General features: G+C 34.8%; 4 protein-coding genes and 3 long non-coding RNA genes across 8 annotated transcripts; 6 read left to right on the plus strand and 1 right to left on the minus strand.

Annotated features, from left to right (window-relative positions):
* Positions 1–1,210: 1,210 nt before the first annotated feature.
* Positions 1,211–18,462, plus strand: LOC140743608 (ribosome quality control complex subunit TCF25-like). The gene is made up of 13 exons (XM_073075026.1): positions 1,211–1,379; positions 3,262–3,388; positions 5,162–5,311; positions 6,181–6,374; positions 11,230–11,309; positions 11,568–11,679; positions 11,991–12,069; positions 12,182–12,292; positions 12,525–12,840; positions 15,348–15,489; positions 15,786–15,927; positions 17,532–17,645; positions 18,197–18,462. Exons 2-13 carry the CDS (start codon positions 3,266–3,268, stop codon positions 18,365–18,367), a joined length of 1,734 nt encoding a protein of 577 aa, XP_072931127.1. The 5' UTR covers positions 1,211–1,379; positions 3,262–3,265; the 3' UTR covers positions 18,368–18,462.
* A 9,314-nt stretch (positions 18,463–27,776) lies between these two features.
* On the plus strand, positions 27,777–50,075 carry LOC140743606 (uncharacterized). 2 transcript variants are annotated; one of them, XM_073075022.1, is made up of 14 exons: positions 27,777–27,912; positions 30,715–30,841; positions 34,049–34,198; positions 35,004–35,194; positions 35,512–35,591; positions 35,843–35,954; positions 36,215–36,293; positions 36,404–36,514; positions 36,743–37,058; positions 39,392–39,533; positions 39,788–39,929; positions 41,851–41,964; positions 42,388–42,548; positions 45,373–50,075. In XM_073075022.1, the coding sequence occupies exons 2-14, from the start codon at positions 30,719–30,721 to the stop codon at positions 46,736–46,738; spliced, it is 3,087 nt and encodes a 1,028-aa protein (XP_072931123.1). In that variant the 5' UTR covers positions 27,777–27,912; positions 30,715–30,718; the 3' UTR covers positions 46,739–50,075. The 2 variants fall into 2 exon arrangements, with proteins under 2 accessions (XP_072931123.1, XP_072931124.1); XM_073075023.1 differs by having other exon boundaries at positions 36,227–36,293.
* Positions 50,076–52,223: 2,148 nt separating this feature from the next.
* On the plus strand, positions 52,224–53,359 carry LOC140743604 (uncharacterized). Its single transcript, XR_012102477.1, has 2 exons — positions 52,224–52,444; positions 52,621–53,359. It is a non-coding gene; the product is annotated as an uncharacterized LOC140743604 (long non-coding RNA).
* A 3,140-nt stretch (positions 53,360–56,499) lies between these two features.
* On the plus strand, positions 56,500–69,652 carry LOC140743607 (ribosome quality control complex subunit TCF25-like). Its single transcript, XM_073075024.1, has 15 exons — positions 56,500–56,518; positions 56,656–56,782; positions 59,633–59,782; positions 60,636–60,826; positions 61,147–61,226; positions 61,516–61,627; positions 61,888–61,966; positions 62,077–62,187; positions 62,423–62,738; positions 63,083–63,223; positions 65,001–65,142; positions 65,423–65,564; positions 66,275–66,388; positions 66,813–66,973; positions 68,572–69,652. Exons 2-15 carry the CDS (start codon positions 56,660–56,662, stop codon positions 68,696–68,698), a joined length of 1,989 nt encoding a protein of 662 aa, XP_072931125.1. The 5' UTR covers positions 56,500–56,518; positions 56,656–56,659; the 3' UTR covers positions 68,699–69,652.
* Positions 69,653–73,708: 4,056 nt separating this feature from the next.
* LOC140743133 (uncharacterized) lies at positions 73,709–74,229 on the minus strand. The gene is made up of 2 exons (XR_012102387.1): positions 74,099–74,229; positions 73,709–74,008 (listed from the first exon to the last, which is right to left on the minus strand). It is a non-coding gene; the product is annotated as an uncharacterized LOC140743133 (long non-coding RNA).
* A 312-nt stretch (positions 74,230–74,541) lies between these two features.
* On the plus strand, positions 74,542–76,485 carry LOC140743134 (uncharacterized). The gene is made up of 2 exons (XR_012102388.1): positions 74,542–75,077; positions 75,404–76,485. It is a non-coding gene; the product is annotated as an uncharacterized LOC140743134 (long non-coding RNA).
* A 1,558-nt stretch (positions 76,486–78,043) lies between these two features.
* On the plus strand, positions 78,044–109,631 carry LOC140743609 (solute carrier family 15 member 2-like). Its single transcript, XM_073075027.1, has 15 exons — positions 78,044–78,264; positions 79,399–79,540; positions 83,361–83,447; positions 87,172–87,256; positions 89,844–90,033; positions 91,049–91,131; positions 94,085–94,264; positions 94,834–95,070; positions 95,999–96,244; positions 96,947–97,050; positions 98,147–98,293; positions 103,548–103,791; positions 105,179–105,286; positions 106,407–106,550; positions 108,902–109,631. Exons 1-15 carry the CDS (start codon positions 78,183–78,185, stop codon positions 109,082–109,084), a joined length of 2,262 nt encoding a protein of 753 aa, XP_072931128.1. The 5' UTR covers positions 78,044–78,182; the 3' UTR covers positions 109,085–109,631.
* The last annotated feature ends 1,263 nt before the right edge of the window (positions 109,632–110,894 follow it).

Here is a 110,894-nt window from a genome sequence, read left to right on the forward strand (position 1 = left end):
CCGCGACCGGCAAATCATATTGTCATAACGAGGCGACTCGCCTGCTCACCTCGCTATTACGCGTCGGTATTATTTGACTAATACCTGGTAACCTATTACTCTATATTCGCCTATCCTAATATGAATATAAATGGCTTGTATTATAATACCTGTACCTATTACTAATATATTAGTCACATCTCTAGCGTTGTCATAACAAATCGTATGACTACACATGCTCGCAACGACTTCAGAGCGGACTAGCAGTTTGGCGTGGACTATATTGACATCATTGTCGCGAATGCGAAACATTAGTTGCGCCGGAGGCGATACTAACGCCTCTAGTGTCAAAAAAGGTTAACTCTGAGACCGATGTCGGTTGTCATGGCAGCGGCCGTTATATATATTATGAATACGTTGGAGTAAAACTGTGAGTTGATTTTAATATTTTGTACAAATATAATCAGTTTATGTTATTGTGTGCTATCCTCAGTTGGTAACCGATGCGTCGGACAGTTTGTGAATAGTATCAGCATCAATATCAGTATCAGTCATGCTCAGTCTCAGTATAATCAGGCGAGGCACGGGGTGGCTAAAGGGGAGGTTGGAGGCCACTAGGGGTTGAGACCCCGATTCAGTATGATCAGTAAAGGCATCCGCAACCGAGGATGTGGATGATATCAGGCAATCAGGTTGAACCAGCCCTGTATTGCGTTACTTTATTATCAGTGTATTCCTCGTATTTATGTTTGTACGTGTGTAACCCAGTGCATTATATTATTATCATTCAAATTGATTCGCCGTGTACTCCTTGTGTGAACATATTGGCGACAATCATCCCATGTTTGGGATCACGTGACAACAAGCGAAAAATATAATTTATTTATTTCATTATTATGAAGACAACTTAACTGTATGTGATTTAATAGTAAGATATTAGGAGTTTTTATCTATAGAAATATAAGAAAACATATAAGTTTTATTGATTAACAATCAGTGTCTATAGTCTACACCCCTATTTTTCATTTACCTACTTACCGCCACCGCCGTCCTTTCCGGGATTGCTTGCTGGACGATTCGAGCTACCACTCTTGCCGCCCGCAATCCCGAAAGCCCCCTTTTCTTTGATTCTGAGATCGGTTTACTGAATCGACTCTTACTATAATATCGATGTTTTTGGTTAATTTAATCGATCTCAAATTGACATCCCTATCTGGACGATGGCAACACCAAATTTTATCGATTGATTTCGGCCCTTTCGTCGCTTAATTTACGACTTGGTCAGTGATTGATTATTGTGATGAGAGGAATTTAAATATCTTGAATTCAAGTGTTTGAGTAAATTTAGTAAACAACATTCACTGAACAGTTTAGTGCAACTGAGTCAACACTCCGGCTTTGTAAGTGAATTTTATTTCTCAATTTATAATATTATTAGCAAATGGCTGACTTCTGTGTGGAGTAGATGCATTGTAGATGAGCTTTTTTCAATTATATCTTACTTTATTTTTTGCGTGCGATTCAATACTAACTCTCTTTTAATTGTGATGCCTTTTGGTAACTATTTTATTACATTGGATGTTGCTTCTGTGGGCTTTTATTGTAAAATATGTTGGATTTTAAATAGTAATATATATATACTTATCTATGTATATATATGTCTTTGACACACCCTTCTGGCTTGTTGGGTCCTGGTTGTACTTTAAAGTCACATATTATCTCATCACATGAATATTTTTGTAAAATAAAATGAAAAATAAAGGATGATTTAATTATCTTTGTCATTAGTATGGGCCGTCTCCCAACCATCAAATGAAAATTTGATAATTGAAAATCAGAAAAAATCAATAAATTGCAGGCACTTGAGCAAATAGGGTCAAAAAATTGATCTGTAGGAGAAAATCATCATGTTCAGGCTTGATAGATTCTCCGAATAAGTATTAGAGACTTAGGCCATTATGTGGGTCTCGGAGATGCTGGTCATTGCAGCACTTCAACTAAACAAGATATTCTTAAGGTTTAGATTTGTTGCATTTATATCAATAAGTCGTCGATGTCTCAAGTTGCACGGTTTGTTTACATGAATTCTCTTCGTATCGTGGCAGAAGTATAGTTGCAATTCTATCAATTATAGAGTTCATGCTAACAAATTAGATCGTTGAATATTCACATTTTGAAATGATTTTAGATAATCTCTTAAGGCAACCAGACCCTTAGCAATCTTTACATACTAAACATTAAACACTTAACATTATTTATCTCACATTTATTATATATTAACAAAATGCATATTCATTGTTATGGATAGGTAACTAATATTGTGTATATAGTAATCCAGATTACATATCCTACATGTTCAGTATTATTAAAATGGGAATTTGGGTAAATAACATGTAAATGAAAAAAAACAAAAGTCAGAATATGATAAAAGTAATAGTTTTTTTAAATGATTACTTTATTTTTATGAGGTTTTTGTAACTAAAGAGTCATTCGTCTAGTGATAGATTGTGTACTGTTTTTGTTAATTGTTTTACATGTGTATGTGTATAGTTAATCTAGTCAACAAGTAAAAAAACGTGAAAAATAATGCTCTTAAAAATATGAGAGGTAGCTCATTTGTTGCATAATGACGTATAGAAAAATGTATCTCAAGGTTTTTACAGCACACAAAAAAAACGTTATTTTAACAAAATAACATGTTATAAAAATAACTTTACATTTTCGTTAATAGCTCACAAAATATTAGGAGATAAGTAATTTCAAAATTAACTTATAAATAATAGCGGTAGAGTTCATGGAATTGAGGTTTTTAATTGTAAATATCTTATTCTTTCGGCATCTTTTAAAATTTCATAACTCCTAATATTTTTTAATTTGTTTTTACGTGCTGTTAAATCCTTGAGATATTTCTTTCTGTACGTCATTCTGAATCGAATGAGCTATCTCTCATACTTTTAACAGATTTATAATTATAATGGTCTTTTTATATTTAATTAAAATGAACACCTGTAAACATTTTGTTTATCTTTCACTTGTCTTTCTGGGCAGCAACTCTTTTTATGTCAAACTGCTGGGTATTGCTCCCAACTAATGGAAATAATCATTTTTGTAGGGAGCGACATAATTAGGTAACTATACCTCACGAGGTAAGTACATTCGCTTTTCTATAAGTTTCAGGGTACAACTACTTATTATAATATATGTATGTATATTATGATTTTGCTACTTGTTATATGTTGTAAATATATTAAATATAAATTAAAAATATTGAAATTTCCACAGGATCATGTCCCTGCGTAATATACGCAAAGTGTTTGGGGGTACACAGCTTCCTCCACCAGATGAAGACTCTGATAATGAGTTTGAACCCGTCTATGCTCAAAATCATAATAAAAGCATTTATGCCGGTGTAAGTATAATTGTATATTATTTATTTCTTTGTATACCACCATTTTATATTCTTAAATTATATTTTTGTGTTGATGATTGAATTAAATAATTGGCTAAGTGCGAGTTGAACGCGTACACAGAGGGTTCCATGCAACCAAATTTTTATTTATTTTTTATTTTTAGTAATTTTTGTTACACAAGCCACCACCTATGGAGGTGATACCTATTTAATTGTCACACGAAAGTAACAAAAATATTTTTTGATTTTGATTTTATTTGGGAGGCTTACGAAAAGTTGTTTATCCTATCCATAGCTTTTAAGTTATTGGTAAGCCTATCAATTTATTCTTATAACGTATTGTTTATTGTTGAGAAGTGTAAGCTGTTGTGTTAGTACAGATAAATACATAGTGGTTGGTAAAACATCTTATGTTTAGGTTTTTTAAAAGGCTTTCAATAGCAGTTACGCAGGAAATAAGATTCATGTCTTTAAAAGTACGATTGCATTAATGTACCCTATCTTTTTTTTTCTCCGTTACTAGATTTTATTTTTCTGGTATTATGTTTATGTAATAAGGATATTTGGTATACTGATCGCAAAGCAACAGTTTCAAAGGAGTATAGTGCATCTATGTCTACAGACATCGAACGTGTCAGTCACGGTCCGTAGCAAGACAGCCATTCTAAACGTATTAATATCTACCGCACTAGGACTGCCATATTGTATAGAAAAATATTTTTTTGTCAGACAAAACACATTCAATGTCTGCATATATAAATGGGGCCTTAAAGGGTCAACGAGTATGGTTTCTGGTAACATTTTTAACAGACCCATACTGTGCACTACTGGGGTATATATATCCACCACTATCATAATTCATTGCGCTTGCGATTTTACAATAAAATGCTTGCAAATGCTTATCATAAAGTTCGCCAAAGCGTACCTATAGTGTTACTGTTTGTTAACGTGTGTGCTAATCTGTTCACAAACCGACGCAATTTGACTATTTGCGCTGGAGCCCCCCCTAATCGTTAGGGAGTTTACACGCTGTGCTGCTCGCCGTGCAATGAGAGGAGTAAGTTATTAAAACATATAAAATAAATTGCAAACATGACTTGCGAAATTATGAAGCAACCTGCAACTTGTGTTTTTTCAGGAGTCCTTTTATGAAGATATTGTAAGTCGACAGTTTAAATTAAAAATGTGAACTCCAGATCCGCGCCATTTATTAAAACTACGCATTTCAGTATACTGAGATTATTAAATGAACACATGACTTTTGAAAAATAATTTGATTTGAAGTATACTGTTGAGGATCTGGCTTTAGTAGAATTCAATGAAATCTTTTTGTGTCGATAGGTAGGAATAAGATTCCTATTTCCATAACGTCTGCCATCATCTATAATACATGAACCAGTCAGAAATACGCGTAGATCTGAATAAGAAATAATGCTTTGCGTCACCATATAGCACCATTTGCCGTATTCTAATGTGAATTTTTGAATTTAACATTTTATTAAAAAGAAAATTAAGTGATTTTTTCACAAATCATGTGTATTAAACTTTAATTGATTGTCATAGGCTCGACATAAAGAAATACGCGAAATTATAAAAAGCCTATGCAAGTTTTGCTAATTAATGTCTAGCACCGCAAATTACTCGTTCAGAAGACATTTTACAAAATATATTTGCCGAAAGTTAGTTTATTAAATAGAAACTAGAGAATCGAATGTGGTGGGGAGGCTGGAAACACTGCGGGGTGTATTTTAGACGATTATTTATTTCTATCAGTTGGAGGTCAGCTCGGACTCCGAGGCTAATGAATCTGAAGAGGTGGTTGATGAAGAGCCTAAGCCTGTGATTGCTAAGAAGAGGTCGCAGAAGAAAAAAAGGAGGCAGCGTAAAGAGAAGCTCCATGTGGTCACGAAAGCTGATGATGGGGTAAAATAACCTTCAATTATATGTAATATATTGTATTTGAAATAAAATAAATATGAAATTTAGATTTTTGTGAGAATTTGAATTAGAGGGAGATGGGGAGAACTCGGTAATATGTGTTTGATCTTACATGTTTCTCTATCTTGAGGAAGCATAATGTACAGATATGATCTAGGCATAGACGAAAACATATTCAGATGTATACAATACAAACGAGGGGGTTGAAATATATTTTGCATACATTTTGTTGAAACATATTATATTATGATAATAAAAACAGAAACATGTTACACATGTTGAGGTTGAACAATAAAGTCAATGCTGATTTGATCTGTAACAAATAGAAAATGTCTATAGATATACATATTTAAGAAGCATTGTTCTGTAAGTAAGGTGTAAGATTATATCATTTTCTTATGTAACTTGCTTTTAACACGAGGAAAAGAATAGAAAAATACAAATATATGAAATTAGAAACTAAACAGCAACAGAATAATAATTGAGAACTTTAAAAATAATGTAATAGGCAAATAAACAATTGCACAAATAATGCATGATTATAACAACTGGAGAATACTTGAAGTGACTTGAGAATTTTTTTTCTCTGTATGCATTTAGTAGGTATTATTTTGTAGGAATGGGATGGATATATTATCTTGTCCCATTACATGTTTACCGACTGACATCCGTAATCTACTAATGAAAATGTATAGTAAGATTCAAAGGCAACAAAGCCATGCTATGAGGTAGAAATGTGCTTTGTAATGGCGACTAAGGCTCCCATTTTAAATCACAGTTTAATTAATCCTTGTAGGGTATTAACATCCACTAATCTTATAGACCCCTACAATTAAAAGTATTATTTTTTTTAGTTGGATGAAATCGATAAATGTGTCTTGGAGATAAACGCTGTGCTTGGGGAGCCACCGAAGCCCCCTGAAGTGGTGCCGGACAAGGATCCGATGAAAATAAGAAAACGCCTGTTTACCGTCAGGCAGCAAAACTTGGCGCCCGAGGCTGAGCTCACCCGGCGGTTCGGCCCTGATGAAGATGACGATCTTAAGAAGTAAGTTATGTTTATAAACAAAATAATACTAATGTATTATATACAAACATATACTTTTTTGTAAAATATGCTCTCAAATATCTAAAACCCCATCCAATTTGGGCCATTACCTTGTGAATCACGGATATACAAACATACATCTATAGCGACCGAATACTGAACCTCGTTAATGTAGAAGTCGCAAAAAAAATGTTAAAATTGTAACATTTACACATCTATACTTTTTTATAAATTTGTGTTGTAAATAAGTAAATATTATAATCTTTATATCCAAAAAGTATTGTTATAGGTTACTAAACTCTTTGGTAATGTTTTCTGAGGTATTGCCTTCTTGTCAAATATTAAAAGAAATAAAGATGTGTCTGAGCTAAGAAAATAAGATTTTATTATTTAAAGTATTTCACGATCCTATATTTTAACATGGTAGCAGAGCGTGGTTAATAAAAAGAATAAGAATTTCAAGAAAAACGCAGTGTGATAAAAAGACGCGTGCAAGAAAGAAAATAAATATTTGTTTAAATGCTTGGAAAACATTACTGTCATAAAAATGGCTAAACAAGCGAAGATTGAAGATATTGTAATACCTATTTTTGATGGCGCAAACTATTCAAGCTGGAAATTTAGATTATTAACTTTGTTGGAGTACAAAGAATGCAACGAGGCCGCCATTGTGAAAATGGAAAAAGCCGACGCAGAATGGAAAAAGAAGGATCTTAAAGCAAGAACAATAATTATGAGTACAATCTCTGACAAGCAATTGGAATACATCACCGATTGTAAAACAGCGTATGAAATGCTAAGTAAGTTCGATAAAATATACCTTACTCAGTCTACAGCCATGCAAATTATTTGCAGAGCGAAAATAGAAGAGATTAAACTAAACAATTATAATACTATAGAAGATTTTTTTGTGGAGTTCGAGAAAACAATAAATGAATTTAAAACGGCTGGAGGAAAAATAAATGAACCTGAGAAGTTAAGATACCTACTAAGAGCGCTTCCGCCAAGCTATAGTTATATTGGAGACTTTCTCGATGTAATTCCAGAAGAACAAAGGACAGTTGATTATGTATGCTCTAAAATAAAAGAGAAAAATATGTCTACTAGTGACTCAGATAAGAAAAATAATATGAGTACATTTGCAACCAAAACTATGGCTCAATGCTTTGTATGTGGAAAGACCGGTCATCTCAAGAAGGACTGTTGGTATGCGCAGAGATATAATCAAGGACAACAAACTGCTAGAGGTCAGCGAGGATCACAGAGAGGTTACAACAGCGGTGGATATTATAGAGGTCATATCCGAGGCAGAGGTCAAAAACATTTTAAGGGTCAAGGTCAGTCCAGTGGTAAATCTTCAAACAACTTTGCAGGGGAGTCATGGACAGCTCAAGTATGTAATTCGGAGATAAATCAGGTAACACAAGAGTATGATAATGATGGTGAAATTAATTGGCTTTTAGATAGCGGGTGTACCGACCATATAATAAAAAATGATACATATTTTTATGATTTTATAGATCTGAAAAGTCCTGTTTATGTAAAACTGCCAGATGGTAACATGTTAAAAGCCACTAAAGTAGGCACTGTTAAAATTTATTTTAAAACCTATTATAATCTAAAGTATGTAGATTTATAAAATGTTTATTTTGTTGAAGGCATTAAACAAAATTTGTTAAGCTTTTCAAAAATAACTAAAAGTTGCACTATAGTAGCAAAAAATGAAAATGCAAAAATTTATAATGGTCTTAGAGAGTTAATAGCTGTCGCTAATAAAGTAAACAATTTGTATTGTATAAAAAGTTTTTTATGCAAAAGAGAAATGTATGCACATTCAATAACTTTAACTCGGAAAGAAAAATGGCATAGGGCACTTGGTCATGTTAATTTTCAGTATTTAAATAAATTGATAAATAATAAATTAGTAGATGGTTTGCCTGATAAAATTGAAAGCACAGAAATGAAATGTTCAAATTGTATACAAAGTAAAATGAGTAATGTGCCTTTTGAAAATAATAGAACAAAGACAACTGAAATTTTAGAATTAATTCATACTGATTTAAATGGTCCACATAATACAACTGGTTATGGTGGGGAGAAATATTTTCTTACATTTATCGATGATTATAGTAAATGCACAAGGATATTTTGTATTAAAAGTAAAGCTGAAGTTGCGAGTTGTTTCATAGAATTTGTAAATTTATTAGAAAATAAATTCAACCAAAGAATTAAGAAAATTCAGTGTGACAATGGTAGAGAATATTTAAATAAAGAGATTTACAATTTTATAAGGTATAAGGGTATAGAGTTATTACCATGTCCACCCTACGTTCATGAATTAAATGGAGTAGCGGAAAGATATAATAGATCTGCTATGGACATAGCTAGGTGTTTAATGAGAGAAGCTAAAATTCACAAAAGGTATTGGCCTGAATTTATAAAAACAGCAGCATATTTAAAAAATCGTACAATTGCAAATACGGTAGAAAATAAAACACCTTATGAGATATTTTTTAGAATAAAACCAAATGTCGAACATTTAAAAATATATGGAAGTAGAGTTTATGTTAGGGTTCCAGAAGTTTTAAGAAAAAGTAAATGGGATGATAAAGCACAAAAGGGTATTTTAGTAGGTTATAATGAAAATAGTTATCGAGTTCTATTAAATAACAAAATAATTAATGCTAGGCATGTACAGGTAATTGAAGAAAATACTAAACTGATTTGCTTAGAAAAAGTAGATGATCCAAAAGATAAAGATTTAGAATTAGACCAAACTTTAAAAGAAATAGTAAATGAGGAAAGTGATGAAAAATATGAAGATGCGGAGGAGACTAATTCTAATAATACCTTGAAGGATCTTGTAGTTGATGATAGTTTAAATGATAATGGAGATAAGAATTTAGTAGAAAAGAGAAAGAGAACTCCAGTTTCTAGATATGGTAATCCAGTTTCACATTTTATATATGTTGACTATATTGGAGCCAATGTACCTAATACTTTTGAGGAGGCGATGAACTCCAATGATTATAAACAATGGAAAATAGCAATGGACTCAGAAATAAATAGCATAAATAAAAATAATACTTGGCAAATTGTTGAAAAACCAAAAGATAAAAAGGTTATAGATGTTAAGTGGGTTTTCAGAAAGAAAAGCAATAATATTTACAAAGCTAGATTAGTTGTCAGAGGATTTCAGCAAAATGATTACATTGATAATGCTTACTCACCGGTAGGAAAAATGCAAACTTTGAAAATTTTATTGTCATACAGTTGTAAGAATAATTTATTTATTGAACAGATGGATGTAGAAACAGCTTTTTTAAATGCTTATGTAAAATCAGAAGTTTATGTAAATCAACCGAAAGGTTATGAAATTGGCGACAATAAAGTTTACAAATTGAAAAAAGCACTCTATGGTCTTAAAGAAAGCCCTAAAGTATGGTACGAATGTTTTGATACATTTATTAAAACGTTGAATTTTGTTAGAGGTAACTATGATAACTGTTTATATGTTAATAGAGCAAGCAAAGATCCAATATATATATTAATATATGTTGATGATTTTTTAATTTGTTGTAAAAATAAAACTAAAATAGACGAGGTAAAAACTAGTTTAATGAAAAGATTTGTTATAAAAGACTTGGGTAAAGTTAAAAGCTATATTGGAATAGATATTGATTATAGTAAAGATAAAGGTATAATGACTCTAAACCAAACAAAATATATTGAATCTTTGGCTGCAAAATATGATCTGAAAAATACTAAGTTATATGATACTCCAATGGAAACAAATTTAAAACTAGAACAAGCTAGAGAAATAGATGAAACTATTAAGTACAGAAATATAATAGGTGAATTGTTATATATTAGTACAGGCACAAGGCCAGATGTAGCGTACAGTGTTAATTATTTGAGTAGATACCAAAGTTGCTATAACGAAACACACTATAAATATGCAATGAGAATATTAAAATATCTTTATAATACTAAGGATCTAAGTTTAACTTATAATGATAATGTGGATACTGAAATATTAGATTGTATGGTAGATTCTGATTTTGCTGGAGATAATGTGGATAGAAAATCTACAACTGGTTTTATTATTAGATTGTATGGAAATTTAATTTATTGGAAATCACGTAAACAAAATACAGTAACTAAATGTTCAACTTTTGCAGAATATACTGCTATGTCAGAAGCAGTAACAGAAGTACTTTTTATTAGAAACTTACTAAGTGAATCATTTGATGTAAAATTTCGTGATCCAATAAAACTCTATGTAGATAACTCAGGTGCAGTTGCAATAGCTAAATACGGCAACTTTACAAAGAATTCGAAGCACATCGAAGTGCAGTATCATTATGTAAATGAGAACTATGAAAAGAAAATAATTGATATTGTAAAAATTAATACTAAATTTAATTTGGCAGACATATTAACTAAAAGTTTAAATAAGGCAAGTTTTTTGAAGAACAGGTTAGAGTTAAGATTGATTTAGATATGTTATTAGTATGTAATAGTTATGTTATGAGATTATAAATTTAAGGAGGCGTGTTGTAAATAAGTAAATATTATAATCTTTATATCCAAAAAGTATTGTTATAGGTTACTAAACTCTTTGGTAATGTTTTCTGAGGTATTGCCTTCTTGTCAAATATTAAAAGAAATAAAGATGTGTCTGAGCTAAGAAAATAAGATTTTATTATTTAAAGTATTTCACGATCCTATATTTTAACAATTTGTATTAGCTGATGTGCATGTAGTCCCCTTAATAGCAAAAGTAATTGTACCTAATATTATTATTGTTATGTATATGTTTGGAATTATAAAATATACCTTGATTTTGTTGCAGGAAGGGACGCCAACCAAATCTGCGCATAATTTCACAGAAGGGATACATTATTGAGACAGAAAAGATCTATAAAAGGAGAGGTGAGCATAATTGTGTCGAATTACATCACAAATTTGTAAAATTACGTAATAACTTATAAAACAATAGAAAATTAAGATTTAACATAATTATTAAACAAGATAACACATTAAAGTCTTTTGAAATTATAGTTTTAACAAGAATGATCCGTATATAAAAATAAAAAAGGACACAAAATAGACAGTAGTGAGTTATAACCATACATTCAGTGATTCAAGAAACGTCCTACTATTACACTATCAAAATTACACTATTTGCAGGCCTGACAATGTCGCTTCTGGAACGCAAGAAAGACGCTATATACTACAAATTCGAGCACAGCAAGGATTACCAAAGCCTGCACCGAACATTCTTATATGCTCAAGATGACGAGTAAGTTAAGTTTGTTTACTACACCTTTTTTTTTTTGTTGATATTTGTTTGGTTTATTTGAAAAGTAAGTAATTTTCCGTTTTTTTTATGTTTTATGAATTAACCTGACCTTAACCTTAACCTTTGTACTTTGTTAAGTATATTTTTTTTATTGTTGTTCATTTTATTTATTCTTTATTTAAACATTTTTATATCCATTTGTCACATTTCATTTTTAATTAAAGCAATTATATTGAATTAAACTCGGCTACATTTCGCCGAGTTGTAGAAGAGAATTCACTAGAACAGAATTAACACTTTATTCAAAATGTTATTTTTGACAGCCCACCCCAAGTGTTGTTCCCGTTAGAAGAATCCCAGCGTAGACTGCATGTTGAAGGTTTACTCGAGGTAATAACTTTGTTCAAAGATGACTTTACAATAAGATTCGATACATTAGATATTTTTGTTAAAATATTTGTCAGTCTATTCCTATGCTAACACTTATTTTTTCTCGTTTTAGACGGCAGATAGATATTACTTTATGGAAGAATATTCGGCCGGCAACAAAGTGATTGAAGAAGTCATCTCCTATATGCAACATTGCGCTCATCCCTTCTTCAGTGTCACTGATGTGAGTTGTATATGATACAATTATATCCACTCTTTAGGTCCACTGGTCTGTACGTAAGGAATCTGTAATTTCCAAGAATCGGTTATTTCCTAATTAGGAATAATTAGTGTCTATGACATGCGGTATGACATATTTTTGGCATATTGAAGATGGTTGATGGTTGAAAAAGATGATATAACGGGTTCTGTAACTTAAAAATGGAAGTCACTCCATGGTGTCCCTCTGATTTCAGATACGGGCACGTCTGGAGTACAAGTACGTAGAGAACCGAGCGTTCCACATTGCTCTGATGAAGTACATGCATATGTTGACAAACAAAGCTTGCCACCGCACGGCGCTCGAGGTAGCTAAGATACTGCTGAACCTGGACCCCTCGGACCCACTCGCTGTACTCTTCATCATCGACACGATCGCCATTAGGGCCGGGGAATACCAGTGGGTCATCGATGCCATTGACTTCTGGAATGAGGAACGGGACGCTGGGTTCCTATTCAATATGCAGTACTCCTATGCTCTTGCTACTTTCCATGTCGCTCTGAAGAGTAAACGTAAGTTTGATTTGTTGTAACCGAGTAATGGTGGTGATGGCATTCTCAATATCACTCGATATATTGATTTAGGTGCTGATTAGGGGTCAAAAGGATGTTATCTATGGAATATGAAAGGTACTATAGTACGATGCTAAAGTAATTAGTATGCGATGGATCAATACCACATTCAATTTATTCGATATTCGATTTACATGTCTCACATATGTAATTTGTATACCATGTCATATAGTAACAGGGTAGTTCATGTTATTTTGTAATTTGAATTAGTGATTAGTTATCATTTATGTTAGTATACCTAACTGTCAATATTAATTGGAATTGTCATAATTAACACGCATCAGAGGAACTGCCCATGTATAAGAGGAAGGCAAAGCTCGTATCGGAAATGACGTCGGCGCTTAATTTAGTGGCGATATACTATAAATTAAGAAAACCCCCGAAGGGCGAGCGCAAGCGCCGCTTGCGTCCGGAAGATGACAAAGGTGAAGTACATCCGTCACTCGCTGCACGTTTCGCTGTACGGATATAGTCTTTGAAATTATTTGCGTACAGGTCCCACAGGTAGATTTCAGATAAATATTCGTTCGATAACGCTAACAGTATTAAAAATTCAAAGAATAAATTATTTAAGTAAAAACAATATGTATTGAAAGGATTCCCAAAAATGGCCCAGTTTTAATATAAACTTTAAGATTTATTATATTTTCAATAATATAAAAGTATAACATATTACATACAGTTGACTATCTTGTCTGCAACGCTATTCGTGGAATGGATGAATGGGGAATGACGTCATTTTTCAGGCGTGTCACCATATTGGTTGAACTTTTCTACGGTATGTCGTAGCATGACGTCACCAGTGGACGCCATGAGACCCCCCGTTGGTTGTCGCGCTTCATTCAAAATTGGTATAAAAATGCTTTTATTTTTGTTACTACTGAATTTATTGCCAAAATAATACGATTTTTGGGTTCAGTAGACATGTATCTACATTATAGATAGGAATTACAAATTATTCTATTCCAAATAAATATCTCTCATATCAACCGAATATTTCACGTCTAAAAAATGATTAATCAATATCAAAATAAACAGTTAGCTCTGTTAAGTAACTTTAAAGAATATCAAAAAATGACAATAACAATAAAACATTATCCGTTATCTACCTGAAACTATTTATTTCAAGTTATTTTTTTGTTATACATGCTTTTTGTGCATGGTCGGTGGTCTCAACAATATAATTTTTAGTTCATTCACATATATTCTGTTTAAAAAATATCAAGAAATGTTGTAATATTTAGTAACCTCGTTTTCATTTTGCTTTGTTGATTAGTACATTGATTTGCTTTTTATTTTACTATTTATTTTATTAAAATAATGAATAATGGAATATAAAAAATGTCCTAGCCAAAAATAGGAAAGATGAGTATACAAATTGCCATTGGTACGGGTTTGCCGTTGGTGGGTAAGGGTTTTGGATAAAATCAGACCTTTCCCGAAATCTTCGTGCCGCTCTGTTTATCAGAATCAGCCGGCGATAAAAAGGGTCCTCCTATTTACAGTACTAGCTTTTACCCGCGGCTTCGCTCGTGCTCAGAAGTTTTTATCTATTCCTGCGGAACGCTTCTTTGTTTCCGGATAAAAGGTACCCTTTGATCTTATCTGAGCCTCATAACAACAAACAAACAAATAATTAACAAACTCACTTTCGGATTTGTAACATTAGTTAGGATTATTTTTTCTCATAAGGAGGATACGATCATGAATTGAGTGCAATTAGGTACTGAATCGGGGGAAAAGAGGACTCTAAATACCTTTAGATTCTTGAAATTTTGGTAGAACTTTGTTTGGTTTGGTTTTGTAAAAAATAAATTGGGATTTTTTCAAGCTCGTTCGGTGGACGGTTTATGGACAATAAAACAAAATATGTAATCGATCTCTTTAAAAATCATCGAACCATTATGATATCATGACGTAACACCGAGCATGGAGGGGCGGCCAGCTAGTTTTACTGTCAGTTCGGTCGTAGCCTCCAACCGACGCGCACGCGCGCATGTGCTCGGTGGTGATACGTGAGAACGTCTTCGGGTGTGATAATTATAAAGTGATAGTTATAAAATTAAAATTATTTGTTAGTTAAATAATGCTTCTTATCGGCGTAACAATTTATTTTCTCTGCCTGATACCCTTTTACAAGCAGCTAAACCTTTGTGTCAGATGAAGAATCTGACGAGACTCGTGCGGTATCGCCTATAAGTATACGATAGGAAATGTTTATGTTTTGGTTCTGATTGTATATTACTGTATTTGTTTTAGTTCTTGTATTCCTACACCTTAGTAGTATTATTGATGTTATTTTCAGCTTTTTCTTTATTTTTTGTAATTGTGCTGTTAATGTTTACAATTTACTTGCACCATAAAAGCAATTCGCAAGATCGGATACCTAATACATTGTCGGGAAAGAGTTATGTTTTATTGTTATCTAATAAATAATTCGTTTTCAGTTGGATTCGAAGAAGCCGATGAGTTGCTTCAAAAAGCCATCTTCAAATTCCCCTCAGTGGTGTCGTACATGCTACAGAATGCCGGCGTAAAAAATGAAAAGATCCAAAGTTGCCCACTCTTCGACATAAATGCTAATGACGGGTCAGTATTTCTTATCTGTATATAAATACATAAAAATATTTATTTCTCTTTTGAAGAACTGTGCTCGCACGGATGTGTGTGGGGTTTTTCATAATGAGAGTTTATTTAGTGGTGAAAGAAAAATATGTGTAACATGTGTTACTAATTTCGTAATTAAATTAAACAAAATCAACTTTATTAATAATCTGTCTAGCCATTGCTTTCCCTATCAAAATTTGACCTTCTACCTAATCACTAGAAATTGTCAAATGGCAAACCGCTGGCGAATACATTTAAAAGTTGTTTCCTTTCTCCAGGACGTCATCAAACTTGAAGGCTCTGATCATGTTGTACGCGAGATTCATCTGGCACAAGTTCATCCAGGATGCCGTGATGAAGTGGCTTCTCCGTAACGCCTCGGAACTCGTAGATAAGTACGAGAATGATCCTACAGTCCGGGTAAGAAAATGTATTCTAATATCTAATAAACCTCATGTATATACTCCCATATAACTCATCTTTTCTAACATTAAACAATAGGGTAATTGACAGGTTTTGGGAAATTGTTTTTTTACATACGTGTATCAGAACCCCGTTTTATTGATCTTTTTTTCGAAATGGGGATATTTATTAGCAAAAAACATTTTAGTACGTTAAATAGCGACACGTATTCTTAAGAGGATAAACATTGAAAGTTATTTAGCTTTTATAACGTTTTGAAAACTATAAACTTAATAAAATCGAAAAATTGCCAATGAGGCACCCAATAAACGTTCCACTGGCATCTAATGCTTACAAGTAGGTGACGTCACTTTAGTTTCGGCCAATCCGGTGCGTTTTCAGCCATGTGGACGAAGATGAAAATTTAATGATTTTGTTATTGATTTATTAAACAGTTCACACGGACTTTGTAATTATTTCTGGGCTTAGTTGGTTTTATAAATATTTGCTTTTAAGCTAACAACAGTTTGATTGATATTTTCACTATAGTCAAATACCCTATTGGATTATTCATAATGTATCACTAGACGATAATAGACTCATATTTAATCAACTGCAAGTAACATATGTATGTATGTTGCAAAATAGGTTTAAGGTAAAGATAGATTTTTTATTTAAATCTTTAGGTATTGCAAAAATTAAGATATAGTGAAAATGATCTTATTATGAAAAAAAATATAAATTCGAATATATATAGCCTTATTCTTTAGATAACACATTATATTAGTCATATTTATGTATTTATAGCTTTTTAAAACATACTGTCACATATATTTATATTCTTATTCACTTCACTGCCACCTATTTGGACAGACTTTATCACAGCTAGAATTTCGGTAGCAAACGGCTCTAAAATTGCTACAGTTACAAATTAGTTTATTCAGGTGTATACCTGAAAAAAATATTTTACAATTTTACACGATGTAATAGGAAGCAGAAATAAATACCAAAGTCCCAAAATTAAACTATAATTTTTTGTATTATATTGCCCTGCTAGTTGGTATGTTTAGTGCAAAGGCATGGTAATATTTTGTTGGCATTGTGCTTTGTGTGACTTCGTGTGTGTGTGCTAGTGTGTTTAGACTGCTTGCTTAACCATTACAGTAGGCTCTTCGTAAGTAGATAATATTGCAAAGTGGTGTTGAGTTAACGAATTTTTACAAGTATAGATACTGCCCCCGGCCTCCAGTAATCCGGATTTTATTAATAATTTTAATGACATACATAATGGACATAGTATGAGGTTTTGAGTTAAAATACATACAGCCGAATACAGAACCTCCCTTTTCGAAGTCGGTTAACAAAACAATGGATAATGTACTTTTATTTAGAAGACATAGAAAAACATCAGAAAAGACTTCTAGTCTATAGTTATTAAAAATTTAATAATTATATTATATTCAACGTACCTTAACATCAAATCATAACATTGATGAATATTTGGCTGGTTAAGAGGATCCGGAATACCGTGGGTCTTTTGTTCTCTCACAAACCATACATAAAAATATATTTCGTACGTATTTATCATTTGTCGGTTTCTTAAGCAATGTTTTCTATATTAGGCGGAGGCGAAGATGTACGCTAACGTGCGAATGAACTTGTTCCAATCGTACCCACAAGAAATTCAACGACACCTGAGCATTCTCACGCCTTTCAACAACCTGATTGTTGACGGGGTAAGTATGTTTTGTCTGGTTATTTGTCCAACGCAATCTTAAATCGTATAAAATACTATTATTGTAAAAGTAACGATAAATTGTGTACCCGTACTCACTTACCTCATTACTTTGACAATTAGTACGCGGTATTTCGTATTGGTATTTGAAAGTAGCTGTGCCCCGCGGTTTCGCTCGCGTTGAGAAGAATCAGAGGCACAACTGGTTCTAAAATATAAGTAGCTTAAGTTAAAAACAGACACTCCAATTTTATTCATATGTAAAGATTAACACGCAGCATCGCATAGAGTCGCGTTCCGTGCGGACGTACAGTACGGTTGTACGGAACGTTTGTACATTCGTAAATAAAATATACTTATTAGAGGCATTCCAACTTAGTCCTCAGGGGTGGCGATGCATATGTGGCCGACTTGGTAGGATTCTAATGTTATCTGGGGTGATTACAGATGTCCATAGCCACTTACCATCAGATGGATGCGCATGCCCGTCTTGCAAAGAGTGTAAGAAGTGATTTGAGTTGTTTGTTTAATAACGTATATAATGGAATGTAGGCGGTGCCGGAGGTAGAGACGGTGGTGTCGTACGACCCATTCCCGCCGCTGGACAGCGTGAATTTGTACGAGCAGAGGGAGACCAGTGTCGCCCGGAACATCTTCTACGAGGTCATCAGCAACCTCTTACCGGAACAGGACCTTATGGACGGACGCCCGGAGTATGTCTGACACGTTATTATGTTTTATATTGTTTAAGACAATGCGCAGAGGCGCAGCTATTTTGTTGTATATCGTTGCAAATTAAATTATTTTTAGTTTCAATATTACTTTTGTTTTTTTTTTTTAATTGTGTTTTATATTTTTCCATTTTTATGACTTTAATTTTATTACAATGACACATGACAAATACTTGACATGAGTTATCACTTCACACTTGACAATATATTTTTATACTTATATTATTGTGTTAGATTCGGCCCGAGGACCAAAAATGTTAGATTCCCGCGACCGATAGAAAAAATAAGGAACCGAATGTTCCTCTCTTCGATGGACAGGATGATCGTGTCCCGAAGAAGGTTAAGTGGACTGTATATACGAAAATAAGATGCAAAGCGCTATAGAGTCGCGCACTCACCTGCTGCTGATGGGCGCAGCCTCTTGTACTAGGTATAAGGCACCTTCAACTCACCCTAAGCTCGAGCTAGCTAGTCTTACCTCGGAATGGTCTACCAGTTACCTCTACCTTCTTCCTCTTCTCACGTGGCGTCGATCTTACAGCACGTTACACCGCGAACAATAAATTTAACACGAATTTTAAAGGAACGCTACGAAGAGTGGCGTCTATTTTGGAGTATAACTTAAACGACAAAATTGCGCGAGCGCGACCGATGACTCCGAAGCTTCTCGCACAAGTAAAGATCCCGGTGGCGGCATACACCACCGCGAACGACAACGATCTACAACGAACTAATTCAAACTAAAATCTCTATGCTTTTAAAGCCTAAAGATTCAAATTAATACCAACGACAGATAATTAATACGTAGAACCATAGACAAAACTAAACAATTATATATTTTTTATTTCTCAAATGCTGTTCTACTTATTCTTATTCTTAGATGCTACTTACTACTTGTTTTTATTCACTTACTATTACTATATATTATAATATTATTTACTATTACTACTATATTATTATTTACTTACTACTTGTTCTTATTCTTAGATAAACTATTTTTAGAAAGCTTATATCCAATACCCAAGTGCTTATCACCCCAGACTTTTTAAGTTTAGCAACCCAGAAATAATATTACACCTAAGACCTATTACAATTTTTCGTGCAACTACAATTAAGCTTTAAAGCTTAATAAAAACTCATTTTAATAGTAGTTGTGTTATTGTTCAGTAATAATTTCAAATTCAATAAATAGAGCACGACAGAATACAGTTTTATAATATTTGAGTATATTTAAAAGATAAGGGCGATAAGATACATATATCTGATGATTTGATGGTTATTCTTTTTTCAATTAGTTACACCAATTGGATATACGAATTATAAGTTTCTTGGTGGCATATTATTATGTATTTATCGTTATCGTTTTTATTTCTATATATTGAGGAACACAGATCTTATTATATTGAGTCACGGGTTCAAGTCTTTTCAGATAAGTAAACATTAGTATTTAAGCTCTTCTACATTGATTACACTACACCACAAAGAACACCAATTTAAAAACCAAAATATTACAGAATTTAGTTTAGGAGATCTCTATAGGATAATAGGTTTATCGGGATTAACTTTATGATTGGGTGGAGCGGGCTATATTTCATACAATGAAGATGGGAACATCCGAGGACCATTTGATTTGGATGACTTTGGACACGATACTTTATTATGCGTGTTAGAATAGTTGTTGCGGGTTTACTCTGGGTTCGATCGGCTTCAGTAAGTAGAGTGTTTGCCTGTTTCTCTAGGCTTTTTGTCGATTTTCGCAACTGCAGCTGAGGAGGAATACAGAACACTGAAATTTGGTGACACTGTTTTATCAGTTAATACAAGCAACTTCGCGGCGTGCTTAGGTAATTTAAAAAGTAAAAGAAACCTTCTATATTGTATGAAGTATTACATTTATTGTTATTGGAAACATCATAATTTTTTTATTAGTTTTATCAATTATTGCTTATATCTAATTTTATACACTATATTAACATACAACTCTCATTTAAATCACAATAAACCAGCACATTTTTTTATTTCAGGAATTCATACGGATTCGGACACAATCATTAGGGCCGACCATAAGTCGCCCTGTCAAATGTCAATTTGCTATTGAATATTGAATAAAAATATCCACAATATTAATAATTGCATTGACACTTTTATAATACATTGAATATTTCACGAACTAAGTTTATACAATTTTGAAGTATTTTCGTATTGGACTAAGTTATTATTTAACAAATGAGTTGTAATTTAAATTTTGATGAACAACGTGCTTCGTTTATGTTAGTAACAATAATACATTTTTTAAAAACTTATTTAGTTATATTTTTTTAACCAACGATAAACAAGAAAAATTCCCAACAACAAAAGGTAACTAGAATTATTTTCTCTGGCAAGCAAACAAATTAACAAACAGGTGTGCAATATAATGATCGTATAACTAAATGCAGCTTAATATGAATGGCTTGAGTTATGTATGAATGTCTCATCCTGATATATACTAACGTAAGTTGTCTTCCATTTTGAAAATATTAATTTCATTTTTGACGCTCAACTTGGGGTGATTTAACTTAGGTACCTGTTGTAGTTACACTTCTGTGATTTAAAGCTTTACTATTTCAGTTATAATTTTCATATTCTAGACACATGAGCTTGTAAGAAAATAAATACCGTTAGCGCATATTAATTCAATGTAAAATAAATTATTTGTAAATTATGTCATTCCGATATTCATCTGTTATCATCACGACCACGATTAGGTTCACATTAAGAGGCATTTTTCATATTAACGTTGTGTATTTTTATGGATATTTCAGTAGAGAAGCAGATTTGCCGCTGGCGGTAAATTACGACGCTCCATTTGAAGCTATGGCTATGCTTCGTCAAAGTGTTGTAATGGACGATTCTGACGATGACTCTCTATTCGATGAAGCATTCCACATGGCGTTGATGGATGCCTCCCTTGCAATGTTGCTACAAGATCCAGTCGAACAGGCGTGGTTTTTTGCACACCACGACATCGAGAGAATAATTGAAGATGACCACAGTGATTTCTCGTCCGATGATGGGGCTGGCTTGTTGGTTGCAGGTTTGTATCCCCAATCGTGGGATAATCATGAAAGTGTCGATGGTGAAGTCGATTTACTTATCCCTATACCTCCAGAAGGAAACTCTGACAGTGATGATGACACGCGTGAGCCTTTACCCGTGGAACCTATTGATTTATCCTTATTGGCGGCAGAAGAACTAAATCTTTTGGATGCATTTTACCAGGATGTATATTTCGACGGTCAGTCGTACATAAGAATGTTTTTAATACCAATGTGCGATGGTTTTGTTGAAGCCGTTTCTACGGAAGATATTCCACAAAATCAACAAAACGAATATCGTATGGAATTCGTCGAAAATAATATTTTTGAGGATACTCAAGCGAGCGATGGTACAGATGACCTCGTGGTTGGAGAGGTGCTGGATATTGAACTTGAAAGATTTGAAGCCGGAACGGTGTTACAGAATGATAATGAAGTCCAAATTTCCGAAGACGAGCCACCAGTGTCAGACGATGATGACTCTCTTACACTAAGCGACATAAACGACGATAGTGCCGATGAAGCTGACAATGGCAATAACGACGGCGAAGCCCCGGACGACCGCAGCGATGGCGGAGATCCTGATGGGGGCAATGGCGGCGGTGGTGACGAAGACGACAACGAGGGCAACAATCATGACGACAATAATGATGACGATGGCGACGGAGATGAAGATGAGGATGAGGATGGTGACTCTGACGCTGAAGAGGATGAGTCCGATGATTCGGACGACGATGAGGACGGCGATAATGAGGACGACGGCGACAATGAGGACGACGGCGACAATGAGGACGACGGCGACAATGAGGACGACGATCGCGACGACGAAACAGATGAGGAGGGGTCACCTGGAGCACCGGCCCCCGGTTTTGCCTATAACCCTATTCAAACGCTGCGTCAGCACGCACATACTGAATATCGCAACGTGCTGGAAGCGCGCGTTCAAAATGGTTTCGTTCCCCTACATCGTCTGATGTACTTGCAGCGACAACGCGAATTGGAAAACATGGCTTTGCAAACCCAAAATGAACCAACCCAGTCCTCCCCTCCAGTCCAACCCTCTCTAGATGACATGGAAAGTTGTTCCGACTAAACATCTACTTGCCCTCTTATTGACATCGCGAAAAGATATCATAAAAGCTTTATTACATGCGTTGTATAATAATATGTCGCAGTATTTTATCATTTTTTTTTCATAAATTCGTGCCAAAACGTCTTTTGCGGACTAATATGATTGTTAGTTTTAGTGATTCAATGCCGAATCGAATCATAGAATACTGCGACGTAACTTCGAATTTTGTTTGCATTTTGGTGCCTCCTATAACGTGGAATCTCATTTATGCTTTATACACATTTTATATATTTTGGTTTGAAAGTGTTAGCGTCATACGAAAAAAGGTTTAATTAACATTATTTCAATTTCTATTAATGATGCAAAGCACAAAAATTATATATCACTTTAAAGTTAATATTTTGACCTTAAAAATAAGTTGATCGAAAGATGGGATAATTTTCTGATTGTTATCCATCCGTCCATTTCATACGAACCATGCTGAATAGTAGATGAAATAAAAAAAATCTAATAGAAATCGCTGTACACAGATGAAAATAATGTTAGCCAATATTTCCATGACATTTCACTTACAAAAATGTTGAATAAAGTAAAATAACGAGGCGAAATTGTGTTTAAGATTTTTTTTACTGAATTGAACAATTCGTAATTGTGCCTTTTTCATTATGACGCCAATGTTTTTATACATAATTTCCTTTCTTATATTCATTTAATTTTTATGTGCGCAGACTGATAGTTTGAGTTGACAATAAATAAGTTGCTAAACTAGATTTCAATGTTACGAATGAGTTGCTCACATATGAAAGTAACCTGATTTAGGTTGATTTTCTACTTAGTAAGACATCTGCGGACCCTACAAGTTGCCCTTAAATGTATGTAAAGGCGTAATTTGTTAAGGCCGATGCTAGCCACTAGGGCGTTGCGAGAGCCGTAGGCGGGGTCCGATTTCATGTCGATCATATTTAATGTCTCAATTATAATTTCTATTCTAGTATTAAGACGAGTATCGATGTTTGATTATAAAATATGCGCTTGCAAACGTTGCAAAGTAGTTGTGTACTTTCGTATCAACACTATTTGAAGCAGTGTCTAAGAATGACCACCTGTGCTATTAACTGATACTTACACCATATAAGTATTCATAAAAACCAAAGCCACATGAAACAATAGACTGCATTTCTGGCCGCGATTCTGAGGGACGTGAGTACGTGACGGTATATACAGGTTTCAACGCACAAAGACTAAGCGAGTAGAATTGTTTGGCACTTTGCTAACAATGTGCACGTAATTTGATTCATGACGGTAGAATATTTCTTGCACAGGCTATTTGCATCGTCTGGAAGCGACATTAACTTATCTCAGTGTATTAATCGTAGGTGATTGTCAGTATACTTATTGGTAAAAATGTATCCTTTAATGTGCACTAAATATTACTGTTGTCTAGTTTGATGAAGTAATCTTCGTTGAATTCTTCTATAAATTCATACTCCTGTCCATGTATCCGAGTATTTTAAACATTCATACCAAGACGCATCAAGTTACAAAGTGCAATCCTCCGCTTTTTGCTGTATTGAATAGTTCGAGAGGAAATGTATATCTAAAGAACTTACAGTGTAATATACGATACGACCTAAGGCTAAAGATTTGTAACTTTGCACTGTCCGTAATATATATTTCGTAGGTCAAAAATATGTAAGGGTCGAAATGTATATCATACTTTATAAAAATTCCTTTTTTTATATTTAGTTTTTTTAAGTTCCTTTTTTACCAAAAATATCACTGTTGTGATCTAATCTTAAGCGAATTATTCTGTTATTTTGCTTTAAAAGTAAAATTTGGAGTAGATAGGTAGGGTGTCATAAAAAAAATTAAAATTGTAAAAGGGACAAGGGAATTGCTGATAATGATTTGTGTGTTGTACACTGTGTAATATTGTGGGAATTTATATAGCAGCACGGAGGGAGAGTGTAATCCATGTTTCATATAAACTGCTACAATAGAAATACAGAAGCCACGCAGTAGAGTTCCCGCGAATTCGATCATAATACAGCCCTTTGCGGAGGTATTTTGAAACTACATTTTTTAAGGTATTTCCCATCTGTCTCTTATATTTTTTATATACTTTATATCTATTAGTATTTAAATTTAGGTTAAGAACTACAGTATCTTTATAAGCGGCTAAAACAATCATTTATTCGTTTATCATTTACTATATGAATAAAGACAAAGTTTCTAAAACAGATTGAACCAAAAAAAATGAGTCTGTTGAAATCTGTATTCCTTGATCTCTCTATCGCCATCGGCGGTGTATATTAAGTATACGCAAGTACTTTTACATTATAATGGAAATAAAACTGGTAACTCTTCATATTAATGATAGATTCCAGTTTAATATTCCCACATAAAGCAAAAAAAAAATTGTATCATGTACTTTACATTATAGTTATTACTGATAAAATGTATGTGTAATTTTAATATAACATAGATTTAAATCTGAAGATATAAACGATCGTAGAGCGATACTCTTAAGATTCGTTAACAAAGAAAAGTGCGAACCATCGCATTTGATGCCTTCATGAGATAGATTTGAGCTCCAGAACATATCTAACGATTTAAATTTATTAATTTATGTATTATAGATTCAAAGCAATCGATATTTTTTATTACTTTCAGTGATCATTGTCAATTTCGTTTTTTGCCCGTGGTTCTACTTGTTTCGAGTGGCTTATGTATTAAGGGGACTCATTTTCCGTACTTGCCTTAACCGGCCGGCCGGAATGACGTCGTTGGAACGTTGTCAAAACTTGGCATGGAATAAAATCATTACGTAATATTAGGGTTCTCAAATCAGGAATTCCTTGACATTTCTATCCAACACATTATGTGGGACCAACTATGTCAATATGTCATTAAAAATCTAATTTATTCACCCACACAATTGACTTAACCTCTGTGGCATTAACGAATTGCAAACGATCCTCAGTCAGGAATGTTACGAACCACCCTACGACAAAAGGCCGCCATAGGCGTCAAATGCATCGGACAATTATAGCGTCCCGGCGTAATTCGGAGCTTTCTAATTCTAAACTAATTCCAGTAACGTACTGAAACAGTCAATGAATAATCGGCAATGATAATAACAAAATCGATTACTTTAAAAACAATCATATGTAATCAGTGAATGTTGTGAACTATTTAAAATTTAGAATTTAATATTTTTGTTCTAATTGTGTTAAGCTTTGAAGCACTTAGTGCTTCACGTAGAATGTTATATTATGACTATTTCCTGTAGGTATAGTCGTTCAAATTATTTTGCATGTAAATTTTATTTCTTACAAAATAAATGTCTATGTATCAGTGCTGTTTTCATATCCCATTATAATATTTTACCACAGTGTAAATGAAAGGTAATGGAGCTGAGAAATGTACTACTCGACCGAGCCAAGCCGACGAATGTCAACCGTTACGCCACTCGCAAGATATGCGTGTATCGCTGGCAAAAAATAATAACTTGTGAAATGTTCATTGTTACCTATGAAATTTAAATTTTAATAAATTTCTGTCTTATAATATGGAGGCACGGCAGTGCCTCCGCCAAATCGAGCCTTTATACTTTAAAGAATTACGGAAACTAATGAGTATAAAAAATATTTAAATTTTAAAACTCGCAATATCATTGTTCGCTCTCAGCTATGAAGTCTATTTTTTCCCCATTTTGATACTGCCGTAACACACGGCACAGTCAAAACTTAATAAATATCGTACTATTACAAAGAAACAATAACTATGTACACTGATAACAATAACAAATATTAAACAAAAATATAATCCAGAAATTATTAGTGAATTGTAAGAGTGAGAGTTTAGCTGCGAACAGTACTAGGATGTGAACGTGACATGGGGCGGTACTCTGGGAGAGAGGCCGCATTCCACCTGTTCGTGTAATTGGCAATGTCAGGAAGGACGTGTTGGAGCGCGAGCTTAAAGTGCACTTCGTGGAGGAATTTATGGTTCGCCTCATTCGCTCGATGTACGAGCGGGCCGAGGCCGAACCACACTCTCACCTAAAGGGGTCCACGCCCCTTCACGATCGACCACCTGAGGGGCGGCCGCTCCTGCGGAGAATTTGCCCGGGCAAAGAGGACCCTCGGGACCCGAATAATCCCTACCCACCCCCATATAGCAAACAGACGCGGCATATGAGAGACCGGTGGGTACGAACTACGAAGTCCCATCTTGCTCTAATAGGGAATATGCACATTTTTATTTTATTATTTTAAATCACTTATCACTACGTTTTAACACAGTTCAAAATATAATTAATGTTATAGGTTTTTGAAAAATTATAAAACAAAAAATAAAGAATCGTTAAAATTTGACACGTTTGAATTGAACGGCGCCATTTTTCGCGCTCTTTGAATGGATTCATGGAGCGTGATTTGTGTTGATGTTGATATTGTTGATAACTGGATGCATATAAATATATTATTTAAGGTTTTCAGATATCATCGCTATTTACATCATGGGAAAGGCTAAATAACCACTTTATGGATATTTCCTAGTTATTGTACAAAAATACTACTATAATTACTTATATAGTGTTTTTTTTGTTGCAAAAGATGCGAAAATACGAAAAAAGTGATGCAAGATTATAGGAAACAGATAAAGTATCTCCAAAATCGCGTTAAAATTTGCATTTACTGTAACAATCAATAATTTTAGGTGAATAATTTTAAATATTAACAACATTTACACGTTAACAGTCTTCCACGTTAACACAAGCCTTCCGAAATACATCCTATATCCATATGTCATTATATATTTTTTGATTATTATTCATCTCCACTTAACGAATTGTGCATAAAAATAACAAAGTAAAGGTCGATGACCCCAAATACACCCGTGTACACCGGGCGGTACACGGACTTATGATATTCAAATTACCGTGTACCGCATAGATTAGTAAAGATATTTCGCTGCCTTGAAATCATAGAGTATTATTATATACATGTTACTTCAAATTGAATGAAGCCACAAACGTCTTATTTGTAAGTTCTTTTTTTGAATTCTTGACAAATAAAAACATTTACGGAGACTATTTCAAATATTTATACCAAATAACCAAATAAAATAATATACCAAATAAAATAATAATAATGAAAGTACATTAAAGTTAGGCTGAAAGGCAAAAAGCCAAGGCCTTAAAACACCATTTAAAAAAAAAACTATACTCTGTCTTTGCTCTATGCTATTGCTATACAGACTATAGTTTTGCTACACTAGCGCCATTTTGGTGCGTATCAATTTTTTGACTTGTGCGTTAAATTTAGTAAACAATATTCACTAAACAGAAATAGTTTAGTGCAATAGAGTCAACGCTTCGGCTTTGTAAGTAAATGTATTTTTCAATTTATAATGCTATTAGCAAAAGGCTGAATTCTGTGTGGAGTAGGTGCATTGTATATGAGCTTTTTTAATTAAATATTACTTTATTTTTTGTAGCGATTAAATACTAACTCTCTTTTAATTAACCGACTTCAAAAAAGGAGGAGGTTTCTCAATTCGACCGTATATATTTTTTGTGATGCCTTTTGGTAACTATTTTATTACACTGGTTGTTGCTTCTGTGGGCTTTTATTGTAAAATATGTTAGGTTTTAAATAGTTATATATATATGTCTTTGACACACCCTTCTGGCTTGTTGGGTCCTGGTTGTACTTTAAAGTCACATATTATCTCATCACATGAATATTTTTGCAAAAATTTGAAAATAAAGGATGATTTAGTTATCTTTGTCATTAGTATGGGTCATCTTCCAACTTTTCATTAGATAATTGAAAATCAGAAAAACTCAATAAATTGCAGGCACTTGAGCAAATAGGGCAAAAATTGATCTGTAGGAAAAAATCATCATGTTCAGGCTTGATGGATTCATCTAAATAAGTATTAGAGTCTTAGGGCATTAATGTGGGTCTCGGAGATGCTGCTCATCGCAGCACTTCAACTAAACAAGACAATGACTCACGACGCTAGGTCTGGATGAGGGTCTCGATCAGGATGCTGATCATAGCAACGTCGCACATTGATGAGATATCTTTGTCATGTCGTCTTAATTAGTACCACAGTTCTATGTTCTGAATAGGGTTTCAATCAGTAAGGTGACAACAGCAATGTCTCAACTTGACAACTTTCATTATTATGATAGGGCTCCTTGGATTCAATTAGTACCAAAGTCCTTTTTTTTTTTTTTTTGGCGCGAATGGGAAACCTTCGAAAGGTACCCTATGCCGTGGGAGCGGCACGGGGTTATATGGGATTCTTACCGCACTAAAACCCCCCGGTGGCCGTCCTCGGCGCTGCGTAGAGGACTCCGGGATCTCCAACGGAACGCAACCGGAGTCCACTTGGCGCGTTGCCCCGTCGGGTTCCGCCCAGGTGAGCTTGAAACTCACCACACCATCTGGTGTTCACGACGGTATGCGATCACACATACCGCCGTCCATCCCGGGGTTGCTGGCCGGGCGGTTCGAGCTCCCACTCTTGCCGTCCGCAACCCCGGAAGCCACCTTTTAGTCGCCTCTTACGACAGGCAGGGGATACCGTAGCCCTATTCTGGTCCCGGAACTACAGGGACAAAGTACCAAAGTCCTATGCCATGAATAGGGTCTTGATTGGAACGGTGATAGGCGAAATGCCTCAAACCGACACTCTGTTGTCATTATGATAAGGCTTCTCCGATTCAATTAGTACCAAAGTCCTATGCCATGAATAGGGTCTTGATTGGAACGGTGATAGGCGAAAAGCCTCAAACTGACACTCTGTTGTCTTTAAGATAGGGCTTCTCCGATTCAGTTAGTACCAAAGTCCTATGCCATGAATAAGGTCTTGATCGGAACGGTGATAGTGGCAATGCTTCAACCCGACACGCTGTTGTCATTATGATAGGGCTTCTCGGAATCACTTAGTACCTTACTCGTTTGTCATGATTATAGTTTCAATCGGAATGGTGTGGAAAAAAGAAATGCCTATAGCTGACCAGCTTCTCTTATTATGATAGGACTTCTCGGATCCAATTACTACCAAAGTCCTGGGACATGATTAGGGTCTCGATCGGAATGGTGACAATAGCAATGCCTATAGCTGACCAGCTACCCTCATCACGATAGGGCTTCTTGGATTCAATCAGTACCTTACCCCTATGTCATGATTAGGGTATCAATTGGAATGGTAACAATAGCAATGCCTATAGCTGACCAGCTACCCTCATCACGAGAAGGCTTCTCGGATTCAATTGGTACCTTAGGATTATGTCGTGATTAGTGCCTGTAGGAATGGTAACTGTAGCAACACCTCAACCTAAGACTTCCTCATCGAATTTGATCCTGTCAGATCCATTTTTTTAGTACTATGTTACTATGTATGTATGTATGTACTATGTTAGTTAATCTAGTCAACAAGTTCAAAAACGTGAAAAATAATGCTCTTAAAAATATGAGAGGTAGCTCATTCGTTGCATAATGACGTATAGAAAATGTATCTCAAGGGTTTTACAGCACACAAAAAAATCGTTATTTTAACGAAATAAGATATTATAAAAATGACTAGATTTTCGTTAATAGCTCACAAAATATTAGGAGTTAAGAAATTTCAAAATTATGTTATAAATAATAGCGGTAGAGTTCATAAAATTAAGGCTTTGTATTGTAAATATCCTATTCTTTCAGGATCTTCTTTAAAAAATTCTTAACCCTTAATATTTTTTAATTTGTTTTTACGTGCTGTTAAATCCCGGAGATATTTTTTCTGTACGTATTTCTGAATCAAATGAGCTATCTCTCATACTTTTAACACATTTATAATTATAATGGTCTTTTTATATTTAATTAAAATGAATCAAAATGTTTACAGGTGTTCACCTGTAAACATTTTGTTTATCTTTCACTTGTCTTTCCGGGCTGCAACTCTTTTTATGTCAAACTGCTGGGCATTGTTCCCAACTAATGGAAATAATCATTTTTGTAGGGAGCGACATAATTAGGTAACTATACCGTGAGATAAGTACATTAGCTTTTTTATAAGTTTCAGGGTACAACTACTTATTATAATATATGTATGTATATTATGATTTTGCTACTTGCTATATGTTGTAAATATATTAAATATAAATTAAAAATATTGAAATTTCTACAGGATCATGTCCCTGCGTAATATACGCAAAGTGTTTGGGGGTACACAGCTTCCTCCACCAGATGAAGACTCTGATAATGAGTTTGAACCTGTCTATGCTAAGAATCATAATAAAAGCATTTATGCCGGTGTAAGTATAATTGTATATTGTTTATTTCTTTGTTATACCACCATTTTAGTTTGTCGCTTCTAGGACATTTTTTATATTCTTAAATTATAACTTGTGTTGATGATTGAATTAAATAATTGGCATAGTGCGAGTTGAACGCGTACACAGATGGTTCCATGCAACCAAATTTTCATTCATTTTTTATTTTTAGTATTTTTGTTATACAGGCCACTGTTATAGGTTCAAGAGATAGAGTCCTGTGACAGACAAACAAACGTAGTGACAGGGTTCCATTTTTATCCTTTGGATACGGGAGGCTTACGAAAAGTTGTTTATCCTATCCATAGGTTTTAATTTATTGGTAAGCCTATCAATTTATTCTTATAAAGTATTGTTTATTGTTAAGAAGTGTAAGCTGTTGCGTTAGTACAGATCAGGGTTGTTGCTGATGCAGGTTTTTACTAGATCAGCGGATGCTGATGCTGATGCTGATTTTTTCAGATTAATATCAGCTGATGCTGATGCTGATGCTGATATTTAAAAATACTAAATAATAAATATATTTTATACTGAGGTATTTGTACGTCCCTTACGAGAATAGTCTTTTTTAACCAACTTCACAAAATGAGGCGGTTTCTCAATTCTACCGTATATGTCTTTTTTATGTTTGTTCGCGGATAACTGCGTCGTTTATGAACCGAACTGGATGATTTTTATTTTGTTGGAAAAAAAATCCAAAGTAGTTCCATTATAAGAAAATAAGGATCTGATGACCAGAGAAATCGAGGGGAACTTTTCAAAAATCGTAAGGGCGACTAGTGCATTTGTAAGATTTTTAGTATGTCATCACTAAAAAAGGTGAAAAAAAAATAATAATTAAAAAATACAATCGACTTCCATGTCACTACAAAGCAAAATCAACTGAAATAAATTTTGTCTCAGCACATATCTCCGAAGCCGGCGCTCATATTGAACACGCTGTTTACGCCGTTATCCAACGAAATATATTTTGCACCGACTTCAGAACCATGTACCAAACCAACATCCACTTCAGCTACCCTCCACTCTGCAGTGACACAGAAGTCGGCATTTATTTGTTATTTTTTTTACAAAAACTACACTGTGTCGTATCTTTGTTCAATAACAAAATATTTGGTCATATTGCACTTTTCACTGGATGTGGCATTATGAATTGAATACATAATTCTGTTATTGATTGATTGAACTATGACCGAAAGTTATTGATGTCTGACCAAATTACGTTGTCAATACAAGCGAATGATTGTTTGATGACAACTTGTGCTTATAAACTTCTGTGATTGGCTAAAACTCCACGTGATTTAAGCTCGGTCCCGCCTTCAACGAACACGTTATAATTTCAATATCAGCATTAAATATCAGCATCTTTATTTGCGGATGCGGATGCTGATGCTGATATTTAAAAGAAAGCTGATAATCAGCGGATGCTGATGCTGATATTCGCAACAACCTGACTTTGTCAACAATCAACCTTAGTCTGACAAAACACATTCAATGTCTGCATATATAAATGGAGCCTTAAAGGGTCAACAAGCATGGTTTCTGGTATGATTTTTACCGTGTACTACTGGGATATATATATATCCACCACTATCATATTTCATTGCGCTTTCGATGTTACAATAAAATGCTTGCAAATGCTTATCATAAAGCTCGCCAAAGCGTATATTGATAATCTGTGTTAAGCATATAGTGTGTGGTAATCTGTTCACAAACTGACGCAATTTGACTATTTGAGCTGGTGCGATTGATTTGAAGTGCGGTTGAAGTATATACTGTTGGAGATCTTGCTTTAGTAGAATTCATTGAAATCTTTTTGTGTCGATAGGTAGGAATAAGATTCCTATTTCCATGACGTCTGCTATCCTTATCCTTACTAATATTATAAATGCGAAAGTAACTGTCTGTCTGTCTGTATGTCTCTTCTTCACGCCTAAACCACTGAATTGATTTTAATGAAATTCTGTACAAAGATAGTCTGAGACCCTAGAATGGACATAGGATAATTTTTATCACGGAAATCCCACGGGAACTGGGGATAGCGATCTGAGATCGATTAATCGGAGGATCGATCTTTTGAACCAAAAAAACGATTATTTTAATCGATTTCCAGTAATGGATCGATTCAGTGAATCGATCTTTCAACCCAGAAGATCAGAATTCCATTTTTTCATAATTTACCTACGGTTACTTTACTTATCCATGTTAGTCGATCATCTATCTATTTATATAAAAACTAGTGATGCCCGCGGCTTCGCCCGCATTTTAAAGAAATAATATGACATACATAAAACGGAAAATTTGTACCTGCATTGGAATGTCAGTGGTGCCATCTGTCGAAAATTGATCTTACCAACTCCCAAACCCTTATGGGCTCTTGGACAACAACTTTGCTAAAGATCATCACTTGATCAAATGCATAGTTTCCGATTCTATAACTACTTACGAATTAAAAATTAATTAATAAAACCTTTTCCCACGGACTAAATTGTGAATTTAAACCATTCTCGAGTCCCCTTAAACACACAACAAATTTCATCAAAATCAGTCCAGTCGTTTAGGAGGAGTTCAGTGACAAACACACGCACATAAGAAATATATATATAAAGATGAATATTTGTCTATATGTATTTGATAGAATTGGAATTTATGTATTTGATGAAGTGATGATCTTTAGCAAAGTCGTTGTCCAGGAGCCCACGAAGGTTTGTGATTTGAATTTTCGACAGATAGCGCCACTGTAATTCCAATGAAGGTACAATTTTTCTGTTTTATGTATGTCATATTATTTCTTTAAAACGCGGGCGAAGCCGCGAGAACCACTAGTTATCTATAATACATTAGCCAGTCAGATATACGCGTAGATTTGAATAAGAAATAATGCCTTGCATCACCATACAGCAACATTTGCCGTATTCTGTTGTGAAATTTAATTAAGCGATTTTGTCACGAATCATGTCTATCAAACTTTATTTGATTATCATAGGCTCGACATAAAGAAATACGCGAAATTATACATAGCCAATGCAAGTTTTGCGAATTGACATCTAGCAACGCAAATTAGTCGTTAAGAAGGTATTTTTTAAAATATATCCACCAAAAGCTAGTTATTGATTATAAACTAGAGAAGTGAATGTGGTGGGAAGGTTAGCAACACTATGTGGTAAAACGATTATTAATTTTTACCAGTTGGAGGTCAGCTCGGACTCTGAGGCTAATGAATCTGGAGAGGTGGTTGAAGAAGAGCCTAAGCCTGTGATTGCTAAGAAGAGGTCGCAGAAGAAGAAAAGGAGGCAGCGTAGGGAGAAGCTCCATGTGGACACGAAAGCTGATGATGGGGTAAAATAACCTTCAATTATATGTAATATGTTGTATTTGAAATAAAATAAGTATGAAATTTAGATTTTTGTGAGAATTTGAATTAGAGGGAGATGGGTTGAAATAGGTAATATGTGTTTGATCTTACACGTTTCTCTCTTTTGAGAAAGAATAATGTACCGTTATGATCTAGGCGTAGACAATAACATATTCAGATATTTAGATGTATACAATACAAATGAGACGGTTAAAATATATTTTGTATTCAGTATTATATTATGATAAAAGCAACAGAAACATGTTACACGTGTTGAGGTTGAACAATAAAGTCCATGCTGATTTGATCTTTAACAAAGATAGGCTATAAATATAGGCTTATTTAAGAATCATTGTTCTGTAAGTAAGGTGTAAGATTATATCATTTTCTCGTGTTACTTGCTTTTAACACGAGGAAAAGAATAGAAAAATACAAACATTTAAAATTAGAAACTAAACAGCAACAGAATAATAATAATACATGATTATACCAACTGGAGAATACTTGAAGTGACTTGAGAATTTTTTTACTCTGTATACATTTAATTGTAGGAATGGGATGGATATATTATCTTGTCCCTTTACATGTTTACCGACTGACATCCGTAATCTACTAATGAAAATGTATAGTAAGATTCAAAGGCAACAAAGCCATGCTATGAGGTAGAAATGTCCTTTGTAATGGCGACTAAGGCTCCCATTTTAAATCACAGTTTAATTAATCCTTGTAGGCTATTAACATCCACTAATCTTATAGACCTCTACAATTAAAAGTATTAATTTTTTTTAGTTGGATGAAATCGACAAATGTGTCTTGGAGATAAACGCTGTGCATGGGGAGCCACCGAAGCCCCCTGAAGTGGTGCCGGACAAGGATCCGATGAAAATAAGAAAACGCCTGTTTACCGTCAGGCAGCAAAACTTGGCGCCCGAGGCTGAGCTCACCCGGCGGTTCGGCCCTGATGAAGATGACGACAAGAAGTAAGTCATGTTTATAAACAAAATAATACTAATGTATTGTATAAAAACATATATTTCTTTGTAAAATATGCTCTCAAATATCTAAAACCCCATCCAAATTGGGCCATTAACTTATGAATCTCAGAACCTCATTTCTGTTGAAGTCGATAAAAAATTAGTTAAAATTGTAACATTTATTTTAAAGATCTATACTTTTTTATAAATTTGTATTAGCCGATGTGAATGTAGTACACTTGATATCAATAGTAATTGTCACTAATATTATTATTGTTATTTGTATGTTTGGAATTATAAAAGAGACCTTGATTTTGTTGCAGGAAGGGACGCCAACCAAATCTGCGCATAATTTCCCAAAAGGGATACATTATTGAGACAGAAAAGATTTATAAAAGGAGAGGTGAGCATGGTTGTGTGAAATTACATCATAAATTTGTAAAATCACGGTAAAACTTTAACAACAATAACAAAATTAGTAAACGAGAGAACACTGATCAAAATTTTTTGAAATTATAGTTTTAACAAGAATAATACATATGTAAAAAATAATAAAAAAGGAGACACAAAATAGACAGTAGTGAGTTATTACCATACATTCAGTGATTCAAGAAACGTCCTACTATTACACTATCAAAATTACACTATTTGCAGGCCTGACAATGTCGCTTCTGGAACGCAAGAAAGACGCTATATACTACAAATTCGAGCACAGCAAGGATTACCAAAGCCTGCACCGAACATTCTTATATACTCAAGATGACGAGTAAGTTAAGTTTGTTTACTACTCTTTATTTCTTTTGTTGATATTTGTTTGGTTTACTTGAAAAGTAAGTAATTTTCCGTTTTTTATGATTTATGAATTAACATGATCTTTGTTTAAGTACATTTTTTTTGTTGTTCATTTTAATTTTTTCTTTATTTAAACATTTTTATATCCATTTTATTATCCAAAGCAATTATAATGAATTAAACTCGGCTACATTTCGCTGAGTTGTAGAACAGACTCTTTATTCAAAATGTTAGTATTTTTGACAGCCCACCCTACGTGTTGTTCCCGTTAGAAGAATCGCAGCATAGATTGCATGTTGAAGGTTTACTCGAGGTAATAACTTTGTTCAATGATGAGTTTACAATAAGATTCGATACTTTAGATATTTTTGTTAAAATATTTTTCGGTCTATTTCTATGCTAACACTTATTATTTCGTTTTAGACGGCAGACAGAGAATACTTTATGGAAGAATATTCGGCCGGCAACAAAGTGATTGAAGAAGTCATTTCCTATATGCAACATTGCGCTCATCCCTTCTTCAGTGTCACTGATGTGAGTTGTATATGATATGATTTTTTCCAGTCTTCAGTTATTCTGGTCTGTACGTAAGGAATCTGTAATTTCGTTCCAAGAATTGGTTATTTCCTAATTAGGAATAATTCGTGTCAATGACATGCGGTATACATATTTTTGGCAAATTGAAGATGGTTGAAGAAGATGATATAACAGGTTCTGTAACTTAGAAGTGGAAGTCACTCCATGGTGTCCTTCTGATTTCAGATACGGGCACGTCTGGAGTACAAGTACGTAGAGAACCGAGCGTTCCATATTGCTCTGATGAAGTACATGCATATGTTGACAAACAAAGCTTGCCACCGCACGGCGCTCGAGGTAGCGAAGATACTGCTGAACCTGGACCCCTCGGACCCACTCGCTGTACTCTTCATCATCGACACGATCGCCATAAGGGCCGGGGAACACCAGTGGGTCATCGATGCCATTGACTTCTGGAAAGAGGAACGGGACGCTGGGTTCCTATTCAATATGCAGTACTCCTATGCTCTTGCTACTTTCCATGTCGCTCTTAAGAGTAAACGTAAGTTTGATTTGTTGTAACCGAGTAATGGTGGTGATCGCATTCTCAATATCACTCAATATATTGATTTAGGTGCTGATTAGGGGACAAAAGGATGTTATCTATGGAATATGGAAGGTACTATAGTACGATGCTAAAGTAATTAGTATGCGATGGATCGATACCACATTCCATTTATTCGATATTCGATTTACATGTCTCACATAATTATGTAATTTGTATACCATGTCATATAGTAACAGGGTAGTTCATGTTATTTTGTAATTTGAATTAGTGATTAGTTATCATTTATGTTAGTATACCTAACTGTCAATATTAATTGGAATTGTCATAATTAACACGCATCAGAGGAACTGCCCATGTATAAGAGGAAGGCAAAGCTCGTATCGAAAATGACGTCGGCGCTTAATTTAGTGGCGATATACTATAAATTAAGAAAACCCCCGGGCGAGCGCAAGCGCCGTTTGCGTCCGGAAGATGACAAAGGTGAAGTACAACCGTCACTCGCTGCACGTTTCGCTGTACGGATATAGTCTTTGAAATTATTTGCGTACAGGTCCAACAGGTAGATTTCAGATAAATATTCGTTCGATAGGCATGCTAACAGTATCAAAAATTCAAAGAATAAATGATTTAAGTAAAAACAATATTACATTAAAAGGTTTCTCGAAAATGGCCCAGCTTTAATGCAAAGTTTTAAGATTTATTATATTTTCAATAAAATAAAAGTATAAAATACTACAGTTAGCCATCTTGTCTGCAATCGAGGCGACTGACGTCATTTGTCAGGTGTGCTGTTATTTTCGTTGATACTAAATTTATTGCCGAAATAATAAGATATTTGGTATCTGTACATTATAGAAAGACAGATATGTACATTATAGAAAGGAATATCAAATAATTCTATTCCAGATAAAATATATATATATATATATATATATATATATATATATATATATATATATATATTCTCTTGATAAATAATAAAATATAACTCAAATATTCAATACTCATATTATTAAGACGGTAATATCGATTTTCATAGCATAATAGAGTAGTGTACATACATGTGGAATGCTGATAAATGCGAATTAGTAAGAATGCTGTTATTATATAAATAAATATAATATTATACAAAATGAAACATATCTCATATCAACTGAATATTTACTGTCTACAAAATTATTAATCAATTAGATAGATATTGATAAATTAATATTAAAAAATAAACAGCTCTGTTAAGTAACTAAAGAATATCAAAAAATGTCAATAACAAAAAAAACATTATCCGTAATCTACCTGAAACTATTAATTTCAAGTATTATTTTTGTTATACATGCTTTTGTGCATGGTCGGTGGTCAACAATATAATTTTTAGTTCTTTTACATATATTCTGCTTAAAAATATTCAAAAATGTTGTAATATATAGTTACCTCGTTTTCTTTTTGCTTTGTTGTCTGTTGATTAGTATATTGATTTGCTGTTTATTTCACAATTTATTTTATTGAAATAATAACCGAATATAAAAAGTGCCCTAATCAAGGATGAGTATATAAATAGCCATTGGTACAGGTTTGTGATTTGAAGGGTAATAAGGGCTTTGGATAAAATCAGATCTTTCCCGAAATCTTCGTGCCGCCCTATTTAGGAATCAGTATGCAATAAAAAGGGTCCTCCTATATGTGGTACTAGCTTTTAATCGCGGCTTCGCTCGTGGTCAGAGGTTTTTATCTATCCCTGGAGAACCCTACTTTGTTTCAGGATAAAAGGTACTCTTTGTCCTTATCTGAACCTCCGATAATGTATGTAAAAAAAATCACCAGGTTCGGTTACAAACAAACTCACATTCGGATTTATAACGTTAGTGATATTTTTTTTCTCCTAAGGATGATATCGATGCGCACGCGCGCCATGTGCTCGGTGGAACGTTTTCGGGTGTGAAGTGATTGTTATAAAATAAAGATTATGTGTGAGTTGATAATGTTTCTTATCTCACGAGGTACCCACGAGCTGCTAAACCTTTGTGATAGATGAAGAATTTAACGAGACTCGTGCGGTATCGCCTATAAGCATATGATATGAAATGTTTATGTTTTGGTTCTGATTGTATATTACCGTATTTGTTTTAGTTCTCATACTCCAACACCTTAGTAGTATTATCGATGTTATTTCTTTTATTATATATGTTGCTTTTATTTTATTTTTTGTAATTGTGATATTAATGTTTACATTTCACTTGCACCATAGAAGCAATTCCCAAGATCGGATACCTAATTCATTGTCGTGAAAGAGTAATGTTTTATTGTTATCTAATAAAAAAAATCGTCTTCAGTTGGATTCGAAGAAGCCGATGAGTTGCTTCAGAAAGCCATGATCAAATTCCCCTCAGTGGTGTCGTACATGCTACAGAATGCCGGCGTACAAAATGAAAAGATCCAAAGTTGCCCACTCTTCGACATAAATGCTAATGACGGGTCGGTATTCTTTATCTGTATATTAATACATAAAAATCTTTATTACTCTTTTTAAGAGTTTATGTAGTGAAGAAAGAAAAATATGCGTAACATGTGTTACTAATTGCATAATTAAATTAAACAAAATCATATTTATTAATAATCTGTCTATCCTATGTTTTTCCTATCAAAGTATGACCTCCTATCTAATCACTAGAAATTGTCAAATTACGAACCACTGGCGAATACATTTAAAAATTGTTTCCTTTCTCCAGGACGTCATCAAACCTGAAGGCTCTGATCATGTTGTACGCGAGATTCATCTGGCACAAGTTCATCCAGGATGCCGTGATGAAGTGGCTTCTCCGTAACGCCTCGGAACTCGTAGATAAGTACGAAAATGATCCTACTGTCCGGGTAAGAAAATGTATTCTGATAACTAATAAACCTATAACTCATCTTTAATAACATTCTATCACTAGACGATAATGGACTCATTTTTAATTAACTGCAAGTAACATATGTATGTATTTTACTATATAGAAAAGATTTCTTGATTATTTAGTGTAAGGGATCCAGGTTCGTTATTTAAAGGAATGAATTGCTTAAAGACATTATTTAAAGAAGACAAACATTTAAAGGTAGACTTTTTATTTAAATCTTTAGGTATTGCAAATATTACATAGTGAAAATGATTTATTATGAAAATATGATAAATTGGAATATAAATAGCCTTATTCTTTAGATAACACATTATATTAGTCATATTTAGAGATGGGCAGAGGGTTTAAACCCATCGGGAATAAACCGGGTTTTTACCCGGTCGTTAGGAAGAAATAGGGTTTAAACCCGAAAATGGGTTTTTATTCGGGTATTTACTATTTTCATGCATATCTATCCTTTTTTAAGCGCAATTATTACTTTGATGATGATACTGTACTAAATATGGACTGTAAAAAGACACTTACAGCGCCAAAATGCCATTTTATCACGCCATTATAGATGCAGACTTAAGTAAGAAGCCAATCAGCCTATGCTTTTGATGCAAATTTCAAACAATGTCCACGTCCCGCTGTTATTCTAGAATATAATATCATGTGGCCGTTATAACAACAAATACTAAAAATAAAAAATAAAACATCAAAATAAATGGGATATTTTAGACAAATACCTATAAAGACACCTTAACTGTCGAAATTTATCTAACTAGATCAGAATGTATTAAAAAGATTTACAAACATACAAAATATGCGCGAAAAACATATCCCTTCCGTGGCAGTCGGGTAAAAACGTAGGTAAGACCTCAAAAATAACATTAAAAAATGTAAAAACGTTGAAAATACCGTAGAAACTTCTAGTACATCTATTCAATAAATATTTGAACTATTTTAAAAACTGTCTACAGATTTTATGAAATCATTTTTAAACACCCAAATAAATACCCTGTGGGAGGGTATAAACGGGTCTTTATCGGGTTTAAACCCAGTACAGGGTTTAAACCGGGTGTTTTGCCCATCTCTAGTCATATTTATGTAGCTTTTTAAAACATACTTTTACGTATATTTATATTTTTATTTACTTCACTGCCACCCATTAAGACAGATTTTATCATACGTAGAATTTCGGTAGCAAACGGCTTTCAAATCGCTACAGTTACAAATTAGAATATAGTTGTATACCTAAACAAATAATTTTACAGGGTGGAATAGGAGGCACAAATAAAAACCAAACTCCCAAAAATAAAATATGATTTATTGTATTATATTGCCCTGCTAGTTGGTATGTTTAGTGCAAAGGCATGGTAATATTTTGTTGGCATTGTGCTTTGTGTGACTTCGTGTGTGTGTGTGCTAGTGTGTTTAGACTGCTTGCTTAATCATTACTGTAGGCTCTCTGTAAGTAGATAATATTGGAAAGTGGTGTTGAGTTAACGAATTTGTCCAAGTATAGATTACTTACCCCGACCTCCAGTGATGCGGATTTTTTTAAATGACATACCTTTACTTACATAATGCTATATACATATAGTATGAGATTGTGAGTTAAAAAAATATAGGTAAAACTGTACTTTATGACCCGACGAATTTGATGTTGATTTTTTTGGGAGGTCATAGTAACCCTGTGGAGGGGGGTTGCGGAAATCCCCTTTATAATGATTTTTTTTAAATTTTGAGGTTACCTACGCATTTCTGTAGGAATTAAGACTGAAAAATTAGAGGATGTATATGATATTGAAAGAAACCAACCCCCTCCATCTCTGATAGTATTTACACTTCAAATGTATTTCGTATGTATATTTAACATTTGTTGTTTTCTTAAGCAATGTTTTCTATTCTAGGCGGAGGCGAAGCTGTACGCTAGCGTGCGAATGAACTTGTTTCAATCGTATCCACAAGAGATACAACGTCACCTGAGCATTCTCACGCCTTTGAACAACCTGATTGTTGATGGGGTAAGTATGTTTTGTCTAATAATTTTGAATCCAATCTTAAATTGTATAATAGTATTGTAAAAGTAATAATAAATCGTGTACCCGTTACTTTGACAATTAGTACGCGTCATTTTCGCATTGGTATCGTTATTTTTGATATTAACACGCAGCATCGCATCGAGTCGCGTTGCGTGCGGTCGTACAGTACGGTTGTACGGAACGTTTGTACGTTCGTAAATAAAATATACTTGTTAGAGGCATTCCAACTTAGTCCTCAGGGGTGGCGATGCATCTGTGGCCGACTTGGTAGGATTCTAATGTTATCTGGGGTGATTACAGATGTCCATAGCCACTTACCATCAGATGGATGCGCATGCCCGTCGTCCAAAGAGTTGTAAGAAGTGTTTAAGTTGTTTGTTTAATAACGTATATAATGAAATGTAGGCGGTGCCGGAGGTAGAGACGGTGGTGTCGTACGACCCATTCCCGCCGCTGGACAGCGTGAACTTGTACGAGCAGAGGGAGACCAGTGTCGCCCGGAACATCTTCTACGAGGTCATCAGCAACCTCTTACCGGAACAGGACCTTATGGACGGACGCCCGGAGTATGTCTGACACGTTATTATGTTTTATATTGTTTAAGACAATGCGCAGAGGCGCAGCTATTTTGTTGTATATCGTTGCAAATTAAATTATTTTTAGTTTCAATATTACTTTTGTTTTTTTTTAATTTGTTTTATATTTTCCATTTTTATGACTTTTAATTTTATTACAATGACACATGACACAAATACTTGACATGAGTGATCACTTCACACTTGAAAATATATTTTTATACTTATAATATTGTGTTAGATTCGGCCCGAGGACCAAAAATGTTAGATTCCCGCGACCGATTGAAAAAATAAGGAACCGAATGTTCCTCTCTTCGATGGACAGGATGATCGTGTCCCGAAGAAGGTTAAGTGGACTGTATATACGAAAATAAGATGCAAAGCGCTATAGAGTCGCGCACTCACCTGCTGCTGATGGGCGCAGCCTCTTGTACTAGGTATAAGGCACCTTCAACTCACCCTAAGCTCGAGCTACCTAGTCTTACCTCGGAATGGTCTACCAGTTACCTCTACCTTCTTCCTCTTCTCACGTGGCGTCGATCTTACAGCACGTTACACCGCGAACAATAAATTTAACACGAATTTTAAAGGAACGCTACGAAGAGTGGCGTCTATTTCGGAGTATAACTAAAACGACAAAATTGCGCGAGCGCGACCGATGACTCCGAAGCTTCTCGCACAAGTAAAGATCCCGGTGGCGGCATACACCACCGCGAACGACAACGATCTACAACGAACTAATTCAAACTAAAATCTCTATGCTTTTAAAGCCTAAAGATTCAAATTAATACCAACGACAGATAATTAATACGTAGAACCATAGACAAAACTAAACAATTATATATTTTTTATTTCTCAAATGCTGTTCTACTTATTCTTATTCTTAGATGCTACTTACTACTTGTTTTTATTCACTTACTACTACTATATATTATAATATTATTTACTATTACTACTATATTATTATTTACTTACTACTTGTTCTTATTCTTAGATAAACTATTTTTAGAAAGCTTATATGTAATACCCAAGTGCTTATCACCCCAGACTTTTTAAGTTTAGCAACCCAGAAATAATATTACACCTAAGACCTATTACAATTTTTCGTACAACTACAATTAAGCTTTAAAGCTCAATAAAAACTCATTTTAATATTAGTTGTGTTATTGTTCTGTAATAATTTCAAATTCAATAAATAGAGCACGACAGAATACAGTTTTTTAAATATTTGAGTATATTTAAAAGATAAGGGCGATAAGATACATACATATATCTAATGATTTGATGGTTATTATTTTTTTCAATTAGTTACACCAATTGGATATACGAATTATAAGTTTCTTGGTGGCATATTATTATGTATTTATCGTTTTTATTTCTATATATTGAGGAACACAGATCTTATTATATTGAGTCACGGGTTCAAGTCTTTTCAGATAAGTAAACATTAGTATTTAAGCTCTTCTACATTGATTACACCACACCACAAAGAACACCAATTTAAAAACCAAAATATTACAGAATTTAGTTTAGGAGATCTCTATAGGATAATAGGTTTATCGGGATTAACTTTATGATTGGGTGGAGCGGGCTATATTTCATACAATGAAGATGGGAACATCCGAGGACCATTTGATTTGGATGACTTTGGACACGATACTTTATTATGCATGTTAGAATAGTTCTTGCGGGTATACTCTGGGTTCGATCGGTTTCAGTAAGTAGAGTGTTTGCCTGTTTCTCTAGGCTTTTTGTCGATTTTCGCAACTGCAGCTGAGGAGGAATACAGAACACTGAAATTTGGTGACACTGTTTTAGCAGTTAATACAAGCAACTTCGCGGCGTGCTTAGGTAATTTAAAAAGTAAAAGAAACCTTCTATATTGTATGAAGTATTACATTTATTGTTATTGGAAACATCATAATTTTTTTATTAGTTTTATCAATTATTGCTTATATCTAATTTTATACACTATATTAACATACAACTCTCATTTAAATCACAATAAACCAGCACATTTTTTTATTTCAGGATTTCATACGGATTCGGACACAATCATTAGGGCCGACCATAAGTCGCCCTGTCAAATGTCAATTTGCTATTGAATATTGAATAAAAATATCCACAATATTCATAATTGCATTGACACTTTTATAATACATTGAATATTTCACGAACTAAGTTACTTTATACAATTTTGAAGTATTTTCGTATTGGACTAAGTTATTATTTAACAAATGAGTTGTAATTTAAATTTTGTTGAACAACGTGCTTCGTTTATGTTAGTAACAATAATACATTTTTTAAAAACTTATTTAGTTATATTTTTTTAACCAACGATAAACAAGAAAAATTCCCAACAACAAAAGGTAACTAGAATTATTTTCTCTGGCAAGCAAACAAATTAACAAACAGGTGTGCAATATAATGATCGTATAACTAAATGAACCTTAATATGAATGGCTTGAGTTATGTATGAATGTCTCATCCTGTTATATACTAACGTAAGTTGTCTTCCATTTTGAAAATATTAATTTCATTTTTGACGCTCAACTTGGGGTGATTTAACTTAGGTAACTGTTGTAGTTACACTTCTGTGATTTAAAGCTTTACTATTTCAGTTATAATTTTCATATTCTAGACACATGAGCTTGTAAGAAAATAAATACCGTTAACGCATATTAATTCAATGTAAAATAAATTATTTGTAAATTATGTCATTCCGATATTCATCTGTTATCATCACGACCACGATTAGGTTCACATTAAGAGGCATTTTTCATATTAACGTTGTGTATTTTTATGGATATTTCAGTAGAGAGGCAGATTTGCCGCTGGCGGTAAATTACGACGCTCCATTTGAAGCTATGGCTATGCTTCGTCAAAGTGTTGTAATGGACGATTCTGACGATGACTCTCTATTCGATGAAGCATTCCACATGGCGTTGATGGATGTCTCCCTTGCAATGTTGCTACAAGATCCAGTCGAACAGGCGTGGTTTTTTGCACACCACGACATCGAGAGAATAATTGAAGATGACCACAGTGATTTCTCGTCCGATGATGGGGCTGGCTTGTTGGTTGCAGGTTTGTATCCCCAATCGTGGGATAATCATGAAAGTGTCGATGGTGAAGTCGATTTACTTATCCCTATACCTCCAGAAGGAAACTCTGACAGTGATGATGACACGCGTGAGCCTTTACCCGTGGAACCTATTGATTTATCCTTATTGGCGGCAGAAGAACTAAATCTTTTGGATGCATTTTACCAGGATGTATATTTCGACGGTCAGTCGCACATAAGAATGTTTTTAATACCAATGTGCGATGGTTTTGTTGAAGCCGTTTCTACGGAAGATATTACACAAAATCAACAAAACGAATATCGTATGGAATTCGTCGAAAATAATATTTTTGAGGATACTCAAGCGAGCGATGGTACAGATGACCTCGTGGTTGGAGAGGTGCTGGATATTGAACTTGAAAGATTTGAAGCCGGAACGGTGTTACAGAATGATAATGAAGTCCAAATTTCCGAAGACGAGCCACCAGTGTCAGACGATGATGACTCTCTTACACTAAGCGACATAAACGACGATAGTGCCGATGAAGCTGACAATGGCAATAACGACGGCGAAGCCCCGGACGACCGCAGCGATGGCGGAGATCCTGATGGGGGCAATGGCGGCGGTGGTGACGAAGACGACAACGAGGGCAACAATCATGACGACAATAATGATGACGATGGCGACGGAGATGAAGATGAGGATGAGGATGGTGACTCTGACGCTGAAGAGGATGAGTCCGATGATTCGGACGATGATGAGGACGGCGATAATGAGGACGACGGCGACAATGAGGACGACGGCGACAATGAGGACGACGGCGACAATGAGGACGACGATCGCGACGACGAAACAGATGAGGAGGGGTCACCTGGAGCACCGGCCCCCGGTTTTGCCTATAACCCTATTCAAACGCTGCGTCAGCACGCACATACTGAATATCGCAACGTGCTGGAAGCGCGCGTTCAAAATGGTTTCGTTCCCCTACATCGTCTGATGTACTTGCAGCGACAACGCGAATTGGAAAACATGGCTTTGCAAACCCAAAATGAACCAACCCAGTCCTCCCCTCCAGTCCAACCCTCTCTAGATGACATGGAAAGTTGTTCCGACTAAACATCTACTTGCCCACTTATTGACATCGCGAAAAGATATCATAAAAGCTTTATTACATGCGTTGTATAATAATATGTCGCAGTATTTTATCATTTTTTTTTCATAAATTCGTGCCAAAACGTCTTTTGCGGACTAATATGATTGTTAGTTTTAGTGATTCAATGCCGAATCGAATCATAGAATACTGCGACGTAACTTCGAATTTTGTTTGCATTTTGGTGCCTCCTATAACGTGGAATCTCATTTATGCTTTATACACATTTTATATATTTTGGTTTGAAAGTGTTAGCGTCATACGAAAAAAGGTTTAATTAACATTATTTCAATTTCTATTAATGATGCAAAGCACAAAAATTATATATCACTTTAAAGTTAATATTTTGACCTTAAAAATAAGTTGATCGAAAGATGGGATAATTTTCTGATTGTTATCCATCCGTCCATTTCATACGAACCATGCTGAATAGTAGATGAAATAAAAAAAATCTAATAGATATCGCTGTACACAGATGAAAATTATGTTAGCCAATATTTCCATGACATTTCACTTACAAAAATGTTGAATAAAGTAAAATAACGAGGCGAAATTGTGTTTAAGATTTTTTTTACTGAATTGAACAATTCGTAATTGTGCCTTTTTCATTATGACGCCAATGTTTTTATACATAATTTCCTTTCTTATATTCATTTAATTTTTATGTGCGCAGACTGATAGTTTGAGTTGACAATAAATAAGTTGCTAAACTAGATTTCAATGTTACGAATGAGTTGCTCACATATGAAAGTAACCTGATTTAGGTTGATTTTCTACTTAGTAAGACATCTGCGGACCCTACAAGTTGCCCTTAAATGTATGTAAAGGCGTAATTTGTTAAGGCCGATGCTAGCCACTAGGGCGTTGCGAGAGCCGTAGGCGGGGTCCGATTTCATGTCGATCATATTTAATGTCTCAATTATAATTTCTATTCTAGTATTAAGACGAGTATCGATGTTTGATTATAAAATATGCGCTTGCAAACGTTGCAAAGTAGTTGTGTACTTTCGTATCAACACTATTTGAAGCAGTGTCTAAGAATGACCACCTGTGCTATTAACTGATACTTACACCATATAAGTATTCATTAAAACCAAAGCCACATGAAACAATAGACTGCATTTGCTGCCGCGATTCTGAGGGACGTGAGTACGTGACGGTATATACAGGTTTCAACGCACAAAGACTAAGCGAGTAGAATTGTTTGGCACTTTGCTAACAATGTGCACGTAATTTGATTCATGACGGTAGAATATTTCTTGCACAGGCTATTTGCATCGTCTGGAAGCGACATTAACTTATCTCAGTGTATTAATCGTAGGTGATTGTCAGTATACTTATTGGTAAAAATGTATCCTTTAATGTGCACTAAATATTACTGTTGTCTAGTTTGATGAAGTAATCTTCGTTGAATTCTTCTATAAATTCATACTCCTGTCCATGTATCCGAGTATTTTAAACATTCATACCAAGACGCATCAAGTTACAAAGTGCAATCCTCCGCTTTTTGCTGTATTGAATAGTTCGAGAGGAAATGTATATCTAAAGAACTTACAGTGTAATATACGATACGACCTAAGGCTAAAGATTTGTAACTTTGCACTGTCCGTAATATATATTTCGTAGGTCAAAAATATGTAAGGGTCGAAATGTATATCATACTTTATAAAAATTCCTTTTTTTATATTTAGTTTTTTTAAGTTCCTTTTTTACCAAAAATATCACTGTTGTGATCTAATCTTAAGCGAATTATTCTGTTATTTTGCTTTAAAAGTAAAATTTGGAGTAGATAGGTAGGGTGTCATAAAAAAAATTAAAATTGTAAAAGGGACAAGGGAATTGCTGATAATGATTTGTGTGTTGTACACTGTGTAATATTGTGGGAATTTATATAGCAGCACGAAGGGAGAGTGTAATCCGTGTTTCATATAAACTGCTACAATAGAAATACAGAAGCCACGCAGTAGAGTTCCCGCGAATTCGATCATAATACAGCCCTTTGCGGAGGTATTTTGAAACTACATTTTTTAAGGTATTTCCCATCTGTCTCTTATATTTTTTATATACTTTATATCTATTAGTATTTAAATTTAGGTTAAGAACTACAGTATCTTTATAAGCGGCTAAAACAATCATTTATTCGTTTATCATTTACTATATGAATAAAGACAAAGTTTCTAAAACAGATTGAACCAAAAAAAATGAGTCTGTTGAAATCTGTATTCCTTGATCTCTCTATCGCCATCGGCGGTGTATATTAAGTATACGCAAGTACTTTTACATTATAATGGAAATAAAACTGGTAACTCTTCATATTAATGATAGATTCCAGTTTAATATTCCCACATAAAGCAAAAAAAAAAATTGTATCATGTACTTTACATTATAGTTATTACTGATAAAATGTATGTGTAATTTTAATATAACATAGATTTAAATCTGAAGATATAAACGATCGTAGAGCGATACTCTTAAGATTCGTTAACAAAGAAAAGTGCGAACCATCGCATTTGATGCCTTCATGAGATAGATTTGAGCTCCAGAACATATCTAACGATTTAAATTTATTAGTTTATGTATTATAGATTCAAAGCAATCGATATTTTTTATTACTTTCAGTGATCATTGTCAATTTCGTTTTTTGCCCGTGGTTCTACTTGTTTCGAGTGGCTTATGTATTAAGGGGACTCATTTTCCGTACTTGCCTTAACCGGCCGGCCGGAATGACGTCGTTGGAACGTTGTCAAAACTTGGCATGGAATAAAATCATTACGTAATATTAGGGTTCTCAAATCAGGAATTCCTTGACATTTCTATCCAACACATTATGTGGGACCAACTATGTCAATATGTCATTAAAAATCTAATTTATTCACCCACACAATTGACTTAACCTCTGTGGCATTAACGAATTGCAAACGATCCTCAGTCAGGAATGTTACGAACCACCCTACGACAAAAGGCCGCCATAGGCGTCAAATGCATCGGACAATTATAGCGTCCCGGCGTAATTCGGAGCTTTCTAATTCTAAACTAATTCCAGTAACGTACTGAAACAGTCAATCAATAATCGGCAATGATAATAACAAAATCGATTACTTTAAAAACAATCATATGTAATCAGTGAATGTTGTGAACTATTTAAAATTTAGAATTTAATATTTTTGTTCTAATTGTGTTAAGCTTTGAAGCACTTAGTGCTTCACGTAGAATGTTATATTATGACTATTTCCTGTAGGTATAGTCGTTCAAATTATTTTGCATGTAAATTTTATTTCTTACAAAATAAATGTCTATGTATCAGTGCTGTTTTCATATCCCATTATAATATTTTACCACAGTGTAAATGAAAGGTAATGGAGCTGAGAAATGTACTACTCGACCGAGCCAAGCCGACGAATGTCAACCGTTACGCCACTCGCAAGATATGCGTGTATCGCTGGCAAAAAATAATAACTTGTGAAATGTTCATTGTTACCTATGAAATTTAAATTTTAATAAATTTCTGTCTTATAATATGGAGGCACGGCAGTGCCTCCGCCAAATCGAGCCTTTATACTTTAAAGAATTACGGAAACTAATGAGTATAAAAAATATTTAAATTTTAAAACTCGCAATATCATTGTTCGCTCTCAGCTATGAAGTCTATTTTTTCCCCATTTTGATACTGCCGTAACACACGGCACAGTCAAAACTTAATAAATATCGTACTATTACAAAGAAACAATAACTATGTACACTGATAACAATAACAAATATTAAACAAAAATATAATCCAGAAATTATTAGTGAATTGTAAGAGTGAGAGTTTAGCTGCGAACAGTACTAGGATGTGAACGTGACATGGGGCGGTACTCTGGGAGAGAGGCCGCATTCCACCTGTTCGTGTAATTGGCAATGTCAGGAAGGACGTGTTGGAGCGCGAGCTTAAAGTGCACTTCGTGGAGGAATTTATGGTTCGCCTCATTCGCTCGATGTACGAGCGGGCCGAGGCCGAACCACACTCTCACCTAAAGGGGTCCACGCCCTTTCACGATCGACCACCTGAGGGGCGGCCGCTCCTGCGGAGAATTTGCCCGGGCAAAGAGGACCCTCGGGACCCGAATAATCCCTACCCACCCCCATATAGCAAACAGACGCGGCATATGAGAGACCGGTGGGTACGAACTACGAAGTCCCATCTTGCTCTAATAGGGAATATGCACATTTTTATTTTATTATTTTAAATCACTTATCACTACGTTTTAACACAGTTCAAAATATAATTAATGTTATAGGTTTTTGAAAAATTATAAAACAAAAAATAAAGAATCGTTAAAATTTGACACGTTTGAATTGAACGGCGCCATTTTTCGCGCTCTTTGAATGGATTCATGGAGCGTGATTTGTGTTGATATTGTTGATAACTGTATGCACATAAATATATTATTTAAGGTTTTCAGATATCATCGCTATTTACATCATGGGAAAGGCTAAATAACCACTTTATAGATATTTCCTAGTTATTGTACAAAAATACTACTATAATTACTTATATAGTGTTTTTTCTGTTGCAAAAGATGCGAAAATACGAAAAAAGTGATGCAAGATTATAGGAAACAGATAAAGTATCTCCAAAATCGCGTTAAAATTTGCATTTACTGTAACAATCAATAATTTTAGGTGAATAATTTTAAATATTAACAACATTTACACGTTAACAGTCCCCACACAAGTGTAAGGATCAGTTCAGGAAAACATAATATTGTTTATAACAGTTTATTATAAAACACTTTATCACTCAACAATAAAACCAAATTGATCAGATCAACTTCTATTCGTCTGTTCGATTTTCCCGCCTTTTTCAGATATTAATGTCAATTCGCTCACTGGCGTCACCAAGTGGCGCCTATTGACAACAAGCTAGTTTCATCAATTACAATACTTTTTTTAAAACAATACTTGAGAGAAGAAAAATATCTTAAACTGTAATTATTATTAAAAATACATTAACATATTATAATTATTCAAAATACGCTAACACAAGCTTTCCGAAATACATCCTATATCCATATGTCATTATATATTTTTTGATTATTATTCATCTCCACTTAACGAATTGTGCATAAAAATAACAAAGTAAAGGTCGATGACCCCAGATACACCCGTGTACACCGGGCGGTACACGGACTTATGATGATATTCAAATTACCGTGTACCGCATAGATTAGTAAAGATATTTCGCTGCCTTGAAATCATAGAGTATTATTAACGCTTGAAATTGGGTACTTGACAGTTATAGCAATAAAATATGAAATATGTTGGATATGATAGCTTATAAGTAAACATAAATTATGCAGTATTTCGTTTATTTTTTAATACGTTCTAAGTATTTTAATTTTTAAAAAGAATTTTTCGATTTTTTGTCTGTGGATTTTAAATCTCAAAACGGCGACAGTGCTGCCTCAAATGTCATGTGACGTCACTACATCGAAACCAAACAAGACAAATAATAATTAAATCGTTTGCTGTTAGAGTTGGTTGAATTTGTGTTGTGAACCGAAATGAAGCCATACTATATTAAAGCTAATAGCGTGAACCTGCTTAAAGAAGATCCATATATGCAGTGCAATAAATCAAAATGGATACAAAAACTTCCGTGAGATAACCTATGGAAATATCAAATAAACAACGTAAGTAAAACATTCTTTATATTTACATTTAATCATATCGGACAATTAAAACATTTCTTAACTGACTTCAGACAGAAGAAAGGTTGTCTTCAAGTGATTATTAAGATTTTTTTAAATATATATATTCTTATGTGAACTGTTTTAAGGTTATTAATTGGTTATATTTATATTTACAGATCTTCCCGACAATCGTATAGTGACAACGTTATAGAGTATGTGCAGTTTAAGAGGAAGGCAAGTTTGTGTTTCATGAAAAGTAAAAGTTGTCCTGAACACAAGGTACATCAATGAAAATGAAAATGTGATGACTGTCCTGCCTAGAAGAAGTGAGGAGCCAAAAGTTTCGAAAGTGGGCACCAGTCTGAAATACATAAAGTAAAGTACACGGGAAATAGTACTTCTTTACTTGTGTAACCTACCCAACAAGATGAAGGAAGAAAAGTGACCATACAGTTCCTATTATTGCATTGCAATTTAATTCTGAAAATGACAGTGATAAAAATATATATCCATTTGTTACGGAAAATAATTTTAGTAATGAAGAAAAGCAGACACGCAAGCAGCACTAAAATTTAGCTTAGGTGATCTGTAGTAATTATTGTAACTGTAACATATGATAAATATATACAAAAGTTCTACTGTGTGTACTCACTAATAGAACCATATAAACCAAAGAAACAAAGAAATCGGTTTATAAAATACTAATATTAGCAAATCATGTATTTTTAATTATACAGTCCTGTAACTTAATCAGTGCACATGCACCATCAATAATAACACAGTCATGAAATATTTTAATTGTGTCCTATTAATTACAGAATGGGCCCTTAAAATAGAATTCTCATAGACGTCTTATAATTCTATTCTTATCATAGACATCTATATAATATATTAAATATATGAATACTTCCACTTGCTGTTTTGTTTTGATTACGTCCCGTTCCAATGATTTGGAATTGACGAATCACTCGAGAGGTACTAAATTTATTCCTTTTTTTCAATAATACTTCTCTTACATAGATACATAGATTAGTATTTGTTAGGATATTTAGCGATCGTACTTGTACACATCGTCACTGCACACGTCTTATAACTTGTCATTTATTTAAATTTTAGTTATAATAGCTAAATATCTCTCAATTTTCTTCTAAGCGTTGTTTGTTTACAGTGTAATGACGTTCCGCCACAAAATGACACTTGACCGCCTGATTTAACGCGACGTTCCGTTCACCGTAAAGAAAGTTCGATTTTTATTAATGAATAGCCCTTTTTTTGAAAAAGTGATCAATGAAAGGCATATATAATACGTATACTAATTCATTAAAACACTTTCCCAAAAAGTGTCAAGTAGCCAATTGAATGAAGCCACAAACGTCTTATTTGTAAGTTCTTTTTTTGAATTCTTGACAAATAAAAACATTTACGGCGACTATTTCAAATATTTATACCAAATAAAATAATAATAATGAAAGTACATTAAAGTTAGGCTGAAAGGCAAAAAGCCAAGGCCTTAAAACACCATTTAAAAAAAAAACTATACTCTGTCTTTGCTCTATGCTATACAGACTACAGTTGTTTTGCTACACTAGCGCCATTTTGGTGCGTATCGATTTTTTGACTTGTGCTTTAAATTTAGTAAACAATAATCAATATTCACTAAACAGAAATAGTTTAGTGCAATAGAGTCAACGCTTCGGCTTTGTAAGTAAATGTATTTTTCAATTTATAATGCTATTAGCAAAAGGCTGAATTCTGTGTGGAGTAGGTGCATTGTATATGAACTTTTTTAATTAAATATTACTTTATTTTTTGTATGCGATTAAATACTAACTCTCTTTTAATTAACCGACTTCAAAAAAGGAGGAAGTTTCTCAATTCGACCGTATATATTTTTTGTGATGCCTTTTGGTAACTATTTTATTACACTGGTTGTTGCTTCTGTGGGCTTTTATTGTAAAATATGTTATGTTTTAAATAGTTATATATATATGTCTTTGACACACCCTTCTGGCTTGTTGGGTCCTGGTTGTACTTTAAAGTCACATATTATCTCATCACATGAATATTTTTGCAAAAATTTGAAAATAAAGGATGATTTAGTTATCTTTGTCATTAGTATGGGTCATCTTCCAACTTTTTATTAGATAATTGAAAATCAGAAAAACTCAATAAATTGCAGGCACTTGAGCAAATAGGGCAAAAATTGATCTGTAGGAAAAAATCATCATGTTCAGGCTTGATGGATTCATCTCGGGTTCCGCCCAGGTGAGCTTGAAACTCACCACAACATCTGGTGTTCACGACGGTATGCGATCACACATACCGCCGTCCATCCCGGGGTTGCTGGCCGGGCGGTTCGAGCTCCCACTCTTGCCGTCCGCAGCCCCGGAAGCCCCCTTTTAGTCGCCTCTTACGACAGGCAGGGGATACCGTAGCCCTATTCTGGTCCCGGAACTACAGGGACAAAGTACCAAAGTCCTATGCCATGAATAGGGTCTTGATTGGAACGGTGATAGGTGAAATGCCTCAAACCGACACTCTGTTGTCATTATGATAGGGCTTCTCCGATTCAATTAGTACCAAAGTCCTATGACATGAATAGGGTCTTGATTGGAACGGTGATAGGCGAAATGCCTCAAACCGACACTCTGTTGTCATTATGATAAGGCTTCTCCGATTCAATTAGTACCAAAGTCCTATGCCATGAATAGGGTCTTGATTGGAACGGTGATAGGCGAAAAGCCTCAAACTGACACTCTGTAGTCTTTAAGATAGGGCTTCTCTGATTCAGTTAGTACCAAAGTCCTATGCCATGAATAGGGTCTTGATTGGAACGGTGATAGGTGAAATGCCTCAAACCGACACTGTTGTCATTATAATAGGGCTTCTCAGATTCAATTAGTACCAAAGTCCTATGACATGAATAGGGTCTTGATCGGAACGGTGATAGTGGCAATGCTTCAACCCGACACGCTGTTGTCATTATGATAGGGCTTCTCGGAATCACTTAGTACCTTACTCGTTTGTCATGATTATAGTTTCAATCGGAATGGTGTGGAAAATAGAAATGCCTATAGCTGACCAGCTTCTCTTATTATGATAGGACTTCTCGGATCCAATTACTACCAAAGTCCTGGGACATGATTAGGGTCTCGATCAGAATGGTGACAATAGCAATGCCTATAGCTGACCAGCTACCCTCATCACGATAGGGCTTCTTGGATTCAATCAGTACCTTACCCCTATGTCATGATTAGGGTATCAATTGGAATGGTAACAATAGCAATGCCTATAGCTGACCAGCTACCCTCATCACGAGAAGGCTTCTCGGATTCAATTGGTACCTTAGGATTATGTCGTGATTAGTGCCTGTAGGAATGGTAACTGTAGCAACACCTCAACCTAAGTCCTCATCGAATTTGATCCTGTCAGATCCATTTTTTTAGTACTATGTTACTATGTATGTATGTATGTACTATGTTAGTTAATCTAGTCAACAAGTTCAAAAACGTGAAAAATAATGCTCTTAAAAATATGAGAGGTAGCTCATTCGTTGCATAATGACGTATAGAAAATGTATCTCAAGGGTTTTACAGCACACAAAAAAATCGTTATTTTAACAAAATAAGATATTATAAAAATGACTAGATTTTCGTTAATAGCTCACAAAATATTAGGAGTTAAGAAATTTCAAAATTATGTTATAAATAATAGCGGTAGAGTTCATAAAATTAAGGCTTTGTATTGTAAATATCCTATTCTTTCAGGATCTTCTTTAAAAATTTCTTAACCCTTAATATTTTTTAATTTGTTTTTACGTGCTGTTAAATCCCGGAGATATTTTTTCTGTACGTATTTCTGAATCGAATGAGCTATCTCTCATACTTTTAACAGATTTATAATTATAATGGTTTTTATATTTAATTAAAATGAACACCTGTAAACATTTTGTTTATCTTTCACTTGTCTTTCTGGGCTGCAACTCTTTTTATGTCAAATGTTGGGCATTGCTCCCAACTAATGGAAATAATCATTTTTGTAGGGAGCGACATAATTAGGTAACTATACCGTGAGGTAAGTACATTCGCTTTTCTATAAGTTCTAGAGTACAACTACTTATTACATATGTATGTACCTATATTATGATTTTGCTACTTGTTATATGTTGTAAATATATTAAACATAAATTAAAAATATTGAAATTTCCACAGGATCATGTCCCTGCGTAATATACGCAAAGTGTTTGGGGGTACACAGCTTCCTCCACCAGATGAAGACTCTGATAATGAGTTTGAACCTGTCTATGCTAAGAATCATAATAAAAGCACTTATGCCGGTGTAAGTATAATTGTATATTGTTTATTTCTTTGTTATACCACCATTTTAGTTTGTCGCTTCTAGGACATTTTTTATATTCTTAAATTATAATTTGTGTTGATGATTGAATTAAATAATTGGCTTAGTGCGAGTTGAACGCGTACACAGAGGGTTCCATGCAACCAAATTTTCATTTATTTCTTTTATTTTTAGTATTTTTTGTTATACAGGCCACTGTTATAGGTTCAAGAGATAGAGTCCTGTGACAGACAAACAAACGTAGTGACAGGGTTCCATTTTTATCCTTTGGATACGGGAGGCTTACGAAAAGTTGTTTATCCTATCCATAGGTTTTAATTTATTGGTAAGCCTATCAATTTTTTCTTATAATGTATTGTTTATTGTTAAGAAGTGTAAGCTGTTGCGTTAGTACAGATCAGGGTTGTTGCTGATGCAGGTTTTTACTAGATCAGCGGATGCTGATGCTGATGCTGATTTTTTCAGATTAATATCAGCTGATGCTGATGCTGATGATGATATTTAAAAATACTGAATAATAAATATATTTTATACTGAGGTATTTGTACGTCCCTTACGAGAATAGTCTTTTTTAACCAACTTCACAAAATGAGGCGGTCTCTCAATTCTACCGTATATATGTCTTTTTCATGTTTGTTCGCGGATAACTGCGTCGTTTATGAACCGAACTGGATGATTTTTATTTTGTTGGAAAAAAAAATCCAAAGTAGTTCCATTATAAGAAAATAAGGGTCTGATGATCAGAGAAATCGAGAGGAACTTTTCAAAAATCGTAAGGGCGACTAGTGCATTTGTAAGATTTTTAGTATGTCATCACTAAAAAAGGTGAAAAAAAAAAAAATTAAAAAATACAATCGACTTCCATGTCACTACAAAGCAAAAATCAACTGAAACAAATTTTGGCTCAGCACAAATCTCCGAAGCCGGCGCTCATATTGAACACGCTGTTTACGCCGTTATCCAACGAAATATATTTAGCACCGACTTCAGAACCATGTACCAAACCAACATCCACTTCAGCTACCCTCCACTCTGCAGTGACACAAGTCGGCATATATTTGTTATTTTTTTTTACAAAAACTACACTGTGTCGTGTCTTTGTTCAATAACGAAATATTTGGTCATATTGCACTTTTCACTGGATGTGGCATTATGAATTGAATACATAATTCTGTTATTGATTGATTGAACTATGATCGAAAGTTATTGATGTCTGACCAAATTACGTTGTCAATACAAGCGAATGATTGTTTGATGACAACTTGTGTTTATAAACTTCTGTGATTGGCTAAAACTCCACGTGATTTAAGCTCGGTCCCGCATTCAACGAACACGTTATAATTTCAATATCAGCATCTTTTGTTGCGGATGCGGATGCTGATGCTGATATTTAAAAGAAAGCTGATAATCAGCGGATGCTGATGCTGATATTCGCAACAACCCTAGTACAGATATATACATAGTGGTTGGTAAAACATCTTATGTATTTTAAAAGGCTTTCAATAGAAGTTACGCAGGAAATAAGATTCATGTCTTTGAAAGTACGATTGCATTAATGTACCCTATCTTTTTTTTTCTTCGTTACTAGATTTTATTTTTGTGGTATTATGTTTATGTAAAGAGGCTATTTTGTATACTAATCGCAAAGCAACAGGTTTAAAGGAGTACAGTGCATTTATGTCTACAGACATCGTACGTGTCAGTCACGGTCCGTAGCAAGACAGCCATTCTAAACGTATTAATATCTACCGCACTAGGACTGCCATATCAAAATATTGTATAGAAAAATATTATTTTGTCTGACAAAACACATTCAATGTCTGCATATATAAATGGGGCGTTAAAGGGTCAACAAGCATGGTTTCTGGTATGATTTTTAACAGACTCATACCGTGTACTACTGGGATATATGTATATATCCACCACTATCATATTTCATTGCGCTTGCGATGTTACAATAAAATGCTTGCAAATGCTTATCATAAAGCTCGCCAAAGCGTATATTGATAATCTGTGTTAAGCATATAGTGTGTGGTAATCTGTTCACAAACCGACGCAATTTGACTATTTGCGCTGGAGCCCCCCCTAATCGTTAGGGAGTTTACACGCTGTGCTGCTCGCCGTGCAATGAGAGGAGTAAGTTATTAAAACATATAAAATAAATTGCAAACATGACTTGCGAAATTATAAAGCAACCTGCAACTTGTATTTTTTCAGGCGTCCTTTTATAAATATTTTTTTAAAGATATTGTAAGTCACAAGTTTCAATTAAACGGGTGAACTCCAGATAAGCGCCATTTTTTTAAAAATTACGCATTTCACTATACTGACATTATTAAATGACCACAGGACTTTTTAAAAATAATTTGATTTGAAGTACTGTTGAGGATCTGGTTTTAGTAGAATTCAATGAAATCTTTTTGTGTCGATAGGTAGGAATAAGATTCCTATTTCCATAACGTCTGCCATCGTCTGTAATACATGAGCCAGTCAGATATACGCGTAGATTTGAATAAGAAATAATGCCTTGCATCACCATACAGCACCATTTGCCGTATTCTGTTGTGAAATTTAATTAAGCGATTTTGTCACGAATCATGTCTATCAAACTTTATTTGATTATCATAGGCTCGACATAAAGAAAAAACGCGAAATTATACAAAGCCAATGCAAGTTTTGCGAATTGACATCTAGCAACGCAAATTAGTCGTTAAGAAGGTATTTTATAAAATATATCCGCCAAAAGCTAGTTGTTGAATATAAACTAGAGAAGTGAATGTGGTGGGAAGGTTAGCAACACTATGTGGTAAAACGATTATTATTTTTTACCAGTTGGAGATCAGCTCGGACTCCGAGGCTAATGAATCTGAAGAGGTGGTTGAAGAAGAGCCTAAGCCTGTGATTGCTAAGAAGAGGTCGCAGAAGAAGAAAAGGAGGCAGCGTAAAGAGAAGCTCCATGTGGTCACGAAAGCTGATGATGGGGTAAAATAACCTTCAGTTATATGTAATATGTTGTATTTGAAATAAAATAAATATGAAATTTAGATTTTTGTGAGAATTTGAATTAGAGGGAGATGGGTCGAAATAGGTAATATGTGTTTGATCTTACACGTTTCTCTCATTTGAGAAAGAATAATGTACAGTTATGATCTAGGCATAGACAATAACATATTCAGATATTTAGATGTATACAATACAAATGAGACGGTTAAAATATATTTTGTATTCAGTATTATATTATGATAATAGCAACAGAAACATGTTACACGTGTTGAGGTTGGACAATAAAGTCAATGCTGATTTGATCTGTAACAAAGATAGGCTATAAATAATAGACTTATTTAAGAATCATTGTTCTGTAAGTAAGGTGTAAGATTATATCATTTTCTCGTGTAAATTGCTTTTAACATGAGGAAAAGAATAGAAAATTACAAACATTTGAAATTAGAAACTAAACAGCAACAGAATAATAATTGAGAACTTTAAAAATAATGTAATAGGCAAATAAACAATTGCACAAATAATACATGATTATAACAACTGGAGAATACTTGAAGTGACTTGAGATTTTTTTTACTTTTTATGCATTTAATTGTAGGAATGGGATGGATATATTATCTTGTCCCACTGACTGTTTACCGACTGACATCTGTAATCTACTAATGAAAATGTATAGTAAGATTCAAAGGCAACAAAGCCATGCTATGAGGTAGAAATGTCCTTTGTAATGGTGACTAAGGCTCCCATTTTAAATCACAGTTTAATTAATCCTTGTAGGGTATTAACATCCACTAATCTTATAGACCTCTACAATTAAAAGTATTATTTTTTTTAGTTGGATGAAATCGACAAATGTGTCTTGGAGATAAACGCTGTGCTTGGGGAGCCACCGAAGCCCCCTGAAGTGGTGCCGGACAAGGATCCGATGAAAATAAGAAAACGCCTGTTTACCGTCAGGCAGCAAAACTTGGCGCCCGAGGCTGAGCTCACCCGGCGGTTCGGCCCTGATGAAGATGACGACAAGAAGTAAGTCATGTTTATAAACAAAATAATACTAATGTATTGTATAAAAACATATATTTCTTTGTAAAATATGCTCTCAAATATCTAAAACCCCATCCAAATTGGGCCATTAGCTTATGAATCTCAGAACCTCATTTCTGTTGAAGTCGATAAAAAATTAGTTAAAATTGTAACATTTATTTTAAAGATCTATAATACTTTTTTATAAATTTGTATTAGCCGATGTGAATGTAGTACACTTGATAGCAATAGTAATTGTCACTAATATTATTATTGTTATTTGTATGTTTGGAATTATAAAAGAGACCTTGATTTTGTTGCAGGAAGGGACGCCAACCAAATCTGCGCATAATTTCCCAAAAGGGATACATTATTGAGACAGAAAAGATTTATAAAAGGAGAGGTGAGCATGGTTGTGTGAAATTACATCATATATTTGTAAAATCACGGTAAAACTTTAACAACAATAACAAAATTATTAAACGAGAGAACACTGATCAAAATTTTTTGAAATTATAGTTTTAACAAGAATAATCCATATGTAAAAAATAATAAAAAAGGAGACACAAAATAGACAGCTTATTGAGTTATAACCATACATTCAGGGATCAAAATTACTAAACGTACAGACGTTGACTACAGAGGGATGACTACAGAGTCATATAGTGATTAAATACAACCTTTATTTGCAGGCCTGACAATGTCGCTTCTGGAACGCAAGAAAGACGCTATATACTATAAATTCGAGCACAGCAAGGATTACCAAAGCCTGCACCGAACATTCCTATATACTCAAGATGACGAGTAAGTTAAGTTTTTTAACTACACTTTTTTTTCTTTTGTTGATATTTGTTTGGTTTAGTTGAAAAGTAAGTAATTTTCCGTTTTTTATGATTTATGAATTAACATGATCTTTGTTTAAGTACATTTTTTTTGTTGTTCATTTTATTTTTTCTTTATTTAAACATTTTTATATCCATTTTATTATCCAAAGCAATTATATTGAATTAAACTCGGCTACATTTCGCTGAGTTGTAGAACAGACTCTTTATTCAAAATGTTAGTATTTTTGACAGCCCACCCTACGTGTTGTTCCCGTTAGAAGAATCGCAGCATAGATTGCATGTTGAAGGTTTACTCGAGGTAATAACTTTGTTCAATGATGAGTTTACAATAAGATTCGATACTTTAGATATTTTTGTTAAAATATTTGTCAGTCTATTTCTATGCTAACACTTATTATTTCGTTTTAGACGGCAGACAGAGAATACTTTATGGAAGAATATTCGGCCGGCAACAAAGTGATTGAAGAAGTCATCTCCTATATGCAACATTGCGCTCATCCCTTCTTCAGTGTCACTGATGTGAGTTGTATATGATATGATTTTTTCCAGTCTTCAGTTATTCTGGTCTGTACGTAAGGAATCTGTAATTTCGTTCCAAGAATTGGTTATTTCCTAATTAGGAATAATTCGTGTCAATGACATGCGGTATACATATTTTTGGCAAATTGAAGATGGTTGATGGTTGAAGAAGATGATATAACAGGTTCTGTAACTTAGAAGTGGAAGTCACTCCATGCTGTCCCTCTGATTTCAGATACGGGCACGTCTGGAGTACAAGTACGTAGAGAACCGAGCGTTCCACATTGCTCTGATGAAGTACATGCATATGTTGACAAACAAAGCTTGCCACCGCACGGCGCTCGAGGTAGCGAAGATACTGCTGAACCTGGACCCCTCGGACCCACTCGCTGTACTCTTCATCATCGACACAATCGCCATAAGGGCCGGGGAACACCAGTGGGTCATCGATGCCATTGACTTCTGGAAAGAGGAACGGGACGCTGGGTTCCTATTCAATATGCAGTACTCCTACGCTCTTGCTACTTTCCATGTCGCTCTGAAGAGTAAACGTAAGTTTGATTTGTTGTAACCGAGTAATGGTGGTGATGGCATTCTCAATATCACTCCATATATTGATTTAGGTGCTGATTAGGGGACAAAAGGATGTTATCTATGGAATATGGAAGGTACTATAGTACGATGCTAAAGTAATTAGTATGCGATGGATCGATACCACATTCCATTTATTCGATATTCGATTTACATGTCTCACATATGTAATTTGTATACCATGTCATATAGTAACAGGGTAGTTCATGTTATTTTGTAATTTGAATTAGTGATTAGTTATCATTTATGTTAGTATACCTAACTGTCAATATTAATACGAATTGTCATAATTAACACGCATCAGAGGAACTGCCCATGTATAAGAGGAAGGCAAAGCTCGTATCGAAAATGACGTCGGCGCTTAATTTAGTGGCGATATACTATAAATTAAGAAAACCCCCGAAGGGCGAGCGCAAGCGCCGCTTGCGTCCGGAAGATGACAAAGGTGAAGTACATCCGTCACTCGCTGCACGTTTCGCTGTACGGATATAGTCTTTGAAATTATTTGCGTACAGGTCCAACAGGTAGATTTCAGATAAATATTCGTTCGATAGGCATGCTAACAGTATTAAAAATTCAAAGAATAAATGATTTAAGTAAAAACAATATTACATTAAAAGGTTTCTCGAAAATGGCCCAGCTTTAATGTGAAGTTTTAAGATTTATTATATTTTCAATAAAATATAAGTATAAAATACTACAGTTAGCCATCTTGTCTGCAATCGAGGCGAATGACGTCATTTGTCAGGTGTGCTGTTATTTTCGTTGATACTAAATTTATTGCCGAAGTAATAAGATTTTTGGTATCTGTAGATATGTACATTATAGAAAGGAATATCAAATAATTCTATTCCAGATAAAAAAAAAAATATTCTCTTGATAAATAATAAAATATCAATACTCATATTATTAAGACGGTAATATCGATTTTCATAGCATAATAGAGTAGTGTACATACATGTGGAATGCTGATAAATGCGAATTAGTAAGAATGCTGTAATTATATAAATAAATATAATATTATACAAAATGAAACATATATCTCATATCAACTGAATATTTACTGTCTACAAAATTATTAATCAATTAGATAGATATTGATAAATTAATATTAAAAAATAAACAGCTCTGTTAAGTAACTAAAGAATATCAAAAAATGTCAATAACAAAAAACATTATCCGTAATCTACCTGAAACTATTAATTTCAAGTATTATTTTTGTTATACATGCTTTTGTGCATGGTCGGTGGTCAACAATATAATTTTTAGTTCTTTTACATATATTCTGCTTAAAAATATTCAAAAATTTTGTAATATATAGTTACCTCGTTTTCTTTTGGCTTTGTTGTCTGTTGATTAGTATATTGATTTGCTGTTTATTTCACAATTTATTTTATTGAAATAATAACCGAATATAAAAAGTGCCCTAATCAAGGATGAGTATATAAATAGCCATTGGTACAGGTTTGTGATTTGAAGGGTAATAAGGGCTTTGGATAAAATCAGATCTTTCCCGAAATCTTCGTTCCGCCCTGTTTAGGAATCAGTATGCAATAAAAAGGGTCCTCCTATATGTGGTACTAGCTTTTAATCGCGGCTTCGCTCGTGGTCAGGGGTTTTTATCTATCCCTGGAGAACCCTACTTTGTTTCGGGATAAAAGGTACTCTTTGTCCTTATCTGAACCTCCGATAATGTATGTAAAAAAAATCACCAGATTCGGTTACAAACAAACTCACATTCGGATTTATAACGTTAGTGATATTTTTTTTCTCCTAAGGATGATATCGATGCGCACGCGCGCCATGTGCTCGGTGGAACGTTTTCGGGTGTGAAGTGATTGTTATAAAATAAAGATTATGTGTGAGTTGATAATGTTTCTTATCTCACGAGGTACCCACGAGCTGCTAAACCTTTGTGATAGATGAAGAATTTAACGAGACTCGTGCGGTATCGCCTATAAGCATATGATATGAAATGTTTATGTTTTGGTTCTGATTGTATATTACCGTATTTGTTTTAGTTCTCATACTCCAACACCTTAGTAGTATTATCGATGTTATTTGTTTTATTATATATGTTGCTTTTATTTTAATTTTTGTAATTGTGATATTAATGTTTACATTTCACTTGCACCATAGAAGCAATTCCCAAGATCGGATACCTAATTCATTGTCGTGAAAGAGTTATGTTTTATTGTTATCTAATAAAAAATCGTCTTCAGTTGGATTCGAAGAAGCCGATGAGTTGCTTCAGAAAGCCATGATCAAATTCCCCTCAGTGGTGTCGTACATGCTACAGAATGCCGGCGTACAAAATGAAAAGATCCAAAGTTGCCCACTCTTCGACATAAATGCTAATGACGGGTCGGTATTCTTTATCTGTATATTAATATATAAAAATCATTATTTCTCTTTTTAAGATTTTTTTTAGGTTTTTCATAATAAGAGTTTATGTAGTGAAGAAAGAAAAATATGCGTAACATGTGTTACTAATTGCATAATTAAATTAAACAAAATCATATTTATTAATAATCTGTCTATCCTATGTTTTTCCTATCAAAGTATGACCTCCTATCTAATCACTAGAAATTGTCAAATTACGAACCACTGGCGAATACATTTAAAAGATGTTTCCTTTCTCCAGGACGTCATCAAACCTGAAGGCTCTGATCATGTTGTACGCGAGATTCATCTGGCACAAGTTCATCCAGGATGCCGTGATGAAGTGGCTTCTCCGTAACGCCTCGGAGCTCGTAGATAAGTACGAAAATGATCCTACTGTCCGGGTAAGAAAATGTATTCTGATAACTAATAAACCTATAACTCATCTTTAATAACATTCTATCACTAGACGATAATGGACTCATTTTTAATTAACTGCAAGTAACATATGTATGTATTTTGCTATATAGAAAAGATTTCTTGATTATTTAGGAAAAGGGATCCAGGTTCGTTATTTAAAGGAATTAATTGCTTAATGACATTATTTAAAGAAGACAAACATTTAAAGGTAGACTTTTTATTTAAATCTTTAGGTATTGCAAATATTACATAGTGAAAATGATTTATTATGAAAATATGATAAATTGTAATATAAATAGCCTTATTCTTTAGATAACACATTATATTAGTCATATTTATGTAGCTTTTTAAAACATACTTTTACGTATATTTATATTTTTATTTACTTCACTGCCACCTATTTAGATTTTATCATACATAGAATTTCGGTAGCAAACGGCTTTCAAATCGCTACAGTTACAAATTAGAATATAGTTGTATACCTAAACAAATAATTTTACAGGGTGGAATAGGAGGCACAAATAAAAACCAAACTCCCAAAAATAAATTATGATTTATTGATATATTTATTGATTTTTTATATGATATTGAAAGAAACCAACCCCCTCCATCTCTGATAGTATTAACAGTTCAAATGTATTTCGTATGTATATTTAACATTTGTTGTTTTCTTAAGAAATGTTTTCTATTCTAGGCGGAGGCGAAGCTGTACGCTAACGTGCGAATGAACTTGTTCCAATCGTATCCACAAGAGATACAACGTCACCTGAGCATTCTCACGCCTTTGAACAACCTGATTGTTGATGGGGTAAGTATGTTTTGTCTAATAATTTTGAATCCAATCTTAAATTGTATAATAGTATTGTAAAAGTAATAATAAATCGTGTACCCGTTACTTTGACAATTAGTACGCGTCATTTTCGCATTGGTATCGTTATTTTTGATATTAACACGCAGCATCGCATCGAGTCGCGTTCCGTGCGGACGTACAGTACGGTTGTACGGAACGTTTGTACGTTCGTAAATAAAATATACTTGTTAGAGGCATTCCAACTTAGTCCTCAGGGGTGGCGATGCATCTGTGGCCGACTTGGTAGGATTCTAATGTTATCTGGGGTGATTACAGATGTCCATAGCCACTTACCATCAGATGGATGCGCATGCCCGTCTTCCAAAGAGTTGTAAGAAGTGATTTGAGTTGTTTCTTTAATAACGTATATAATGAAATGTAGGCGGTGCCGGAGGTAGAGACGGTGGTGTCGTACGACCCATTCCCGCCGCTGGACAGCGTGAACTTGTACGAGCAGAGGGAGACCAGTGTCGCCCGGAACATCTTCTACGAGGTCATCAGCAACCTCTTACCGGAACAGGACCTTATGGATGGACGCCCGGAGTATGTCTGACACGTTATTATGTTTAGGTTAGTTAAAATATTATGTTTGGATTTTTTTATTTGTTTTATATTTTTCCATCTATATGACTCTTTTTATTACAATGACACATGACACAAATACTTGACATAGTGATCTAAACACTATATTATATATTTTTTATTTCGCAAATGCTGTCCTACAATTCTTTGATAAACCATTTTTAGAAAGCTTATATCTAGTACCTAAGTATTTATCACCCTAGACTTTTTAAGTTTAACAACCCAGAAATAATATATTACTATGAAAGACCTATTACAATTTTTCGTGCAACTACAATTATTTTTTAAAGCTTAATAAAAACTCATTTTAATATTAGTTGTGTTATTGTTCAGTAATCATTTCAAATTAAATAAATAGAGGGCGAGAGAAAATATACAGTTTATATATATATATCATCATCATCAACCCATTACTGTCCCACTGCTGGGCACGGGTCTCCTCTCAGAATGAGAAGGATTAGGCCATAGTCCACCGCGCTGGCCAAGTGCGTATTGGTAGACTTCACATACCTTTAAGATTTTTTTTTTTTTATAAATCTCTCAGGTATGCAGGTTTCCTCACGATGTTTTCCTTCACCGTTTAAGCAAGTGATAATTATTTTTTTTTTTTTTTTTAAAAAAATTATATATATATATATATATATATATATATATATTTGAAAGATAAGGGTGATAAGATGCATATATATCTGATGATTTGATGGTTATTCTTTTTCCAATTTGTTACACCAATTGGATGTACGTATTATAAGTTTCTTGGTGGCAAATCATTATCTATTTATCATAATCGTTTTTATTTCTATATATTGAGGAACACAGATCTTATTTGGTTATGGGTTTAAGTCTTTTCAGATAAGTAACCACTAGTGTTTAAGCTCTTCTACATTTAGAGCACCACACCAAAAAGTACACCAGTTTAGAGACTATTTTTACAGAATTTATTGTGGGAGACAGTAGCTATAGGATATAATAGGTTTATCGGGATTAACTTTAGGAATGGTTGAAGCGTGTGTGCCTGATTCTCTAAGGCTTTTTGTTGATTTTCGCAACTGCAGCTGAGTAATATAGAACACGGAAATTTGGTGTCACTGTTTTAGTAGTTAATACAAACAACTTGTGGCAACGGCCTGGATAGGTAAACAAACAAATTAACAAACAGGTATGCAATATAAAGATCGCATAACCAAATGAACCGTAATATGAATGGCTTGAGTTATGTATGAATGTCTCATCCTGTTATATACTAACGTAAGTTGTCTTCCATTTTGAAAATATTAATTTCATTTTTGACGCTCAACTTGGGGTGATTTAACTTAGGTAACTGTTGTAGTTACACTTCTGTGATTTAAAGCTATACTATTTCAGTTGTAATTTTCATATTCTAGACACATGATCTTGTAAGAAAATAAATACCGTTAGCGCATATTAATTCAATGTAAAATAAATTATTTGTAAATTATGTCATTCCGATATTCATCTGTTATCATCACGACCACGATTAGGTTCACATTAAGAGGCATTTTTCATATTAACGTTGTGTATTTTTATGGATATTTCAGTAGAGAGGCAGATTTGCCGCAGGTGGTAAATTACGACGCTCCATTTGAAGCTATGGCTCGTCACGAAGATGGTGATGACGACATATGTGATGATGACGTATGGGACGAACTTGATATGACGCTATGAGGGCTTCAAAAAACTACCGCTGTATCAGTGACGACGAAATAGATGAGGAGGGGCCATCTGGAGCGTCGGACCCCGGTTATTAGAATAACCGCATGATTCAAACGCTGCGTCAGCACGCACATACTGAATATCGTCGCAGCGTGCTGGAAGCGCGCGTTCAAAATGGTGTCGTACACCAACATCGTCTGCTGTACTTGCAGCTCCAGCGCGAATAGGAAAACATGGCTTTACAAAGCCAAAATAACCCAACCCAGTCGTCCTCTTAAAATGACATGGAAAGTGATTCCGACTAAACATGTACTTGCCCTCCTGTTAACATCACCTGATATCGTTAAAGCGTTATTACATGCGTTGTATAATAATATGTCGCAGTATTTTATCATTTTCTTTCATAAATTCGTGCCAAAACGTCTTTTGCCAATATGATTGTTAGTTTTAATGATTCAATGCCGAATCGATAGGTGGCATTCAATGATCATAAATCATAGAATACTGCGACGTAACTTCTAATTTTGTTTGCATTTTGGTGCCTCCTATAACGTGGAATCTTATTTTGTGCTTTATACACATTTTATATATCTTGGTTTGAAAGTGTTAGCGTCATACGAAATAAGGTTTAATTAATTTTATTTCAATTTTAATTAATGAGCACAAAAATAATATCACTTTAAAGTTAACATTTTGACCATAACTTAAAAATAAGTTGATCAAAAGATGGGATAATTTTCTGATTGTTATCCATCCGTCCATTTCATACGAACCATGCTGGATAGTAGATGAAATAAAAAAAAATCTAATAGAAATCGCTGTACACACATGAAAATAATGTTAGCCATTATTTCCCTGACATTATTTCACTTACAAAAATGTTGAATAAAGTAAAATAACGAGGCTAAATTGAGTTTAAGAAGTTTATTAACTGAATTGAAAAATTCGTAATTGTGCCTTTGTTTTGTTACACTTAGTAAGACATCTACGGACCCTCCAAATTGCCCTTAAATGTATGTAAAGGCGTAATTTGTTTTAAGGCCGATGCTAGCCACTAGGGCGTTGCGAGAGCCGTAGGCGGGGTCCAATTTCATGTCGATCATATTTAATGTCTCAATTATAATTTCTATTCTAGTATTAAGACGAGTATCGATGTTAGACTATAAAATATGCGCTTGCAAACGTTGCAAAGTAGTTGTGTACTTTCGTATCAACACTATTTGAAGCAGTGAATTCTCAGGGACGAGACAGTATTTACAGGTTTTATCGCGCAAAGACTAAGCGAGTAGAATTGTTTGGCACTTTGCTAACAATGTGCACGTAATTTGATTCATAACGGTAGAATATTTGTTGCACAGGCTATTTGCATCGTCTGGAAGCGACATTAACTTAGCTCAGTGTATTAATCGTAGGTGATTGTCAGTATACTTATTGCTAAAAATGTATCCTTTAATGTGCACTAAATATTACTGTTGTCTAGTTTGATGAAGTAATCTTCGTTGAATTCTTCTATAAATTCATACTCCTGTCCATGTATCCGAGTATTTTAAACATTCATACCAAGACGCATCAAGTTACAAAGTGCAATCCTCCGCTTTTTGCTGTATTGAATAGTTCGAGAGGAAATGTATATCTAAAGAACTTACAGTGTAATATACGATACGACCTAAGGCTAAAGATTTGTAACTTTGCACTGTCCGTAATATATATTTCGTAGGTCAAAAATATGTAAGGGTCGAAATGTATATCATACTTTATAAAAATTCCTTTTTTTATATTTAGTTTTTTTAAGTTCCTTTTTTACCAAAAATATCACTGTTGTGATCTAATCTTAAGCGAATTATTCTGTTATTTTGCTTTAAAAGTAAAATTTGGAGTAGATAGGTAGGGTATCATAAAAAAAAATTAAAATTGTAAAAGGGACAAGGGAATTGCTGTTAATGATTTGTGTGTTGTACACTGTGTAATATTGTAGGAATTTATATAGCAGCACGGAGGGAGAGTGTAATCCGTGTTTCATATAAACTGCTATAATAGAAATACAGAAGCCACGCAGTAGAGTTCCCGCGAATTCGATCATAATACAGCCCTTTGCGGAGGTATTGTGAAACTACATTTTTAAGATATTTCCCATCTGTCTCTTATATTTTTTATATACTTTATATCTATTAGTATTTAAATTTAGGTTAAGAACAACAGTATCTTTATAAGCGGTTAAAACAATTATTTATTCGTTTATCATTTACTATATGAATAAAGACAAAGTTTCTAAAACAGATTGAACTAAAAAAAATTGAGTCTGTTGAAATCTGTATTCCTTGATCTCTCTACCGCCATCGGCGGTGTATATTAAGTATACGCAATTACTTTTACATTATAATGGAAATAACTCTTCATATTAATGGTAGATTCCAGTTTAATATTCCCACATAAAGCAAAAAAAAAATTGTATCATGTAGTTTACATTATAGTTATTACTGATAAAATGTATGTGTAATTTTAATATAGCATTCATTTAAATCTGAAGATATAAACGATCGTAGAGCGATACTCTTAAGATTCGTTAAAAAGGAAAGGGCGAACCATCGCGGTTCATATTCTACTTGAAATTTGAATGCGTTGTGCGCATTTGATGCCTTCATGAGATAGATTTGAGCTCCAGAACATATCTAACGATTTAAATTTATGTATTATAGATTCAAAGCAATCGATATTTTTTATTACTTTCAGTGATCATTGTCAATTTCGTTTTTTGCCCGTGGTTCTACTTGTTTCGAGTGGCTTATGTATTGAGGGGACTCATTTTCTGTACTTGCCTTAACCGGCCGGCCGGAATGACGTCGTTGGAATGTTGTCAAAACTTGGCATGGAATAAAATCATTACGTAATAACTGGAAAACTCGCCCATGGTGTCGAGGATCCCGGGTTCTCAAATCGGGAATTCCTTGACATTTCTATCCAACACATTATGTGGGACCAACTATGTCAATATGTCATTAAAAATTTAATTTATTCACCCACAAAATTGACTTAACCTCTGTGGCATTAACGAATTGCAAACGATCCTCAGTCAGGAATGTTACGAACCACCCTACGACAAAAGGCCGCCATAGGCGTCAAATGCATCGGACAATTATAACGTCCCGGCGTAATTCGGAGCTTTCTAATTCTAAACTAATTCCAGTAACGTACTGAAACAGTCAATCAATAATCGGCAATGATAATAAAAAAATCGATTACTTTAAAACAATCATATGTAATCAGTGAATGTTGTGAACTATTTAAAATTTAGAATTTAATATTTTTGACCTGATTGTGTTAAGCTTTGAAGCACTTAGTGCTTTACGTAGAATATGCCCTACTATGACTATTACTTGTAGGTATAGTCAATAAAATTATTTTGCATGTAAATTTGATTTCTTACAAAATAAATGTCTATGTATCAGTGCTGTTTTAATATCCCATTTGGCCACAATACAAATGATAGGTAATTGAGCTGAGAAATATATTTTTGTGAGGACAGTACAGTTGTAAAGCATTTCACAAGCCCATTTATCGTGATCTCGTGGATAAGGTTCCTCCAATTTAAATCATACGTAAAAAAGTGGTTAAACCTTTCTATTTCGATTTCGGAGGCACTACCGCCATATCTATTGTTACCTAATAACAGCAGTGGTAAGCTTTGCTGTGTTCTGCCTGAAAGGGTTTAGCAAGGGAGACATGCATTATGAGAATTGTTCTAAGGCCGTCCAACTCCACATAGGCCCTTATAATGTAGATTATAGCGAATAATTCGTGCATGTGTGCGGGTGACAGTCGTCAATGGAGTATAATTGTCGCTGACATTTGTCAACGTGACACAACTAATATTGCCAAAGTTATTAAATCTTTTACTCATCATCTCACTTAGTTCAGACTACAGTTTTGCTCCACTAGCGCCATTTTGGTACATTTTGAACTCTTATTTGCAGCCTCCTGTTGGCAGCTGGGCACTTCTTCAATACATTCCTCCAGGGGGGGCACACTTCCATACAAAATGACTTTTTGTGCAGATACTAGCGCCACGTAACGACTCGCCACGGAAGCTTCTAATTAAAATGGCGACGGAGTGACAGTTAACTGTCAAAATGATGTGTCTGTTGTCAAATGTCCGCAACTTCGTTAATCGTTTCTAATTTGAAAAGTATTTTTTGCACTTCAGAGAGACACCGTTGCGACATCTGTACATATTTGATACCCCCCACGTAAGTTGTATCTTTAACATCAACTGTAAAGGAGCGTGATTTAAAGATTCACATTGCCACAAATGTTTGTATCATTCTGAAATCTTGTTAAGTATGTAAGTGTAGTTTTGTTCTTGTATCAAAATTGAGAAAGAAAAAAGTATAATGTAAATGTGAATCTTTGGAACACAGTCATTTATAGTTCGTGTTTTGAAGATACAACTTATAATATATCTAATTTTAATCCATATAATGAATATATGTATCTATATACGTAATAATTGGTATCTATATACATACCTATGTGTATGTAAAACCCCTGAGTAGTTCTGGGGCAGGCCACTAGGGGCGCTTTAGGGGGGACAAAAAATACATAGAGTTGCCTCTCTATAACATGTATATAATAATACTCTATGCATTCCTCATATAAAATGGTTCTCCTTATACCGTTAAAACATAATACCCAGTAATAAAATAAGAGCAACCTTTTATTTTCTACAAAAAGAGATCTTATTTGGCTATGGTAATTTATTTGAACCAAAAATGACCTATTCTAAAGGTGACTCAGGTGGTATCAACTTCAGAAAATAACTAATAGATGACGGTAGATGGTACTCAACCTCATAAAGCATAGTAAAAAAATCTTAAGTAGTTAAAAAGTTTAGGATCAGTTTAACAACGTACGTAGATAATTGATTTTTTTAAAGATAATGGATTATATGCAGTAGATAAATTTATTACATTGACCACATTATAAACGTTAATCGATGTGTTAAAAAATCGTCTGCATAGACACATGATTATGATAGTATTATTTATTTTTATTACAAGGTACAATGGAATACAAGGTTTGTGAAATTAAGCATTAGACTATCTATCAAATTTTAATTCTGTCTATAAGCAATCAATTTTATCATTCGTTTGTGGAGCACAGCAGTCGCCAGTCGGCGTGACGCGAAAAATCCTGTTCTTCCGGTCTCTTGCATACACTGGCCCAGGCGCAGCACACACACCTTTCCTTAGACATGGTATCCACATCGCAGCAACTACAGCAGTCAGGACTAACGCGTATACCATTGTAAAGACATCAAAATTACTACTGAAAGAAAACAAACAATGCCACTTCTCAAATCGTTTTCACAAATATAATATTTGAAATGTTGACTACGAATTTCCCAGTAATACCTACGTTAGTTTCGCACATTATAGGAATTATCTATTCATTATTACCTACTTCCACACTGCGAAGCAAACTAAAAATAGTTTATATAACCACAAATTTCAATTAAACTGCCATGGGTTATTCGTAGATATTAGAAAGGTGATAGAATGACATAATAGTATGACGTATACGCATTGACATTATTTCGATGAATAACACAAAATGTCGGTTTTGAGGCTAGATAATACTTAATTATGCAATAAGAGAAACATAATAGTTTTGTCTTTAAATGTCTGTTAACTTGTCTTTAGGTATCAATTTGTGAAATAATTAAAGTTACTTCATAATAATATTTTTTGCGTGTATGTTTTGTATACACACTCTTATTTTTATAAGCTACCGTTATAGCCACAACAATTTATAAGAATAAAAAAGCTTGAAAATAAAGGGGCGTAGCCACCATACAAGAAACTGCTATTTATTTTTTCGTTTTACGCTTTATCTATTGAACCGTAATTCATAGACACTTCCAATTTTCACAATTCATTAGCTTCTACTCTGCTATGATTACAAATAGAAAAATAACAATGAAATAAAAAAGTTGGCCAATTATTTTTAGAACTGAATTATTTTAGAAATTTTAATTTGGCAGAACATATTTAAATCTTGCAGATCCTTATCTTCTTTGATCCAACCACAGATAAGTAGCTTTCAAATTCTACCCACATAACATTTTATGAAAAACTTCACTATTCGCTATAAAATAATTTTGAAACTCAATATGAGTTTATTTTTGTCGATAAGTACTTTTGAAGTGAAATTTCTACTAGCAGAAGCTAAGGTCGACTATCAGCGAATATAGTTCATCGGAAATATAATAAAATACTTTGTGATGTACAAGGCAGAAATTGATGAGGCGCGTGGATGGTGTTTCAATTCAAATTTTCTGCGACCATCACGACTATAATTAGTATTAATAGAACAATGAAGGTCGACGTAATACCAGGTACGTTACCAGCTTCCTACTTTATACAAAAAATAAAAAAGCCTACCTGAATAGAATATTAACCTAACAATAACTTTTTTTATTATAATTTGAAAGAACATACCATCGTGTTTGAGATTCCATTAGTTATACCTCAATTAAATAAAAAGGTGACGCAGGGATTAGGGAATGCTTCCTGTAATACGTTATTAATCGATATTTTATGTGTTCTTCTACACATATCAGGATTTTTCTTGACATAAAGACGCATACACGAACCCGAAAATAAATCTAAACTCTTCATTAAGATATCTTTATGATGTTACTCCTAAGTGCCGTCTTTACAGATGATCGCCATGATCATCCAGATCGGATATGGCATTCACGACGCATCACTCATCGTGTTATCTACATATCGAGCTGCCATGGTTCTCGTCGCAAGAACTAAGCCACATACAAATTTCGAGGACTGAAGGCGTATTATGATAAAAATCTACGGGAATCCCTTCGGGAGTCGAGTGCTCTTGCTTCGCATCAACTTGTATGTTTTGTAGACATAACTTGTACACTTAATACTATGAGACGTTCCAATTTAGTCTGAAGGTTAAATGCGTTGCTATACGTGAGAGGGTAATGCATTTTATCGTATCTTAGACATTTTTCATCAGCTACAAATACGTCAAGCTACATGCTTGACGTATTTGTAGCTGATGAAAAATGCCTGCAAGCAGAAATGACCATTTGATATCTCCTTTGATGTCATAAAATGTTATAAAATCGTCTTTGATGAGTTCGTCATAGCTTGTACATTCATTAAAATTGCACAATGTAACAATTGTTTTTTCCATAAGGAAACGGTATCGACATGCGAATATCTAATTGTCTTTTATCGTTTGTGAAACTTTTTAGCATAGTGCGTACTGTATTCGTTCCTTATGGAAGAAAGTAACTATAAAATATTTTCGTATATATTTCTAGGTGGTTGTATTTATATTTTACATATTTTAAAATTACTGTTTTACATTTACCGCACCTACGTCTATGTGCACATTATTAAATAATTTCACGAAATTATCTAATAAATCTAATTTAACGCTAAATTGGATATTTGTCCAATGTTACAGACTCACTTTTTTTTGGCAATTCTGTAATTTATGTATGGTTAAAAATATAGGTGTATAAATTTATTATAGGAAGGTATACAGCATAAGTGGGTATGGTGTCCTTTTTCTTGTCAAAACCACAAAATAGAAAATATTGCTTGTGTAGTTACTTCAAAACAAGACGAATAATTATGCTTGTGAAACCTTTTACTTGTTTAGCATTGTACTTTATTTTAGTTTTAGGTTCATTTATAGTACCTATTTTTTCTTTGAAGGTTTGGTTTGTAATTACTCAATTATCTTTTTAATTAAATAAAAAAAGCTTCTTTGGTTTTTTTTTCAATGTTTTTTTTAATGTCCTGCGTTGAGTTGCGAATCACTTAAACGTATGGATTACTAAATACATATTTAATTTTAGGTACATTCTTTAAAACTTTTTAACCTTAAATGTGCTTATAACTAATTTAAATATCATTTATTTGAGTTAAAATAACCTTTTTGATACATGTAATACAATAACTTTATGCATTGAAGCTGTTGGTAATTCTGCGCCTGATCTGTACCTACAGATGTGATTGGTACCTACCAATCCTACAAAATTATTATTTTTTAAAAGGTGTTTTACGGCTTTGGCTTTTTGCCTTTCAGCCTACAAAATGATGCATGCAGACAGATTGCAAATGTTGTAAGGCTAGTAACTAGATAAATAATGACTTCTCCAGACACTTGGTCTCTGCTTTGGAATGGAGCTAGGTAAGGTGTGTATGCATTTGATGGCGTTTAACACATTTTGCTATATCAAAGTTGACTAGACCTAAATTAGACCTATACTTATTAGGAAACATTTAGAACTGCTCGATTATCTATGACTTGTTATTTAATTTCAAACTTTTAAATTTATAACCATTATCTGGGCGCCAAAGTGGTGTTAATTAGTAGGTAAGGTAGGTCAGGAGTGAAATTCTGTAGACTGATGGAAGATACAATAATTAAACTCTTATGGTAGATAAGTGGGTCCTTACTGGATGATTCGTATGATGGGTAACGTTGGTTTTCTTTCTTATACATAAAGAAATTTCATGAAGCGTAAATACCCTAGAGATATATGTATATAATCCTTGGCAGTATTTGTCGTATTTAAAAATAATAATAATAGAATTTTATTCAGGAATACATAGCAGCACACAGGTTATTTGTGTTTATTTGAAGTTTGTTGTATGTAACCTGAAGTCATGCAACCGAAGTCACCGGCGGAATCTAGTTGCACAATTTTTGGATCTGAGAATAGGATACTTATTTTATATACCACTTCAGTATGATATAATCCCTTACTAATATTATAAATCCGAAAGTAACTCTGTCTGTCTGTCTGTCTGTCTGGTTGTCTCTTCTTCACGCTTAAACAACTGAACCGATTTTAATGAAATTTTGTACAAAGATAGTCTGAGACCCGAGAACGGTCATATGATAGTTTTTATCCCGGAAATCCCACGGGAACTAGGGATGGCGATCTAAGATCTATTAATCGGAGAATCGATCTTTTGGACCAAAAAATCGATTATTTTAATCGATATTAGTAAGCATTGAATCGTAAACTATGCATTTGATCAAGTGATGATCTTTAGCAAAGTTGTTGTCCATGAGCCCACGAAGGTTCCAGAGTTGGTACGACCAATTTTCGCCAGATGGTGTCACTGTCGTTCCAATGAAGGCATGAACTTTCAGTTTTATGTATATGTCACATTATTTTCTTTTAAACGCGGGCGAAGCCGCGGGCAGAAACTAGTAATCATATAATCCATCATACACATAGATATACTGCTAATAAAGACGTTATTAGTAGCATATCTATGATCATACATCATTGTCCTTGACAATCAATAAGAAAAAACTATCAATGTGTCAATATAGTTCATAGCCATATAATAATAATTTCTTAATTTAATGTTTATATCTATCGATTATTCTATTATTCTATTTATTATACTATTTTTACGAGTATTGTGCAAAGCTATAGTTCAATATGTTGTTTAATCATCCAAACTCAATATTATGTATAATAGCAACTGAATTTTGTGAAAGGTTCTCGTTTTGCGGATTACGAAGTACGTTTACTTATTAATTTATCGCCCTTTGTTGAATCTTTCTTTCTGTCTATCTTTCTACACCTATTTAATATCTAATCTATCTTTCTAATATTATGTTCAATATGTTAGTCAATCAAATACATACAAGCTACCTATATGGGCCGAATATATTTATTATTTTTGTCGTTAATAGATACCTAGTTAGGTATAATGTCCAAAAAAATAATGGGTTCCTGCTATGATATTATTTTCAGGAATACTTATATAACAAGCAAATAAATATTTTAAGTACAATGTCTAAGTGTGTGTAAATTCATTGTCTCAGTTATTTAATGAATTAATAAATTTGCAACAGTTAAATAATGAGACCGGTTTACAAACGATTCTGGGACCGGCCTGTGTCGATCTTGTTTTAGAGGTGTTGACTAACGGATATGGGTAGTAATTTAGTCTTTGTTTGATCAATAACTAATAATCTTGCCAAGCCACCTTCTTTCCCATGCTCTGGCCTTCGTATGAAACTATCGTTCATAATAATCTAGCTTTTAAAAGTGAACTGGCAACATTGACAACTGATCTGATTGGGGGTTTGCTAAGGATGCTACGTTCAGGGGTCACATTTTGCAAATCAAACGTACTGAACCGAGTTCAACGGATAATAGGGTAGTTGGATAAGGAAAAGACACCATGTACCTATAAATTAACAGTGCCATTCCCCGAATAGGATATTGTTTCCTACAAAATAGTTTTGGAGGCGCAAATTTCAAATCTTGCTATTGTCACATGACCCTACAACGGTGCTTATTTCACATATTAAGTTACTAATAAAACGTCATTAACACAATTACATAATACTTATTAGGAAAGTAAGAAGGCGGCACCACCACCCCTCCTATTTCTGCCTAATAACACCAGTACTAAACGCTGCTGTCTTCTAGTTGGAAGGTGTGGTGAGGGAGACGTACTTATTCAACGCATTCGACCTCAGAATGGAATTTTATCTTATCTGGGGTGGATTACCATGGGCAGCAGTAGCCACTTACCATCAGGTGGACTGCATGCTCGCCTGCTACTCTTATAGATATTATAAAAAAGGTAATTATAAATGAATATTGCGGAATAACAATTAATTTCCTTGTTTATTTTTTACAGCCATACTTTCCCTGTACTTACGGAATGTTCTATGTCTCCACGAGAACGTTGCCACTGTGATCTATCACATATTTATAATGATGTGCTACACTATGCCACTGTTAGGCGCAATATTGGCAGATAACTTTATTGGTCGATACAAGTGAGTCACTGTTATATTGTTACCAATATATTATTCCTACCTAGAAATCATGTACGTAATACGTACCTATTAAAGGTGATAGGAGCCTCCGTGGTTCGACTTCGGCGGCACCACCGCCACACTTAGGTATTCGACTCCGGCGGCACCACCGCCACACCTATTTCTACCTAATAACTGCAGTGTTAGGTGCTGCTGTGTTCCGGTTTGAAGGGTGTGGTAAGGGAGAAAGACTTTTCCGAGGCATTCCAGCTTAGTCCTCAGGGGTAGCGGCGCATCTGTGGTCGACCTCAGGTAGGAATATCTAATCCTATCTGGGGTTTATTACAGATGTCCATGGGCGGCAGTAGCCACTTACCATCAGGTGGACTGCATGCTCGTCTGCTACTCTTATATTATAAAAAAAAAAAAAATCTGCCTAATATCGGCGGTGTTAAGCGCTGTCGTGTTCTGGTTTGAAGGGTGTGGTAAGGGAAACATACTTTTCCCAGACTGAGCTACATCAGTAGGTACTTGGGAGTAGCGGCTAATCTGTGTCCGACTTCAGGCAGGAATATCTAATCCTGTCTGGGGTTGATTACAGATGACTATATGCCCCATATGTATATAAAAAAAACTTTTATGGCTATGAAAAATAAATACCAACTGGAACTTAGTTTAAAGGTACAGCGTGGGATTTGGTATCTCATATCACTGGTGTAAGAAATATATTCAAATTATTTAATTATACATAGTAATATTTTAGTTATTTCGTGTTATTTTCATGATGTGTTCTTTTTATAATAATAAGTGCCCAATTATATAGTCACTGGCTGTATGCGTTAGCATAATGAAAAAAATATAGTTCAAAAAACTAAAAAACACGCTTTTATGATAAACTCAACTAAAAAGTAGAAAATCATTTTCAATCTAGGAATCAATTAAGGAACAGTAAATAGTATAATTGTGAAAAAAGCGAGGGTGCTCCATTTATCAGTTTTCAAAAAGCACCCCACACGGAATCCTAAAAATCATTCTACAAGATGGCATTATATACGAGTATATATTTCAATACATTTGAGTTATAGGGAAATAACATTATTATTTTTCAAAACTAAAAATCAATCTAGTAACTTTGCCTGAACTGTCCCTAAGGCGCTTTCTCTCGCCTCGAAAATCGTTAATCCTGAGGATGTTGATAAGGACAATGGTACAAAATTATTAAAATCGTGTATTGTCATCGGTTTTTGATACTTCTTCAAAATTTTGAACAAAACTGAACGTTCAAAATGGATAGAAATCGGGTTCAAAGATTCCGTTACTGTTACGTACATACATACATACCTACATACAACCCAAGCTAATAAAAGCGTGTTAAGAAAAAGAACGCTCTTGGCGGGAGAGTTTTATTTTGTGCGAGGATACTAAAAGTTGTAAACTGGTCAAAGAAATAGGTTTATTGTATTATAGTCCCCGCCAAACTGCTAGTCCGCTCTGAAGTTGTTGCGAGCAGGTAGTCAGCAGCGAGCAGGCGACGCGATTCATTTCTATATGCAGAGCGGACTAGCACTTTTACGCGGACTGTACTGGGCTATCACCATACCTATTCTCAGATTTTTCTGAGCGCGCAGACTATTGACACAGTACTCACATATATCACCTACGTAGGTACGTCACATGATCCCTATGCATTATGTATTTTCGCATATTCATAATTTTTCATTTTGTACCATCAGCAAAATCCGTGAGCTTCTTTTATTGGCAATATGTGTTTAATGAAATTCTTTCAACCTCCATTTGAAAATATTTTTGCTTCTTGAACCTATTGTCGACCATAAGTAGATATATTAAAATATGTAGAAGTTGGAAGGTGGTAGAACCCTCTGTGGTTCGACTCCGGCGGCACCACCGCCACACCTATTTCTACCTAACAACAGCAGTGTTAAGCGGTGCTCTGTTCTGGTTTGAAGGGGGTGGGGTAAGGGAGACATACTTTTCTGAGGCGTTCCAGCTTTTATCCTCAGGGATAGCGGTGCATCTATGGTCGACCTCAGGTAGGAATATTTAAACTTATCTGGGGTTGATTGCAGATGTCCATCGGCGGTAGTAGCACTTACCATCAAGTGGAATGCATGTTCGTCTGATACTCCTATATTTTAATAAAAATAAAGTCATACGAGTAGGTTAAGAAAAGGACAATTGAAATAAATAAGGCGAATTGGTCGAATCTCCTTGTAGAGGTAGACACACATCCAGACTGTAATATTACCTAGGGGGATCATAGATTAGTAAAGGTACTTCGCCGCCTTGAAATTGAATGAAGCCACAAACGGCTTATTAATAAGTTCTTATTTTGGAATTCTTGACAAATAAAAACATTTTTAGAGAAAATTTACGAATAAATAACTAATACTGCGTGATTACATACATAATAAATAAATCATTATTTCAAATTTTTAGGGGCATTTTTAGTACGGAGACTTTTTACGCAACTACGGATACGTAGATACGTGGAAATCTCTAAAATGTATCCAGTTACAGGGAATGGGTATTCCGTATGCAGCATGGGGTTCCATTATAAAGTGATCATTAAATCAACAAATCATTCGCTATTACAGGGGTAGAAATCACAGTACCAAAGTCATCCTTCAGCCTCACTTCGATAATAAAACGACTTAGGAAAAATATTAGCATATTTCGTTTGATAGTTATAAGCAGAGTGCCCTTGTGCTGTGGACAAGAAATCACAGAGACAGTTACTTCTGTGCCTGCTTAATTCAATAGGCTAGAATCAAGTCACTGAAATTATAACAGTAGATTTTATCTCTCCCTTGGTAACAGTACTTTACTTAGAATAAAAGGTATGTCCTATGTCCTTTTCCGGACTTTAGTTAACGTGTGAACAGAATTTGATGACAGTCGGATTATTAGTTAAGGCGCGAAAGCGTAGCAATACAAACACACAAGCAAACAAACACACATAAAATACTGATGTATTTTTGTCCAAGGCACGTTGGTTCTATTTGAAAAAGTACCGTGGTTCTCTTCCACTCTCACACACTCTTTCAAAAAGAAATATCTTCAAAGATTTCACCTGTCACCAAAAACTTATAATTTTACTTAAATAGTGTATCATCTAAGTTTAGACAAGTAGACGTGCTTTGGAATATCATGATTCTCTAGACTGGTCGTAAATAGAAAAATTCACTGAAAGTCACAATCTTAAAAAAAGACGCACTGCAATGACTAAACCACATTAGCATTCTCTGTGTCGAAGGTGCCATATACACTCGAAAAGACGAATGCACAAACATTCAGACCCACAACAGGAACCTAAATATTTCATTTAGATATCTGTTTGGCCGGGGATCAAACCCGCACCACTGCACCAGTCCGGTATGGGACCGCTCCACTCCCGCACTGTTAGTATACTTAACAAACGCCATAATTATATCAAATTTTATTGTCTACTAGCTGACCCGGCAAACGTTGTGTTGCCATATAAATAAAAAAAAATGTTAAGGGTGAACAACCCTTGTCACTTACGGGTTTGAAAAATAGATAGAATATTTGAAACTGCGATGGTAGCGAAGTCTGTCGAATCCAATGTGAAACATTCCAAAATCAACAACTACTTACGAATTAAAAATGAATTAAAAAAAACCTTTTCCCACTGACTAAATTGTGAATCTAAACCATTCCCAAGTCCCCTTGAACACACACAACAAATTTCATCAAAATCAGTCCAGTCGTTTAGGAGGAGTTCAGTGACATACACACGCACAAAGGAAATATATATATATAAAGATGTCCAAAATAATCTGAACCCTAATTTTTGTGACAGAGTAATCCTTCACTTCTCGATGATATATCTGGCCGGTGCCGTCCTGACCTGCTGCTCGGCGATCCCGCCGCTGCGACTGCCACCGACGTGAGTGCCCTTGGGAACTAAACTTGCACGCTTACGTGACGTCACGGGAACTATGTAGAACAGCTGCAACTGCAAACGATACTGCCTTTGACAATGCTGTTCGAAACTACTTTTATGTACACACGAATATATTATTCATGTGTATTCCAACTTTGCAACTGTAGCTTTGTAGTTTCAAGCGAAATGTAGGTCTAACTACTATTCTATCTTTATATGATAAGTCATTTCATAATTGGATACGAATGGATATTAGGTACTTTGTATGTCAATTTAAATTAAAGGAAATGGATCTGAGACAAGTACCTTTTACTAGTAGTACATACAATAACAGTGAAAGCTTAATGGCTGTAACTCAACGTCTCGATCGGGGGGTCCGAGGTTCAAATCCCAAGCACCCACATCTGAGATTTCTAACTTATATGCGTGTTAAAAAATAGTTATCACTTGTATGATAACTATTTTTTATCTTGTATCAAAGGTATGTGAAGCCTACCAATGCCCACTTGGCAAGTACCGTGGACTATGGCTTTCTTCTTCTCTTTCTGGCCTTCTCTGGCATTCTTCTCATTCTGAGGAGGCCCGTGCCCAGCAGTGGGACAGTCATGGGTTGACGACTGACATACTCGTACAATGCATATATCTCACACCGTAGGAATAGGTTGATAGAACTCTTAGTGTTTCGAGTCCTGAGGTACCACTGGCATACCTTTTACTACTTAATAACAGCAATGTTTAGCGCCGTAGTGTCCAGGTTTGAAGTGATATAGGACATACTTATCCGAAGCGTTCGAACTTAACCCTCAGGGGTAACAACGGTCGACCTCAGGTAGGACTCCTATCTGAGGTTGATTACAGATGTCCCTTGAGCCGTGGCCACTTACCATCAGAAAGACTGTGTTCGTTGCTACTGCTAAATATTGAATTTAAAAAACATAATAGATACTGATAGAAACTTTATTTACTTTATTAAAATAAGTGAACAAAATTAAACATTATTCAAAAATCCCACCTACTCGTAACTATGGTATAAACCTTTATGGTATAAATACGAGTACGTTTATAAATGAATGTTTGTCTGTATGTCGGTCACTTGCAAACTATGCATTTGATCATGTGATGATCTTTAGCAAAGTTGTTTTGTATGAACCCACGAAGGTTTCTGAGTTTGTTCGACCAGTTTTCGTGTTCAACATCCGTCGAGTCTACGTTTCCTCTAGCACAGAGGTTCCCAACCTTTCTTTTATGACATTCTTGTTAGCAAGGGCCACTATATAGATACAATAAACTAAACTGTAATAATCAAACTGAAACTTTAACTTTTGATGAAAAAGGAACATACATTAATACATAACAGAAATAATGATATTATAGGATAAACTTTTGTAGTTTTGTATTAATGTAATTTCTGTAGCTACTTGAATCAACTCTACAAGTTCAGGTATCCTAGAACTAAAACATAATAGGCTAAATTTAATAAATGGCCCGCTAAATTTAAAATTGTGTGCGGACTATAATTTGGCTTTTGCGGACCACTGGTTGGGAACCCCTGCTCTAGAACATAGCTGATATAATTACGTTAACTACAGGGAATTTGATCGCACCAAATGTACATAATTCTCAGAATGTCTAGACCTTCGCTTTGTAATGTCATCACCGCTGAGACGTAACCCGATTCCTATGCGGCGAGGCATAAGCCGGTCAACATTGATTGATTAATTCAATTCGATGCGATGCAGTCTTAGTACTTGACCAATTACGCAATCTGTGTCGAGTATCGATAGAAAAGGTAGTGAATCCTGTCATCAATAGGTATATTCTTCGTCCACTCATTACTATCTCAAATGGGGGCATCGATCTACTCTCAGAGTGATACGGGAAGTGCGGATAGGTAAACTTCACAAACTTTTGAGAACTGTTTTAAACTTTCGTTGCTACAAGTTATGTTTTTTTTTTAATTTAATTTGCTGCGATGCAGTCAGGATCGACTATCGATAGCAAGTGAATCCTGCCATCAATAGGTATACGTTGTCCACTCATTACTATGCCACAGCTGGGTATCGGTCTACTCTCGGCGATGGTGATACTATACACACTTTAGAAAGCTTTTTTTAAACTTTCGTTACATCAAGTCATATTTTTTTAAATACACAAACGAAATTTCTATAGAACGTGAAAAGTAAAGTTTCTGGATACTCTGCCTCGAAGGAGGTTAAAAAGGGGTTGTAAGTTTGTTTGAAATTTCGCCAACTAAAAAGCAAGCGCTAAGAAACTTAGAAGGTAAGTGTTTTAAGAGCTAATTGTTATATTTGTTCATAATTAACGCAGAGGAAAAGGAATATCGAATATATTTATTCTCTATCCATTTTGTTCAGTGCATATCTAGTACGATAAGATCTATAATACTATAGTTGTAATTATTTGAATACAACAGTGTATGCTCATCAGGCGGAACCGAGGAGCTATCTAGGAGGTTAAAGTTCTGTACGATCCAAACCATTTGCAATACTGTTACCTATTAATGTTGTGAAGCGATTATTTTGAACGTGTTAGTCTAGTAAATATTAACTCACCTAAAGCCACTCCACACACTGCATGTATTCGTGTACTTTACACACCGTATTTGAGCACGGCACACGGTATACGTTATATTTGCGTACGGTAGTCGATAAATACTGTCGGCCAACGCGGGTAGAAAGAACCCTTTGTGGTTCGTTTCCGGCGACGAACCGCCACCGGCCATATTTATTTATACCTAATAATAGCAGTGTTAAGCGCTGCTGTGTTTTGATATGTAGGTTTGGGAAGGGCGATATACTTTTCCGAGCAACTCCAGATTGGTCCTCAGGGGTTGGGGTGCATCTGTGGTCAACCTCAGGTAGGAATCTAATTTTATCTGGGTTTGATTACAGAAGGGCGGCAGTCACTTACCATGAGGTGGACTGCATGTTCGTCTGCTCTCCGATAAATAATTTAAAAAATATGTATCGTGGTCCCATCGCATGATTTAGGCCTTTTTTTACTGGGTTGACCCGCCGATTTCTGGTAAATTTTACACACATCTGAGAACTTCTTCTTTTTAAGATTAAAGACAGACAGTTTTCCCTCATTGTTTTTCTTTGCCGTTAAAGCAAGTGATAATAATTAATTTCGCATATAATATCGAACAATCTGGAATGCGTGTCTCGAGCCTCCAGATTGACAGGCCGAATATAGTCAAAGTAATTTCTTAGACCTAGTCAACTCTAATCATAATATTTTCAAAAAACATGCAAACTAGGTGCATATCTCTATAAAAACATATGCATACCTACAGTGTCATAGCGTGCCCGGGACGCACTGTGCCGAGATTTTGGGGGTTGGCCAATTCGGCCTTTTTTATTTATTTTTTTTCCTATAGAAAGACCTGTAAAAGTGAAACTCAATTTGCGCCCTGGAGAAGCAAATTTAGAAGCGGCACATTTAAAAAAATATAACTTTTTCTTTACTTTTTTCGATGTAATATTTCTAATACTACTTACTTCAGAGACTATTTACAAGAAAGAGGCGGCATTTTCAACATCCGCCCCACGCAATGCGACTGCAATGATAGTTATGATGGTAGCTAGGTCGCGGTCAGTTGGTGCTTATATAATTAGGATGTCTGTACGACCTGTTAGTTTGAGTCTATGTACTGTTATTTTACAATCTATTCAACAAATATTTGAATATTCATTTTCATTTACAGAACGTCATCAATGATTGGTTTGTCGCTCATCGCCATCGGCACCGGCGGAATTAAACCTTGTGTGGCTGCCTTCGGTGGTGATCAGGTGATACTATACTAACTCATAACTATAGTCGTCACAATTTAATAGGCCATTTTGACACTTGCCATCGCTAGGCACTAAGCATGTGATATACAAATCGATAACCAAAGAAACCGATTTTTACGACAAATCGATTACAACCCCACATCGTATTGTATATATTACTTAATATTTAGTAAACAGAATATTTATTTAATATTTTTCTAAATCATCTAAAGATTTAATAAAAAGGACGAAAGAAAATAATTTCTAATGTAATTTAAAAATTTAATGATGTTTAGTAGATTAAATAAAGCATCGCTCGTGCTTCTTTTACATTTTATCATTTACTAAGAAACAAAGTCTTGATTATTTTATTATTGTTATGAAAAGTGGAAAAATAACAAATTAATGGTAATTCTGAGTTTAGATTATTTGAAAGTTAATTGATTATGGTTTCTTCCAAATGTTTTGAAGCCGCGAGCTCTAGACGTCACGTGGTCGTGACGTCTAGAGCTAAACTGCCTACTACAAAATTAGTTTAAAACATTAATGACATTAGGATGGCATGTGTCAAAATGGGCCTATTAAATTGTGACGTCTATACAGGGTATATTGTTCTCGTACTGTACTATTTTTTTGCACTACTACAAGCAAGGCGAAACCGCAACATGTGCAGAAGTATGAAAACATAGATAATGACAGGTAGGTAAATGACAGTTGCACTTTTCACTGCGCGGTTTTTTTGCGGTGAGCGCGGTTATTTGTGGTTTTTGATACACTGGCAGATTACTTGTTGAATCGAGTGCGTCGTGGCATTTTTCGGCCGCAGCGGAGGTCTTGCCCTCGATTAGCCATTATTTTCAGCTGAAGGATTGCCTGTTGTTGATTTTACAACCGCTACGCAGCGCAGCGCAGCAGGTTACGCAGCGGCAGAAACCTGCGACTTGCGTCTCCTGAGTTTTGAAGTAAAATCGCTATTCCATGTCCGCTCGGAGGCAGAAGTAATTCAGTTTTTCTTCTCATGCTTATTCAGATACGGTATTGAAGGTTTCAACTGAGGTTAAGTGGCTACTCGATTCTTGTCACCAATTCAAATACGAGTAGGTAAGTAGTAAAGGAGGCTTGTCTAAAATTGATTATAGACGCGTTGGTATTTGATACCCTTGAGGACAAAGTTGGAATTTAGCTACGTATTATCTTGTTCATCGTGTATTGTTTGGTTATACCTAATCAACAAAATACACTATCAGAATCAATATCGGAATAGATCAAATGAGAACTCGATTCTGTTCCATCCTGCTTCCACGCAAAAAGAACGAAACACTTCCGATTTTTTATGCTTCATGCATATCTGTAAATTCTATGAGTTTAATCGCCAATCTCCAGTACAGTCTCCATTGTTAATTAATTAGGCGAGCTTATTTTAAAACTTCTAGTTTATTACAATTGTGGCCTTACATTTCACTTTTTGTTTATCCATACTTTGCAGTGTACTTTATAGAACATTTCATTTGTATTCTTACGTTTCGTAAAATATAATTATTTGTATAATATTTTATAGTATGTTAATTATAATATGTTATTGTGCGTATTGGTAGACTACACATACCATTAATTTTTTTTTTTAAGATTTTTCAGGTTTGCAGGTTTCCTCACGATTATTTTCCTTCACCGTTTAAGCAAGTGTTAAATAATTCGTAATACGCACTTAACTTTGAAAAAATCAGACGTGCCTGGGATTTGAACCCCGGACCCCTCGATCGAGTTTCTTAACCACTAGTCTATCACTGCTTATAATAAATATTTTTTGAGGACAATTTATAATAAATATTTATTACTCCTTTTAAATGTAACACCTACTTTCCTAAAATCAAAACGTAGACTTTACTATATACGTTTTGTTTGTGCACATTAAGTAATTTAGCTTTTAAATTAATTATTTGAGAACGGACTCTAAGCATTTGTAGAGACTAAACTATTTACTGCGCCGTAATTTAGATGCGGTGACCGACGCTAGCGCTTAGTCTGTTTGCAAATACATTTTCTAGTGTAATTGGTATTTGGTCTGCATTAGGAATTTGGTGTAGGTACAGCAGATATCAAATGTTTCTAACGTTTCAATATATTTTGCAAGGAATCTGAAAATTTGAAACCTGGAATACGAGTTTCAAGCGTGTAAAATATTCGTTTCAACGTGCTGTCAGAGTGCAAATATGAATCATATTTGCACTTTTCACCACTCCGGACATGACAAGTTCCGTATAAAATTGGAAGCACGGCAGTGCCACCGACAAGTTTTGTATTTGTTCTCAGTCACGTGTCTTTACTTTTTTTATGTCAGCGCTCTCTAATGTAACTAAGAGTTAAACAATTATTTACTCTTAATCCTTTTTAATAGGGTCAGTTAAATCTAAATGAAACCTTTACAATTAAAGTTTTCGGCTACATGCTGCAGTGTATTCGTTAGATTTATAGGCGTTCTACAATAAAATCGTTCTTTTATATTTAAAACTTAATTTGCCATTTGTTTGCGATTAACTTCGTCACTCTGAATACTACTGCTGAATACCGCTCGTGGATGTCTTATTACTTAAAATTTCTGTTGCAGTTCCGTCTCCCGGCAGAGAACCAGCGCCTGCAGAGGTTTTTCTCGACGTTCTATTGCACGGCAAACTTGGGCGGCTTCATCGGCATGGTGGTTACGCCCGCCCTACGGCGTAGCGTGATGTGCTTCGGCGACGACGCTTGCTACGCGCTTGGCTTTGGTCTTCCCGCTTTACTGGTGCTCGTCTCTATAGGTATGTTGCAATAATTATGCATGGTTATAGTTGTTATATGTATGTAATTAGTTGTTGTTTCTCGTTAAATCAATGCTGCCGTGGTTCTGGCAGTGGCGGACTAAGGTCATCGTAGGCCCGTGGCGGAAAGTTGAATGGAGGCTCCCAGTGTAACAAAAAGACAAATGTGTCGTAGACTTATTCGACGAAAAATACGTGAACTTTTTTTTTGCTGACTTTTACACTTATCACAATTGTTTGGTACTGAAGATCTTTTTTAGCAACTGTGTTTAGGTGGGCCCAGGATCAGGGGCGTGCCCAGGTAGGGGCGAATCGCCCCTTCCATCCCCCCCCCTCTGCTAGTCCGCTAGTGAATTCTGAGCAAGGTTTTCTATAATTGCAATAATTTAGGCTATATTGTGGTCTATTCCACTTTGATCACCTGGCATGGTGATCCAGTAATTCCAGAATAAGATACATTTTGATAACATAGATTTTGAGAGCTTCTTTTTAATTTTAAAGAAAACTATTAAGCACGTAGTATTCCTTATGCTTCTTCTTTATCGCGAAACCATGCGTAATGATTAATGACTAATTTCTTGAAAAATTGAAAAAATCAGAAAAGCTTTTCTGAGATTCGAACCCACACTTCTGTAGTGGAAGCTGGAATCCATGCCACAATTTTATCATTATTTATTTCGTGTTATAAGGTTTTGAATATATTTAAATCTGCATTAAGTAGGTACTTGAAATATAAAAGTTCAAAATTTTTTGTTCTGTATAGAAACCTTGTTTGGGAGATTTGGCTGACGTATATTTTTCCTTAACTAACTTAATCCACTAAAGTATAAAACGGATTCACTAGACACATTTATTTACAAGTATTAAATATATAGATTTTGTAACACAAATGAAACTTATCGCTTTAAATGCAGTCTAAATGATGTTTACTTTCGACTTGTATTTGTCATGGAAGAGCTTCGCTGTTTGCTCTCTCGGAGTGCAGGCGTGTATTAACAGTATGTCTAATTTTCAGTGATATTCGTAGCGGGGAAGCCATGGTACAAAATTAAGCAACCTCGTAATAACATAACATTGAAGTTCGTGTCGTGCGCTTGGGTGAGTTACGTATGTTTACGTTTAACTATCTTGTAAATAAACGTCATTGTGGTGCACGAAGGAAATTTGATTACAATATACTCAGTCGTAACAGCATCACAAGCTAGCCGTGTGCGAGCGAACTAAAGCTGACCGCCCAGGGCTACTATCGCTCGAGCAACTTGTAGCTATAGCGGATAATAACGTTATTATTAAGCAATCTATTCGTTGCTTTGCCTATCATACTTTGTTTGGTAAAAATTGCCGAATTTCGGTTTTTGGTAGAAAAAATCTACCAAAGTTTACTAGAAATTGGCAAATTTCGATCTTTGTTTGGAATAAATCGGATAGATTGAATATTAACAACGAGCGTAAGTAGAAGTTAACACGACATAGTTATAGCTTATGCATTTACTCAGACACGTAAACAATCGGCTGTTGACGGATATTTTTACAAAATTTCTACATTTAGAATTTTTTTTTTTTTTTTTTTATAATATGAGAGTAGCAGACGAGCATGCAGTCCACCTGATGGTAAGTGGCTACTGCCGCCCATGGACATCTGTAATCAACCCCAGATAGGATTAGATATTCCTACCTGAGGTCGGCCACAGATGCGCCGCTACCCCTGAGGACTAAGCTGGAACGCCTCGGAAAAGTCTATCTCCCTTACCACACCCTTCAAACCGGAACACAGCAGCGCCTAACACTGCTGTTATTAGGTAGAAATAGGTGTGGCGGTGGTGCCGCCGGAGTCGAACCACAAAGGGTTCTACCACCTTCATCACAAAATTATACATCACAAAATTATACAAGTTTATACATGCTCATGGACTAATTGGGTCGGATTAATTTATTGGCTCATGGACGAATTAGATGCTTGAGCGGTAATGATTTAAGTAACCATTTCTTAGCTTAAGCAAAAAACTTTACCGACTATCGCTCAAGATATTCTAAGCAATGGACGGCCAGCCTAAGGTAGACGGAGGCGTAGTTATTTAAAATTTACAAGTTTATAAGAGCTACTCCGTTTAATGACGTATAATATAAATGCTATAAGAATATAAATCGAATAATTCGATTGTATACATACTTATACTCGTATTTACAACAAAATAAATACGATTTGTCTAGTAAACAAACACTGCACGGACAATCGTTACATGAACGATTTCTGGCAATTTTTCATCATGAATGACGCGGTGACGTGTATTCAGGTGTTTTTATAAACGTTGATGAATTGCATCTATACTTTGCCGGTGTGAGAAAAACTATTGTGGATTAAAATAGAAGCAAACGAACATACAGTCCACCTGATGGTAAGTTGTTACACCCACCATGAACATCTGTAATCAATCCCAGATAAGATTACATTACTCGGATTAGTATCTATACCCTTACTTCGTGGTGACTTCGAAGTCAAACCACAAAAGGTTGTACCATATTTAAACAAACAACAAATAAACACACTGCAGACATAGTGCTCCAGTTACTTACATTCAGTCTACAATTCATTATGATTAAATGCATTGTTCGCCATGCTGATAAAATATTTGCGGACATCACCGAATATTGTGAAAATAAAGGAGCATTCTCGCATGCGAATAACTTGCGTTGTCCACTCGTGAAGCAGGAGATAATTAATTTTGTATGGAACTTCAATAGCGCATAAATCACTATACACAATAAGTTTTGTGCACTAATTTTCCTATCAGTCTGTTCCAGATTACTGATCATTTGTGAATAATGGTGAATGAATATTATCTATTGTATAGGCCAACGGTCACGTTGTTAATTGTAATAGACAGCTGATAGAAAATTCATTACGATAACCCGTGCATTACGGAAATTTGGTAGTTGGTGGTTGGTGGTTATTTATATTTCAGTAGATACTAATTTGTCCTCAATAGTAATTGTCAATGATAAATTGTTACTCAATTTCACGCAGAGTAACGCTGTTTGTCCACCGCCACCGTCACCGAGCCGATACCGTTAATTAATGACGGCGCCGAAGTAGCGTACATACATTTACTATAGTCGCTTGTCCACCGCACGTCCGTCACCCGAGCACCGTCATACCGGCAGCTGATATTTCGAGGAGATCGGCGTGACCGCTAGATCGGCACCGAGATTTTGACGGGCCGATGTGCCGGCAATTCTATGTCACTACAAAGTAAAAAATAATTCTAAAAAATTTTGGTTTAGTACATATTTCTGAAGTCGGCGCTCATATCCTATATGAGCTATATGAGCCGACTCCAGGCTCACGCTGTTTACATAATTGTCTAACGAAATATATTGAGCGCCGACTTCAGAACTATGTACTAAACCAACATTTTTTTGAATATTTTTTTACTTTGTAGAGTGACATAGAAGTCGGTTGTATTTTTTTGTTATTTTTTTTTTTTAATTTCTACCGTAAACTTTATTTTTATTATTATTACTGTATGGAACGAAATTCAGGTAATATACATGTTGGAAAATGTGAATAGATCTTAATTTATTTAGATAATTATTTTATTACTTTAATATCGTCAAAAATAAGAAACAAGCATTTGAAACGTATTTTCTTGATATGTCAACACCGTTGTTTACATTTTGGTCACCTAATTATGAATCAGTCTATAATTTTATAGGGGTTTTGTAGGGTATTATTATAATGTACTTATCTATAACATTATCATATGTCAATGATAATCAGTCGTGATCAGAACACATGTTATGAAGAAATCTTGAAAGGTGGTAAAACCAGAAGTACCACGGTGACAATGGACGGTAGGTTCCACGTATCGTCAGGGAGGCTGTAACGCCTATTAAAAAGAATAAGAACAATATTTCATTCCAATAACTCATTCAAACGCATAAATAGTGTTTATGTGCACAAGACTAAATAATAGCAACAAACTTTAAAGTAATCTAACAAAATCCTTCCACCTGTATTCATACAAGTATTTGATCATACACATTGTTCTAGCACGCTCTTATGAAACGTATGCAGCACGACAGAACCGTCGACGGCCCTCCGCGAGATCATTGGCTGGATTACTCTATAGGAAAGTATGGCGAGAAACTTGTGCGTGATATGAAAATAGTCTTCTCAATACTGTACCTGTACCTCCCTCTGCCCATATTTTGGTCGTTATTTGATCAGCAGGTTTGAAATTGAAATTTTATTTCAGAATAAGTAAGTTTTTTTGTATGTAAACCTAAAATAATTTAGCAACACAACTTGGCTATGTATGTTATATGTCACGATGTTTGCCTTCACCTTAGGCAAGTAATCAGTAATTTTTAATACGGACATAACTTTGGAAAATCGGAGCCTGGGATTTGAATCCTGGACCCCTTGATCAAGAGCGTCGAGTTTCCTTAACCACTAGGCTGTCGCCGTTTTGCCAGACTATAAGGACTGTTATTTAACAAATCAAAATATAAACCAAAAGTCGTAACTAGGTGACTCGATAATCCCTCGGCTAGGGATGTAAATTTAATCCAGAAATGTCAGGGTTCACAACGTTGACACTTGCTAATAAGCGGTCACCTGAAATTCACTAGTCGAGCGCCGAAAGGTACGGAATTTCTATGAAAAATGTTTCCATTAAATTGCGACGTTAATATTTTATTAACATTGAAAATTTAATCCACTGTAGCGAAATACGTTCACGTCATGTCGCGGGAAGAGTTTAAGTTTAGAAATTGACGTTAACTTTTCTATCTTGTTAGGGTTCTCGTTGGACTTTTCAAGCTTCGAGACTTCGGAGTGAAGTTCTGGGAATAACTTTGATGCCAGATCAATTGCAAGTGATGAACCCGGCGATAGTGTTGTTCATGATGCCGGTGTGCCCCGGGGGCGCATGGCCCGTGCTGCCGGATCTCGGGCCCTTGCAAAAAATGTTCATCGGCGGCATGCTCGCCTCATTAGCTTTCGTCGCCGCTGGCATTCTACAAATCGGGATTGAGGTAAAATTGTTAAAACGGTTTGTATGCTAATGTATGTTTATGTAACTACATAATTTAAGTCACACTTTTACTAGTGTTAAGATTGTATTGTATCTAGAGGTACCTCTACCACAGTATAAGTAATAGATCCTTACCGTGTCTATAATTTATCTGATCATGCATTGTGGGACGTGTTTTTCCCTTTTCATTTAATTAATTTTTGTTATAATGAATTCATTTAATTTCGTATATTGCTATGTCACAAATACTTTGTGTTAAATGTGGTAGGTGCGATATTGAAATTAAAATAAAATAAATGTGTCTGTACAGGTGATTTATAAGCGTTTATTTTACTTACTAGTACTTAGTTTAAAAAGTGGAAGGACCCTCTTTGTTTCGACTTCGGCTACACCACCCCCACAACTATTTATATATATATATATATATATATATATATATATACATAAAAAAAATGTGAGCCGTCACGGGACGCCTGGCAGATGTGAAACATCGACATTATTTTGTAAAAGTAATATGCAGAAAAGAACATATTGTGATAGGAACTAAATATGTCATAATGATAAATTAAAATATTACGATTTTTTTCCAGATAACGATGACTATTTACTGAATAAACATTTATTTTTATTAAATACAAAAAAATACGAATTTATTTCAAATCGTGACTACTTAACGACGCGTCACCACACCGTACACACTACTGCATATAGACTGTATATATAAACCATCGTATAGCGTGGCGACGCCACGGCATGCGTCGCCACGCCAGAAATCGGTTTTACGTGCGGCTATAGATGTTTCACATCAAAAATCCAGCATTGTCCTCAGGGGTAGTGGCACATCTGTGGCTGACCTCGGGTAGAAACCCACTCTTATTTGTGGATGATCATAGATGTGCATGGCGGCAATAGCCATTTACCTTTTCCAGCGTTCGACTCTACAAGTACCAGATCATGAGGATACGGGGATAGTAATATTGAACACGTTGAGTTGTCCCGTGGACATCGTGCTGCACGGGGAGGGCACGGCGCCGGTCGAGCAGCACGGGACCGCGCTCATGACACCACTACCCACACGCACGTACACCGTGACAGCGAATTCTCCAGTCAAATGTGCTGGCAGGATTATGAAGAGACACGCTCTTCGCACGGAATTAAAGACGGTTTCTGGGATGGTCAGTGTTACGATTTGGAAGGATTTTGTCAGTATAATAAGGTATAGTCCGCGGCAAACTGCTAGTCCCCTTCGAATATAGAAAGGAGACTATAATATAATAGCAAATTGCAGGTAATTGCGGGACAAAGACTGCGATCCATCCGCTGCCCGCTCTAGCCCGCGGGTATTGGGTTAGTGTGCCCTTACGTTACGAAGTATAAGCTAACTAAACCTGCGCGCAACAATTTCAGAGCGGACTAGAAGTTTGGCACGGACTATAACCATATTCGCGTACATTTTACGGCATTGTAGTAGTATTTACTTTATTGTGCAATATTAAGTTGAAAATATTCATTTAGATAATAAGTAAATTACCAATTACTTTTAAAGTAGTTACTTTCAAAATCGTGTAGTCTCAGAGTGAGAAAGTCGCTTCTAACACGTACATTACTTTCGAATTTAAACCTTGGGTTAACTGAAACGATTATTAACCGAAAAATTGTCTGGTCTGAAGTAGCTCCATGTCCACATGCTTCATTAACATCACTCGACAATGTATATAAAACTTTTAAAAAGCTGTATTTTATGGAGTTTCTTTCGCCGCTTCTTCTCCATAACGAAGTAGCTCGAAGTGGTATTAAGTAGATTATTTATTTATGTTCAAAATAATTCTGTATAATTCTTCGTAAATATTTTTTTGATATTTTTTTTTTGTTTTCAGTTTATGCCAATTATCGTCGGCCAAAATTCGGACGATGAAGTGTCATTTTATTTTATGGACCCAAATCCATTTGTGAAATCGCTCACGGGAAAACCTAAACTGAAGTAATATATATATATACTTTAATTAAGAAAATTATAATTAAAGTTCGCAGGATATAAAATTATGTCACTTTTTATAGTAAATTAGGTATAGTCCGCGTAAAACTGCTAGTCCGCTCTGAATATAGAAATGAATTCGCCATAGAAAATTGTATGACTTCACCTGCTCGCAACAACTTCAAAGTGGACTAGCAGTTTGATGCTGACTATATCATCATCATCATCAACCCATTATTGTCCCACTGCTGGGCACGGGTCTCCTCTCAGAATGAGAAGGATTAGGCCATAGTCCACCGCGCTGGCCAAGTGCGTATTGGTAGACTTCACATACCTTTGAGATTTTTTTTTTTATAAATCTCCCAGGTATGCAGGTTTCCTCACGATGTTTTCCTTCACCGCTTAAGCAAGTGATAATTAATTTCTAACACGCACATAATGATGACTATATATGTACTCGTAATTAACGATAGGCGTGGCGGAGAGGTCACCATACCGGTGCCCGGTTCGATTTCCTGAATTATGAATTTAGATTCGAATTAGAATTCTGGGTCTGAGTGTTGCATTAATCTATGTGTGTCCATAGCTATACAGTCGATCCTAATGTGGGGTTGAGAGTGTAGAAACCGTCTTTTAATTACTATAAAAGTGGATGGTTATTTCGTGGTTCGACTCCGGGTAAAGCACCTGTATTCTAGATACAGGTGTGTGACCGGCACACTTATTATTTCTTTATAGGTATAACAGTGTTAAGTTCTATGTCCTGGTTTGAAGGGTGTGGTGTTGGTGATATACTCTCATTAGGCATTCTAATTTAGTCGTAATAGAAACGCTTCTCTTTTCGACCTCAGATCGGATTACAGATTTTTCGAGCTCCATTGCTACTTCTACCTTATAAACCATTTATTATTCTACCTTAAAAAGAATGTTAATAAAAAAAACCTACTAATATATTTAAATAATTTAATGTCATAAATTAATTAATTTAAATTTATTACATATTTTTCTTACCCCTTTCTTAATAAATCTTTGAAAATTTAATCAATCTTTTTTCCTGCCTCTTTTTGTTTATATAAAGTTAAAGTAAAGATACATGTTTTAGGGTTGTGTACGTCGGAAACACGGGTCCTAACAAGAATGTATCGATAACCGTGGAGACAGACAGAAGATTGAGTGATATCTACTACGTGTCAGATGCGCCCGTCGATCATATTGGCGAGTCGGCGTACATCTGTCTGCAGCCGGGGAAGTAAGTTTCATGCTCAGGGCTGTGTAATATTACGTTGTGGGAGTCGATTTAAAAAAAATGGCGATTCTTTTGTTTTTCATTCTATTTTTATTTGTGTTCTATTTTAAGAACGATTTTTAAATAGCGAATTGAACGTTTTTTTTAATTGCGATTCTTTTGGAAAAATAACGGATTTTATATGTCGTCTTTTTTAAAGAACGATGTTTAAATCAATTAATTGCCCGATGTTCATCAAAAACCGATATTTCTGAAAGTACATCGCATCATAGAATTGACCTCAGAACGCCACCCCTACCCCGTTTCCGTTCAGTTTGGGGGCATCAGGGGGAGGTGCGTCCGTTGTTCTGTTTGTTTTTTGATACAAACTGTCTTTATTACTTTTTGAATGAAAATTAAATTGGTTCCTGCTTTTTCGTAATACTTACTTACTCAGTTAAAGAGTGGAACACCAATCGTATTGTACGGGAACTAAAGTACCTATCGTACTAAAGTAAACATTAGGGAACTAAAAATCATAATGGTTTTCATTAAAGTCTAGGCCTATTTTTGTTTATAAAACAGCAGTGCTAAGAGTTGCTGTGTTGCAGTTTGAAGGTGTCGTAAGGGAGAGATACTTTTCCAAGGCATTCTAGCTCCTATTCCACCATTCTAATCCTCAGGGGTAAAACGATCTTAGTTAGGATGTAATGTTATCTGGGTTTGAGTACAGATATCCATACTACAGTTTACCATCAGGTGGACTGAATGCTCGTCCGCTACTCCTACATTATAAAAAAAATCAAAACATTTTGGCCTCCATGTCTGGAGTATATTTTTTGTCGCCTGCTTTCAGCCCTAGCATTGTTGCTCACACAACATATCGACTTATCTCTCGACAAAGCTTCTTAAAATTATTTTCCGGGAAAAGATCGATAGGTTAGGTTAGGTTAAGTTAGGTTAACCAAATTATTATTATATAAATCAAAGGAGGATTCATTAATTACGTGAGAGATTTTTAGCTATTTTGCGACCCCCCTCCCCGTGGTGAGATGTCGTGAGATTATGCTCAATCCCCTCCCACTTACCATCAGGTGGACTGCATGCTCGTCTGCTACTCCTATATTATAAAAAAGCCTAGAGGTAGCAAATTAATATTCTCTCAGTGGGGGTTCGGGATTAAATTTTTTCCAAATTATGTTCGTGTTACAAGTTAATTAAATACCGCTATTTAGCGGTATAGCACTGAAACCTCATGATGTTTTCCTCCAATGCAAAGCAAGTAATTTTGGAGAAATACGTCCTCAAATGCAAAGCAAGTAAAATGATATGCTTTGCATTGGAGGAAAACATCGTGAGGAAACCTAATTTATGTACGAGCTCATATGCAAAGAAATTTCTCAAAGTTGTATTGAGTCTAGCAATTAGCACTGGAAGAGCGTGGTGGACTAAACTCTTTTCATTCTTAGAGAATATTAGCCTAGAAGTGACAGTTACGGGTTGACGGTTATGTGATGCTATGCAGTTAGGTACACTCGCACATAAAACCATTTTTTCTTCCATATTCCTCTTCAGTGTATCTACGGACTAATTGAATCAAATTGAATGTACGGGCAATCAGAATTTGCAGAGCAATCCAGTTCGGAAAAATGCGCTCTGCCTAAATAAATAGAAATATTCCCTTCATTTACAGTGCATCAGATTCATGTTTCGGTGAAGCTTTTGATATATGAATTGATAGCTGATAATCCATTTATCTGTCAAATTTAGCTATAGTGCTCTTTACAAAATAACCCTATGAAATACAGAGCGTGAACGTGCGTATAGAATATTAATAAATGCAGTTATGTTATGTTTATATTTAACTAATAGGTTTTACGAAGCGAAAATTGCCAAGTGCGAGTCGAATTTGCACGAGGAGTGTTCCGTAACACCAATTTTCATTTATTTTTAATTTTTAGTGCGTGTTATTATAGCAGGCATAGAAGTATAGCAGGCATAGCATTTTGAAAATTTGAACTTTTACGGTTTAATATACAAAGGAAGAAACGCCGAAAAATATCGTTTTTGGCATGGCGACCCGTACTTATTTTCAAGGTCTTTTATTTTTAGAATTTGTTGTTATAGCTGCCACCTACATATATTCTAACTTCAAGTTTCTGTCTACGGTTCCTGAAAAAAACCACTGTGACTGATGGATAGACAGCTACGTCTTAGTAATAGAGTTCCGTTTTCACCATTTGGGCATGGAACTGGAAAATTAGTTTTATGGTAAATAAATTTAGATTTTAAACTAATTTTACGGGAGTGACTTGTAGAGTAGGTTTCCGAAAAAATATTTACTTAAGGTTCCTGGGATTCGTATAGTATCGTGTAGCTTTCATTTATAAGTATGTGTGAAGTGTTACTTATGTTGATATGACTGCCATTTGTTGAAAGTGTTTCCCATTATTCTTAAAGTGTTAATACTCGAAATTCCATATCATTTTTATAAAACTCTAAAATGAATTATATGGTAATTATTTATCATTTCATTTTTTTATTACATAGGAGAAGCAGACGAGCATGCAGTCCACCTGATGCTGAGTGGCTACTGCTACCCATGGACATGTGTAATCAACTCCAGATAAGACTTCCTACCTGAAGCCGGCCACAGATGTGCCGCTAACCCTGAGGACTAAGCTGGGACGCCTCGGATAATTATGTCTCCCTACCACAACCTTCAAACCAGAATACAGCAGCGCTTAACACTGCTGTTATAAGGTAGAAATAGAACTGGCGGTGGTGTCACCGGGGTCGAAACACAGATGATTTTATCACCCTCATTTCTGTTTGACTCGTGATGTCGTAGCATTAGTAAACATTGTAATAAGAATAACACATAGGAACAACCTTAAACCTGTATGTAAAGGTCTGTGGACACAGCAGACCAAACTGTTACTCCAAAAATAGTTTGCTTACTATCGAAGTGATATCTGCATCAGAGTAGCGGTTGGCATTTTAAATATTTCAAATACGTATAAACTAAACGTACCGGACTTTGCAATTGAATTATAAAATTTATACTGAATTTTATGTATGGTACATTTTTCGTTTGCTTCTTATAAAATCTGTCATGGATATTAACATTGGAGGGCTCCGCGCCACATTTTTTTTAATTTTTAGTATCTGTTATCATAGTAGCCATATATGTAAATGAATTTTGAAAATTGCTTTGTCCACCTATTACGGTTCCATAAATAAAGAGAAATATATGATTTTAGACTAAAATTATCGCGGAATTGAGACATTTTATTATGTAACGGGTACTCACGATATGCGTTTTTTATTGCCGATATTTCGACCCAGTTGCATGGATCGTGGTCACGTTTCGCCGTGACCACGATCCATGCAACTGGGTCGAAATATCGGCAATAAAAAACGCATATCGTGAGTACCCGTTACATAATAAAAAGAGAAATATTTTTTAGTTGGATTTTCTATAAAAAGTGTATTTTTTTAGTTTATTTATTTTTAATTTTTTGGTCGATTTTTTTATAAAAGCGTATTTTTTAGTTTTTTTAAACTATTATTTATTTTTCATTTTTTAGTGATTATTTTAGCGATTATTTTAACGATTATTACGTAGCGTATTATCAAGTTTATCTTTCGAATCAGCATCAGCACCTTTGCTTAGCAGTGCAAAAATGAATATTGGGTCATTGACAAAAATCGCTGATCCTAATTATCCTAGTAAGGATAACGGGTCAGAATGTTTAAAATATTGAATTGTCATCGGTCCTTAATAAGTATGCCATTTCGAGTTAATCCGACGTTTTGAAGGGGGTTAAAATCATGTTCAAAGATTCAGTTACATACTAACATACCAACATACATACGTCTCAAGCTAATAAAAGCGTATTAAAATACCGAAAAATACCGGTTCTTGCATGGCGACTCCCACTTATTTTCAAGTTTTTTTTTTATTATAGCGACCAACATTATATACTCTGTAATATACTATGTATCAAATGCAAGTGTCTGTTTATTATATTTTAAGTGATAGAGCTCTGAGATAGGCAGACAGACAGCGGAGGCTTAATAATAGGTTCTGTCTTTACCCTTAGGTACGGAACTCTAAAAAGTATTATCAAGAAACTAAACAATATTTATATTTGCAAGTAACAGAAATAGTAAGAATATGTATAACTAATCTTTTGTAGGTTTAAGAAATTTCCACTAGCACCCCTCTGAGTGGGTTTTTATCCTATCTTCCTAGCTGTTCCTTAGCAAGTTAGGTAGGTATGAACGTGCTCCGCTCTAAGTTGCGATAGTCAGAATACACAAGCTTACAGCACGATCCAATTTAGTCCACAAGACGTTCCAATGCATCCAAGATTGATTTTGCAGCTCACTTTCGTTTATATTTAGGCACGTTCTGTATGTCCAGTAGCTAATTCCTAAACAAAGCATATATGTATGTAGATATAATACATATTCATGTGTGCTAGTGTTCCTGTTTTAAAGAACAAAATTCGGTCGTTATTTTAGTGTCAACTGATTTACATTTGTTTGTTCAGTAGGTACCTGTTTTGGTGTTAACACTGTTAACAGTAAAAATGTTGTATAATTTATGATGTTGGTTTATCTTTTTGAGCGCTTTTACAGAACTCTCAAGTCACGTATTCTCAAGTTTCCCTTCAACATGATAATTAATTTGTAATAGGGCAATATTGTAAAGGATCCCAATATAGGTCTTATTCTACGGACGGGATAATGGATGAAACGTTTTTTTTATATTAAATTAAATATGTCAAAAAATATATTGCAAATAGGTTGACTAAAAATATTCAGTCCAGAGTAAATCTTATATATAAAATCCCGTGTCACAATGTTAGTTACAGTACTCCTCCGAAACGGCTTTAACGATTTTCACCAAATTTTATATGCTTATTCAGTAGGTCTGAGAATCGGCTACTGTGTACTTTTCATACCCCTAAGTGATAAGGGTTGTTCACCCTTAACATTTTTTTTATTTATATGGCAACACAACGTTTGCCGGGTCAGCTAGTAAACATTTTTTTAAACATTTCACTGGTCATTACATACCAATCGAAAGTATAAGCCTATAGAAGCCTATAGACGTTAGGTTGACTAGTTTTTCCCGTCACAACTCTTAGGTACGCAGTTATAACCAGGTTGGTCTACTGGGTAAGCAGCTCGGTGTAGATCAACAAAACACAATCTCTGGCGTGTCAGGCCCTACTTCATTATAATACACATAAATACCAACTGGCAGGTTCAAGTGGCGAGCGAGCAGTGCAGACGGGGAGGTGTCTGGTTCCGGGGAGGGTCAGCTGCTCGCCGGCGGGGTCTACGTGCTGTGTCTCCGGGAGCGGCTGGGCCGGCTGGACGCGGCGGTGCTGCACGCGCCCAACCCGCCCAACGAGCTCCACCTCGCGTGGATCGTGCCCCAGTACCTCCTCGTGTCTATTGCTGAAATTATGTTCGCTGTCTCCGGCCTTGAGTTCTCTTTTACCCAAGTATGTACAGATTACCATAAGCATTAATAACGTATGTGAACTAGAAATTCTGAAAGATGTTCGGGTTTTTGGAGGCATAATATCGTTAGCGCTGCTGTGGTCAGGTTTAAAAGGTGTAGAAAGGAAGAGACTATGAGGCGGATCAACTTAATCTTCAGAAGCAACACGCTGGTGGCCGTCCTTAGATAGAACACTAATTCTATTTGTTTTTTTTTTACGAATGCATGCCTTATGCATTTATTATAAGACGGGGAAACTAGTTTGCTACCTTTTTAATAAAAAATGCATATATTTTGTGAAAGTTGATATAAAGTAACGTTCATTGAAGGGATGCGATTAGGTAACATCAATAGAAATCTAAGTCGGTCCTTCCAGCTTAGTCGGGCAGGAAAAAATCTGCGGTCTATTTCCGGAGTGACTTCGGTTTTACTGGGAATCAGCTACATGATCGATCTTTACTATTCCTGCTATAGATAACGTATGGTATCTCAACGAAAAACACTATTACATTGGTTTTACTAATAATGTGCATATTAAATGATAAATCATACGTAGGTACGTACGTATTACTGAAATTTTATTTTAAAATAACTAATGTGAAATTGGCAAAAGCAGGGATTGAATTTTACGCTTAATTGAACAAATATTTTTTCCGCCGGCTCTGCAAATGAAACTTCGTAGAAACTTTATAGGGAGAAATTAAAATGAATATTTGATTTCATTATATTTTAATCTTACCATACTTAATTGTATTCTTTTTTGCCTTCACGTGTAATAAAAGTATTAGTAAAAGAATGCTGTAATTAAATGTTCTTAAAGGACAAGTATTCAGTTTTACTCAATTACTTTAACAATCTTTTAGCTTTCATTTCTTGTCATTTCTTTTGGTGTTTTCTTACAAAGAGGAAGGAATTTACGTTACAAATGACATACGTTCATAACTTAAAGTCTTAAATTTCTGGACATTTTTTTAATTTTTTCAGCTCTTGTGAGCATATTATCTATGCAGTGATATTCTAGTAGTTTGAAGTTCGGCCTGGTTCGGTTCTGGAGGTCCGAGAGACTTTTCAAAGATTTTTCATAGTTTTTAAAACGTTACTGTTACTGATTGCTTTACGGTGAAGGAAAAAACCAAAGCACCTGAATTGGAAAAAGAATCGCAAAAGTGTCTAAAGTGTTCCAATATGGCTGTCGTAGCCCTCGAATCCGCTAATCTCTAATCCGTCCTACTTTCGAAGGAAACCCATGCCCAGCAATGGTACATACAATAATGGGTTGATGACGAAACAGAATCACTTTGAATAGTATATATGATTTTTATTAATATTTAAAAACTGAACCAAAATATCCTGTCCTTAGCTATATAGGTATATTTATATGATTACAGGCACCTAAAAGTATGAAGACTATAACAATCGCGGCTTGGTATGTGTCCGTTGCATTTGGGAATCTCATCGTGATTCTTGTTGCACAAATGAAGATTTTCGAGTCGAGGGTAAGACTCTCTTTAAAGACTTTACCCTATCCAACCTGTATGAGTAGCTAAGCAAACCAATAAATATAATAATAATGACCAATAAAATCAGAGATTTAATATTATACATTGGTAAATCCTGAAGAACTATTTTATATAATAAAAGATTCAGGAACAGCTCCATTATTAATTTTTACTGACAATCCATTCTATGACATCTTATTCTCTTATTTCTTTTTATATAGTTTCCCGCTAAACTGCTACTCACCAGCAATTCAAATCGACTCTTATTAATATAAAAAAAAAAAATATAAAAAACGTACTGAAATCTCGCAATAAGTAGCAATCGACAATTTTCCTCCCCAAGTCCGGTCTAATGCTACTATTTAAGTCTCCGCCATTTTATCCGCATATTATTAAATGATTAATCCGCTAAGATTATTCTTTAAAATCTTTCGATAAAGAATGTTCATTCTCCCGGAATTTAGGTATGTTCTTTTTTGTTCAAGTTATGAGATGAGAAAATAAACCTACACTATAATTTTCAGCTCATTATAATGGAATTTTACTTTGCTATGCGCGGAACTTCGTTCAGTACTTTACAGTAATAGGATTAGTAGGAGTAGTATTAGAGTAGTAATAGGATTATTTCTACAAAAATATAAAATTATTTCAAACGTTAGAAAGAAGTTGTAAACAAAAACGGATAATTAATTATTGAGCTGTACTCAAATTTGTTTTGAAAAATAAACCTTTAAATATAGCGGGCATAAACTGTTACTCCTAACCTATCAACAATTGTGTCTAGAATTTTTAAAATCTTTACAATACTGCGAAATATTGGCACAATATTTTTTGCAAGCCCGTCATAACGTGGAGAATTCAGAAATTATTGTCCATTTTTATGTATCGTATGGTTTTTATTGTAGTGGAGGCATGCTCCCGATGATCCATGCCCGTAGACACGTGGATTTCTATTTTTTTGTAGAAAATCCATAGGTAGGTACTATTGGAACGGAATCATTTCAAACCGCAGTCGTGAAATCGTGAAATCGTCAAGTGGGAGGGATTTGTTGCGTTCGAAACAAAAGTTCACAGCACTTGCAAAATAATAAAATAAGTCAAATACTTTTAATTGCAGGCTGTCGAGTTTTTATCTTACGCTGGGCTGTTGGCATTGGCTATGTTGCTGTTCTTACACATGAGTCAAGGATTCCGTTTCAAAAACGTGGGTTTTGACGAATCGTCCACCGAAAGCCACCCATTATTGCGTCATCATTCGAGAGTAAGTATTCATAACAAAGATAATGGTTTATTATTGAAGTAAAACTTCTTTACACACGCTTGACTTGGGGAATAATCTGGTGAATGCGTGACGAGAGAGTTACGAAAAGTGTGATCGGGTGACGCAAACGGAAGTTGAGAGGGAGATATAACTTAGTGAATATATAACACTCTTCTTGAGGAAGTAAGAAAAGTGTGCTCAAAATACACTTTTAAAAAGAAAGTTATTGCTCATTTCTTTAAAAAATCTAATATTAAATAATTGACTTTATATTTGGTCGTTGCTTATCCTAGTTATCTATTTACTTGCTATATATCTCTGTACATGTCCTTTTTTTCACTCTGCTTTCTCTATTTTCTCATGTTTGACTTTCTCTTTCTATCCTTCAATTCTTTTATTTATTTTCTTCTTCTTTTCTTCTTCTTATCTTTAATATTAAAATGTATTTTGCGCCGCCTTTATATTTTCTGCACATCCTTAAGTTTGACTGGTAGAAAATGCTACTTAGCATTAAGTCCGCCTATTGTACCACTTGTTTTTATCGATCAATAAAGTGTACTAAAAAAGAAAAATATAGATGGAGCTAAAAAAGTTTTACTTCAGTCGTGTGTTCTAAAACGCTCACTCGTATTTTTTATTTTTGAGAAGATTTTTTATCATTATTTCACTGTCTGTAAAATTGTCTAAAATTTGGTAAAAATGTTATATACTTAAAAGTGGCAGAGTTATTATGGTTACTACTTTCTACAATACAAATACACAGCATACAGTTTTACAAATCGTAGGTACAACAAATAGGGATTACGTTCGAGGCACGTGTGTGATGGTTTAAAATTTTACAAAGCATTTGCTTGCAAAGCCCCATATAGCAGATCTATAGTAAGCGTATCACAGTAGGAAATGTTTGTTCTCCTCGGGCAGTGGGTACTGGGCACTGGGCACTCACATGCGCTCGGCATATGCATATTGTCAATTTCTCACGCTTGTACGCCGATACAGCAATATGTGCTTTGTTAATTCGATTTCATTGTTGTTTCTCTTACAGGTGTTGAACTCACTTGTTGTTGCACTATGTTTACGTAGGAACATAGCTGAATAATTTCAGCAATAACTTCATATTGATGAACTCTATACCTATTAATTTGTTTTCATGTACTTTGTAGAGTGTATTATTCGTGATTCAAAGGCGGCGTTACTACCGATAATTTACTACGAAGACCAAAAACATATATTTAAATAAGAACATTATTTAAATTTTACTATTAATTCTTGTTAAATGTTCATTATTCGGTTCGCACTACTTAGTAAGTATTAGTTTTCAATATAAATGAGTTTTTGAGTTATATATTTAATTCCTCAGGAAGTTATAGGTACTAAATGGAAAAATACACATACATTATATATATATATATATATATATATAATTTCCACTCATTCATCGGCCCTTTAAGGTACACTGTTGTACATACTCGTAGCTATTTAATTGGATGAATTGACGTCACTCTAACCAGTTCCGTAATCTTTCGTCAGTCCGCCTAATCGGGGGGTGATCTGTGCATTGTAGCCGGCCACTCAGCTTGCTAAAAAGCCTCCGCTGTCTGTGTGTCTGTCTGTCTATCCCCTGAACCGCAATAAAAAGACACTTGAAATTCTTACGGAGTACGTATTAAGGGTGGCCGCTATAATAATAAATATACCTAAAATAAAAAAAAATTAAACAAATGGCGGGTGGCCGTACGAGAAACTGTTATTTTTCGACGTTTTTCGCTTTATCAATTGAACCGTAATAAATTGTTCCAAATTTTACAATACAATGCATGCAACTTCAATGGCTGCTATAATAACAGATACTAAAATAAAAAATAAGAAAATTTTGGTGGTAAAAACCCTCCGTGTGCTCGATTTGCACTTGGCCAATTATTTGTCTAATGGAAGATAAAAATAGCAAACAAGGATGCAGTTTACTTATATAACCAAGTAATGTCTTAAGCTTCGATTCCTCAAAAATAAATGTTGCACCCATAGATAAGTACAGATATCTCACCGCCTTGTAATTGAAGGTTCAAGCCATGTAATGGCTTAAACGGCCGACAATTCAGTCAGCCATTTAATAGCTGTCACGGTGTATTTTACGCGGAATAATGCCGACATGCGCAATTAAGACACGAAATTGAAGAAAAAGTGCGTAGAAATATCGTTTCATTCGTTAATGATCTAAAAACTACATTTTTTTTATATTTTTCAAACACCAAAGTAAATGATAGTGACAATTTCTATCGTCAAAACTTGTTACATTTTTTTGTTAGGAGTTATCCATGGTTGCACCATGCAAATATTATCATTTATGTCAGGTGATCTCCGTGCATTCGCTGACGACGAGCACGCGACCGTACAGCGGGCGCGCAAGTAGCGCGGCGTCCTGCCTCGGCGCCATGGAGCGCGCGCGGCCCGCTGCGTGGCCGCCCAACGCCTACGTCCACCTCGGCACACCCAGCACCAGCGACTATAGAGCTACCACTCTAGCGAAGGATTGAAGATAGTATCCCGATCTACAAAGTTGTAGTCAGCGTCAAACTTCAAGTCCGCTCTGAAGTTATGCGCGCAGCTGTCAGTCAGAGAGCCAATGCGGTCGAACACAACTACAAGCATATACTCCGTAGCAATGTTAAAGCACACTAACGCAGCTATGTACCCGTGGGCGAGAGCGGGCAGCGGAGGGTGCCAGAGGGATCCCGCGCTGTCTTCGTCCCGCTAATATCTACAATTTGCTATTGCGACACGACTCGTTTCTATATTCGGAGTGGACTAGCAGTTTGACGCGGACTCTAACAACGGAATCAACGTCCATTATTGATAATCAATCTTTCTAAAGTTTTCCTGCCGAATATTGACGTTTGACCGTATCTGCCCAATACGATATTTTAAATGTTGATATTTGGTAACTGAATGTAGTGATAATATTAATAGACTAAGTTTTTGGTTACACTTTGTTATACCTAAGGACGTAGGTATAAATTTCGTTATGGAGTTTATTGTATGACATTTTTCTTTATAGTATGTGACAAATGTAGTAGATGTATACCTATTTTATCTTGTACATTAATTATATATTAAGTTTTGAATAAATTTCATTAAACACTTTGTACCGAATCTTTTTCTAGTTTAATGTTTGTGACAGTCGAAGGATTAATAAAGAAATTTAGGTTGGTAGGTTTTTTCTATGTACTTACATAAAGCGTGAATATGCTATGTGAGTATAAGTTGTTATCAGTCACCTATCAAAATTGTTCATCATCATCATCATCAACCCATTACTGTCCCGCTGCTGGGCACGGGTCTCGTCTCAGAATGAGAAGGATTAGGCCATAATCCATCGCGCTGGCCGAGTGCGTATTGGTAGACTTCACACAGGGCTAGAGGCCTTGGGGCAACAAAGGAGTGGAGGCCCCCTGGCCCCAAATTATTTTCCGAATAAAATGAACAAATTCAGTTGAGTTTTTCAATAAATATTTTATTGTGAAACGCAGTTAGATTCTTCTAGTATTCATGTTTGTACAAAGTACTGTAGATAAAGGTAAAGCAGCGAAAAAAAATATCAAAGAAAAGATATATATTTTTTACTAGTGTTTACTAGACGAAATTAAAAAAAAACCGACGTCTCTATTGTGGGCGCCCCTCTTTTGTGGAGGCCCCGGGGCTCAAGATTTCTTAGGTATGCTGGTTTCCTCACGATGTCCCTCACCGTTTAAGCAAGTTATAATTAACTTTTAATACGCACATAACTTTGAAAAAACAGAGGTGCGTGCGTGCTTTGGATTTGAACCTCTCATCTCTCGATCTAGAGGCCGCGTTTCTTAACCACTAGGCTATCACTACTTTTAAAATTAAAAATTATTATTTTTATAAATGATAAAAGTAATAAATTCGGTTTTACGCAGAACACGTTTTTTAAATGCGGATTATAAAATTTAAAATCAATTACCCGATTAACAATGATTTGTTCTTAAATAAACCCTAGACTGAGAAATAATTTTACTCCTTTTTTAATAATAATATCATAATATAATAAATAAATAAAAAATAATAATTTTAATATTTATATTAATTAATTAACTTGCTCTCATTTTGAATAAAGTACTAAAACATAGCTTTTGAGGGTTCCGGAGAGAAAATATTTATTGTATTATAATGCCATGTCAGTTCTTACGTAGTGCCTAAAAATGAAAACGAAAATGTATTTCATTTTGTTTTTACCCCTTCTATTGTTAAGCGGCTTTAACACGCAATATTTTTTCTTTTTACGTAGGCATTAAAAGCTCAGCTTCAAACGACATATGACAGCTC

Source organism: Epargyreus clarus, unplaced genomic scaffold (genome assembly GCF_041222505.1).
Source record: "Epargyreus clarus isolate Ecla_fem2 unplaced genomic scaffold, WU_Ecla_fem_2.2 ptg000007l, whole genome shotgun sequence".
Classification (NCBI taxonomy): domain Eukaryota; kingdom Metazoa; phylum Arthropoda; class Insecta; order Lepidoptera; family Hesperiidae; genus Epargyreus; species Epargyreus clarus.

Excerpts from the sequence above, each read along its gene's own strand:
- LOC140743606 (XM_073075022.1), top strand. The coding sequence starts at position 30,719 with ATGTCCCTGCGTAATATACGCAAAGTGTTTGGGGGTACACAGCTTCCT. Across the intron at positions 34,199-35,003 it reads ACACGAAAGCTGATGATGGG|TTGGATGAAATCGACAAATG; the intron begins GTAAAATAACCT and ends AATTTTTTTTAG. Across the intron at positions 36,294-36,403 it reads ATGTTGAAGGTTTACTCGAG|ACGGCAGACAGAGAATACTT; the intron begins GTAATAACTTTG and ends ATTTCGTTTTAG.
- LOC140743609 (XM_073075027.1), top strand. The coding sequence starts at position 78,183 with ATGTTGTTTAATCATCCAAACTCAATATTATGTATAATAGCAACTGAA. Across the intron at positions 78,265-79,398 it reads CTCGTTTTGCGGATTACGAA|CCATACTTTCCCTGTACTTA; the intron begins GTACGTTTACTT and ends TATTTTTTACAG. Across the intron at positions 95,071-95,998 it reads TTCTACAAATCGGGATTGAG|CGTTCGACTCTACAAGTACC; the intron begins GTAAAATTGTTA and ends TACCTTTTCCAG.
- LOC140743608 (XM_073075026.1), top strand. The coding sequence starts at position 3,266 with ATGTCCCTGCGTAATATACGCAAAGTGTTTGGGGGTACACAGCTTCCT. Across the intron at positions 12,070-12,181 it reads ATGTTGAAGGTTTACTCGAG|ACGGCAGATAGATATTACTT; the intron begins GTAATAACTTTG and ends TTCTCGTTTTAG. Across the intron at positions 17,646-18,196 it reads ACAACCTGATTGTTGACGGG|GCGGTGCCGGAGGTAGAGAC; the intron begins GTAAGTATGTTT and ends AATGGAATGTAG.
- LOC140743607 (XM_073075024.1), top strand. The coding sequence starts at position 56,660 with ATGTCCCTGCGTAATATACGCAAAGTGTTTGGGGGTACACAGCTTCCT. Across the intron at positions 61,227-61,515 it reads AAAGATTTATAAAAGGAGAG|GCCTGACAATGTCGCTTCTG; the intron begins GTGAGCATGGTT and ends CTTTATTTGCAG. Across the intron at positions 65,143-65,422 it reads GACATAAATGCTAATGACGG|GACGTCATCAAACCTGAAGG; the intron begins GTCGGTATTCTT and ends TCCTTTCTCCAG.